Genomic DNA, 144179 nt, shown 5'->3' with positions numbered 1-144179 from the left:
AAATCTGGCATCAAGGTGTCAGCATGGTTAGATAGGGCCCTCTATCCCGTTTATGGACTTCTTGTTGTATCCTCATGTAACAGAAAGTGAGCTTGCTCTCTGGGGCTTCTTTTATAAAGACACTAATCCCATTCATGAAAGCTCTGCCAGTCACCTTCCAAAGGCCCCACCTCCTAATACCATCATCTTGGATATTAGGTTTCAACATATGAATTTTGAAGGGACACAAATATGCAGACTGCAGCAGATGATGGATGGATGGATGGATGGATGGATGGGTGGATGGATGGATGGGTGGATGGATGGATGGATATTTAACTCTTTGAGAGCAAGGACCCATCAAAGTAACTTGTGTGATACTTTCACACAGAGCTTAGTAAATGTTTAGTAAATGCAACAGCATTAAAGGTAGGTTAATTTAAAGATAAATAAAAGAGAACTGAAATGCTGAGTAAGTCATGAGAGTGGAGGGGTATAGAAGGGGAAATTAGAGAAAGCTTCAATTCCTTTAGTTCTTATGGGATCATTATATTGAAAGATGGGGAAAACTCCAGGATTCTTATCTTCTGATTCTTATTTGTTTATCTCCTTTAACAGTTCAAGTATAGTTCACCAGAATGACAGTTTTTCCCCCAGAACTCTCTATTGCCAAATATGTATTTGAAAGCCAGATTCTGAAACTAGACTTTGAGAATTATGTCACAGAATCATAGTATGAGAACTATAAGGGACTATAATGCTTAAAATCTAGTTCCCCTGTTTTAGAGATGTATAAACTTACTCTTTCATTCATTCACTCATACATTCAGTCCAGAAATATTTCCTACGTGACTGATATACAGTAGATACTGTACTAAGTACAGAGGATTCAACACTGGGGGAGACAGAAAATTAAGCAAACAATTAAATGTATGGATGTATGCCATGATAGTTACCCACAGGTATTTTGGGTCTTGGCTCATTTATAAGAAATACCTTCATTTTCTGTATTAATAGGAGCAGATAAATGTGATTGGTAAATCATACCTTTGATTTATTTACTGATAGATGATTGATAAATCATACATTGCTACAATTTGCTCCTATCCAATTGACACTTAGGTTATTCTAGACATTTTGGACATCATTTGTTGTCTCAAGATTCCTTTATGATCATAAATTTCCAATGCCTTCTATTTTCTGCCAAATAAAAGAGGAACTTTGGCCTAGTATCCAGGACTGGTATAATATGGCCCCATCATATTCCTGCACATCTTAACTTTTGGATATTCTACTTCAGCCATACTGAAGTAATTACTGTTTCCTAAACACATCTTGAACATTTCTATCTCCATTCCTTGCTCATGTTATTCCTCCAGCCTATGATGCCCTCTGTGCTGGTGAATCCTCTCCATCTTTTGTGAGACCTTTGTCATTTAAGTCCTCTTTCTTGACACCATGAAGGCAGAGTACTAAGTGCATGGGAATTGAATCGGGAGAACTGCTTCACTTTGAGTGTCATTCACTCAAATCTGCTTCACTTTGAGTGTCATTCCTTATACTGCTGTTGTGAAGATTAGGTAAGACAAAGCTTGTAAAACACTTATGTACAATTTCTGTTATTCCATGCCTCTCTAATTCTTTTTGGTGTTGCTTTTATCCCACCTTTCACCTACTGTCATTGCTATTTACATATGTACCTTTCTTCACAGCAGTATTGGTGGAAAACATATGTAGGGATGGTGTTTTTTGTTCATCTATGAATCACCTATAATACTTAACACACTACTACTATATATAGCACTTTTCAATTAAGTTTTTGAAACAAAGAATAAATGAAGAATAGAAGAGATAAATGGATGAATGGGTATATGATTTAGTGAGGTTCAGCACTGGTGGCATTCGTATTTAGTTATGTCCACAAGGCAGACTAACTTACAACAAGGGTGTGATTCCCAAATAAGTTGGCAATATTTCTGGAACAAATGCACATATAAAGGAACTACTCACATTTCTTCCTTAAATGTTCTCTCCTCTTTGGGAAGGAGCAGATTCTTGTATGTCAACCTAGTCAAGGTTTGTGTTTTTTTTGTTTTTTTTTTAATGTTTATTTTTGAGAGAGACAGAGACAGAGTGTGAGCAGGGGAGGGGCAGAGAGAGAGAGAGGGAGACACAGTATCTGAAGTAGGCTCCAGGCTCTGAGCTATCAGCACAGAGCCTGACTCAGGGCTTGAACTCACAAACTGTGAGATCATGACTTGAGCCAAAGTCAGATGCTTAACCAGCTGAGCCATCCAGATGCCCCTAGGCTTTTTTTTTTTTTAAGTCTATTTATTTTGCGAAAGAGAGAGAGAGAGAGAGAGAGAGAGAGAAGCAGAGAGCAAGAGAGAATCCCAAGCAGGCTCCACACTGTCAGCACAGAGCCTGACATGGGATTTGATCTCACAAACTGTGAGATCATGACCTCAGCTGAGATCAAGAGTCAGACGCTTAACCAACGGAGCCACCCAGGCACTCTTAGTTGAGGCTTTTTAAAGACAGAAGAGTTGTGTCCTAAAAAAGACACTTTGGAAAGTGTCTTCATTTCTCATTTGTGGGCCTAATTTCTTTTAATGCTCCATGTGGTTTCTGAGGAGAACTTCTGGGAGGTTAAGATGAAGCCTAAGGAATGGGGCAACAAGGGACAGGTCAGCCCTTAGATGTTCTAGACTGAGCGTTTCAATTAATGTTACAACCTAGAGAGAAGCAGAGGCTAGGCTGGCCTCCTTCATTTTGCTTTAGAAAGAATTAGCCTGAAGTTCACTTCTATAAAAAGACTTGCACTGTTGGTGGGAATGCAAACTGGTGCACCTCTCTGGAAAACAGTGTGGAGGTTCCTCAAAAAATTAAAAATAGAACTACCCTATGACCCAGCCATAGCACTGCTAGGAATTTACCCAAAGGATACAGTAGTGCTGATGCACAGGGGCACTTGTACCCCAATATTTATAGCAGCACTTTCAACAATAGCTAAATTATGGAAAGAGCCTAAATGTCCATCAACTGACGAATGGATGAAGAAGATGTGGTTTATATATACAATGGAATACTACTTGGCAATGAGAAAGAATGAAATATGGCCATTTGTAGCAACGTGGATAGAACTGGAGAGTATTACGCTAAGTGAAATAAATCAGGCAGAGAAAGACAGTTACCATGTTTTCACTCATATGTGGATCCTGAGAAACGTAACAGAGACCATGGGGGAAGAGAGGAGGGAAAAAGGTTACAAACAGAGAGGGAGGGAGGCAAACCATAAGAGACTCTTAAATACAGAGAACGAACTGAGGGTTAATGGCGGGGGGCGGGGGAGAGGGGAAAATGGGTGATGGGCATGAGGAGGGCACTGGTTGGGATGAGCACTGGGTGTTGTATGGGAACCAATTTGACAATAAATTATATATTTAAAAAAAAAGACTTAGTCTCAGCAGGAGCTAGAGATGTCTTGTTTTACTCACTCGGCCTTATAAACATTAGGAGACTGCATGTCCAATTCTACCAAATTGTGCAAAATGTCTTATAAAATACATACTGTTAACATCGAAGCATACTTTTTCAAAATAATGAACTATGTAGTTCTATAGGTGGGATTCATCTGTCCTCCACAAAGCCACATGCCCATGATGCCTTTCCACATGCAAGGAACAGTCCTCACATTTTAAAATTGTATTTGTGAACTCTATATGGCACCCACTCTTCAGGTTTATGCTTGAAATAACATTTGAAATAGTGCCTTAAACAGTGTGGGCATTTCATAGATATTTTTTGAATGTATGTTAAATGAAATAAAGTCTGGTTTGAAAAACATTTTGTAGGATATGTTTGTGACTGTCAATAATACTGTTTGTTCCTTTTCTCTCCAGAAAGCATTATACTACTTCTTAAAGGCAGCAAAGGCTGGGAGTGCAAATGCCATGGCATTTATAGGAAAGGTACATGCTTCATCTTGATCAGTACTTTTTATTTCTTAAAAACCTAAGAAACTAATGGTACCAGCTAATTGAACCCAGTATAGCATGACAGATGTCTTTCATGGAAGCAGCTGGCCAGGGCATTCCACTACAGACTGAGGATAATATTCTTGAGGTGACAGTTTGAGAAAAAGCCCCATACAACAGCAGCCTTTGTCTGAGGCACCAAAAACAGCCTTGAAAGTGCACTTGGCTCAGGGTTCCTGGGCAGAGACCCCTACCACCACCATGACCCCCTACTCTGGCACGTAACAAGAGATCTGGGCGAACTGAACATCTAACTGGTATGGCCACCCCCCACACCCCCACCCCCTGCCTCCCGTGAGATGCCTCCTTCCTACACCCTGGAAATGAGAACCAGCTCTAAGCTGACCAAAGTCCATCCTGGGGCCACCTATCAAGGGAGGGCCCTCGGCTGCTGAGCAACTTTTGTGGACAGTTCCTCTAAAGAAGAACATTTTTTTTCTCCTTCAAAGACCATTCATCCCCCCAAGTGCTGCCCTTGGCTCCCTGCGGCCAATTTGCATTAGTAACCATGGGGACAAATGCTCCTTTTCCAGAAGTGCTACATACTAATTTAGATGGAAGGAAACAGTGAAAAAGACACAAAATAGGGTCCGTTTCTCTGCCCTTAGGCCAGGGCACTCCAGAATGTGTGTTGTAGGTTGCTTCCTCAGTTTTTTCTTTGATTAAAATTGAGGTGAAATCAACGTAAAATCAACCATTTTAAACTGTATATTCAGTGGCATTCACTGCATTTCACAATGTTGGCCAACTATCACTTCTATGTAGTTCTAAAACATTTTAATCACCCACAAATTCCTCAGTTTTTTTTTTTACATCCTCTTGTTTGTTTCTGTAGATGTATTTAGAGGGGAACGCTGCAGCCCCACAAAATAATGCAACTGCCTTCAAATACTTTTCCATGGCAGCCAGTAAGGTATGTACTCAGCCCGTTTCTGTAAGCACTTAAAAACACTTGGCTTTTATTACATGCAGACTCATGCATAAGAGTTGATTTCAAAGCCCCATGCCCAAGTAATGAGCCTGGGAGTTTCATGTCTTGGAGAAGAATATCATTGACAATAAAATGTGGAGTTGGGATAGGGGGAGACACATCTTGTTTTCTCAGTAAACGAAAAATGGCAATGACATGCTTCTCCAGCATGAGGGCAAACAAAAGCTCAGCTTTCTGTCCCCCAGAAGGTGAGGCCACCTAGCTCAGGAAACAGGAAATAAAAGAGGACAGAGGAAGGGAAAACTCAAACAATATCTGCAGTAAGTTCAGGACAAGGACAAATAAGAAATGCCTAGTTTTTTCCCGTTTAGTCTTACCCAAAGGCCAGAAATTTCCCTGGCCCAGGCAGACCATCAGATAGGTGACCAGGACAAGATGGTTGAGACACAACTCTGGAGGCAGAATCCATGGTTTAAATGCCAGCCCTGCAGCATACTGCCTGTGTGACCATGGGAAAGTTACTTAACTTCTCTGTGCCTCAATTTTCCCAAATGTAAAATGGGAATATAAGAAGATTTGCCTCATATTGTTGTTGCCAGGATCTAATGAGTTTATGTTTATATGCCTTTTATTGCAAAGTACTTAAAGCAGTGCCTGGCTTACAGTAGATACAGTGGGTCAGCTTATCTTCTGCAGTCTGGGGCCAGTTAGGTAGAGTGAACTTCAAAGCATATCCAAAGCAGAATTAATTGGATCTATGAAGGAATATAGAAATGGAATAATATGGCTCCTGCCACTAAAATTTTTGTCTTGATTCCGGGGCTCAGTGACACTAGCATCTGTCTGATAAAACTTAGTAGACTACTCTGACTTCCTTTAGTGCATTAAGAACATCCTCATTGTAACACCCATGTGCCTAATGCTGGGAAATGGCCTTGATAAACTTTCTAACCCTGCACAGCAGGAAGGATTTCATTGTCTCACAATGCCTTACTGCAACACTGGGAGTAAAGATGTGCTCAAACTGGGGAATACTTTCAACTGTACTCAGTTTTTAAAAGCCCACATGCTGCTTTAGGAGCCTATTTATAAGTGACTAACACCTTGGAGCTGCTGCTATTGTGTTGTAAATTACTGAGAAGGCTGGTACTCCTCTCCTCTCCTCTCCCTTGTAATTTATATGAAATTTTTGCTCAGCAAGAAAGTGATCTGGATGGAGTACCATTAGATTAGGATGACAAGGGAAAACTGGCTGAAAAAGAGGTGGGGTTAAGTAACAGAGGAAGATATCTTGTAATCTGGCAAATAACACTGATTTGTCAGCCCAAAGGAATAACGCCAGGAAGTTGGGTGTGTAAATTAACCCGGCTTCCAAGCTATTCAGGGCAGGAATCTGAGCTACTTGTGTTCTAAATCTGAGCTGTCTTTCTTTACAGATAAATCTAAAATTATATTTAGATAATTATTCTGAATGGCATCAGGTGGACATGACCATATATTCCTTTATCATCACCTGGTTGATGGTTTATTAGATTTCTCACTTGGGGTCACTACCAAAGTAAAAGGTTTTCTGTCTTTCTATCTTCCACTTTCTGCATACCCATACTCTTACTATATATAATATTAAGATAAGATATAACATTAAGATTATATATATATATATATGTTTTTTAATTTGCTTTTAAGTCATCAGATCAGGATACAAAGCTACAGTCTTTATGACTTCTTTTATCTTATTTTCTCAGAAACATGAGCAGTTATCCTGTTGGGTCCATATTGGACTATATTCTTCTGGTTTTCTCTTTCACTATCCTGTACACCTGAAACTAATGTAACATCGTGTGTCAACTATATTGAAGTAAAAAAACAAATCAGGAAATTACATATACAAATTTGGACATCCAGCTTTTCTTGGAAAATGGGAAGAGCTGACCATATGAGGCTGCCACTCCATGTGACAACAGTTGCCTGGGGCAGTTTCTTGAGTGGTGCTACTGCCTTCAAACAGGGCAGGAACTCTCTGATTTGCCTCAGTCTCTGTCAGTCTATCACCAGATTGATGTACTACTTACATTACCTGAATGGCTCCTGGAGGGATCTAAGTGGGCCACTCCTGACCTGAAAATTATAAACAAGTACTCTGGTCCATAAATAGTTGGTGAGCCAAAGGTTAGAAACCTTACCCTCTTCTCTCCCTTCCTCCTTCTCTATTCTCATTTCCCTTCTCTTCTATTTTTCTCAACACCTGAATGAAGACAGACTCACTGTTAGAAGACAGACTCACCAGACTTTACCACATCCATCACACAAGGCCTTACCACCCCCAGACCAGACTTTCCCAAGAGTTCTAGGACAACAAGTAGATACATAGTAAGGGGACAGGCAAGAAGAAGAGAGCAGTTGTATACCACCGGTTTTAAATACAGCTGGACCATCCTTAAGAATTCTTGCAATAGCTGGCCCTTTGATATGCATAGGCTCAAACTTTGGAGTTTCGAAATAATTTTTGAACTATGCCTTCTCTAGTTATGTGCTATTCCTGTAACAGTGAGAGGGACTCTGGCTGCATCCACAATAACTACATTTAGGTGGTAAGAAGAATCTGGAGAGTTTTCTATCAAAACTTGAGTCCTGAGGAAATACTATAAACCTGTAAAACAAACCTATATGTCTACTGAATGACAGTCGAGTGGCCAAATGTGCCTCTTTACTCAGTCACTAGCAGGTGAAATACATGATGGGAGACAAAAAGAAAAGTGGGCTTCCTGGTTGGGGAAGTCACTTTCAAGGTTCACACTTCATCCAGGATTGATATGCAAAGTACTGATGTATTTGAACATGTGCTAAATTCTAAACATGCTAAATAAATACTCCATTCCATAGGCTCTTTAGAATACTAATCAGAAAAAGAAATGGTAGTTAATTTAGCATCAAATGGAAAAGAAAACACTGATGATGTTATAAGCAATCAGATTTAAATGAAGAAACATATATTAACAACACCTTACCATCCAGAATTGCTAGATCAAAATTCAAAGAATCTTTAAAATGTTACTTGGCCATTTATGTCAACCTCCTTTGACCAAAGCAGGTAACAAGTGTCTGGATAGACTTCTCTCTTCTGGAAAATTCCTACACATCCTTCAAGACCAAACTCAAATGTCAACCACCTCTGACAACTCAATCCCCTCAGTCTCTACCCTCATCTAGGCAGTTGAGTCCCCCTTCTAGGTGTCCACAACACTCCTGATCTGTTTCTAGCACAGGACTTACCACTTTTGATGTGACTATTTTAAGAGGCGCTACTTAGTGGATCAGAGCCCACTAGCCTGTGAACTCTCTAAGACAGGGATCATTGTTTTGTCATCTCTCAACTTTCACCTCCTACGTCTGTCCAATGCCTATTATGGAGTCACTCACAAAGCTAGTGCTAAATAAATGCTGAATGAAAGAATGGAGAAAAGATTTGGCTTTTGTTTCCCTCTTTTCTCGTCAGAGGGGGTTATGAAGGCATGAAAGGAGAAACTAGAGAGAGACAGAATAATTTACCAACTGTCTCATTAACCTGCCTTGATTAAACCTCTACTGGGTGCATTTTAAATATTTAGAATGATTTTTCCATAATTTACCTTATCATGAATTCTTCTGGGACTTTACTTGGATTTTTAAAACTGTTCCAGGGCAATGCAATTGGTCTTCATGGGCTCGGTCTTCTTTACTTTTATGGGAAAGGAGTTCCTGTGGTAAGTTAAATAATTTCATTATCTTTTCAACATATTTCTAGCAATTTATGGGGTAAAATTCATGATTGTTGATTAATTTAAAAGAATTAATGTCTAATACCTAGTTTGCCAAACTATCGTATTTGATGATAGAAATAAAATAATCCAGTGGAATATTTGCCAAAGAGACATAGAACAAATTTGTGACAAGAATAATGACCATATTTATATCTTAGAATTATAGATTCTAAGTAACCTTAGAAATTATATAATTCCTGAAGACTTTTTCTGACAGAGAAATTTATCTTTTTTGTTATCCTCTGCACTTTTGGGTGACCTTTCCCCAATATCTAAAAAAAAAAAAATACTGTCAGTGTAGGAAAAGACATAATTTACAGTGAAAATGAGATAATTATTTCCTAATAGAGTATAATATAATTATTAAATAAGTCTATAATGCTTCTGATACTATTTTAATTAGCCTAAATCACATAAGGCACTATCTATACTCTTTAAAAAAAAAAGAAGGCAATTGTTACCATGGAGTTATACAATACACCTTTGAGTAATAGAGTGTAATTATCTTGCAGAATTATGCTGAAGCACTTAAATACTTTCAGAAAGCTGCAGAGAAAGGATGGCCCAACGCACAGTTTCAGTTAGGCTTCATGTACTACTGTAAGTGCTACAAATATAGCTACTGTGCCAAGACTGACAAGTGCATTATTTTTTGTAAATTTTATTTAAATCCAAGTTAGTTAACATATAGTGTAATAACGGTTTCAGGAGTAGAATTTAGTGATACATCACTTACATATAACACCTGGTGCTTACCACAAGTGCCCTCCTTAATGCCCATCACCCAGTAAGCCCATCCCCCTCCCCACACCTCTCCTCCAGGAAACCCTCAGTTTGTTCTCTGTATTTAAGAGTTTCTTATGGTTTGCCTCTTTCTCTCTTTTTATCTTATTTTTCCTTCCCTTCCCCTCTGTTCATCTATTGTGTTTCTTAAACTCCACATTAGTGAAATTGTATGATATTTATCTTTCTCTGACTGACTTATTTCACTTAGCATAATACATTCTAGTTCCATCCACGCTGTTACAAATGGCAAGATTTCATTCTTTTCGATTGCTGAGTAATATTCCATTGTGGGTGTGTGTATATACCACATCTTTTTTATACATTCACCAATCAATGGACTTTTGAGCTCTTTCCATAATTTGGCTATTGTTGATAGCACTGCTCTAAACATTGGGGTACATGTGCCCCTTCGAATCAGCTATTTGTATCCTTTGGATAAATACCTAGTAGTGCGATTGCTAGGTCCTAGGGAAGCTCTATTTTTAATTTTTGAGGAACGTCCATACTATTTTCCCAGAATAGCTGCACCGTTCACATTCCCACCAGCAGTGCAAAAGTGTTCCCCTTTCTCCACATCCTCGCCAACATCTGTCATTTCCCAAGTTGTTAATTTTAGCCATTCTGGTAAGTGTGAGGTGGTATCTCATTGTGGTTTTGATTTGTATTTCCCTGATAATAAGCAGTGTTGAACATCTTTTCATGTGTCTGTTAGCCATCTGGATGTCTTCTTTGGAAAAGTGTCTATTCATGTCTTCTGCCCATTTCTTCACTGGATTGTGTTTTGGGTGCTGAGTTTGGTAAGTTCTTTATAGAGGTTGGATACTAACCCTTATCCAATATGTCATTGCAAATATCTTCTCCCATTATGTCGGTCGCCTTTTAGTTTTGCTGATTGTTTCCTTCACCGTGTAGAAGGTTTTTATCTTGATGAGGTCCCAATAGTTCATTTTTGCTCTTGTTTCCCTTGCCTCTGGAGACATGTCTAATAAGAAGTTGCTGTAGCCGAGATCAAAGAGGTTGTTTTCTGTTCTCTCCTCTAGGATTTTGGTGGTTTCCTGTCTTCCATTTAGGTCTTTCATCCATTTTTGAGTTTATTTTTTTTTTAAATTTTTTTTTTTAACGTTTATTTATTTTTGAGACAGAGAGAGACAGAGCATGAACAGGGGAGGGGCAGAGAGAGAGGGAGACACAGAATCAGAAGCAGGCTCCAGGCTCTGAGCCATCAGCCCAGAGCCCGACGCGGGGCTCGAACTCACGGACCGCGAGATCGTGACCTGAGCTGAAGTCGGACGCTTAACCGACTGAGCCACCCAGGCGCCCCTTGAGTTTATTTTTGTGTACGGTGTAAGAAAGTGGTCCAGATTCATTCTTCTGCATGTTGCTATCCAGTTTTCCCAACACCATTTGCTGAAGAAACTGTCTTTTTTCCATTGGATATTCTTTCCTGCTTTGTTGAAGACTAGTTGGCCATATATTTGTGGGTCCATTTCTGGGTTCTCTGTTCTGTTCCACTGATCTATGTAATTGTTTTTGTGCCAGTAGCATACTATCTTGATGATTATAGCTTGCTAATACAGCTTGAAATCCAGAATTGTGAGGCCTTTAGCTTTGGTTTTCTTTAGCTTTGGTTTTCTTTTTCAACATTACTTTGGCTCTTTGGGGTCTTTCCTGGATCCATATGACAAATGCATTGTTAAGTCTACTCCTTTTTTAACAAAAATCAAATTGCTGGAGTGATTGATTTAGATAGAATGTTGAGGCAGCAATCTGAGGAGGAATTTGAAGACCGAAGGAAAAGATACCAGTTGAGGAAGGAGGCAAAAGGTATAGTCAGGAAGCTCACTTTTGAAAAGGTTGAGTTTGAGGTGCCTTGTGATGTCCAGTGGATACCCCAAAACAGGTATGAAACTCACAAGAAAGGTCAAACTTGAAGAGAAAGATTTGAGAGGCATCAACATATAGGAGTTAATTAAAAGTAGCTGAGACTGCAAAAGGAAATGAGAACATGAGAGGAACAGTGGGCCATGGTCAGAAATCTGGTGGTCCTCACTGTTGTATTGAAAAGGTTTGCAAAGAAAGAGTGAAGACTCTGTGGGGACTGTGAAGACACAAAAAGACTGAAAAAGCATGATCAGAGGAATGGGGGGAAAAAGTGATCTTAAGGAAGCCACAGGATAGAACTGTCAAGAAAGAATAAATGAATGAGCCCCTCTGTGAAATGTAATGAGAAGCCTGCTTCTTCAAAACAAAACAAAACAAACAAAAAATAAGAAAGGTCTGAGAATCTATGGGCCTTGTCAATATAGAGAATGTTTATGTGGTCATTGGACTGGTTGGTATAGAAACCAGACACAATGTGTTGGGGTATGAATGGAAAGTGAGAAAGTAGATAAGTAAAAATATTCTTGGAAGTTGTGTGCCTTTAAATGGAGGAAGAAGGATGGAATGGTAGCATGAGAGAGACCAAGAACCAAGAGGGAATTCTTTTTAAGATGATGGGAGACCTGGGTATAATTTCTGACAAAAAAAAGGGCCAGCCAATTATTGGAGATAATTAATGTGTCATGGAAGTTATGAGATAATTGATGAAGAGGTTATGGAAAAAATAGGGTGGCATTAGGATCTGACTGCACCCAGGTAGATGGAGGCCTCATTAGCCTTAATAAAGAGGAGGAACTTCTCACCCTCAAAGACTGGAGAGATGGAGGAAAGGATATTGCAGATGTAAATCTGGAAGGAAGGAGAGAGAAGCAAGTGAGAAAAGACAATGCAAGAATTTCCTCAATGAGATAGGAGGTACCAAGTTGTCTTCTGAGAGGGAAGGTAGAGTGATTGGGGTAGGAGGTCTTAGGAAGCCATGAAACTTTGTAATACTCTGTGGGGACTGAGAGAGGGAGTGCCCAAGACAAGTACCAAGAGATCTGAACATACCTGAGTATCCCCTTAAGTCCTTCCTTTCAGAGGTAGAGCTAGGGTAGCAGCAGACTGCAACATCCGCTGGCATTTTCTTTAGTAGCCCAAGGAGATGGCCTGTTTTGTACTTGTCTTGGGTAGTTGCCTAAGATGGCCTTGTTCTTCTGGCTCATTACAAGTTGCAGGCCCAGGACCCATCAGATAACTCAAGCTTCTAAAATAAGAGAAATAGTAATGGCTAATGTTTATTAAGTCTTTATGTGCATTTACTCATTTAGTCCTATCAGCACATGTAGGGGGTATCCTACAGTTTATAGATGAGCAAACTGAGCCATATTAAGGTCCAAGAGCTTGCCCAAGATCACGCAGTTAGTGGAACTGGTAATTCAGGCCCAAGTGATCTGCCTCCAGAGCCTTTGCTCTTAGTGGCACCACTACTAAAGGTTATGAAATGTTAACAGCTGGAAGACAATCTAGGGACCATCTAGTGAAAGCCTCTCCTTTTGAAAATAAAGGGCCTAGAAGTGCCCAACTCACAAAGGAATAATGAAAGAGCCAGGATATGAATCCCAGCTGCTGAGAGTATGCTGATTTTTCTATCCTAGTCCCAAATGCCTCTCCTTGCTCCAAGCATGAGTTGAATCTGAGTTGAGCCTCCTGGAGCTGGGATTTGCCTGCTCCAAAATCCATAGTTATGACAGGGAGGCACTACACTGGTCTTCTGGTGTGGAAGGACAAGGATGGTGAGCCACATCCTGGTTGTTGTCGCTGGTACTCAGAGACCACACTTAGTTTACTTTTATTAATCTTAGGTATGTTGTATTGAAGAGATATCTTCATGAGACTAAGGAGTCCTTCTTCAGATTTCTGAATGGGTCAAGAACATAAATTTCCTTATTCTTACTTATAATCAAACTCAGCTTTTCCCCCCTACAAACAGTGGATCTGTAACAGCTTGACTTTTGGTTGGCTATGGATTGGTTGGTTCTTATTTAAAACAGAAGGCATCACTATGACCATTATATTCATAGATTATAATATAAAAAATAACACAAATGAGGGGTGGCTCAAAATCATTTTAATTTTCAGCTGGCTCTGGAGTATGGAAGGATTATAAACTTGCCTTCAAATATTTTTACTTGGCATCTCAGAGTGGGCAGCCCCTCGCCATTTATTATCTGGCCGAGATGTACGCAACAGGAACAGGAGTGTTAAGATCGTGCAGAACTGCTGTGGAGGTAAATAATGGGATGTTTTTAAAGTATTTTTCATTTATCACACAGAGGAGGTGAAACTGTCCTTAAGTTGTTGGTGTCTATGATTTTATAGATATTACCTCTCCCAGTTGACAGCGTGAACACTGACTTTTGCCAGGGAGGAAAAGCAGTGATGAAACTCAGGCTGGGAAAGGGAAGAAGAGAAATGATCCCTCCTCTCTTGCATTTGGCTTTTCATCAGGTACAGAGCTCACCTCAGAATTCAGTTAAGGAGTTCTGTCTCAGCCTTCACTAAATGGCCAGGGCAACTGGACACTTCAGTGGGATTGAGAGTTCTGGGTAATGAAAGTCTTGATTTAGCCCAGAAAATGCAGCCCACTGCTTCCCGGAAAGCAGGGCCCTTAGGTTTTTGAGGATTTGGATGACAGCTGAGAAGGTGAATTCTTTCAGCCTGAGCCAGTGATGTACTTTTCAAAAGAAAGCTTTTAGGACTTTAATGTCCTTCATTGATTTATTAAACACTTCCACTGCACCAATATAAATACCTCCATGTTGCAATCTGGCCCCTCTGAAACTCATTTCAAAAGCTGCCAGCTAATAATCTATCTTTAGATTTGCTCCTTTGCCAACTTCCTAATGAATTATGTATGGCTAGCCTCTTTTGGTTACATAAGGGCTATTCAGCTAAGTTGACGTTTGTCCCCACAGAGCTCTGCACACCTCCCTCGTGGTTATGTCACCTACACCCTCAGGCACTGTCTTCCCTTCATTCTCTCCTTTCCACATCAGCTGTGGCCTTATCACTCACCCTTGCAGTGTAGCAGTGCCCAGAAAAGTCCTTTTTTTAAAAAAAGAAGTCGATGTATTCTTGTCCTGCCAAATAGCCTCTAAGTCAGGAAAGTTTATTACGCAAATTTAAAATAAGCCTCCGGAAGTTTCAGCTCAAGACCAAAAAATACACACTTGTAATCTCTGTGCCTATGAAAGGTATTATGTCTTCACCCTAAATAATTTTCAAAATGCCATGCTTTAAACCTGAAATCCTTGCCTGACCAGCCAGCAGGAGCTGAAGATTGACTTCATTCATCATTTACCTGGGATGAAGTATATTGGCTAACTAGTCTGCTTGATTTCTTTTTCCATATACAGCTTTATAAAGGTGTCTGTGAACTAGGCCACTGGGCTGAGAAATTCCTGACAGCATACTTTGCCTATAAGGATGGTGATATAGATTCTTCTCTTGTTCAGTATGCACTGCTTGCAGAAATGGGGTATGAAGTAGCTCAAAGCAATTCAGCATTCATTTTGGAATCTAGTAAGATAAGTTAAAATTCTCTGCAATTCCCCAATCATACATATGCATAAATGACTTTACTACACGGGTATTTTAAGCCTTCCTAATGAAATTTCTCCTTTTTTTAGAAAAGGTTAAAATTCTTGAAAAAGAGAAGATGTATCCAATGGCACTTCTCCTATGGAATCGAGCTGCCATTCAAGGTATAGAACCTAGATAAAAATAAGCACGTGCCTGGTCTCTGTCCACTATTAGTCATCGATTCGCTTCAGCTGAGTTCTCCGGTGTATAAGCAAGATATCAAGAAGGTGGTATTTCAAACTGTACCAATGTTAGGATCAGTCTTTGGTTGACAGGTCATTTCCAGGAATTTCTTTGTTATTCTCAAGGTCCCTGGTTTAGTAAACCAATGTTAGGGTCAGTCTTTGGTTGACAGGTCATTTCCAGGAATTTCTTTGTTATTCTCAAGGTCCTGGTTTAGTAAACAATAGAAATTTTTCTATGGCTCTGTCTCCATGGCACCAGAACAATTGTTTGAAATATGACAATTTTACTCAGGAAACCAGTTTTGTTGTTCTGGCTTCAGTCACACATTTGCTGAGTTTTTTTCTGAGTAGTGACCTATGTCTCAATGAATTTATAGGTAAAATTACTTATGGATTTAAGACTCATTTGATGTCTCTTTTGAAGTGCCACATTGATGATTACTACCAACTTCACACCTTTATTATAACTATTAACATGTTAGCATCAGAAAACAAAACAGAACAAAACCCAGAGTCAAATATCAGATCCTCTCCCTATTCCCGGGGTTCCCACGCTACGCTTACAGGATTCACATGTGATAAGGAAAGTGTAATAGCACTGGTGGGAAAGCATTGGCAGGTGGCATTATTAAAAGCAAACAGATGCTGCAAAGCTCTATCTGCATTTGGATATGTGAGGAAGTCTCATGCAATAAAAGAGCAATTTTAATTCCAATTAAGTTGCTTAAAATTGTCTCATGCTGAGGTAGAATCACCTCTTTTCTATAAGAAGTGAATGGTATGAAAAAAATTCTCAACTGATATTAATATGAGGCAGAGGGGAAAAGTTATGGGGGGTGTCTTCTCAGATCTAGCTGAGCAGGTGACCCAGCAGCAAGCCATCCAGGCAACTTTAGTGAGAAATTCCCTAAAGAAGAAAAGTGTATGTTTTCTAAAATGCAATAAAGACCTTGTTTGGTGTAGGGAAACAACACCAGCAATCTCTCAGCTGTGGCAAATGAGCTCAATTGCAACAAATACAGGCCTGTTCCAAGCCAGGAAATGTGTGGAAATTGCACCAAGGAAAAGAAACGTTGAAAATGAGGGGACATTAATATTAAACAGAATTCTCCAATACAAAAAAAAAGTCAGGCTGCTAAAATTAACTATGTGTCACAAGAGAGGTCAGGCATGAGTGTCTCTGGAGATGAGGCTGCTGTACCTCACTTGAGGTTAGGAAATCTAATAATGAACATTTCTGATCAGCACTGGTGGTGCAGTGCGTGCAGAGAACGCTGAACCATCAGGACCCAGTCACCACGCTGTGACTGTGAAATTCAAGGAGGAATCCTCCCCACTGTCAAGTGACCCCCTGAGACCCTGTCAGGGTCACTATATTCCCCCAGTCAGCCCCCCAATTAGGGTGGAGCTGAATCCTCTGGAGAACTTGCCTGTTCACTGCCTTCCTTCTCAGAGATTTTAGAGGTCCTGCCTACCCCTTCTAAAGCTTGAAAACACATAGAAGTCCTGTCTGTTTGTGGTTATAGCCCAGAAAGAATCTCAGGGTCAAAGGAGGGCAGCTTTGGGCAAAATTAGAAATGAAGTGGGTTTCTCATTAGGGCTTCAAGGGACTTTTGCCTCTCTGGGTCCCTCCAATCCCTTCTCTTGGGTAGCATTTCTATAAGGACTTGCCCCCAGATACCTGTACATTTTTTAAAGTTTATTTATTTATTTTGAAGGGGGCGTGGACAGAGGGTGGGGGAGAGAATCCAAAGCAGGCTCCACACTGACAGTGGAGCTTAAACTCATGAGATCATGACCTGAGCCTTTTGAAATCAAGAGTCAGATGCTCAACCAACTGAGCCACCAAGGCACCCCTCATCTACCTGTATATTTTGAAGCACCTGGGAAGCAAAGCCTATTAACTAATGTCTTCAGCAGCTTAAGAATTTTATAATGATACCTCTACTCAGAGCTAAAGATGGGTCATGGTATTACATTAGAATCCAATAGAGGATTCTAGAAGATTAAGAGAACTTCAGTATCCAAAGGAATCAATTGCAAAGGATTTTAGGCATTGCAGTAGGCCAAATATGGAGAAAATTTGGGATGGAGGAGTCCTATAGCCCTTAAATATACACCTGAGAACATACTACACAGGGTGCTTTCTCCTTTTCCATGAAAGTCTAGACTGTAATAGAGGGGTTAGCCACACCTGAGATGGATGTCCTAGTTAGCATTCCCTCATCTTTTCAATCAACATTTTCCTAGTGAATGGAAACATGGATCCCCAAAGGTCATCACTAAGTTGTGGTCTTCAAAAGATTGAAGTCTCATATCTTAAAAGTCACATGAATTTTTTTCTACTCCTGATTATATCCAAATTTGTTGGAAAGTAAGATTCTAAATTATATAACATTTGGAGAAAGCATTCTCTAAAAAGTTTCCTACCATGTTTGTCCATTCATTCCATAAATATTTGTCAAGTATCATTCTAGGTCTGGGACTATAATCAGTGATCAAGACCTTCAAAGCTATTGTCCTCATAAGAGAGAGAGAGAAAATAAATTCATGAAGGAGAGAGAGACTAAACAAATAAAATAACAGCGATATATGCTGTGAAGAAAATAAACCATGGAGGTGAGATAGATAACTCCCAGAGTGGGGTGCTGAGGCAATGCTTTAGACAGAGTAGTCAGAGAAGGCCTCTAGGAGGGAAATGACATTTGCAGTGAGATCTGAATAATGAGAAACCAGACACATGAAGAGTCAGAGGAAGTCCAAACATGCCAGGCAGACAGGCATGAAGAATCTTAATGCGGAGGTCCTGAAGCAAGAATGAGCTTGATGTTTTGAAGGAGTATTAGGAAAATTAAGAAAGCTAGAGCATGTTGAGAAAGTAACATGTGATGAGGCTAGTCAGGGAGGCAGAAAAGGCAGATGAAGCACAACCTGTAGGTCAGCTAGGAAGTCTGGATATTATTCCAAGTGCAAAGTGAAGCACTTTGGGGGTTAACACAAGGGAATAATATGATTTGACTTTATATTAAAAAAAAAATCATCCTGGCTGTTGTATGGAGAATATATTGGAAAGTGGAAATAAAAGAACAGTTTGGAAGCTATTGTAGTATTCCAGGCTTCAACTAGGTGGTGGAGGAGACAGCAAGAAACAGGTGTGTTTGAGAGTAGAACCAACAGGACCTGCTAATGGATTCTATAATGGAAGGGAGGGGGAAACAATTAGGAATAACTAATTTAAATTTGTGCCTGAACAGTGACGCTAAGACTGTGATTGGGAAGAAACTGATTATTTGGGTTGGTTTGGTTTGGTTTGAGGGAGGGAGGTAGCTGGGTGTTAGGAATCTCCACGGCATATTTTGGGATCCAAGCAGAGAAGTCAAAGAGGTGATTAGAAGAGTCGGGCGCTTGGGGGAAAGACAGGACTGTAGATAAAATTCAGGAAGAGTAAACATCAAGATAGGCATGGTACTAATTGAGATAACCTAGAAAAAGAGTTGAGATAGAGGAGGGTGGGAAAGAAAGAAGAGAAAAGAAGGAAGAGAAGAAAGGAGAAGAAGGATTTAACTAATAAATCCTTGATATTCCGACATTTAGAAGCTGGGTGGAGGAGGAGTCAGGCAAGTGTCTAAAGAGGAGAGGCTGGGGGCGCCTGGGTGGCTCAGTCGATTGAGCATCTGACTTCGGCTCAGGTCATGATCTCACAGTTTGTGAGTTCGAGCCCCGCGTCGGGCTCTGTGCTGACAGCTCGGAGCCTGGAGCCTGCTTTGGATTCTGTGTCTCCGTCTCTCTCTGCCCCTCCCCAGCTTGTGCTCTGTCTCTCAAAAATGAATAAATGTTAAAAAAAATAAAAAAAAAAAAGAGGAGAGGCTGATGAGGCAGGAGAGAAACCCAAAGAATGAGATGTCACTGGTGTCAAGAGAGGAAAGTTCTTGGGCAGATAGGTCCAATGAGATGAGGACAGGGAAGTGGCCAATGGGTTTGGCTGCATGGAGGTTACCAACCACTTTAAAAGTGGCAGCTCCATGGAGAGGGGCAGAAGCCAGATTGGAGTGGGTTAAGAGTATGTGGGAAGTGCAGCTTTGGAGACATTGAGTATAGAACACACTTTGGAAAGGCTGAGTGTGAAGGGAACAGAGAAATGGGGAGTAGTTAAAAGGACACACCATGGGATAAAGAAAGGATTTGTTTTCATTCATAGAAGATACCAAAGTGTGTTTAAATGACTGACAGGACTAATCTAGGAAAGAGGGAGACATGGGTGATGCAGGAGAACACAGCTTCAGGGGTGAAGTTTGAGAACTGGAGGGGTGGGATCTAGTTTTTCAAGAGTTGACCTACCTTCACAAAATGAACTTAAAAGGTAAAATTCATAATTTTTATTCTTTAGGAATGAACATTTGTACTATACCATGGGAGTTATCCTGCAAGGAAGACAGCTAACAATGAGCATTATAATTTATATCCATAAGTTATATCTAATCTTGATTCTAGGATATTGAGTCTTTTGTTTTTCTTTTTTTATGTATATTATCATCAAGTTGAGTTACTAGGAACTGTATGTGAATCATTGGAGTTATTTTTCTTCTCTTTCTAATATTTCTATCAGGCAATGCATTCGCTAGAGTAAAAATTGGAGATTACCATTACTATGGCTACGGGACTAAGAAGGACTATCAAACAGCAGCCACACATTACAGCATTGCAGCCGACAAATACCACAGCGCTCAAGCCATGTTTAATCTGGCCTATATGTATGAACATGGCTTAGGTATCGCAAAGGTAATTGTGTTGGTAATAATCCAAACCTAGTAATGGCAGCTGAATGGGAAGGGAACATTTGTAAATGTTTTTAAATTCATTGATGTCATCAGTGTAGAGGAAGCAAGGAAAAGACAACATTTGCTGAGTACCTCCCCCCATACCAACACATAGTACTTACCCTAATGTGAACCCTATAAGGAGGAAATTATGTTCTCCATTTATGCCCAAAGACATAACCAGCAAGTTGAAATAAATCTAGTCTCGGCTAATTAGATTCATAACTTCACACTTTTCCCAGCTATACTAGTGGGTCCTGCCTCCACTCCCTTACACCCCAGGCCTTTTTCCATTAAAATTTCCATTGACTCTCAAGCTTTCAGTAAACAAGGAGAGAGTGGGACTGAGGTCAGAGCTGGATACCAAGGTGACATTAATCCAGAAATGTCTTATAAATCACCCACTATGTACATGACACAGTGCTGAGCACTCTGGAGAATCCTAAAAAAATGGATCTCCATCCTTCAAAGGCTATACTTAACTTGAGGATATAAGGCATATTTATTAAGAAAGAGAACTAACACTACAAGGAGATATTGGGTAAATCCCTTGGTAAGTGTAATTAAAGAAGATGGCATTGGGTTCTGACTCAGTGAGAAAGGTGTATTAAATATCAATAATGAAAGTAATAGCCAGGCATTGGTGTGTTATATATACTATGCCATTTAAATCACACAACCACTCAATAAATGAGAGAAGTCCTATCAGTGTCATCATTGTATGCTTCAGGAAACCAAAGTGCAGAGAGGTTAAGTCACCGACCAAATTTGCAGAACTCATTGGTGGGGGAGTCAGAATTTGAACCCAGGCCTGTCTGACCCTATGTTTTTGAAAGAGTGGGCCCTGCACTGAGTCATTCTTACTATTCGAGTATATATTTTGTATCAGTATTTATACTTCTGGCTGCATTTTGAGAGCCAAATAATGAAGGGGTTATCTGCTTTTCTATGCTTTCTTCTTTCTTCCATTTGTGCTAGTAGTTGAGAATTATTGGTGGGGAATTTCCTATCTGACTGCTAATTGTGCACTGTGCAACAACCAACGGCTTCCTATTCAAGCACCAACAATCCAGATCCCTGCCTTCCTGAGCTCTCCCTGTGACCTGCTTTTTGACTGATCACTTTCCATCAGCCCCAGAACCCTAAGCAGTGGAAAGACTGTCAAATCCAAATCCAGTCTGTTTTCCCCATCCTTAGCAGGTACAGGCTTCCTGTGTTTATAAAATGAGATCAAATAGCTAAATCAGAAGATTCTTTGGATGTCATTTAGCCACACCCCACTCCCTTTTAACCATCATCCACATCTGTAAAACAGAACAATGATACCTTCCCTCCCCAGGCTTTGAAATAAAAAATAAGCCTTTGTGAAGGGGCTTTGTAGTCAGCATATGGAATAACTGTTAGTTAGGTCAGAAGAGAATTTGCGTGACTGCTAAGTAAAGTTTCAGTAAAATTAAAGCTTTTATTCATCATTCCTCATGCAAAATGTAACAGTAAAGGTGAAAGGAGCACTGTGTGTATCACGGATAAAAATGACCCCACTCTATGGGTTAAATTCAAATTAGCTCACCTGTCCTGTGTGATTTAAGGACTTGGTCCCCATGACAGCCTTATCCTCACCACAACGAGACCATTTTGCCTTAACAGCCTGGGGGCAAGGATGACACAGGGTCAACTGTGCACCAGAGAGCCAGATGCCTACCAGAGCCCAGATGGCCCACTGTATCAGAAGGTCTGGTTTTCTTCCTTGGAGTCACCGCTAGCCTCTCTCCCAGTCACTTTCTTCACTATGTCAAGCAGCAGCTGTCAAGACATACATTTCATACATTTAGAAGAAACTTTGTAATTTGTCTCTGGACACATTTCTGTTCCTTCCTATCCAGGTCCTGTTAAATCACAGGTAGTTAGTTCATTTTGACCCTTTCTCACAGTCACAGGTGTATTTTTTCCTACAGAAAGTCTCTACACATAAAAAATTGTAAACAAAAAATAAGAAACAGAGGTGAACTTAGATCCGGACAGAGGAATTTTAGGTTTAGTTGGTGAGGAGCCATTTCTCTTTTGTCTTTATGAATTTCTTCTGTTTTGCAATTCGAAAAATAATAACCAAGTACCCAGGGGCAAACTTTATTAATCTTGCCATCTCATAGTCAAATTAACAAGGAGATACCACCTTTTCTAATCCTTAAAATGAATATTCTGATAATTAAAAAGCTGAAGCTTGTTCGAGCGATGGTTAATGAAAGCAAAGCAATTAGAACAGACTTTCACAGCATTTAAGTCAAGTAATTAAGCATTTCTTCAGCAGGGCACTTCACAATCCTCTTTATTAGTTAGTCCTCACGCAAACCAGCAGGAAAGATAAGTATAATATCATTACCAGGATTTCTCTGAGAACCAAAAAAGGGTTTGTAAACCAAAACTCTCTGGGAGAAGGAAGTGAGGTATAAGTCAACCTGTGGTAAATCAGTATAAAAATATGGGTCATTGTTGTCCTCATCTGTCTTTAGGAAAGGGCATCAGGACTGGGTGATGTAGGTGACTTAATCCTAATAGCTTCACTGAGAAGCATCTCATTACCCAATTTATGACTTCGAATTAAGCTCAGTGAGCTCCTTGACTTAAAATGTGGGCCAAGACTGGCTGCACCATTGTTGTGGGAATATAAAATAATGCCTGAGGAAGAACTGGGAGAGGACCTGAACTAATTTAGAAATATAAGCACTCAGCTCACAAGTTGTTATGCAACTTTGTCTCAATTTACGCTTGATTCAGAAGTACTTCAGAAATTTAACCATGAACAAAATGATTTGCCCATCCCCTCCTGCCCATTCCTTCTGTCTGTATCCTGGTTCAGGCCAGCATTTCTATTCATTCAGGCTTGTTGTAAAGGCTTCTCAGTCGTCTTCCATTCTACTGTTCTTCCTTTAAATCCGCTCAGAGAAAGCTGTGTCTGCCAAAGATATATAATCTCCAATTCACGGGGAGGACTTGTTGCTGACATGTGTCTTCTAGTCAGAGACTACATTTCCCAGCTCCCTTTCATCCTTGTGACTAGTTCTTACCAATGGGACAGAAATAAAAATGAAGGCTGTCATTTCTGGGCCAAGGTGGCTAAGAAGTAGATGGAGCTTCTCCTTAGTCTCTTTCCCCTTCCATTTGTTAAATGCAGAACTTATAGAGGCTCTAAAGGGATGGCAGAATCACATAGTAGAAGGAGGGTGGGTCTCTCAGTTACCAACCAGGAATATCCCTGTTGAAATTTGGGAGTTTGGGTGATGGGCATTGAGGAGGGCACCTATTGGAATGAGCACTGGGTGTTGTATGGAAACCAATTTGACAATAAATTTCATATTAAAAAAAAAGAAATTTGCGGGTTTGTTACAGGTGGTAGCATTACCCTAGTTAATACATAATCCATCTAACAGAGCAGTACCATGTTATTTTTTATAAAATACAACTCTGGTACTGTTTCTCCTCCACTTCACTCCTCCAAAAACCATGCACACACAGAGAAAAAAAAATACAAGCAAACAAACAAAAATAAAATGATCTTATTGACTTTGTATTGCTTAATGAAGTCCAGACTTCTTAGTCTGGCATTCAAACCTACCTTGACATAACCTACCTACTCCCCTATGTATCTTCTAGGGTACTTTTCCTTCCCTCCCAACTAGAGACCTTGAACTTAACCCTCCTGACTTTCGATCATGTCACCCCATTTGCTAGAATGATCTTCTCCCACAGTTTTGACCATTAAAGACCCCTGAGTTTTTCAAAGAATAGTTCCATTATCATCTCCTCCATGAACCCTTCAATGAGCCCCCAGATTTGAAAGATATCTGCATCTGCTTCTAAACTACCGTGGCACTGTGACTTGTTTTTCTTCACTTATTTATTCGCTCAAATATTTTTCATGTGCTTATTTTGTGTCGGGAAGCAATGTGCTTCATTCTAGGGATATAAGAACAAGACAACCTTCAAGGAGCTCATAGCCTACTATGGAAGAGATATGTCCATAGCTAAAGTGAAAGCCTAAAAAGGCACTAGTGGATGCTCACACAAATAAAGTAGTGTGAAAATGTTAAAGAGGGAACAGTGAATTCAGGTGGAAGGATCAGTACTGCCAGGTCTTGTTCTAAAATGATTTTATAACATGGACTATAAGAAACACATGACAAATTTCTTTAATGGAAGAAAGCAGGTATGTTTTAAGATAAGGACTAAGAAATCTATCCTAAATTAAGACAAAAGGAGGGGAGGAAGTAGCCTTTGCAGATGAGTTTCCAGTATATATAGTTAGACCTACCAGATAACACATTTTTGGGATCCTACAAAGAAAACAAAACCACATCTACTAAATAAATTATAAATAAACCTATCAAAAATAAGAGTAATTATGACACAAGGTATTTTCACTTCTCATTTGTCTGGTCTGACCACTTATAGAGTATTAGAGCTGAAGCTTTAAACACCAGAATAGAATTATTTTCTGGAAAGGACAAGTTCAAGTTAGATATTTAAAATGGCCTTCTCAGAAATATGACAGGACAAAACACACATCTCTTTAAAATGGCCATAACTCCTCTTGAAATAAATGGCTTATTACCTAATAAAATAATCAGAAATGTGCAAAATAGTTATGTGTGGATAACTTTATTTATTACAGGAAAAAAAACCCTACAAGCAAACAAACAAACTGCTTCAAAATAGAAGACATGCTCTGTAAACTATCACATGGCAGTACACCACTGTAGTATGTATTTTATGGCCCAGTGACTAAGTGAGCAGGCTAGAAGTAGGCCATCTGGATGTGAATGTCAGTTCTGCCACTTATAAGTGACATGAATTTCAGTAACTGACTTAAACTCTCTGTGCCTCAGTTTCTTCATCTTTATAGTAGAGTTAATATCATCTTCCCTATGTAATTGTCATGAGGTTAAAATAAATTATGGTGGTAACTGGCACGCAATATGAGTATTTAATAAGCATTAGCCATTATTATGAAATACTATGCAACTATCAAAAATAAAAATATTATAGACTAAAGCAATATCTTAGGACATGGTATGTTGTTTGAAATATATTGTTAGATTAAGAAAGCAGAAGACAAAATATTGTGCAAGTTGAAAAATTCCTAAAAGTATGTATATTTGAATATATATATATATGAATGCTGGAAGGATGTGTATAAAATATTACCAGTATTTATCTATGTACAGTGAAATTGTAGGTGGGTTTTTAATACTTTTTTCAGCTCTATGTTTTCAAAGTTTTCTCCCATTAGTATATGGTATATTTATAGTTAGAAAACAAGAATAAACTATTCAAAAAATCTACCTCTGTCCTGGTATAAGAAGTTTTTGATGTCACCCAAAGATTCAGGGCTAGCAAACTCCTGCATCGTGTATATGAACAATTTTCATAAGCCAGATACTTTATTCCTGGAGAATTCTGTATTTTTGAATTATAAGAAGCTATTTTGAACATATGAACATTGGGCAATATTTTGGCAAACCTGATATTTTACTTGGAAACACATTATTTAACAAGAGACTGCAGATCGGTTTACATAATCTCCTCAATCATTGAATTTAAAGCAAAATAAGCTCAAATGTATCACAGGAAAGTTAAATGTAAGTGGATTGAGTGTGCAATGGACTTATTTAATGAACCCTGGCCATCATCAAAACACTTTTGAAAGGGAATTTTTTGTATGAATGACTTGGATTTCTTCCTAATAAGGATCAAAGAACAAGGAGCCTTTTCTAGAATCAGCTAATAAAATCTCTTTTATATGGGTTGCCCTAATTAACCAGTGGGTTCAGGAATTTCTTTCTCTGGGAATTTTTAAGAAAGACTTTCATGTCCCACCCCACCCCCACTGAGAATTGTGAGGCCCCTGGGTAAGGAGGGCACTTATCCCACCTTAATGGTACTTCTTGCTATTTTTTATTTCAAACTAAGCAACTGAATTGTGATGTTTGTGCCTGAAGAAATAAATTAATAACTATTGCCTGCTTCAAATAAGAATGAATGCTTGAGATATTGACAAATGCTTTTGTTCCCTGAATGCCCTATTAAAGTCAATATGCCTTTCATGTGTGGGGGTGACACAGCCTTTATAATCTGCAGGGTGCTTTCAAAAGAACACCCACTGAATTTGTTGGAATTAGAGACACAAATTAGAGTTTTTACAACATCCATTTTCTCTGTTGCCAAGAAGATTTGTTCAGAACAGTCTCTTGCATTTTAAGTTTTTAGCAAGAACATTCCTCTTTCTCCAACAAATCAATTTACAAGACCACAAAGCTTTGGGAAAAATTTAAGAAATAACAAGCAGAACACAGCTGAGAGAATACCACCCAAAACATGGGTTTAGCAGGGGCCGCAGGGATTCACAACTACTGCACTCTGTGTAATGGAGGTTTGGAAGACAGGGAGGACAAAGAGATGCAAGATAAACACAGTTTGTGAAAATCTCTCTTCTTATCCTTTTGAAACGAATCCAGAGGCACCCAGTAAAGTACAATAATGGGACTGGCCCAAGGCACTTCAACCTTTAGAACAACACTACTTAGCTTTTTCACTACTCTGTTTGGGAAATCAAGCAAAAGTAAAGCAAACAAATAAAAACAAGCCACAAGTAGGTGAAAATTAAAGAAAAGAAATTTACCTGCCATGGCATAATTTAATGGCGGGGAAAGATCCCTAAAAATATAGTATGTAATTTGAGGAATCAAAATTCCAGCCTGAGAAGTAAAAAGTTCATTCATTCATTCTATAAGTATTATCAGAGAGAAGCTATGTACTTGGCATTCCATTAGGCACTGGCAATTGAGGGGTAGTCCAGGTCCTTGAGGACAAGGACAAATGACCAAGCAAATTCTGTAACTTCAGGTATGAAAAGTACTATAAAGAAAACTAGGAATTTTAAATGCTTGTTAGTATCTGTATTGCTATTTGTTTGGGGGAGCTGGACTGTTGGCATCTAGTGTTCTACTTCTTTAACTGGAATCGTACCTAAGGTCTGGCCCCACAGTATCCAAGAAAGCTTTTTGTGTTAGTTTTCTATGTGTTAGTTTCTGTGTTATAGCCATAATAAACTACCACAAATTTAGTGGCTTAGAACAACTCACATTAATTAATTATTTAATTTAACTTTTATTTATGAGAGAGAGAGTGCACAAGTAGGGGAGAGGGGCAGCAAGAGAGAGAGAAAATCTTAAGCAGGCTCCACGCTGAGCACAGAGCCCAATGCAGGGCTTCATCTCATGAACCATGAGATCATGACCTGAGCCAAAAGCAAGTCGGTCACTTAACCGACTGAGCCACCCAGGCACCCCACAACCACATTTATTATCTCATGATTTCTGGTTCAAAAGTCTGGGTGAGCTTGACCCATCCTGTGTAGTTTCACAGGCTAAAGTCAGTCTGTGTTCCTTACTGGGAGCTTTGGGGAAGAATCACTTCCAGGCTCACTCAGGTTGTTGGGCATATTCAGTTTCTTATGCTGTAGGACTGAGGGTCCCATTTCCTCGCTGACTGCCCACATTCCTTCTCATTCTTTCCATGAGGCCCTCCAGCAAGTAAGTTGAGCCCTTCCCAAATCTAGAAGCTACAACTTGTACTTCTGCCGTATCTGACTTTCTCTCCTGACCTCAGCCCTGAGAAAACTGTGTTTATGTGATAATATGTAGTACACCCAGATGTGATGATATGTAGTATGTGATAATATGTAGTACACCCTGATAATCTAGGGTAATCTATTTTAAGATCTCTAGGTTTAATGACATTTTCAAAGTCCCCTTTGCCATGTAACGTAACATATTCATAGGTTCCAAGGATTAGGACATGACGGCCTTGCCAGGGATGGGGGAGGTGGTGGGCTACCAAAGATAAATAACAATATTTCAAGTGATGGCTTCCATTTAATTACCCCTAAAGAATCTGCACTTAATGAGTCAGGGCTATTCTTCTATTTCTAGGACATTCACTTGGCCAGGAGATTGTATGATATGGCTGCTCAAACAAGTCCAGATGCTCACATACCTGTTTTCTTTGCTCTCATGAAACTGGAAACTGTGCATTTGCTCCAAGATATCCTGTTTTTTAAAGTAAGTTTGTCTCAAATAGGCCCCAAGTCTCTGAAAACTCCAATGAGCAGTTTTTGAATGGTGGGATGGAAGGAGATGACGGTTGTGTATGGAGGGGGAGGCTTGGATTTGTTTTGACAGAATGTCTCTTCCAGCAGTTTACGATGTGTTGGAAATGGATGAAATTGGACAACACCCTTGGACCATACTGGGATTTATTTGTGATTGGCCTAATTGTTGCTGTGCTGATCTTCTTGCTTAGAAATCACTATGGGTAGAATCTGGACCACAGGAAAACCTGCTCATGGGAACAGTTCACTTCAAACTATCCTTGCTAAATAAAGAATTTCCTCATGAAACTCAAGAGTCTGCTGCAGATTTCTCACACAGGCCTGTGGTGGAAAACGGACAAAGCTTGAGACCTATCTTCAGAAACCATTTCAGACTTCCTGCTTAGTTTGGGTGATCACTTGTGGGGGAGTGAGCTGCTGAAGACTGGTCACCTGAGGTTTCCTTACAAACTTGTCGTTGTGGTAATCTAGTCCCTAGTTAGGGATAATGGCCGCCCATTTTCACATTGTTATAACAGCCTCTTCCCTCTCAAGAGGACAAATGTGTTTCTTGGCTCCTACAGACATACAGAGATACAGAGGAGGAGGAGTTTGGGGAGGGCAGGAACACAGATCCCTCAGAAAATGAGAAAGATATAAATTTACAAACAGACCCTTCATCTCGGGGGAATGATCCCGTGAACCACGTCATGAGCATGTGGCATGCCATGTAGGGGGACTGGATCACACTTCTCCCCAAGGGGCCTTCTATCCAAGCTCCCTTAGCAGCTTGCAGTGAACAATGCCACCTGGGTCTGTCCAGTGTTGTACCCCTCTCTGCCATCCCTCACTAGAACCCTGCTCTCCCTTGGTCCCTGAAGACACCAGCCTCTGAGGACAGAGCTAAAAAGTCCAGTTCCCTGTTTCCCATGGCAGGAAGAGCAGGGACCTGGGGCTGGGAGCAGCATGGGCAAGAAGGGAGCAGGAGGCCCAGGACTTACGTCAAGGGCCAGGCTTGAATCTCAGCTCCACAACTCGTTAGCCTCTCTGAGCCTCAGTCTCCTGATCTGCAAAATGGGAAGATCTTAGCTGGTATGAAGATTAAAGGGATAACCTATGTAAAGGGCCTGGTGTTCTAGAATGAACTCCACAAATGGTAACTTCTAATACTCTGCAAAACCTCATGGAAAATTGGTTGGAAGATGGGGACAGCGGAGTTGATAATAATCTGTGTGGGCTCAGTGCCGTGCAGTTAGTCCTTCAGCCAAAATCCTGGGTGTTTTGGTGGGAAAAGATCATGCTTGCCTACTTGGAAATCCACCCCCAGGACAGGAAAAGAGTTAGTTAATAATGTCAATCATAATCAGAAAGAAGAATGAAAAGGTGAGAGAACACTGAATGTGGGACCAAACAACATGGATTTAAGACCCAGCTCTGTCCCTTGGTAGCTCTATGTATGACTTTGGGCATAATTTCTCCAAATCTCAGTTTTTCCTCCATTAAATGGGATTATGTCCTGCCTCACTGGAGAACTGTGAGGTTTACATAAGCCTGACTTCAAAAATGCTTTATAAATACTACACATACAAATACTAGCTACATCAGTTATGTGGCCATGAATTAATCCTGGCCTGAGATCCAAGTGTTTAGAATTTCCTGGACAGAATCCCTGACTAACTAGAGAGTTCAACTTCTGAAGGAACTTTTATTTACAAACATGCAAAGAAGGAGCAGGCATCTAAACCTCCAGTTAGGGCCTAATGGACAAGACAGCAGTGAATTATATCCCACAGGTGTCTGCAATGCAAAGATGTCAGAGACGGGTATAAGGGCAAAGAGGGGAGTGTGGAAAACAAAATAGGGAAGTCCTGGCTCAAAGTCTAGAAGTGAGTTTCTTAAAGGAAAAGCTTATGAAAATAACTGCAGGCAGGGAAGAAAGGGAGATTCTTTGTGGCTTGCTGTGTACAGAAGAACACTGTTAGAATTATAGAAGCAAGGGCGGTATGAGCTCATAAATTTCCCATTTCAGCTAACCGTTCCAACTAAATGTGACAAAGGCTTTGAAAGTATGAGCAGCTTAGGGTGTTTGAATCATTCAAGTTCCATTTCTAAGCCTCCTCTCTGGAGCCTCTGCAGAGGCGCCCAGGTGCACGGATGGGCACCTGCTGTACCTGCTGTACCTGGGTGCTGTAGCTGGGTGATGACTGGCCAAGGGAGAAAGAGCCCCCGCCTGTCAGCCACTTCTACTTCCTGGTTACAACAATCCCACCCCCACCACGGGCACACAGAGTCCCTATTCCTTCTGCTTCTGATAGCTTTAGACAAAAACTGATGATAGACTACAAGGAAACTTTTTTTTTAACTCAAATTTTCTTTGTAACTCCCTTTTCCCTCTACATTTCCTTCCCTGATTCTTTATTAAATCAGAGTAAGTATTCAAGTCAGCAACTTTTTGTAGAGAGAGTAAGGGGCAGGAGGGAGAGAGAGAGAGAGAGAGAGAGAGAGAGAGAGAGAGAGAGAACGAGTGGGAGAGGGGCAGAGAGAGGTAGGGACAAGGGATCTGAAGCAAGTGGGCTCCTTGCTGACAGGAGAGCCCCATGTGGGACTGGAACGCATGAACCGTGAGATCATGACCTGAGCCAAAATCAGATGCTTAACCAACTGAGTCACCCAGGTGCCACAAGTCAATAAATTTTTTAAAGGTCAAGTAAATTATATATATATATATATACACATATACACACACATATATATATGTGTGTGTACATATATATATGTGTGTGTGTATATATATATATATATATATATATATATATATATATATATATATATATTTTAGAGCAAGGGTCCACAGTCATTTTATGAGGAGCATGCTTTTAGAATTCTACACTTTTCCCCACATCCTAAGTGGTGGGTTTTAACAACTGTGGCCATGAGTGGCTGGGAAAAAGAAGAGAAGAAAGTCCTGAGGGAAGCAGAGGCAGGTGGTACTGGCTTGCCACATTCCCTTCTCTGGGCATCCCAGGAAGCACAGAGAACAGGCTGTGGTGAGGCTAAAAAGAGGAAAAAGGAACTCTTATGGAACACCTGCATGTGCCACACTCTTGTGTTTTTCTCTTTCCTTTCCACCTTCATGATGAGGCTGGAGGTAGATTTAAGTACCTCTGTCTTGCACAGGAGGAAAACGAGGCTAGGAGAAGCTACATAACTTGTTAAGATCATGTTACAACGTGGTCACATAATAATAAATAATGAAGCTAGAATTTGAGTCCAGATCTGACTCTAAAATACATTATTTCCCCTGTATTACTGTTGCAGTTATTTCTTGCTGCTTAACAAACTACTCAAAGCTTAGTGACTTAACCACCATTATATCTCAGGCATTTAAGCAGGGCATGGCTGTGTGATTGTTCTGTTCCACATGGCCTTGACGGAGCCACTTGTCAGTGTTCAGCCAAAGAACAGGCTGTTCTAGAGAGTCCGAGACAGTTCAACACACCTGGCACCTTGGTAAGGTGGCTGGAAGACCAGCCTTAACTATGAGGGGTGATCACAGTGCCTATATGTCATGATCTCTTCAACATGATGGACAGAGTCATGGGACTTTTTACATAGCAGCTCAGGACTCCCAGAAAGTATTCTCAGAGTCCCAGGCAGAAGCTGCAGGTTTCAACCCTCAGAAAGTCCTAGGATATCACTTCTGCCACATTCTATTGGTCAAACATTAGACTTCATCTCTCATTGGGAGCAGCAACAAAGAATTTGTAGCCATATTTAACCTACTACAAATATACTGTTGAAAAACCTACCAACGGGGACAAAAACCTATCAAGGATTATATAAATTCACTGAGACACTGAGCTACTTATCTTGGAGGACAGGATTGTCGGTGAAGTGGAATTCTTCTTCCATTTTGTAGATATGCCTGTGTCTGATTACTGCTTCAGAACGATGTATCAACCATTAGCAGAAAATGTTTAAAGGCAAAACCTTATATTTTAATACTAGCTGATGAATAATTCCTGTATCAAAAAAGAAATGCAGGTGTAACTGAAGTGAATGGATTGGCAAATGCCAGGAGTATGTTGAAAACAATGAATGCAGTAGGTACACTGTGGCTTGCCTGCTTCATTCAGCCTGGAATCCCTCGGTGAGGAGGGAACGTGGGAAATGGTCAGTTTCTGCTGGGCCCTCCCTTATGCCCAGTCTACCTGCTTCTGGCTCCTCCATGGTAAAGGGAGCACAGGTGACAAGAGGTGTGGCTTAAGGACTAGGAAAAATTATACTAAACCTGCCCAGAAGCCATCCTGCAAAGGTGCCCGCTGAGCATAGCAGTTCACCATGTCCGCTCCCATAGAGCACTTTTGTGGTTTTCTTGGGGACTCCCCTGCTGGGAATTTTCTTTGTTTGGGGTCGCCTGAAAGCAAAGCCTGAGACAAGGATTGGCGCCTAGATAGTTCATTTGGATGGTGATCCCAGGACTCAGAGTGAGGGAGTGAGAAGGATGAAAAGCCATAAAAAAGTGAATTATTGAAGCCACCGCTGTGGGCAGTGGGGGTTCTGTCCTACCAAGATCTGAAAAGTGTACAAAATACCTCCTGCAACTGTCTAAAAGACAAGAGGATGGGGCACTTGCTCACCAGCACCTCCTCTATCATTTGAGGGTTGCTCCAAAGGTTGAAATAACTACCCCTCACCCCTTCAGCTATTTCTCAGAGGCTTTGGGGAAATCTCTGAGATAGAACAAACACCTGTGCCTTCCCTTAGTGCTGGACACAAGTTAGCAGGAGTCTGAGGTTGCAGGGAAAGGCCCTCCGTAGCTGCAGTTGAAATCAGAGCTGAGCAGTAAAAGCCTCACAAGTGGGGCCTCCTGAACCCCAGACCTCTGCTCATCCATCAGCCCATCCAAAAGACTCTCCGGTGGGACTCTCTACCTGTGGTAGGCTGAATAATGGTCCCCCAATGTTACCCATGTCCTAATCTCTGGAACCTGTAAACGTTACCTTTTATGTCAAAAACAGCACAAAACTTTGCAGAAGTGGTCACATTATAGATTGTTGAGATGGGGAGACTATCTTTGATTATCCAGGTGGACCTCAAAATGCAATCACAAGTATCCTTATAAGAGAGAGGCAGAGGGAGATTTGACACAGAAGAGGAGGAGCCAATGTGACCACAGAGGCAGATATTGGAGTTATATGGCCACAAGCCAAGGAATGAAACAGCCACCAGAAGCTGGAAGAGGCAAGGCATGGATTCTCCCCTAGAGCATATGGAGAGATGTGGTCTGGCCAACACCCTACTCTAACTTCAGACTTCAGACCTCCGGAACTGTGAGGGAATAAATACCTGTCATTTTAAGCCACCAATCTTGTGGTGATTTTTTAAAAAAATACTTTTTAACGTTTATTTATTTTTGAGAGAGCACAGGAGGGCAGAGGAGGGGAAGAGAGAGAGACAGAGACAGGCTCCAGGATTCAGGAAGCAGGATCCAGGCTCCAAGCTGTCAGCACAGGGCCCAATGCAGGGCTTGAACTCACAAACCATGAGATCATGACCTGAGCCGAAGTCAGATGCTTAACCGACTGAGCCACCCAGGTGCCCCTCTTGCGGTGATTTTTTTTTTTTTTTTACAGTGGTCCTAGGAGATGAATGCAGTATCCTCTCTCCAGGTGGCTCTAAGCTGGCTCCTTTCCTTGTGTGCTTCATTTGGTCCCTGAGGAGTACACATTCTTGCCCCTGCTCTCAGTGGAAATGCAGACAGCTCTGAGGACAGCCCATTATCAGAGGATACTTAAAAGCAGTCTCATGGTATTTGATACTAGCTTATGAATAGTTTCTGTCTCAAAAAGAAATGCAGGTGCCAGCGAAGTAAATAGATTGACCAATGTAAGGAGTATGTTGAAAGAACTGAATGCACTAAGTAGGCTGTGACCTACTTAGCGAGTGAGGAGTAAGGAGGAAAGGAATTCTCCTCTTGCTCTGTTGGTCTCATTCTCTCTCTCCCCTCAGACAGGTAGCCATGGCCTCTCCTCAGTAGGCATGTGTTACCCTTCAATCCACCATATCCCCTACACTCCAGGGGCCACAGATCAAGTTCTCCAAGTAGTTTCCCTAGAGCCCCTCTCTTTTTGTTAAAGAGGAGAGCTCCCTCTTTCCCTTCCCCTTAGGAAATACAACAGCAATCATAAAACTCCTTGCAAGAAAAACTCCTTGCCTCCACTGTCCTCCTTCAGGCCTCAAATACCCCAGCCCTCACTCTCCACCACGGTGCAAATCCATCTAGGACAGGCAGCCCCCCGGTTTAGAAAATTAACTCCTTTCAACAACTCTCAGCCTGTGGGCCTCAGCACAAATATAGGCACCTATCTTATCACCTAGAAATCCCTATGTGACAGTTTCATTACTGGGAAGTATGTTCAGAGCTGGCACAAGTGAACAGCTTGCTCCAGCCAGGAACTAATGCCATGACCCCCATTAAGTCATGTCTAACTGTGCCAGGAACTAATGCTGTGACTGCCATCAAGTCACATCCCCACTCAGGCTTTGCTAGTTTCTTTCTCAGGAAATTAAAAGGTTAGAGGAGTCTCCAATTCCAAAGCCACAGCACTGTCAGTGATGTGCACATGTGCAACTTCAGAGCTAAGATGGACCCCCTACCTATGACTGATTAGACAGAAAAGACTCCTTCAGTTTGTAATAGGTTCATAAAAATAGTCTTTGCCAACTCTATACCTCAGCCACAAAAAAAAAAAAAAAAAAAAAACCTGAGGCATCAGAAAGGGAATTTAACTTTTTAAAATAAAAGTTATCATTACAAAAGAAAGGAAGGAAGGAAGGAAGGAAGGAAGAGAAAGACAGAAAGAAAGAAAGAAAGAAAGAAAAAGAAAATGTAGGATGAGTGGAGACATCAATCTTGTATTTCACATGAAATTTTGCTCCATATGGGGCTATAGGTTTTCCCACCATTTCTGTCTTCCCTTCATTCCTTACTCTGCCAGAATGAATTTTTTCCCCATGGAGTATTTTGCCTGAATGATTAATATTAAAAAAAACTATTCACCACATGAAAAACTGTATCCTTTTCATAAGAAAAGGTACCAACCCATAGCAACAATAAATGTGTCATAATAAGAATAGCTTGTTATTAACAAGAAAAAAGTAAAAACTAAAAATAGTGATTCCACTAGAACTAACTTAAGGAAAAAGTCATGTGCTAAATATGCCATTTCCAGAGGCACAATATACCTGAAGTGTTTATAGTTCCCCAAATTCCTGTGCTCCAAAAACATTTCTTCAGGGCCTTCTTCAGGGAAAACCCAAGCTAAATAATCTGTTGAAAAAGGAATTGTCACATCTTCCAGATAAGAATATTCTGGCTCGGAGAACAGATCAGCAGCTTGCCCAGGGTCACACTGCTGGTTAGGGGCAAACTCACAGCCAACCCCAAAGCCAGTGTTCTTTCTTCCATTTTATTCCTCCCATCATCCTACTTTATTATCTTATTGTCAAATATAGCTTTTAATATGACATCTATTATTTTTCACTTTTGCTATTAAAAATATTAAAGTAGACTTAAGTTAAAATTTACATAAGCTTCTTTTAAAAAATCCTTTAATCATGTTTTAAAAGCATCACAGTGCAAACCTTGCCAACATACACAAATCCAAAAGGCAATCATTAATCTTGCCATGTGACTCATAGACAACTCAAAATGGAATGTGAAATACTGATTGTGATCAATCAATTCTATTGACCAATACTATTGATTATTCTCTGAACTACACTGACTTTCCACACTATCTGATTTTCTCTCCCATTCCCCCCCCCCCCCCCCCCCCCCACTATGTAAGGTTTCTCCCTTTTCCAGATGGACAGTATCTGTCGCAGATACCATCAGTGCCCCATCTGGGTCCCCTCAGCCCAGTTCTGAGATCACCCACATCTTTCATGTACAGTCCCTGCCATCTATGGTTTCCTATCTCCAGCACCTGCATTCCTCTGTCTGAGTAGGCTCCCTGACTGCAGGAGGGTTCTTGACCACACACAAGACAGGCCAGAAGTGCCAGGGAGCTATACCTCCCAGGAGCATCCCTCAACCGAGGAACAGGAATTCCCCAGTTTCTTTGCCCTAGTAAGCTGATTTAGAGTCTCTCACAAGGTGTCCAGCAGGCTTGAACCCCAGCTGTCCACTGTAGTAACCTACTCATTTTTTATTGGCTTTCTCCCTTCCATTCTTCTACTCCCTCACCTTCCCACTCCCTTTCCAAATAAACTACTTGCCCTCAAATATTTGTCTCTGAGTGTGTTTTTTTGGGGAACTTAAACAAAGAAAGAATCTAAGGAAAGATCATGTTAAAAATACCAGAAGACAGAAATAATAACCAAGTTGGGAATAAAATCAGCATCTATTTATATACCCACTAGATTATACACTCTGTGGGAGCAGGGACTGTTTATGATTTGTTCACCATTGTATCTTCAGCACCTAGCACCAGACCTGTATATAATTGGTCTCAAATACTTTTTAAATGAGTGAACGAATGAATTCATTAATGAACAAATGGGTGAGAATTCTTAGCTCTCTCCTAAGGTTCTTCAGACTTTAAGATAAGTTATCTAATTAGTGCCAAAGAAAGGACTGAGATTATAAAAGAGGAATCTAAACTAATGTAATAACTGAACAATCATCTGTAAGATTTTAATGAATGGAAACATACATCTTGCACTTCAATAAGATGTCAAAATATAGAGAGGTTAATTTTCCCTAAATAATCCTTAAATTATATAAATACCATCAGAATGCTTTTAACCTATATAAGTTACTTCTAAAGTTTATAAGGAAAAATAAACATAGATGCATAGTAAGGACAGTTACAGAAAAGGGGAGAGAATGAGGGAGAAATAGCTACATTAGCCAATAAAATATAAAGGTATGACAATTAAGCCATTTGAATAAGATAGAACAGAATAGAGCATCCACAAATGACTCAGATGCATAAAGTGACAATTCAAATCAGTGAAATCCATTCAAATGATAGGTTATTAAGAATTGCATGCAATGTAAAGTAGCCTGTAGAGTGCGAGGGACTCAAATCCCTACCTCACAATTTACATGAAAATGAATTCTAAACACGCAGCTGTTTAAATGTAATAAACATGCAAAAGTATTAGAAGAAAACGTGTGTTTGCTTGCTGTCACCATCTAGGATGCAAAGCTATTTTTTGACATGGTTGGATAAGTACTCACAAACAGCTCCTCTATGCTATGCTGAGACTCTTGATTTTGGCTCAGGTCATGATCTCACGGTTCGTGGGATTGAGCTCCTCGTCAGGCTCTGCACTGACAGTGTGTAAACTGCTTGGGATTTTCTCTCTCTCTCTCTTTTTCTCTCTCCCCTTCTGCCCCTCCTCCACTCACTCACTGTCTTTCTCTCTCTCTCAAAATAAAAAGAAAATGTTTTTAAAAATGTGGTATATCCATACAATGGAATATTATGCAACAATAAAAGAAATGAAGTACAGATACTTACAACAACATGGATGGATGAACATTAAAAGCTGTATGGTGAGTGAAAGAAGCCAGTCACAAATGGTCACATGTTGTGTGATTCCACTTACATGAAATATCCAGAACAGGCAAATACACAGAGACAGAAAGTAGATTAGTTATTACAGGGCCTGGGGGAGATTAGAGAGTGACTAGTAATGGGTGCAGTGCTTCTTTTGGAGGTGACAAAAATGTTCTAACATTAGATACTGATAATGGTTGCACAACTCTGTGAAAATACTAAAAACCACTGAATCATTCACTTTAAAAGTTTGTGGCAAATAAAGCTGTTATTAAAAAGTAAATAAATGGACATAGATATAATAAAATCTTTTTTAAATATATCTTTTTTTAAGTTTATTTATTTTGAGAGAGAGAGAGAGCACAAGAGGGGCAGACAGAGGGGGAGAGAGAGAATTCCAAGCAAGCTCCACTCTGTCAGTGTAGAGCCTGATGAGGGGCTTAAACTCATGAACCGTGGGATCATGACCTGAGCCGAGGTCAAGAGTTGGACACTCAACTGACTGAGCCACTCAGGCATATGATGAAATATTAACAGTTATTAAGGTAGGATTTGGAGAATATAAATGTTATTTTATTCTTCAAATTTTAACTTATAAATATTTCTAAGTTAAAAGAAATTGGGACAATTGTCTGGGACAATTGATGGTTTAGGGGAAAAATCAGGTTATTCCCTCACTCCCTCCAGCATAGACAGTTGGTGCTCATCAATAAATATTCCACATGCTCTCCTCCTACATTTCCCAGCTGTCATTGTGGCTATGCTGGGCCCATGTGACTAGTTCTAGCCAATGAATTGTGAGTGGATATAATATTTGTTACTTCTAGGCTGAGGCAATCAAAAGTGAGTGTGCTTCTTCCATCCCTCCTTTCCCTGCCAAGAATACCTTAGAAAACACAGGATAAGAACGTCATAGCACAAGATGGAGGGAACACGAATCTGAGTCACCAGATAGAAACCCTCTCTCCCCATCCTATAGACTTCTCCTGTAGGAGAAATTAATTTTTGTTGTGGAAGCTACTGGTACTTCAGAGTTTATCTGTAACTGCTTCCTAGTCTAGACTAAGTCTAACTAAAATAAATAACAGATAGATTAAACCAGTTTGTACAGAACCATTAAGAAATAGCCAAGAAAAAATAAAAACAAACTCAAAAAAATGTTTAACATCCCAGCATGAAGAAATACTTTTTTTTTTATGAAGAACTAATTTTTAAGCACCAAAGCAATGAAAGTTATCACAAAGGAAAATTTGTAAAGATAGAAATAAAACAAAATTTTGGCACGTTAACAAAGCCACCACATACAAAATGACAGAAGTGTGGGAAAATGTCTGGGATAAATGTGCCAGAGAGTTAAGGTCCTTAATATTTAAAATAAACTATGAAATAGAAGAAGAAAAGGACATGAAAATACAAATAATTTAAAACATAATCAACATTGACATGTGCTATATTTGCAGGCACTATGCATTATATTATTCTTCCTCACAGTAATTCTATAAAGGGGGTATTCACATCATTTCCATTTTAAAAAGACATAACAGGTTTGGTGAAGCATTTTACAAGGCTCAAAACTCACATAGCTAGTAGGTGTATCTGAACTTGAATCTTAATGAATGCCAGAACTAGCCTCTACCCTTTCACAGGAAAACACATGTACTCATACTTAAGAATCAAATTAACATCATGGAAAACAATGATATATTATGATGCAATTATCAAATTGGCAAAGATCAATTAAGTAATTACAACTGAAATAGTGAGGGTGTGGTTAAGACATTCATTCACTCACTCCTCATTCATCTACAATTTTTAAACATTCAATAATTGTTGAACATCCACTAGGAGCCAGGTACTTTCTAGGTGCCTAGAATATAATAAGGGCAAAGTGGACCAAAATCTTTGCCTTGCTGGAGCTGCCCTCTATTCAGCTAAGAGAAGATATATATTTGTACAACTTTTCTAGGATACAGCTTAACAGTAATTATCAAGAACTCTTGGGGCCCCTGGGTGGCTCAGTCGGTTAAGTGGCTGACTTCGACTCAGGTCATGATCTCGCAGTTCGTGAGTTCGAGCCCCACATCGGGCTCTGTGCCAACAGCTCAGAGCCTGGAGCCTGCTTCGGAATCTGTGTCTCCCTCTTTCTCTGTACCACCCCCCCCTCTCAAAAATAAATAAACACTTAACAAAATCAAAAAAGGGGCACCTGGGTGGCTCAGTCAGTTAAGCGTCCGACTTTAGCTCAGGTCATGATCTCACGGTTCATGGGTTTGAGCCCCGAGTCGGGCTCTGTGCTGGCAGCTCAGAGCCTGGAGCCTGCTTCGGATTCTGTGCCTCCCTCTCTCTCTTTCCCTCCCCTGCTCATGCTCTGTCTCTCTCTCTCTCAAAAACAAATAAACATTAAGAAAAGAAAAAGAACTCTAAATATGTTCATGCATGTTAATCTAGTAATTCCACTTAGTAATTTGTGCTATTCATCATGTATATATAGTTCTCTATAATAGAAAAAAGGTTGGAAAAGATATAATACTACAAATCAGAAATCTTTTACTAATGTGTGATACACTCACATGATTAAATGTTACATTGTCTTTAAAAAGGTTTTTTTTTTAAGTGTATTTATTTCGAGAGAGACAGAGACAAAGAGTAAGTGTGCCTACGGGGGTGGGGGGGGTGGGCAGAGAGAGAGGGAAAGAGACAATCTCAAGCAGGTGCCACGCTAAACATGAAGCCCAATATGAGGCTCATTCTCACGACTGTGAGATCACAACCAGATTACAACCTAAACCGATATCAAGAGTTGGATGCTCAACCAACTGAGCCACCCAGGTGTCCCCCAAATTATGTTTTTTAAAGAACGACAGGAAAATGCCCATTATATGTGAAAAGGGCAGAATGGCAAATGATATACTATATGATTTGATTTTTATTATCTAGTTAGTAAAATACTGGACAGATATGAACTAAAATTTTAATGGTGATTAATAGGATTTCAAGGCTTTAAGAATTATCATTTCCCCAAATTTCCACAATAAACATGTATAACATTTATAATGATGGTATGGGGTAATTAGGAAAAATGTTTTCTAAAAAGTCTTGGTCATCTTTGAAGGGCCAGGTCAAATGGGAAGGAAGAACCCTGCCAGTGCAGTATTTATTTCTTACTGGGTACATTCTTCCTGGACAATTGCATCCAGCATTCTCCATCCTCTCTGCAGCCTCCAAGCCAATCAGTCAGTCATGGATTCCTATTGACTACCACCTCTTAGATTTCTCATCCTTCTATTTCAGTCTATACTCACCCTCATCACTGTCCATCAATCTGTCCGGGATGCCTCCCACATCTCATCTGGACTCTCAGATCTCAGGATCTAAATATTCTATCTCCCCTATGGCATTCCTCACACTGTATCCAGAGTGATGTTTAAAAAAAAGAAATTATGTATCATTCCCTCAATTAAAACTCTTCAATGACTCTACATTGCCTTCAGGATGAAGGTCAAACTCCCTATTATTAGTTTGGGTTCCCCTGAAGCAAACCTGGAGACAAGAGCTTGGTATGTATAATCACTTTGTCTGGGCCATAGAAAGCATTCTGAGTTATTTATTACTACCTCATTAATTCTAAAATCATATTTTTCCAAAATTTAACACCTCCAAAACTAGGATACAACTCACAATGAACAGTATTTAGAATTGAAAAAAAACAAAAACAAAAAAAACCCCTCCTGTATTGTTTTTGTTCTGCTCTACTTGACTGAGGCCCCTAAATAACCACGGCCCTTTCATTACACCCCAGTACCTGGCATAATGTCTGGGACCTAGAAGTCACAAATGAATTGGTGGAATAAATGAGATAACAAAGTCTTCCCTGGTACCATTCCTACTGCCCACCCCATAAGACTGCACATCATCTCTCTCCTCTGAATTCCCAAGGCACCTTGGCCAGACCTCTTTTCTGAGTCTATCTCAAACTATAGTGGAGTGTCTGTGTTACCCTATACCACCAAAATGAAGGCAAGGCCCCCATCTTACTTATCTGGGGATCACTACACACTGTTATGTACAGTGCTTTCACATAAGCGTCTCAATCAAAGTACTTTTGTTTGAAAAAAAAAAAAGTACAATATCAGCTTCACTGTGGTCTCCAGTCAGCCCAGCTGTTGAACTCGGTGAGGGCAGAGATTAGGTTCCTTCTCATCTCAATAAGCACTAAATGATGAACTTGTCCACACCAACCTTTCTTCCTCTCCAACCCAGTCTGACACACCCTCCCTCTCCAACACAAGTTCATCACGAAGCACACACAGACTCATATGTTTTTATAACCAATATAGCAGCAGAAGCCCTTCAAGTTTCCCAGCTATAACAGAAGGGAGGTTAAAATAGGGTCTGTGATTCACATAGGAGTTTTCTCTCTGCAGGAAAGCTGTTGCTCTAGAGCAGATTATAAAGCTTTAAAACACACACCACCACCACCACCACCACCACCACCACCACCACCACCAAATTAAACCAGAATCTTGGGGAGAGGGAGCCAGGCCAGCCAGCCAGTACTTTTCAATTCTGAATGTGCAGTCCCCTGTAATCTGCAACACAGAATCTTGCTTTATACAAATTCAGCATAAGGGGTGACTCCCAAGTTTTGCAAAGAACTCAATAATGGAAAACCCTGAAATGGAGCACTGTGTGAGACCCTGAGAATGTTCATTTGCCATACTTCACAACTCTACCTCTAACTAGCACAGGGGAGGTGTGGCAGCTGGGCCTCAGTGCTGCTGGGGTTGCATGAATGACATCAAGCCTGCCACAGGTCCGTAGATAAGACTCTGGAACACCTACCTTCCAGACCAGACTCTCCAGGACCAGCTAGTGACCTCAGACAAATCTGTCCCTCTGTGGAAGTCAGTTTCCTCAACTGCAAAACAAGACTTCTCTGATGTCTTATAGCTCAAAAATTTTATAATTCTAATCTAGCCTCTCAGACAAGAAAAGTCTATAATAGAAAAATGTTTAAAAATCCTTTCATGTGTGGCAAGAATAGAATTATTTCTTAGACTGTGAGGTTTAATTTAATTCTTAGTTTTTGTTTTAAATTTTTTGACACCCAATTACCTTCATCCAGCATTGGTGCCTGTTTTGATAAACATTTTTTTTTTTTTTTTGTATTGTGTGCTTGTGTGTGTGAAATGAGTTATCCTAACTTGTATTTCATTAATCAGAAAATAATGTCTAGGTAAAGTGCCTCTAAAAAAGAAACATTCAATCTTCATCTAGTAGGGCATTAGAACAAATTTCATTTAACTCAGATCTATTTGAATTTTGCCACAGCGGCTAAACAGCTATCTGAGGTTCTGCAATTTATTCTTTTTTAAAAAGGGATAGTGACTTTAAGCAGTATCTGTTTATTAATCAATCTTCTTGTGTGAGCAAGAGGGAATTTTATGTAGGATAAATGGTAAGCTAGCATCACTAAAGAAGTCAATAATTTATTCTTGAAAGCATCTCTAAAACTCATTCTGCCTAGAATAATAATAGCTAACATATGATTATGGGCCAAGCACTGTTCTAACCGAATATATTATTAACTCATTTGATCTTCAGAGCTACCTTCCCGGGAGGATAGTGTATCATCTTCCTTCTTTTACAGAAGAGGAAACTGGGTCAGGTAACTTGTCCAAGGCCACACATTCAGGACAACCAGGTCAGAGTCCATGCTCTTAACCAATGCACTGGACTGCCTTGAGAAAGTTCATAAACAATTTTTCAGGTGAGTAGAATCTGACAATTGTATGTAGGCTTTACCACAACTATTCAATTTAAGAAGCCTATACAATGCCTAGCATTATCTAGCCTAATGTTCCCTCAAACAGGTTCAAGTTTTTGTAAGGTATTCCTTGATAAAAAGGATTATTGGGTTATTAAGTCTGGAACTGACATCACTTCATTAGGCCATGCTGGTATCTAATGGCAGCTGGACATCTTGCCTGGACTTGAGACCTCCCATTCCAGTGTGATGCCCAGTCAGCACTGCTGCAGGCCCTGCTTTTACCTCCCAACATGGTTCTAGTCTTATTCTCTAGGATCAAGCCCTTCTGTTTACCAGTCCCAGCAATTGTGTTCCTGTCCTGTTATCCATATCTAAGTGCTTTGTCTGATACCCAAATTCCATCAGAATAAGAATCTATCCTTGAAGTTCAATCAAGTGGCTGATGCTTGGGATTTGCTGCTGAATGGGCCCAATGCAACTGCTCATCTTTCCAGTCTCCTACTGTTTGCTGTGCTCACAGAATCCACACCCCCTCCCCCATTATTTGCCTGGTGGTGACTCCATCTGGGAGTTCCCTGAGATTGATGAAACCCTGGTTACAGAAGTGCCAGTGCTTCCAAGAGCTGAATATTTAGCTGAAGAGGCAGAACTCATGGACAGGAAATAACATACAAAGTGCTAAAGGAGAGAGAACTAACAAAAGTTCAAGATAATCTGGGATAAAGAGACAAGGTGAACTTGAGCTGGATTTAAAGGATGGCTGAGCTTAGAGCAGAAGGGGCCCAGAAGAGGTTGGAAGCAGGCAGCTGTGCAGGGACAGATTCAAGCACAGGGCTAGCATGTGTTGAAGACAGTGACAGAATTGCCTGCCTGGTTCTACACTAGTTGGGGTGGGAGAGGAGACATGGAGGGAAAGAGTGGTAGTTCTTGCAAGGCTTTGACGCCCCCAGAGAAGGCAGAATAAAATTGTTAATTGCACTAGGTTTGCCACATACAAGACTAAAGTCACATATTGGCTCTGCCACTTATGTGACCTTGAAGAAGTCACAACCTCCCTAAGACTGTTAACTCATCTGAAAAATAGGGACAATAGTACTAGTATCTACCTCATAAGGAGCGGAGTATGAAGTAATTGAGAATGCACATCAAAGCCTTAGCACACTGCCTGGTAAGAATGCAACACAACTGAACTTTTTAAAAAAGGGCTTTATCAACCTATGACACTGTGGTACAGGTTAAACAAAGCTGCCTGTGTTGAGAAGTTTGGCTGGCTTCTCAAGAAATGATGCAGACATTCTGACTTAGGGATTGCAAAGTACTTTCATATCTATTTCTTCACTTGGTCCTCCAGAGTGCTGCCACTTGAAGCCTGAGCTTTTTTTTTTTCTTTTTTTCTAATTTATTTATTTTATTTTTTTTATTTTAGAGAGAGAGAGTGTGCACAAGCAGGGAAGAGGGGTAAAAGGAGAGAGGGAATCTCAAGCAGACTCCATGGCTCAGCATGGACTCAATCCCACAACCCTGGGATCCTGACCTGAGCTGAAATCAAGAGTGACTGAAATCAAGACTGACTGAGCCACTCAGGCAGTCCCTGGGCATTTCCTCTTCTTCTTCTTCTTTTTTTTTTTTTTAATTTTTTAAAATGTTTATTTACTGTTGAGAGACAGAGACAGAGACAGAGACAGGGAGTGAGTGGGGGAGACACAGAATCCAAATCAGGTTTCAGGCTCCGAGCTGTCAGCATAGAGCCTGACATGGGGCTCTAACTCACAAACCGCGAGATCAGGACCTGAGTCGAAGTAAGACACTTAGCCGACTGAGCCACCAAAGCACCCAGGGCATTTCCTCTTCTAATGTAACTTGTCACCAGGATAAGTAACTAGGAACTCTCTACAAGATTCAGGAACACTTCCTAAATGGTAAATGGTTGGTGACTGTAAAAAAAAAATGGCATGTTCCATGGAAAATATAGAGGGCAGTCCATGCTGAATACATAAGAGTCTGGAGCCCTCCTTTTTGGCCCAGAGAGTTACAGCAATGATGCATTCTGGACCACTTGTAAGACTAGGAGCCCCAAGGCAAATCACACTATGCCCACCTTCCCAAACCTCATTCTCAAATGAAATCCAAGATAACTTTGAAGGGAAAAGAAGCCCCCAAACATCAACATGGTGTCTAACAAATAGCAAAAGGAAAAAAAGAAAGAGGCAAACCAAGAAACAGACTCTGAACTATAGAGAACTGATGGTTACCAGAAGGGAGATGGGTGGGGGATGGAGGAAATAGGTGATGGGGATTAGGAAGTGCACTTGTGATGAGCACTGGGTGTTGTGTGGAATTGTTGAATCACTGTATTGTACACCTGAAACAAATACTTCACTGTATGTTAACTAACTAGAATAAAAACTTTAAAAAACAGATAATATTATAAAGGATTAAAAAAAAGAAACTGTGAAGATGAGAGGGCAATCCTGTCCACTTATCTTGGGACACAGCTCCTACACTGGGCTGAATGCTCCTGAGATCATCTGTCCAATGGCTTACTGCCATCTTCCCACCATGACATGAAGGGGTGTCCCTTGGTCCCCTTGGTGACAGAAGCTCCCTATGGCCATTGTTTCCAACAACGGGAAGAAGAGGGAAATGTTTTGTTTGAAAAAGCCCTGCAGGAACTTGGAAGGCAGGTCTGTGGCCTCCTTTGGGACTCACTCAGTACCAAACCTGTAATTTCACAGATGAAAATCCCAAGGTCAGAGAGACAGAGTTTGCCCAAGTATTAGGAACCAGCTGGGCCAGGACTAGACCCAGACCACTGGACTCTCAGTCCCTGCCCTTCCCATCTTTTTTGGCAAGGGCTGGCGAGTCCTCCTTTGGAGTTCTCCTCCCCATCTCCCATTCCCAATGGAAGCATGGACTCCTAACATGCAGAGACGTGGAGCTGCCGCCAGTTGTTCTGGCAGCAGGGCTGCCTCTGACAGAGTTAGCAATGGCATGCTGAGCACATGCAGGAGATTCTTCTACAAGGAGTCTGGACAGTGTCTGGACTGCACGTGCCACTTTGAAAGTGCAATTTACCTTCGCCTGGTTTTAGCAATGGCTAGCAAGACAAGTTCAATTCTGGCTTTAAAAAAGGCTTTTTTAACTACTTCCACAGCATTGTGATCATCTGACAGCCTGGTAATGAGTGTACAATGTTAACACTCCACACTGGTAACAAGTTGTCAGCAACTCAACAGTTAAGGCAGAAGGGAAGGCAGTGAGGAAGCCACATGGACTTGGTTAGCTCACTGAATCCTCAAGGTCAAAATCTCAAATTCCCTGGTTTCATTTTGGATTAGCCCCAGTTGGGCTTCTAGAAAATTGATCCTAGTATTCCTAGGAAATGAAATTTGAGGCCTGCTAAATGTACCCTAGTTCTATTTCGAGATATTATGGGCTCAAACCTCATGGTAAGAATATCCCAGATCCAGGTTTCCCTGAGAATAAAGGTAATATTGGTAGCTTATGCTGACTTGACATAATTTGAAATAAGCAGGCTTTGTTCTATACTTAAAGTAACACCTTGGCATACCCTGGGCACCCAACTTTTCTCAGACAGTATTATTAGTTATCTATTGCTGTATTAAAAATTACTCCAGGAGTGCCTGGGTGGCTCAGTCAGTTAAGTGTCTGACTCTTGATATCGGCTCAGGTCATGATCTCACAGTTTCGTGGGTTCAAGCCCCAGGTCAGGCTCTGTGCACTAACCTTGCAGAGACTGCTTGGGATTCTATCTCCCTCTCTTTCCGTCCCTCTCCTGCTCACGCTTTCTCTCTCTCAAAACAAATAAAAACATTTTTTGGGGAAAAAAAAATTACTCCAAAGACACTAGCTTAAACAACAAACATTTATTATCTCAGTTTCTGTGAGTTGGGAATTTGGGAGTGACTTAGCTGGGTGGTTCTGGCTCTCTCCTGAGGCTACATCAAGGGGTCAGTCAGAACTACGGGCATCTGAGTTAGATGGGTTGGGGGATCTGCTTCCAATATGGCTCCCTTACAGGGCTGCTGGCAGTTTCTCATCTCTATGTCCCCTCTACAGTGCTGCCTGAATGCCCTCACACTATGGCAGCTGGCTTTCCAAGAGTGGGTGATCCCAGAAAGAGTAAGGTGGAAGCAATGCTTTTCATTACCTTCTATTAGAAGTGACACACCATCTCTTCCATATTCCACTGGAAGGGAAGCACTAAATTCAGCCCATGCTCAAAGGAAGGGGAATGACGCTCCTCCACGTAGCTAGGAACATGTCACAGAGTTTGTGGATAGATTTTAAAACCACCACAAGTACCAAAGAATTATTAACCTGTTAACAACTTACCAGTGCCCACTGTACTTTCCATTATTTGCAAGTTAATATTTTTAAAACCAGCAAGATAAGTATCTGTCAAGTATTCAGGCAGAGAATTAAAGTATACGAATTTCTGGAACGGCAGGTCCACTTATGGGAAGTTTCCCAAAGATAAACTTCACATTATTAATGACAATAATAGTAAGAAAACACCACCCCAACCCCACCACTACAAAAAGCTCAAAACATTTCTTCTTAGGCAACAGAGGCTAAAATAATGACTTACAAAGGACTAAAATAATAATCACTATGCCAAATATCCTTCTTTTTCCCAAATTATCTATTCATATTAATTTCTTTCCTATGCAGAATCCAGCCCACGGTAAAATACTTTTATCCCGTCCTTACTTAAGGGGTATATACGGAGTATAAAAATTGTACATGTCTTCAGCATAGGCCATAGCATCATTGTTTCCACCTAGTAAATAAAATGGTACTGAAAGGGTTTGAAAGACAAAACTTGCTTCATAGATACTTCATGAGTTGCACAACATGTGTAACTTTTTACGGTCATATCACATACTTGATGTCTAGGAGTAGCTTCCATCTCAATAAATCCTGCAGAAATTTTCTATAAAGCAACAATCTTTATTCTTAAAATATAAATATTCATATATACTGCCACTTCTGGAATTCTTCATACCAACAATGTGGAATACTGCTAAGAACCAGGAATAATCCAAAAAGTCTCCTGACAGCCAACAGATGCCCCAGTGCCCATACATGGAAGTCCTGTTAGGCCGCCAACTAAAAGCGGAGCATTGGAAGCCTAGCACAAGAACCTCAGTGAAGATGTGTTAATGGAACCAATAAAGCTCATGCGTTTTACTGCAAGGAAAGTCCTTCTCCCAGAACCTTGCTCCTCTTTCCTACCTTACACACTAGTCTTAGAAACCTTCTAATCTGAATTCTAATCTTACAGATCAGAAAGTAGACTGAGCTAATGAAATTCACAAATGGCAGTAAATAAAAAAAGTATTGGATAAGAGACAAACCACATCATTCTTGGGGCCAGTGTAGGAGCAAGTGATGCAGTACAACTTGAGTTTATGATAATGACTGTGGAGTTATAAAGAAATGGTTATGTTCTACAGATATTTTTCCAAAGAAGACATACAGATGGCAGATACATAACAAAATGCTCAACGTATCTCATCATCAAGGAAATGCAAATTAAAAGCAAAATGAAATATTACCTGCACCAGTCAGAATGGCTAATATCAAAAAGGTAAGAAATAACAATTGTTGGCAAGGATATGAAGAAAAGGGGACCCTCATACACTGTGGGTAGGGATGCAAACTGGTGCAGCCACTGTGGAAAACAGTCTCCTCAAAAAAATTAAAATTAAAAATACCATATGATCCAGTAATTCCACTACTGGGCATTTACCCAAAGAAAACAAAAACACTAATTCAAAAAAATATATGCATCCCTGTTTATTTCAGTGTTATTTATAGTAGCCAAGATACATAAGCAACCCAAGTGTCCACCAATAGATGAATGGATAAAGATGTGGTGTATATATACATATATATAATGGAATATTACTTGGTCATAAAAAAATAATGAGTTCTTGCCATTTGCAACAACATGGATGGACCTAGAGGGTATTATGCTAAGTGAAATAAATCAGGTAAAGACAAATAATCTTATGATTTCGCGTAAGTGGAATCTAAAAAAACAAAGGAACAAACAAACAAAAGCAGAAACTGACCCATAAATACAGAGAACTAATGGTTGCCAGAGGAGGGGCGGGGGTAGATAAAATGGGGGTAGGTAAAAGGGGAATAGGAGATACAGGCTTCCTGTTATGGATGAATAAGTCATGGGGATGAAAGGTACAGCATAAGGAATATAATCAATGGTGTTGTGATAGCCTTGTATGGTGGCAGATGGCTGCTGCACTTGTGGTGAGCACAACGTAACTTGTTGAATCACTATGCTATACACCTGAAACTAATGTAACATTGTGTCAGCCACACAATTTTAAAAAGTTGTTTTTAAAAAATAAATTAAAATAAAGTTTAAATTAAAAAAATAATAAAGTATTGTTGCTTAAAAGGATGGGTTCTTAATTTGGAAAACACAGCTATTCAGAAAAATGACTTGCCTGAGGGTTTCAAACAATTAAAGTTTGACAGATACTTCAAGCAGATATTATTTTTTTCAATATATGAAATTTATTGTCAAATTGGTTTCCATACAACACCCAGTGCTCATCCCAAAAGGTGCCCTCCTCAATACCCATCACCCACCCTCTCCTCCCTCCCACCCCCATCAACCTGCAGTTTGTTCTCAGTTTTTAAGAGTCTCTTATGCTTTGGCTCTCTTCCACTCTAACCTCTTTTTATTTTTTTTCCTTCCCCTCCCCCATGGGTTTCTGTTAAGTTTCTCAGGAGCCACATAAGAGTGAAAACATAGGGTATCTGTCTTTCTCTGTATGGCTTATTTCACTTAGCATAACACTCTACAGTTCCATCCATGTTGCTACAAAGGGCCATATTTCATTCTTTCTCATTGCCATGTAGTACTCCATCGTGTATATAAACCACAATTTCTTTATCCATTCATCAGTTGATGGACATTTCGCTCTTTCCATAATTCGGCTATTGTTGAGAGTGCTGCTATAAACATTGGGGTACAAGTGCCCCTATGCATCAGTACTCCTGTATCCCTTGGGTAAATTCCTAGCAGTGCTATTGCTGGGTCACAGGGTAGGTTTATTTTTAATTTTTTGAGGAACCTCCACTCAAGCAGATATTAAAATTAACTTTACTACTCTCACTCATGCTAAACAGTAAGTGTCCTCAATTAGATGTTAATTTTTCTTTTATTTTTTTGAAAAGCGGTCTCATCTTTGAGATAGCCCAGCATAGACTCCTCCCCAGCCCCACCTCACAATCCATGTATCTGCAATTGGCATGAAAGAAACAGGTAATGTGCTTGGTAAGAAACTTCAACTTTTACAGAAAAATAAAAAAATGCAAAGTACAAGCCTCCTTCCTAACTTCTGATCACTTCCTGCACCCGACAGACATCCAAACATGACAGATACAGACACACCTAGTTTCTCAGCAATAACCACAATTTTGTATGCATTCTTCAAAAACAAATATTAAGGCATATAAACACATGTTCTTTAGGAAACACAGTCACCACAATCACCATGGAATTTATCTGTTCCTCGGTCATCAGTCTGTACTTTTAACACATAGGGGTTTTTATTTTTTTTCTTTTCTCCCTTCAAATTCTGAAAATTAAGCTTAAAAAAACTTCCCCCAATTCTACTTCCTACATATTCTTTTCCTTTGTGTTAAAAATAAAACAGAAAGCTGAAAAGAGTATCCCAATTTCTAATATTGATAGATTTCCTACCTGAAGGTAGCAAGAATAGGAATTTCTTTTTCTCTTACAAAACTTCTGTTTGTAACTGTAACTTAAGTTTTTCAAAGGATACATTTTCCATATAATTCAATTCAAAATGTAACTGAATTATCTACATGCAAAGTACCAAGCTGTGGACAAGGCAGACACAGCCCATACCCAGAAGAGCTTGGTGCCAGTGTGGTAGAGGGAGAGAAGACCCAGGAGGCAAACACCGTAATAACTTACCTAACGCTGAAGAGGAGGCAGCTGGGGTGGTGCCTGGTTAAACGAAAAGGACAGCAAATGGCTCTCAATTGATGGTGATGCAGACTCAGCACTTTTTTCTCTTTTTTTTAGTATGGTGAGTTTTGTGCCTCATCCATGTGAACTGACACAGACCTGTTTCTGCTGGGTTTATTTCAACATAAATGATAAATAAACAACCAAGAGCCACCACCTGGTATTTCACAGTGAGGATGAAGTTTTAACACACCTGCTCAGCTGTTCCACAGCACTACATCCTATCTCAAGTTGGAGGAATGGAAGTCGGTACTATTTTATTTTTATTATTTTGTTTTTATTTTATTTTATTTATTTTATATTATTTATTCTTATTTTATTTTTAAAAAATTTATTGGAAGTAGGCTCCATGCCCAGCAGACACTTAACTGACTCAGCTATCCAGGCACCCCGGCACACTCTTGTTTGCTTCCCAGCCTCCTCCCTGATTCCTCATCACCACCTTCTTCACCCTATTTTAAGCCATCTGACCTTGACTGCTTCCAAATTATTTTGATCACTTCTAGATGACAATGGGACAGTGGACCTGGATTAGAATAATAGTGCCAAAGGCCTTAAATGACAAAGGAAAGGCAAACAACAAACAGCACTTTTCATCACTGTGCAGCTCCTTTCACGTGGGATCTTACCTCTGTAATTGTTTAAAACATTCTCTTCCTACCCAAGGTAGGATGGGGGTGTAAAACCCTGGGGGTCCTACCAAGACCATAAAGGTGAAAAAGAAATGATTAGAATTCAGATGCTAAAAAAAAAAAAAAAAATGAGGAAAGATTCAATAAAGAGCCACACTTTTCTAAAGTACAATACTACATAATAGCTCTGGAGAGAGATATAATTCCATGCTGTCTGCACAACAAAGATGACAGTGTGACAAATAATTTTGGCTTAAGTCTCTTAGAACAGTCATTATAAGAACTGTTTTCATTCCAAATAAGCCAGGACTCTAGCAAATCTACCAACCTGTCCTTCCTCTCATCTCCATGGCTATGGCCCTCTTATGGAAAAAAACAAAAGGTCAGAAGGAGAAAAAGGTACAAAATGTCAGCATGAGCAATATTTTTCCATCAAGTCAGGTATTTCTATATGTGAAAAGATTTGTGGACTTTTCAGAGAAATACCTTCTTGCTTTTGGGCTGAATCTGCAAATAAGGCACTCAAATCATTAGGTGACAGTATCCGTCTGAAAACAGAAACCACGTAAAACTGAAATGGTTACTACATGTAGATGTAGCATGAGGTTATTCTAATTACTAGAAGTCTGACAGTACATCACTTATAGATTGCTTTCCCCCCTACCCCCCAGAGAGAGCATGAGCGGGGAGAGGGGCAGAGGGAAAGAGAAACAGAATCTTAAGTAGGCTCCAACACCCAGTGTGGAACCTACGTGGGGCTCAATCTCATGCCTGTGAGATCATGACCTGAGCCAAAATCAAGAGGCAGACAATTCACTGACTGAGCCACCCAGGCACCCCACTTATAGACTTCCTGCTGCAAAACGTAGTAATTTTAGACGTGAAAATTATCCATCTCTGATGAAAATTCTGGACTACATTAACACTGGATAAAATATTTATTGTGATTTTTTCTCCTGTGACATAAGATTATTTATTTTTCCCAGCTCTCCAAATGACACAGTTGCTGAACCTCTTTCAGCTGGTTGGGCCTGAAAATAATGAAAGATTAAAGATATTAGAAATAGATAAATACAGAGCTCTAAATTAAATCCCTTGATGCCATCATGTATTTTTTTAAATCCCCCACCCTATGTAAATAAAAAATTGAAACTAAATAGAAACATGAACCCACTAAGAAAAGTGATTTATCTTAATAACATTACCTGTGAATCATGGTATTTCCATCCTATCATGTAATAGATTTGATACGTGGCAGGTACTGAACCATCCTCATTTCCGTACATTTCTATAAAGACAAATAATATTAAAATCTGAAAAAATGGAAGTAGGAAAAGAAAACCTGCTCAATGAAAGGTCGTGTCCTTCAAAGAGAAATGGATACTGGGATACTGGGAAGATGCTGAAAATGCTTCATGTGAAAAACCCTCAACACTGAGAAGCTGACAGTTATGAACACAGTAAGGGCTGTTTGGAAAAAGGATATGGAACTACAGGATCTGTGTTCTGAAAGGAAGGACGAGAAATCTGATGAGGCCTTTACAGGAAAGGAAAAAGCACTGGCAACTCGAAGGGGCAAACATGGCAGGGCATGGGTTCCCCAGTGAGGCACGGGGGGAAAGGATGCTCAGCTCCCTTACCTCCATACACCGCTGCAGCCGCCAGCATCGTGTCTCGGTGCAGCAGGGCTTTTCTATTCCAAGCACAGTTACTCTCACCCATACCTAAAAATACACTACAGACAGTTTTAGATAATACCGCCAAAAGCATGAGCCACTCACAACACACATTTAACCTCTTCTCACCCAACACCATACCCATCCCCATTCTCTAAAACAGACTATAGCTAGGCTTCTTAGTGACTCTAAGGCCAAACAAAGTACTTGAAGATTATGGATAGTAAAACCAGTGAAGAAGTCAACTTTCAGGAGGAAGGCCCCATAAGCATGCTTTACTTGCCAGCAGTGGTCTAAAGCGGGCCAGCTGGGCAAGAGTAAGGCAACTGGCCCTCCAGGTGAGTCACCAGGAATTGGCAAGTACGTATTCAAAGATGCCACATTTTATGCCCCTTTTATAGCTGCTCTTCAGAGGAGGACAGGGCACTGACTGCTACAATGGCTCACTCCTTCTAAGCCACAGATGTCTGCCTGACCATGAAACTTGGGAGAGGGCTTTGAGACTCATTAGATAGTACTAGAACTACAAGGTGTAGGAAAAACTTATGTGCATTCTTTTCAGGGCACTTTTCTTAATGTTTCAAAATTTAGATTTCTTTCCTTCAAGTTGATAGCTAAAAGCTAGGATTACTACTCTTGTACTGTTCATTAACAATTAATGCTGTATATTTGATTTTTTATGCACGTGTTTAAACAAAATAAATTTGAAAGGCCACATTTTAAACTAGTCCACAAAATCAACACAAATTTCAAAAGTAAAAATCCTTCATGTTTATTTTCTATATACTATGCAATCACAAATCAGTTCTTACTTTTGTTTTTTCTACTTTCACAAAAATAAAACAATAAAATTCCCAATATCAGTTATTTTTAAAGGTTAAAAATAATAATAATCTTCCAAGTTTTCAATGGCCTTATTAAAAACAATCAACATATTAGCTGTAATAAATGAACCTTTTTCTTCTCTCCAATCCCAAAAGGTTCCTACTATTTCTTAAAGTAATGAATCTCTGATACTAAAAGCAATGTCCAGTGCCCTGTCAGTACAACAGCCCCAATTCATGAAGAAGAACATACAAACTAACAGATTAATCATCATGAAGCAAAAAGTGGATGTTACTCCGTCACAAAGCAGCTAGAAGATCTTAGACCAATTGCTTTGGGTCTTCAAGGTGGCCATAGTAGATGATCTCTAAAGGCTTCTAGGGCTAACATCATAGACCCATTACATAATCTAATTTAAAAACATTCTCACATTGTATCAGCCAGATCAAGTGACCAGAGGTAAACTGGGAGATGGACTGGGAGGGTCTATTGCTGCTGATGGCTGTGCTGCTTTCACTTCTGTTCACCTTCCCAGTGCTGTGACTTACACATTATATGTAGGCAATGCCAGTGGAAATCAGGTTTATTTAATGTAAATACTTAATATACTACGACGGAGGGGCCAAGGAAGGAGAAAAATACTTAATATGCTAGAAATTCTAAAATGCCTTCTAAATAATTGGTATTACAGACACTAACATTATTATGCACAATGTTCTGATATGGAAATTCAAGAGTACTACTGCATAACATAGCAACTCTGCTTCCAGGGCAGCGCCCCCTGCCTCACGAGACAAGTAAACCACCATACCCACCTTCCTTTCTCCTAGAGGAAGCAGTTCAGTGATGCGGGGCAGAAAGTCTAGACTGTAAGATCATCATCCCAGTTCTGAGCCTTAAGGGATCTCGGGCAAAGTTACTTAACTCTAATTAAACTCAGTTTTATCATCTTCAAAATGGAATGCTAGCACTTCAATGTGTCATGGTAGACCACCTGGGAAACACTTTTAGGGACTTTTGACCAGCTCTGTGCTTTGGGACAACAGAAAAATCCAGGAAGCAGGTGTTTAAGACTCTCACAGTGTTTTTAAGGTTAAGTTCAACTGCTTGCATAAAAATCGAATTTTATGCTTTAGGAGTATTGTCTTAAAAAACACAACAACAAAAACTGAACTTACCTTAAAACTACTGTGAAAGCCTCCAAAACTTTTCATGCATTCATCAGCTGATACACAACTTGTTTTGTAAAATTAGGTCAACATTCTGGACTTTTTTCTGTGAATTAATAATAACAGCAGCTTAAATGAGAAATACTACAACCATCAAAAAAATGCAACAATATAAAATATCGAAAACGAATTTGAAGGTAACACCATCTTCCAGTAGGCAAAGCGGCACACCTGGAAGTAGTCACCCAAGCTCCCCACCTCCTCCCTTCATTCTTGGACCACTCTCCTTCCCATCTCAGCTGCCTCTGACCTTTTAAAGGCAGAGTGGTTGAGATTTTGGGATCTGAGGCTGCTACAATGGACTTAAACCCTGGCTCTAGCATTTACAATGTATCACCTGGGGCAAGTTATTTAATTTCTCATGTGTAACAAGAGAGATGAACCATGCTAGCTCTAGTCTTACCTTCCTCATAGAGTATGCCTTATAAACAAGGCTGGAGGGTGAGCTTTTTAAATTTTTTAATGTTTATTTATTTTTGAGAGAGAGAAAGACAAAGAAAGAGAGAGAGAGAGAGAGAGAGAGAGAGAGAGTGTGAGTGGGTGAGGGGCAGAGAGAGAGGGAGACAGAGACTCCGAAGCAGTCCCCAGGCTCTGAGCTGTCAGCACAGAGCCCGACATGGGGCTCGAACTCGTGAACTGTGAGATCATAACCTGAGCCGAAGTTGGACGTTTAACCGACTGAGCCACCCAGGCATCCCTGGAAGATGAGCTTTTTAACACACTGATCTGATGGTCTCTCCTCTGCATGAAATTCTCCCCACACACTACCAGGCTCACCTGATAAAATCTAGAAGCCTCTGGTGGACTATTCTTCATCATTTCCCATCATCTCTCCATTCTACATATTCAAGCAAAACAGAATTACTGTGGAGTTTCTTAATTAGGAAAGTGAAGGAAGTGTGTTTTCCTCTTGCATTTCCATTTTACACAGACCATTTCCGTGGCCTGGAAGGCGATGCCCCAAATGCCCAAACCTGCACCCACCCATCCACTCTCCTGGCAAACTCATTTTAGCTTAGGTCCTGTCTCTTCTACAAAAGTACCCCTGACTCCCTAAGCAGATTTAGGGATTCCATTTTTCCATACTTTAAAACACAATGGTCTCATTTTATAGTTAAATGCCTAGGTCTGTCTCTCTATCTGTGTCTCTACCAGAGCACAGGCTCCCCGAGATAAGGAACTATGTATTTTCATCACTGACTCAATAGCTGGCACATGGTAGATGTTCAGTAAATGGTAAGTGAATGAACATAATATCAACCAGTTAATGTTCATATCTACTTTGTTAAATATCACTTTTATAAGTTATCTTTGGATAATACTTCTTAATCCTCCTAAGGATAAGAGAATCAAAGATTAAAATATACGATTTATGTACAAGACTGTACAGCAAAAATTAAAGCAGCACTGGCAAAAGCCTCTTAAGGTAAATATTAGGCAAGAGGTCCTCAAAATATATGACCTATTTAAAACTCTGGGGGGAAGCAGTGACTACCAACTGGGTAGCAGCATCGGGCAACCTTCTGAGAGGGCTGGAAATGTTCTAGTCCTTGTCTGGATAGTGAATAAAAATATGAGTAACTATACAGTCGAGATGAGAGCATTTTACTATGTTAGATTTAATGGAAAAAAAATGCACACAGATCAAGTAGGCAGTATTGGACTTTGGATTCCAGATCCCGTGTGACCGCAGACAAGACACTTAACTTCACAATGTCTCCATTTGCCAATCTGTAAAATTAGGATATCAGAAAACTTCACAGAACCGCACCCAGCACAGAGTAACTTCTGTATTTTTAAATCAGTGGGCAGTAACCTTTTCCAACTGATACATCTAATTTCTAGTCTCTCTTGCTTCTCTCTTAAAATGAATCGTGAGCACAGTATTTATTATATAGCAGAATAAAAGTAAATGCTGCATTTGAGAAATATTTTTATCGTTAGAGTCTGAATGATACATCATCAGCCCACCACCAACACTCAAGCCTTTGAGATGAAGGAGCCCCATGATTACATCATGGGGAGCCAAGTGCTTGGGGCAGTGCTTGGGAGGGGATGTGTGATTTATACTGGTCCCCTGTCATCTTAGGCATGCATGCTATAGGCTACCAATCCCTGTATTAAGTTATAATGAATGAAGAGTGACTCTAATAGTAAGTTTTCAGCTACATATCTTTCCCCTTGTAAAGCCATCAGAAGTCCCATTCCCAGAGGAGGCTGGATGATGGGTAAAATGAACTGTGTTACAAATGGGTAGACAAAAACAGTAGTAGAGTCAGGTAAGAGAGTGCCAGAGCAAGAGTCTGGCATCTAATTCTGCCACTAACAGACAAGTGTCCCCTTGGGACTAATATTCCTCACTTATAATCTAGGGATACACTAGTTAGCAGAGGACTACTGAGAGAACTGCAACAACATGTCAGAACAACTATAAATCTGTAAACAACTGCAAGCTACTTATCCTTACAATTCTCTTGCTTAAATCATCTTCTCATTTTTCAGGATCGGATTAAAGTGCCCGTAGGTAAGCAGAGTTCTGGTTTCAAAGATTAAAAGTTTTTAATTGCTTCAGCTTCTCTCATTCATCAAAACTGCCTATGCCGATTGTGTAATAAAAAGCCAAAGCTCACGATTTCTTAGGCAAGTTGAAGCTTTCCTTGGAGAAAAGCAGTTCTCCAGAAGCACCCTCAGTGGCAGATATGTATGTCTGCCTACCTTATCTATTTCGGGATGCAGAGATAGGGTTTGTATCCTTGTTGCTCCTCAAAGCCTCCTCCAGGCCATTACCCCTCTAACTTGTTAAAAACTGTTGCCCTGCTGAGACCTGCACTATTTAGCCATCCCTCTTTCCCACTCTTGCTTGCTGTCAGACTCCCAGTCCTTCTCCTCAATAATCTGAGGGTTTGGCACCTGGTTCAGCTCCTGTCTGTACCCCAAATCCTGCCATGACCCTGGGTGACCTCATTGCTAATAATCACCAGTACCATGGTCTTTAAGATATTTTAGTCCACTCCCCCACTAATGGTTCTCCATTACTCTGCCTCTGCCATCACATCTGTAACATGTCTAGACATGTCCCTCTTCTGTAGTCACTGTACATTAGGTTCCTGAAGGATCAGCATCTGGCTGTGTTCTCTTCTCACTTCATGGCCTCATCCCAGGCAAGTGCTTCAAATACCACCAATTCACAAATGACTCATATTTTAACCAGGCAATTGCCTCCTCTAAACCACATATCCACACACCAACCACCTACTTGACATCTCCTCTTAGATATTTCACAAGCACTTCAAACCCAAAATAGTCACGTGTGAACTTAAGAGGTGTTCCTGCCCATACTTGGTCTTCTACTGTTTCCTCTATCAAGGAAGGGGCACCATCTCTCTGGTTATGTGAGCCAGAAACTCAGCAGTTGTGTTTGAAATAGCTCTCTCCACTCACCCACATGTAATCCATCAGCAAGGACTGTCAAATTTACCTCCTAATTATCTCTAGAATCCATTTACTTCTCTCAATCTCCACTGCTACCACCTTAGTCCAAATCACCATCATTTCTATTTTTTTTAATATTTATTTTGAGGGGGGGAGAGAGAGAGAGCACATGTGAGCAGGGGGAGGGGCAGAGAGGAGAGAGACAATCCCAAGCAGACTCCATGCTGTCATCTCACAAACCGTGAGATCATAAACTGAGCCAAAATCAAGAGTCAGACGCATAACTCACTGGGCCACCCAGGCACATCCACCATCATTTCTTAATAATCTTTATAGCAATGAGTCTCTCTCAACCAGTTTATCTGCCAGTCCATTTTCTTTCAAAATGCAAATCTGGCATCATGACTTCCCTTTACCTCCCCTCCATTAAAATGCCTCAAGGGGTGCCTGGGTGGCTTAGTCGGTTAGGCATCCGACTCTTGATCTCGGCTCAGGCCATGATCTCAGGGTTCGTGAGTTCAAGCCCCACGTCAGATTCTGTGCTGACAGCACAGAGTCTGCTTGGGATTCTGTCTCTCCTTGTTTCTGCCCCTCCCCTGCTGTGCTGTCTCTCTCAAAATAAATAAATAAACAAAAAAAATTTTTTTTAAATGCCTCAAGGGGCATTTTAAGATAAAGACAAATAAATCATCTCAACAGGGACTGTAAAGCCCCCGTTTACTCACCAATTTCATTATTTAATTCTCTTTTCATTCCCTGTACTCTAGCCAAATACCCTTTCAGTACTTGCCATGCTCTTTCTTGCCCCAGAGTCTTTGTACATGTTGTTCTCCCAGCCTGTGACCTACTGCCGTGCCCCTCTTCACCTAGTTAACTCATTTTCATTTTCTAGAGCACAACACCACTTCCTCAGACAAGACTTCATTGACTCTCTCAGACAAGGACTTACCCTTTTGACAAATCCCACTCGTACACTAACCCAACTACCCGCTTTCTTGTGCCTGGATCCAGGCTGCCAACTGTTGCTGGAGAAAATCACCGATATGCTCTACCAGCCTCAGGTGTATGCTTCAAGAAAGTCCCACCATCATTTTATAGGCAGTCATAGCACTCTGCACCCCAATTTGTGGCTCTTACCAGAATTCTAATTTAACATTTATCTTCATGGCAGTTGTGTGATGTCTGCCTCACCCATTTTATTTTATAAGCTCCATGAAGATAGTCTGCTTTCTCCTCACCAATCTATCCCTAGTGGTTAGCCCCTGTGCCCGTCAAGAATCTCTTCTCGAAATATGACTCTCAAATGGAATCTAAACATTCTTTAAAGTGCCTTACCTTGTAAATCTTCCATCAATTCAAACATCCCAGGATAGTTAACTTGAATTTCATCAGTATCCTATTTAAAAAGAAAAAGGAATATTCATTTGACATATATCACTAAACCCAGATTTAAAAACAGGTCATAGAAATTACCCAGAACAATGTTTCATGGTAAACAGAAACTTTTTTTTACAATATTCTTCACAGATGTCATCTGGTTTATGCTTGTGTTTTTTTTGTTTTTTTTTTTTTTTAATTTTTTTTTTCAACGTTTTTTATTATTTTTGGGACAGAGAGAGACAGAGCATGAACGAGGGAGGGGCAGAGAGAGAGGGAGACACAGAATCGGAAACAGGCTCCAGGCTCCGAGCCATCAGCGCAGAGCCTGACGCGGGGCTCGAACTCACGGACCACGAGATCTTGACCTGGCTGAAGTCGGACGCTTAACCGACTGCGCCACCCAGGCGCCCCTATGCTTGTTTTATGAAAAGGTCAAATTACAGAATAATCCGTCACTATTCTAAGAGAAATTTTCCTAACACTCCATCAACTGGTTCCAGGTCTCTCCCTGGGAACAACACAGAAAAAGTGTTTTGTATCTGCAAACCATCGCCCTCTTCAAGTTTCTGAAAACTCCTCCAGGACATTGTAATTTTTTAGGGGGAGGGGTTAGTCCTCTGGACAAAACTTATAGATTTATAGATCTTTACACATCCTTACTGCATTGCTCTATACGTAGTCAATATCAATCTCCTAAAATGTGGCACCAGAATCAAGCCAAATAGGGTCATCTCTCAAGATGTCTTCAATCTACCTCTAGCAATGCAGTCATACTGCAATGGCTCACTTGAATGTCAGGCACACCACTGACACAAAGTTTATTTCTCAAATGGACTTCTGGGACATTATGTCCCATTCTCTCTGAAGCTTGATACACAAGTTTACTACTGACTGGTACAGTGGCAGAGAGTACTGATGTTCCCCAAATGTCCGGTGCTCCTTGATACTTCCCAGACCCTGAAAGACATTTTTTTCTGGTCAAAGAAGAGAGCAAGGTAATAGAGAACTAATGATCCTTTTCCAAGCCATCCCTTTTGCTGTGGTAACCTCAGAAGATGCAAGAGCCAGATGGCACAACCATGGGATAGAGATGGGCTGCCCAATCAGCACAGGGCTGTAATGTGATAAAAATCTGTGTAAGCATGAAGGTATAGGAGTTTGTCTATATTGGGAATTAGCCCCCAAATACAGGACTCATGCTTTTTTTTTTTTTTTTTTTTTCAAGTTTAGTATCATAACGCAGCATATATCTCAAACTTCAACTTATTTGCACTAATCACTTTGGAGTGTCATTTTTTGTGTTTTGTCATTCTATTTAATGTGTTAATTATTCCTGCCAATTTTGGACTTTAACATTACACAGAATTAAGTACACAGCCCAAAAGAACACTTATCAAAAACATCCACTCTAATTCCTAGAGAAATGCAAAACAAAAGAACATTTTTTTTAACCTCAGAAATAGAAAACAAAGTACAAGCAAGAGTTCACACATACTGTTGATGGGGCATATAAATTGATGTTACTTTTAGAGAATCATTTGACCCTATCTGTCAAAATTTCAATGTACAGATCTCTGACCCAGCAATTCCATTGCCAGAAATTAACCTGGAGATATGCCAAGATTATGTGAAAGGATATTCACTGCAGCATTGTTTGAAATAGCAACAAAACAAAACAAAAAACTAACTGGAAACAATCTAAATGTCTATAAATAGAGAACTGGCTATATAAATTGTATCTATTTAATGAAATACTATACAGTTGGTTAAAAAAAAAAAGCGGTAGATACGGTGGATACGTGTAGGGGGAGATCTCGTAAGATACACTATTGACTAAAAAACCTCAAAGAGTGCTTATAAGAAAAAAAGCAACAGAGTGTATAATTTATTTTTTTTTAATGTTTATTTATTCTTGAGAAAGAAAGGGTGAGTAGGGGAGAGGCAGAGAGAGAGAGGGAGACACAGAATCTGAAGCACACTCCAGGCTCTGAGCTGTTAGCACAGAGCCTGACGCAGGGCTTGAACTCAAAAACCGTGAGATCATGACCTGAGCTAAAGCCGGACACTTAACCAAATGAGCCACCCAGGTGCCCCAACAGAGTGTACATATGGTTGTATATGTAGGTTTAAATGACATAATTGTATTGTGGCCTATGATGAAAAATTGTTCTGAAAGTGTATACAAGACAACAAAGATCATCTTTGGGGTGAGTGACCAAGTATCTGGAGTTAGGAAAAGGAGACTTCTTTCCACTTTAGACCTGCTGTGTTTATCTCATTCTCTTTATACATTTTTTTTACTTCCTTTTTCTTGCTAACATATGCATGATCATGTTGTATGTGCACTTTTTAATAACACCATCTCTGGGTAGTCAATTTCTTCTCTATATTTTTCTACATTGAGAAACTATTTTATGAGATCATAAGATTAAAAAAAAAATTCCTTCCAGCCTGATACCTAGCCATTAAGCAATATCCTTTGAAAACAATCTTTCAATGAAACTAAAAGCATTATCTCCATCTCAATCAAAAGAATACAATAGCTTTGTCAAAGTCCTTATTCAAATTAAGATGGACCATATCTGTAGTTTTCTCCTAATATATTATTATATTAAACTGGCAACTCTAAAAGGAAATGAGCCTCATTCAGAATGTCAACTAACTCTGAAAATAATTCACTAAGAAAGTCATATAAAGGTAAACAGGCAATACTGATTTAACTTGAAAATAAAAATCCATCACAGTGTAAAAATAATATACCTAATGTTGTATGCAATATAAAACTGTGTAGCTGATTATATATAAAAGCTTTGGGGGATGGGATTTTTAGAAAATGAATTATGATATAATGTTAATACCGCACATTAGAGACAGTGTATGTTTCTCAAGGAACAAATTTGGATAGATTATTAAATCAGCAACTCTCTTAATTTTATAAACCATAAAGAAGATTCCACACCAGTATTTTTGTATTATCTTAGTGTTTGAGTTATTCAGCTCATTTTTCAGAGAAGAATATAGAGGGTATTTCCGTAATAGATTTCCCAATTAACAGAAGTGTAGGATTTTAAATGCTTTAATGTTAGGTTAAACATTTCTGGTAGAAATCTTTCTAAAATACACAATCCACTTTACAACCATACAAAACCACAAGGCAGCACACTTTTGGGGGCCCACAAAGTCAGAATTATTCTTAAAATAATACTAAGATGCTATTTGGCTTTTTCACCTCTCAGCCTCTCACGAGTACAACAGATTCTTCGTAAGTTACATGATATGTGACATTCTAATAGACAGTCTCATGACTGCAGAAGCAGACATGAGAATCTAGTGCTCTTTTATCATGCCATACATTAAAGAAATTTGTAAAAATGAAAAGCAATGATATTCTTCTAATTTATTTTCTTTGGGAAAATAGTTTCTTTCTCCCCCAACAAAACACAAGTTATTTATGATAACATATAATAGGCAGACTATTGTTAGTTTTAAACATATTATTAAATACCAAAATTCAGTTTCCATTTCTAATATGGTTAATATTGATAGATATAACCCACATAACAAAAACTCTCTAAGGTCCTCAATAATTTTAAGTGTGTAGCGAGGTCCTAGGACCAAAATTTTGAAAACCGTTACTCTCAGGAGAGAGCTAAGATTTGGGAGATTAAGGGCAAATGACAGACTATCACTTTATCTGTACAGTTTAATGTTTAAAATGTATGTATTACTACTTACATAATTAAAAAATATACAGTGATCCCTCTATGTACAATTGCCAGTGTTTGCTTTAATTACAAAGCAGAACCCTCACATGAGGCAGAGCTATCCCATTTCCAGCTGCCAACATCTCAGAATGCAGTATCTTCTGACTCAGGCCATTAACAGTTTACATAAGACACAGCTGTACAGCTGTGAAATCCTGAAAGTTGCTGTCATTTCCTAATGTACTGTCTCTTCCCTTCCCTTGAAGCACCTTTCCAACTTCAGAGACCCTACTGGTCTAATGCCCCATGCTTTCTACCAAAGCAAGGAAGGACAGGGCAATCTATTTTTGGTTGGTTGATTTTATGAAAAATATTCACATTAAATCTCCTTAAACAGTTATTTCAATCTTAAATCTATCATCAATGAGAAATCTTTGTCAAGAAATTCCTATGTCCTCCAGGAAAGAGATGTGTCTAGACCTGAGCAGTTAGGAAAATCGTAACAAGTCTACTCAACCGATATCTGGAGGCAGCAATGACATCCTTTAGAATGACTCTGCTAATGAAAGGAGCTGGAAGGGGGCAACCACTGTCTTTCCACATGACTCCTAGTTGGAAGCCTAGGATGGCAAAGTGCAAGGAGTATGGGTGGGGGAGAGAGGAAGGCAGGAGCAAATATTTACTTAGCATCTACTATGGTCAAGGCACTTCACACCCTTTATCTTAATACTAACATCCAACCTCAGGTGAGAAACATTTGAATTTTTAAAAAAATAATGAATGTTCAGAGACGTGAAGTAACCCCCCACCCCCTGATTCCCCTACCTAGTAACGGGGCAAAGTAAGGAACCAAATTATAACTGTCAGACACCAATGCCCTGTAGCATCACTGTACTGTGCTGACTCTGTATTTCTTCTAACAGCCTACAGGTCCTCTTTCCAGATCTCTCCAGCCCTAATGGAGTACAGCCCCCTTTCCTACATTCTCTACCCTGGATCATGAATAAAGATACCTTCATTTCTGCCTTGTGTGGCACTATTTCAGTTGAGGGCTAGTGGGAGATGCAACACTACAAGTGCTCCTGTACCTCCCCTTTTCCCAATCACCTAAAATGTTCCCTCATATTACACGTTACTCTAGATCTGAAGATTCTAATGCACTGGAATAACAGGTCTTAGAAAATAACCTCCTTGTTAACTAAGGTTTGGGTTTTTTTGAGCTATTTTATTTATTCAGGTAACAAGTACTAAAAATTTTATGTTTGTACCTGTGTCAGTCAAGATATGTTTATATAAACTAAATTTAAAAAGAGAAAAAATGCCAAAACCTTTCCATAATACCATCAATACCTATAATTTTCTATCTTTAAGATGAGAAGTTCTTTCTGAACTGTGTGATTAATGGGATAATGAGAATTAATCAACTCTCTTGATAGTTACCACAGTCAGTGTATTAAAGCCAGCTCTCCCAAGCAGATGTCCTAGGTCACTGACAGCAGTGAAAGGAGAAACATGTGGAGAAAATCCTCCTTCCCTTTCTGTTTCTGCTAACTGTAACGAACACCGAAGTTCATAGAGTGTGTCGCCTCCAAACATTGCACCAATAAACACTCCATCTGGTTTTAAAACATAATGAATCTGTAATAAACACAAGACAACAAAACTACTCAAAATTTCATATAAAAAATTATTAAAAGGATAAAAATACGTTAAAAGAATAAATACATGGTGTCTGAATCAATATTTTTACGATTACCATTCTTATTTAATCAGAAAAGTTAATAAATAATATCTAAGGCATCCAGGTCAGAGAAGCACTGTAGAATAATATTACTGTAAAGATAGACAATAATTTATTGGTAGCATTAATACCTATTGATATTAATAATTAGTTGGTAGCATTAATACCTACAAAATATGTTCTGTTTTCAACTTTTCTAATAGACATATATTACTTTTGTAACTATTTTAAGTTTATTTACTTATTTTCAGAGAGAGAGCACGTGAGTGAGCACACATGTGGGAGAGGAGCAGAAAGAGAAGGGGAGAATCCTAAGCAGGCTCAGTGCTGTCAGTACAGAGCCTGACTCAGGGTCGGTTCCACAAACTGTGAGATCATGACTTGAGACGAAATCAAGAGTTGGGTACTTAACCGACTGAACCACTCAGGCACCCCACAGTTACTTTTATAATCATAAAAATACTGAAAGAAAAAAAGTTTAAAGTGCAATAGATTGTGAAAATCACAAACCTCTATCTGTGCCCTTTAAATGTCACTTTGTAACAACTCCCATCAAAAGACAAAGTCTACTTCCCCTCTCCCTGAATCTGGGACAGCCTCGTGACTTGCTGTGGCCAAAAGAATGCAGTGCAACTGACAGTGTGCCAGTGTCACACCAAGGTCTGAGATGGCCTTACAGGATTCCCTGTGCTGCCACCATGTCATAAACAAGCCTGAATGAGCTAGCCTGGTAAGGGATAAGAGATAGGAGGAGCAGATCTCAGTCAGGCATTCCAGCTATGGCCATTCTTGACCAGCCAGCTTCAGGACAATCTAGCAGCTGATCACAGACACATGCGTAAGCCTGGCCAGACCCAGAAGTATTTCCTAACTAAGGCCAACCCAAATTCCAAGCCCACCAGATCATGAACTAAGTAAACTGTTGTTTTAAACCACTAAGTTGGAATAGCCTATTATGCAAAAAAGCTAATTTAAACAGAAAGTTTTATGATTCACAACATTAACCTAGTCAAATATTAGTTTCCTGTAATGAGAAGTAACTAACTCATTTTCCAGCTTTGAAACAAAAACAACTTTTAATTGACAACTTAAGCAAAACAGTGGTTGGAATGGATTCCAGAACCACAAATGTTTACTCACTGACTCTTAGAATTACCATCCATAAATAGATTTGACTCTATTCTCAACAATGAGGAACATTACAGGAAAGGGTTGATTCTGAAGTAAACCCCAAAATCACAGTAGGCTCTGCTAATCAAAGTACCCATCTTAAATTTATATTTAATGTATCATGAAACAATTACAAAACAGTATACAAGTAAACCAACTGTAAAATCTTTGCTTTCTTACCCTCTGCCCCTTTGGTGTTGCTTCCTTCTCTTGTCGCCTAGCAAGTATCAAAGATTCCCTCCTCAGCTCCCTGCAGCTTCTCTCTACTTCAGAGGGCTTATCAATTCCCATGGATTTCACATGGATGACTTCCCAATCACTATCTTTAGACTGGACATCTTCCCAGAAATGTGCTAAACTCATTTTCATCTGCCTGTGCCATGGACATTTGTCTCTTGGCACTCACCCTCCCAACACAACCAACAAATACATAACACTTATTCTCAAACCCACTCCCCTCTCCAACTGCCTATTTCTGTCAATTACTATTTTCCATTCTCTTTATCTGATCATTACCAATCCTTCCCCTACTTTTACTAATCATTTTCCCAGGCATCCAGATTCAAAACTTTAAGGTTGGATCTTCAGATACAACCAGCCAAATAGTTGACTCCTCCTTTACAGGAGTCCCAAATAGTCTCTATTCCTGTTAATTCCTGCTACTGCCACCTAGCTTTAGTTTCTCTCATGCCTGGATGACAGAAGAAGCCTCTTTAATTGAACCAACTTCTGGCATCAGTTTTCCAACTAGCAAAATGAAAACATCTTACAGAGTTATTTATTTAACAAATATAAAACAAGGCACAGTGATTGGCAAACAGTATGTGCTTACGATATGGAAGTTATCCTGCCCATCAACCTTTTAATTATGTTATTTTCCTCTTCAAAATTCTCCAGTGGCTCTGAACTGCATAAGGAATGAACTCTAAATTCCTTAATCTGTTACCCAAGTCTTCCTAAATTTGGTCCCAACATACCTCATTTCCCAATACTAAACTAATCTCCAAAAAGGCTCCCTCTCTGTCCTTTCATCCTCGTGAGGCTGTTCTACCTCCCCCCATCCTGTGATTCTGCCTTCCCACCCCAAATCTGACCTATGCTCCAAGGCCCTGCTCAAGTAATTCCCTCTTCCTGAAACTTTCCTCGGCTACTCCATGGCCCAGTGATTTCCCTCCTCTGAACACAATGCTCTTTACTCACCAGTTCACTGATAAATGCCAAGCAACAAATGTACCTCACACTCTCTAAGTGTAAGGTGTAGGGAAGATATAAATAAAAACAAATAGGTTCCTACCCACAGAAAAAACTTACAGACAATTAAGAAAAGGAACCCACACAGAAAATGTCTTATATCAATGTGATGTCAATACTATTCAAAGTTATTTTGGACAATATATAAGCTTTTGTAAATATTTAAAACACTTCATAATTAGATTCATTGAATTCCTAGGCAAGGGGGAGTCACCCACTGTACTTCTTCATCATTTCATTTCATTTCATTCTATTCTGAGAGACAGCATGAGCAGGGGAGAGGGGAGAGAGAGAGAGACAGAAAGACAGAAAGAGAGACAGAGAGAATCCCAAGCAGGCTCTGCGCTGTCAGCCCAGAGCCCGATATGGGGCTTGATTTCATGAACCGCAAGATCACAACCTAAGCAGAAATCAAGAGTCAGACGCTTAACCGACTGAGACACCCAGGTGCTCACCCAATGTACTTCTCAATATGCCAAAGGGCATCAGGTGTATTTGGCCCATAGAAGATAATAAATACTTGATTTACTTTCATTTCCAATCATCAGAAGTATAAAATGGAAAACATCTGGAAGTTTCTAGTAAAAACAGAAATATTTAGAAGTTTCTAATAATAACACAGCCTATTGGAGTCAACATTAAGTTTCTTACCTGTTCAAGTGCTCTAGGAAGGTCATTCACCCAGTGTAAACTAGAATATGAAAACATATTTGCTTTAGCTTAATTCATATAATTAGTGTAATTATCACTCATATAAAGAAAAGCCACAAAAAAAGGTGTTAATTTTGAAGTCTGAAACTGCATATCAAAATTCACTGATTATTTTCATGTAAGTTTTAAAGCAAAGAATATTCCCAGGGGAAAACCTTCCTTCTGTCACACTAGAAAATGTGACAGTACTATAATACTATAAAGTATTTAAAACTTAATTTAGGAAATCTCTTCCATTTTCTTTTGCCTCTATTCACCGTCTCCTAGTGTGTGGTGATATGTGATGGCAAGAATCAGTCTCTGTAGAGTATGGTCACACTATCTTGACTAAGGTGGCATCCTCTTATGCTGACTTCCAGGATAGCACTGAATGCCCATTTCAAACCATACTGTGTTAAGCTCACATTTATCTTTCATAATGTTGTCTAACAATTATTAGATACTTTAAAAATTAAGAAGGTCATACCATATCATAAGGTCTATCATACTTATGGGGAAACTGAAAGCAATGGAATTAGGCACTTGCAAACAGCAAGCAGAGGAGCTAAAACTCACATTCAGACTCCCTGCCCAGGGCTGTTTTCCTTAGACCAACATTCTCTGTAATATTTTTCATTTCATGATAGAACGCAAATAGTTTTCTAAATTTGTTTAGCATATCTTAAGAAGCAGGGAAGAGATTATAAACTCACTGAAGAAAACAGCAAGAGTGCAACTCTCCCAATTTGTCTGGGGCTGAGAGATTCCTGGGACATAAGCCTTTTCAGTGTTAACACTGGCAAAGTCTTGGGTGACTGGTCACCCTAAAAACAGCTATCAAAAGGGCTGTGCTGACATGAAGAGCATGTTGAATCTTTGAAAGAAAATATGACTATAAAACAAGACAGGGGAAGTAAGAATATTTTATTTTGGGGGCACCCGGCTGGCTCAGTTGGTGGAGCATCTGTGAGTTCAAGCCCCCCAGGAGGTACAGAGATTACTGGAAAAAAAAAAAAAAAAAAAAAGCCTAAAAAAAAGGAATATTTAATTTCTCTATTAGACTCTGAGTTCTTTGAGGGCAGGATCTCTGTCTGGGTTCATTTTTGTATTCCCCAAAAGAATCTAGCTCAGAGCCTAGTATATTATAATCTATTCAATAAGTATTTATATATTTATGTAATAAATGTGGAGGGCCACAGTAGGAAGCACAAATGGAAAAAAATAACCTTCGGGACTATATTTCTGTGTGGAAGAAAAACTGATGTTGAAGGAAATACTAGCTTTTCCCTATTTGCCAGAATGAGTTTGTAAGGGCTCTAACGTTTGAATATTGGAGCCAGTATATTCTTTACAACTCCTGCCTCCATTAATGTTGATACTAAGTAACGTGTATTAGGAAGGAAAATCCTTCTATCATAGATTAGCTTTAGCAAGCTGAAAAAAGTTGGGGAGAAAAAAGTTAAGATACTATATCATATTATCTCCACTAGGGAGTATATAATTTATAATTCTTTACCAAAGAAATCTTATTGTTTATAAACCAAGAAAACTGGTTTGTGACTTTAAAAAAGGTTATTAAGAATTTACTCCGGGGTGCCTGGATGGCTCAGTAGGTTGGGCAGCCAACTTTTGATTTCCACTCAGGTCATGACCTCACTGTGGGATTGAGCCCTGTGTTGGCTTCACGCTAATAGCACAGAGCCTACTTGGGATTCTCTCTCCCTTTCTCTCCGTCTCTTCCCCACCTCAAAATAAATAAACATTATAAAAAAAAAAAACTTGCTCTATTAGCTATTTTACTTATCTCATAACAATTAAAATTTTATAGTACGAATTACCTATTTAAAATATACATTTTGAAGAAGTACAAACAGATTACCAACCTTAAGCTGCTAACTACCAGGTCAAATGTATTTTCTCTGAAGGGAAGGAACTCTTCATCAGCTAAAACACTGACAGTAGGGATTTCCATTTCTAAGGTATTTTTCTAGTGATTAAAAAATAAACACATTCATATAGAACGTCAATTACTAACACAATCATTATTTAAGTCAACGTTATATTTATTTGGCAGTTTCTATCCCTTTTAAAACCAGAGTCACAGAGAAGCTCAAGAAGTGTTTCTTAAATGACACAAACTGGCTAGTTGGAAAAACATAAACAGGATCCTATCTCACACTAAAACAAATCTCAGAAGGCTGAAAGTTTCAGTGGCATAACTTAAGCCATAAAAGTAATAGACGAAAATAGGGGTGAACATTTTCATACTCTAGGTGGAAACATTTTAAGCAAGCATAACTCAAAAGCCAGAAACTATAAAGGAAAAGACTAATCTACATGATGATAAACGAATCAAAAACTTCTAAAAACCCATAAACAATGTAAACAACACACTTTGGGAAATATTTACAACACAGATGATGAAATTAATATCCCCCAAAAACAAACTCTTACAAACTCCCCACAATAAGAACATGCTAAGGCAACAATGCAGGTACAGGCACATCACAAAATTACTTACAAATTCACAAATTAAGAAATACCAATAGCCAAAAGACATCAACAGCTGGTTGGCTGCATTCATAATCAAAGTGCAAATAAAAATATCAGTAAGATTCTACTTTCTGCCTATTAAACTGACAAAGACAGAATCCATTGGCTCAGTGCTGCCAAACAGGAGAAAAAAGTGCTTTCATACAATATTATATCTTTCTAATGGCAGTCTGGAGATGTATATAAAAATTTTAAAGATGAACATTGATGAGTTCATAAATTCCACTACTACGAATTTATTCCCAGAGAGAAAAATAAATCAAATGTACAAAGTTTCTTTGTATAAGGATGTTCTTCCCAGTGTTGGTTATTAAGAAACTAGAAATGTAACTGTCCTTCAATAGAAATTTAGCCAAATAAACCATGGAATATTCTTATATTAGAATACTATCTGGTCATTTTAAAAGGTGGAATTTGTATGTATGTATATCATTCATTGATATAAAAAAATGATATCCTGTGAAAAGCACGGCATGTTATCATTATATCATTTGTATAAAATTGTAGAGATAGCTATACATCTGCAAAGGTGGAGACCCAAATGTCAACAGTGGTTGTCCCTGAATGGTGGGGACCAGGAGTGATATTTTCTTCTCCTTTATATTTCCTCCATTGTCTAATTTTTTTATGTGTTATATTTATAATCAGAAAAAAACCAATAAAGCTATTTTCATTTTGAAGGAAATAAAAATAAAGAACTAAAAATAAAACCAAGAGATCAGAAATCAATAGTGTTAGAAAGCTACCTACCAACGCATTTTCTGCAATGTCTACTTGGAAGAACTTTCCAACAGTTTCCTGCAATGGAATAAAATTAATTAGATAATACAAAACAAAAGCCTACTAACAAAACAAAATAACTACTGAAATTGCTCAAGGAGAAAGTGATAATTCGTAGGTAAATTTTTAGCTTTGTAAGGGTATTTTCCTGCAGTAAAACCAGTATAGTACACAACTAGCTTTAATAACACATAGTAAGTTACACAGATTTAAATTTAAACAACCATGCCTATATTTAACACAGTTAACTATACTTAATAAAATATATAATCCAGGTGTGAGTAATCAACATCCTGAGTTTACTCCAGAGGATTAAGACTTATGTGTGCTGAGAACTGGTCCCTGCTCCTGGGCCACAGAAGTCCTGGATAGTTTTCCTCCCTCTTTTAGCTGTTCATTCAAAGAGTTTACACAGAGTAAAGAAAAGACTAAATAAACACAGATACTTGGGGGCGGGGGGGGGGGGTGTATAGGGGTTCGCTGGTTTCGTTTTCCCTGTTTCATGTCTCCCCTCTTCTTTCCAAAAGGAAAAAGCACTGCACCACTTCTTTCCTAAGATTAACACTTTCCACTATGCTCTTTTCTACAGGATCTTGCTCCCTCCATCACCATCTCTATCAAATCTTTCATCTATCTCTTCTGTGTCTCTTTCCCTCACCTCGAAACAGTCATGAGCCTCCCAATCTGGAAAGATCTCCTCACCTCTAACTACCTTCTGGTTGTTCTGTCTGCAATCTGCAACTCTAATTCTCACCAATGTCTTTCTCCTTAATTCTTGATAATCTATTCCTACTCTCCCTGCTCATGCTATTTATAAAGATTACTAACAACCTAATCAACTACAACGGTGTGTCTCCTCTCAAGTCCTATTTCACTTGACCTGTCTGAAGTCCAGCTCTGTTGTAGTCCTCCCCTCCTCTGTTAAAGAAGCCAATCCTTTCCACTTCATGAACACCCCCTTCTTAAAGAACTTCCTGCCCACAACTTGAAAGGATACCCTATCATTACCTGGCCACTGCTGACTACCTAAGTGCAACTGCCAAGTGGCAGAGCTAAATTTGAAATCCCTATCTGCCCAAGTTCAAGGCAATGCTCTTAACCTCAACACCCCAATTCCAAGTACACATTTCCAACTACCTGTCAGACATTAACACTAATATAGTCCACTGTTACCTCAAACTCAGCAAATCTAAAACAGGAATAGCCTGTGCTCCTTGCCCCACCACATCCCCTGACTTTTTCCAGTCAGTGAGGGAATAACTTCAAAGTTACTTTGCATTTATTCATGTAATGTTCATTTAATAAATCTTCATTGTGTATTCTAGGTACTGGGAATTTAGCAGTGACCAAAAACAAGCAAGTCTATGAGTTTACATTCCCTAAGAGAAGACAGACACCAAATAAACAAACACATCAGGTGCTAAAAAGTGCTGTGGAAACAAATAAGGCAAATACCCAGCGGAGAATGGGGACCTTATTTTATAGAATAGTCAGGGAGGGAATTTTTGATGAGGGGTCATTTAAGCAAAGACCTGAAAGAGGCGAGGAAGTAAGCCGCACAGATATCTTAGGGAAGAACGCAAGAACAACTATAATGCAAAGCCCTGGCCAGTTTGAGAGTCAGTGAGAAGGTCAGGATTGCTGAAAAGTAAGGAATGAGGGGAAGGAAATGAGGTCAGGGACATGTTAGGGAGCCAGATCACTGAGGGCCTTATGGATTAAGACTGGCTTATTACTGAGTTAGATAAGAAGCCAAAAGTTCTGAGCAGAAGACTGGCAATGAACTGACCTGTGCTTTAAAAGGATTACTTTGCTGTGAGAATGGACTACTGGGGGCAAAGGTAGAAGCAGGGAGGTCATTAAGGGGCTACTGCAGTGTAGACCAATATAATAGTGAAAGTGGTAAGAAGTAGTAGTTAGGGCTATATTTTGAAATCCAAATAAAATTTGCTGATGGATTCAATGTGGGAGGGGAGGACACAAGAAGAATCAATGAATAAGTTTTCTGGCCTGAGCACTGTTTGTGTTTGTGGAGCCTCTCACAACCCCCTCCCACCACCCCTGCCCAAGTGTATGCTTTTTCGAAGTAGATTTTACACAGAAAGCCCACTTTAATTGGTGTCCAACACAGTATCATATATACAGGGGTTAAAACAATAAATGTCTTTATGTTCTGAATTAGAAAATGCAAAATAAAATGGTATAAGCCTTAATAATGGCTACTTATAAATACACAAAGATTTCTAATCAAATGATAAAATATTTTTCCCAGCTAAAAAATTAGTTCAATCACATTTTCCAAATGAATGTCAATCTGATTTTAATTTGAAGTATCAAAAACATCTGCACAGAATGGGAATGAAGAGCAACATATCTTACATAGACTTAAACTATAGGTAGGAATCACTGTATAAAATGGATTAAAAAAAAAAAAAGAAAAGCCACTTTAAGAAAAAATACTTAAGAGGAGACACAAAACAACTACTGATTTGCCATTAAAAAAAAAAAAACTTGGCAATTTTGATATAACAAAATCTAAATATGATACAAGCTGAATTAAGGAAGACTTTAAGATTAGCCAATTTTATTTCTTAAAGTAAATTAAGTCATTGAATAGATATACCTTATTCAAATGCTGTGCTATGTAACCTCTTCCACAACCAACATCCAAAGCAAGGGAAAATTTTCTAAAAAGTAGACACAGAAGTTATGATTTGTCTGTAATAACAGTCCATAAAACAGTTATTAAGAAGTAATTTTTCTTAAATAAAAACATATTAATGAATACAACTTTCAAAAAGTTATATTATCTGCCTTTTCTGCCTCACCTCACAAGCTATTTCTACCAGAGAACATATTGAAAGAGCAAGTCTGTCTGGTACAGACATTCACAGGACCCCACAGTTAACCAGCTTTCCATGAGGCTGCTCCAAGATATGAATTCAAAGAACAAATTTGGTAGGAGTATTTTAATTTGATAATATATCCAAATAAAGAATGAAGAGAAGCTAATGTAAATTAACATGAAAATATCTGCATACTTATTTAGAACTTACTAATTATCTTTTTCTCAAATTTGTTGAGGCAACAGGTGACTTAAAATCATCATGTAAAATATCATGAACTATTAATATGTTAAGCTAAACACAAAACAAAACACCAACTAAATAGTAGCTAACTTTTACTGAAATCTTACCAGATTCAAAGCAATGTGCTATGTGCTCAAAGTAACTCAACCCAAGGTCACTCAACTAATAAGCAGCAGTCAGAACTTGAATTCAGTTAGTTTGAATCCTGAACCCAAACTACTACCCCTATGCTATGTTGTCTTCTCTAAATAAATGTCATACTAAACCACACCAGTTAACACATCTAAGTGTAGGCCATCCACACAGGTTTAAGAAAAATTTGTGACAAGAAAACTTAAAATTGCATCCATTAATAACATATTTTCTATTGGAACCAAAAGAGTCCTTTTCCAATTTCTGTCAAAAACCTATGTCAAAAATATAGAACACCAGTACACAATTGGAGAACTGGCGTGAGAAAGAGCTGTTTATTTACAAAATGCTCACTATCTTGACTGTGAACACAGGCAGTGTGACATGCTGAAGTGCACAGCTTTGGGATGAGAAAGATGTGACTTAGAATTCTGGGCCAGCAATTTACTGGTTCTGTGACCATAGACAAGTGACTTAATCTTACTGAATCTGTTTCCCCATCCATAAAATGGAAAAGTTACTACCTCACTCGAGAGAATTTTATGAAATGGGGCATGGAAAGTATCTAGCACAGTACAAACGCTCAACAAATGTTGGATATGAGTTGCTATTATTATCATAAGTTGTAACAGTATTAAGTGGACCTCAGATACCACAAATAAGACATTTAATAATCTGCGGGGCTAGTTTTTAAAAATCAACAAAAGATCAGGGTGGACAATATAAACTATACTTTGTAACAATAGAACATTACTTCAAGGACATTTACACTGGTACTTTTTTTTAGACTGGTATTTTTTAATGATTTAATTCTAAAGAGTTAATGTTAGTTTAAGACATGCCATAATCACAAGTCTCTCTGTAAACGATGTTTTGCTCAGTACTAAGGCATACTAAGACATACAAAGACTGTACAATCCATACTGACTTAGAAAATTCAATGTTTCATTTTTAATAAATGGCCTAAAATCCAAGCAAATGTAGAGAACTATTTGTTTCATTTCCTAATAAAACAGATGAAATGGGGGTAACTATTTGTAACAATGAAGCACTTTTTCTTACCTTATGAAGTTAATTCATACCAAGATTCTAAGTAGCAAGAATATCTCTAAAAAATTACTGTTTTTGATTTTATAAAATTCCTTTTATAGACAAATGTAATAAATTCATCCCATGTTGGTGTAATTTAACCAACAATTTAACCGCAATGTTTTCATTAGTGGCTTTTGGCCAGATGAAATTGGATCAGTCATTCAGGCTCAGAGAGAAGCTAGGAGTTGTGCTTTTTTTTTTTTGCAAGAATGAAATAAAAAGAAAACTTGTTCTCCTATATATTATATATATATATATATATATATATATATACACACACACATATATAAAGGAGAGACTTAGAGTGTAACATTGAAAATCCTGGTAATAAATTCCTCTAGATTCTGCCATTCCGTACATTAAGCTCTCAGCATTCAATCTCTTGAATTTCCAGTCAAAAAATTGTATTTTATTATGATAATCATCACTTACCTAGCTATGTCATATACGCGGTCTGCAATCCGACTTCCAACCTGAAGGATTACAAGCGGCAACAATGTGTATAAATCGAGTATGCATAACAGAGAAGCAACACTCTTTTTCCAGCATTCAACAATCCATAGGTTACTTATGTTTCAACATGCTGATAAGTACTTCTCCCTATCCCATTTTCAATCTGACCACAAATTATAAATAGGAACATAATTATTAAATTACCCTAGGAAACAGATTGAGGCAAATTACTTCAGAAGTCAATTTAATGAAATCAAGACTAGATATTCATGTATATGTATATATGTATTTGGCTGTAAGATCACAAGGATAAGAAGTAACAGGAGCATAACAGGTACATTATTGTCCACAGAAACCAGCATGAGACATATGAAAGTGAAAAAATATTGTTAGCTGGGGTTTATTACAGATCAATGTATAAGCAATCATGTAAAAACTTTATTACTTGAAAACTACTAAGAAATTCTGTGGAACTACTACACAGGTAAATTTTCTAAGCAACATGTGCAAATTAGAAAGTCAACCAAACCTGAAGAGACTGCACTTCCTGCTATTCTCCCCAATCCCACCCCAATCTAAAAGAGGTCATAAGGTCGGTGCCTCCTTATGCTACGCTAGCTTCATCTGGCAGGAATAAAGATGTGGGAGCCTAATATTCCTCACATTCCACTAATCCTTCATAAACACCCCAGAGTTTTTATTAGGACTTGGGAGTTCAGAATATATGTGTATTTGCTTTTGGGGGGAGAAGGGGAAGGAAAGAGGTACGGCAGAAGTCTTCTAGCAGGGTACACTTGGTGTATCATTCCCACTATGAATACTTTTTGTTTATGTTAAAAAGAACTCTCATACGCTTTATCTCATTTATTCTAGTCCTGTACATTGACAAGGCTTCGGTCAAGTTGTAATCTACATGCTTTGCTTGGAGAAGAGTGGTTAGAAATATACATCTTCTAAGTACATATCATTATGAACCCTAAAAAGAAACAGAGTCAATCACCTGGTCAGGCCAGGCTTGCACAGAGTTCTGTCCAAAGGAGCTCAAAAACTGTTTCCTGCTTTTCCTTGAAAGAGTTCATTATACTTAACTTCAATTTTGCTTCATCCCCAAAGAAACACTTTCTTAGGATGAACTTAGTGCTGCATATACAGAGAGCAGAAACCCATAGTTTCTAGTCCACGTGGACATAGGAAGAGGTCTTTTAAACCAGCACAAATCAGAGACCTTAATTTATCTTAATTAATTTTCCTAAACATAAAACGGATCCCATCGCTTCACTGCTTAAAACCACTCAACAGGCTTGCACTCCTCTAGAGCAGTTGACCAACAGAAAAGCAATGAAAGCCATATATTTAATTTTTAATTTTCTAGTGGCCACTTAAAAAAAATTAAATTTTTTTAATGTTTATTTATTTTTTTAAATTTTAATGTTTATTTATTTTTGAGACAGAGAGAGACAGAGCATGAACAGGGGACGGGCAGAGAGAGAGGGAGACACAGAAGCTGAAACAGGCTCCAGGCTCTGAGCGGTCAGCACAGAGCCCGACGCGGGGATCGAACTCACGGACCGTGAGATCATGACCCGAGCCGAAGTCGGACGCCCAACCGACCGAGTCACCCAGGCGCCCCAATGTTTATTTATTTTTGAGAGAGACAGAGTGCTGGCAGGGGGGTGGGGGTGCGGGGGAGCAGACAGACAGGGATACACAGAATCCAAAGCAGGCTCCAGGCTCTGAGCTGTCAGCACAGAGCCTGACGTGGGGCTTGAACCCATGAACCATGAGATCATGACCTGAGCCGAAGTCAGACGCCCGACAGACTGAGCAACCCGGGCACCCCTCTAATGGCCACATTCAAATAGTAAAAAGAAACAGCAGAAATTATTTTTAACATATTTTACTTAACCCAATATATCAAAACTATAATTTCAACACGTAATCAAGATAAAAAAAAATTAATGAAATATTTTGCATCCTTTTTTCAGTCACTGAAATCCAGTGTATTTTACACTTAACAGCACATCTCAGTTGGACTAGCCACATTTCAAGTGCTCAATAGCCACATGGGGCCTGAGATCACCATACTGAATGGGCAGCTCAGTTAGACAAGTAAATCCGAAGTCCTCATCTCTTACCGCCCTAATAACCCGAGTCCTCTCGGCCTGACCTCCTCTTCCACTCTCCTCTTCACGGAAGCTTCACTGGAGGCCTCAACAAGGTCCTTCCCGCCTCACGGACACTTGTCCTTCCCTTTGATTACAAGGCTACTCTCTCCAGATCTCAGCTTGCCTCATCATGTCCTCTGCCTGAGCGGCCTTCTCTGACCATCGGAGTCCTCACCCCACTTCACTTTAGTACCTCACCTTACTTTGGCTGAAATTACATTTCTTGTTCACCTACTCGCATAAGAATGAAACCCCCTGAGGGTAGCGGTCTTACTCTGCCCAGGACATACATGTACACAATTCAAGCGATATTTGCTGAGTGAGTGAGTGAGTGAATGAACAGCTTACAAATATCCCGGTCCACCCCTTCAGGGATTACAGTAGAGGCTCAGGCAGAACGGCTGCTCAAGGTCACACGTGATGTGGGGTCGGCTGGGGCTTGGCCGGAGCCCCCGGACTCGGAGCCAGAGCTCGGCGTCGCCCTTCTCCTGCTGCCGCGCGGACTCACCTCCTCCTTCAGATAGTCAAACTTCATCGGTTCGGGCTGCCGGGCGGCCCAGTTCTTCTGTTTTCTCTTCAAATCCCGGTCGAAGATATTTAGGGCTCTGGGCGAGGTGCTGCCCGGGGGAGAGACGCCGGAAGCAACCTTTCTAAGGCCGAGGTTCTTTGCTGGGACCCCAAACACCAGAGGTCTCCGCCGCCACAGACAGAGCACGCCTAACCGCAACATCTCCCCTGGTAAGCAGGCGCGTTTACGTTGCGCCTGCGCCACCGCGGATCCGGCGCCTACGCTACGGGTCGCCGCAGAGGTAAAGGGAACGTAGTTTGGACCAGTTCTCTTGCCGTCCCGGAGGAGCGTCCCGCGGAGGACTCTGGGTCTGCGTCGCATGTGAGACGCGACGAGGAGGTGAGTAGGGTTGGATTTCTGAAAGGGCTGCGGGGGATCCCGAACTAATCTCTGACAGGGTCTCCTTAGGATTCACGGGGGGTTACCCCTTTTTCCCTTGCCATTCCGGTCTCGTTTTTCAGACTTCCTTGATCCTCCCCAGGGTCCTTTTGAGGCACCTCAGTCCGTAGCTGTGCCCTGAGGTTTAAGGTTGGGTAGGAGATCGTCATTCTGGGACCACTCTGGTGTTCTCCGCGTTAGAGGGTGGGTACAGGGGAGAGTGGGCTATGGAAATGAAGATGGGGGTCAGAAGGTGACGTCAGGTCGCCCTTCTCTGCCTGAATATCTGACGTTTATCGAATGCTTTCAGCGTAAACATTAATACTTACACCTAGATGAAACCTAACTAGATGAAACACCTATTCCGTTCCCACCTGTTCAGAGGGTTAAATGATTAAGTGTGTAAATGCATCATTGAAACCTGTGATTTTTTTTTTCTTTTTGGTTATAAAAAGTTGTTTTCAAATTTAAGGAAAAAAATAAGCCTTACTTTCAAAACAAAGCACTACCCTGTTTGATTAGTTCTTTTTTGTTCTTAATAATCAATGACTCTTAGCTCTGCAAAAGCAAATTGAGATGTTAAACCATTAGGAACTATTTTCAAGGGAACAATACTAATCTCTCCCACACCTACAGAGTCTAATATGTTTCAAGGAGAATCAGCCTGTTTGGGCCTTAGTTCTTATAAAATAAGAAAAAATAGAAAGAAGTGAAATTTATTAACTGCGATGAAACTTTACCTGATTTTTGAAGGATGCTCGGATTTATAGAGGGAACTTTGTGAGCTAAACCTAACTGATTTGGATCTGTTAGGACACTAGCCATGTAGAATTAAGGGCTGTCCAGAGTAGCATGAGGTGAAGACTAACAGAGAATGGGACCAGAGTGTGAAGAAACAAATGAGACCAACTGAGGCTTGGGAAACTTTTGATTACATCAGCTTTTAACTTGTAACAAGTACAGGTATATAAAAAGAAATGTACAAACTCTGAGTGCAATTGGCTAGTAAGCATTTTGCCTCCCTCTGTAAAGCCCTGGAGTTCTGTTTGATTTTGCCTTAAATTTGTTTCTCCGAATGCTCTGTAATCAAAAGAGGATGTTCTGATTGTTTTTGCTTTTCTGCATATGACTAAGATTAAGTTTGGGAAATGAAATTGGATGTGTTAACTTTATGTACGTTTAACTTACAATATATTGTGAATTAGTATTTTTTCCCAAAGCATCTTGTATTCCTAATCCTTCATTATTATAACATCTGTTTTGCTTTTTAGTGTTTGATTTCTTCAAAGCATTTGTCCAGTCAGACATTTAAAAATGGCATCCAAAGAAGAAATAATGAGTGACCAGCGGTTTAGGAGGGTTACAAAGGACCCAAGATTTTGGGAAATGCCAGAAAAGGATCGAAAAGTCAAAATTGACAAGAGATTTCGAGCAATGTTTCATGACAAAAGGTTCAAGTTGAATTATGCTGTGGATAAAAGAGGACGCCCCATCAACCACAGCACTACAGAGGACTTGAAGCGTTTTTATGACCTTTCAGATTCTGATTCAGATCTGTCTTATGAAGATGATAAAGCATTGAACCAAAAGAAAAGGAAGAAGAAAAAACCCCAGACTAACAACAAAATAGAATCAAAAAATCTAGTTGAAGAGGAAAAGAAAGAAAGCAAAAAAATTAATCAAAAGGATTCTGGAGATAAAAATGATTTGGATAACTCTGACAGAATTCAGAAAATGGAAAAGTCATGCAAATCTAAGAAGGTAGATTCAAAAATAAGTTCTAAGAAAAACAGAGAAGAATTTACACAGAAAAGTACAACAGGGAAAAAAAACATTGTTCAACATAGTACAGACTCATGTCCCAAAGGAAAAGTAGACTTGGGCGTCTCTGAAATTGTGAAATCTCCCAAGCTCAAGTACTCTAAGACAAGAAGAGAAATGCTATCAGGTTTGTTGGAAAGAATTACAGATACTTTGATGTTACATTACTAATTTTTATACTGATTTTTTTAAAAAGGAGACGTGTAGTAAGAATTTCTATAGTATAATGAGAATGATCAAATGCTTATTTGGGAGATAAAGCTATGAAAGAAAGAATACCATGTAATGATTATTAATTTTTTATTTTGTGTTATTAATTGCTAGGAGAGAAAAACTTGAGGCTACACAATGATTGTGATTTGTGGTGGGGACTAGTGAGAGCTATGTTCTGTAACCAAATAAAGCGTTATATGTTGTCATCCCACAGTAAGAAGAGGTGTCTGAAGAGGGTTAGTAGAGTTGGGTACTCATTCATCCTTCATTCAGCTACTTGTAGTAACTTGTGGCAGATAAACATGAGTAAGATATGGGCCCCCATCTTAGGCCTACTACTAGCTTATATGATGTCTGTGCACATTAGAAAAAGTTACGCCCTTTTAGACATGCAGAGCTCCCAGAGCTCACAGTTTGGTAAGGGCCAGCAGCTTTGAGTGAAGCAGTTAGGTTTATTTCCCTGAGCAGACACAACACGCCTGCGGGGTGCAGAGCTTGTTAGTGGAGTTTGGCCTTGATTTCAGCCCTTCCTGGCCCTTTGCAGATCCTCTTTTGTAAATAACGTCCTGCTAAACTCTGCAGTGGCATCAGCTAAAGCGGCACTGTCTAATAAAAAATGTATAATTTTGAATTTTCTAGTTGACACATTAAGAAGTAAAAAAAACAGGTGAAATTCATTTTTAATAACATAATATTTAACCTAACACATCAAAAAGTTCATTCAAGATGTAATCAACTTAAAAAAAGTTTAATGATATAGTTTACATTCTGTTTTCATACTAATCTCAAGTATAAAATTTGAATGAGCCACATTACTCAATTGCTACATGTGGCTGCTTGTACATACTGGACACCACAGATCTAAAGTGGAAGAAATTAGGTCCATAATATATGATAGAATAATGGTAAGTGGTATAAAAGATTTAGCAGAGGGCTATGAGAATTCAGAGGAAGACATCGCTCAAGATATGGCAACCAGAGAAAAATTGATAGGGGAAGTACCATCAGATTTGGAAAAAGTAAATTGAGGGACCAGAGCATTCTATATAGAAAGGACTTTTTGAGCAAAGATATGGTTGGGTATGTTCAGAAGAGATAAGTATTCCCATTTGATTAGATAATAAAGTCTCCAAAGGGGTGAGTGGATAACACAGCTAAAAGTGGTTGTTTGGAACTAAGAAATGTCTGATTCTAGTTCATGCCTACTTGTTTACTTATTAAAATTTTGTGTCCCGTCCAGCAGCAAGGAATTTTGAGTGTTGGTGTTGCCAGTTGTTGATGTTGTTAATTGAAAATTGGTATTCGGATGAGCCCAAAGCTGGCTGTGATTACGAGACCCAAGGAGGATAGGCATCCAGGAAGAGCCCGAGAGGTCTTGACAGGCTGAGATTATATTGGAAAGGTAGGAGGTATCAGGCAGTAGATAGAATTCTAGATAGGGAGTAGGAGGTCAGGATGGGGTGTCATTTCGTTTGTAGTGGAACCAGGCAGCAAACTGAGGTGTAGGGAGAAGGGATAGGAGTTTGGTTATTGAAATTGGAGAATAAGATCAGAATAGGAACAGCAGCAAGATTTGTTTGATGCTGAGTTTGTGAGATAAGTTAGTCTAGCCTCTTTGAAATTTCACTTGATTTGGGGCATTGGATTAATAAAACATACCCATATAATCCTTTGGATTGATTTTATAGAATCTTTTTATATATCTCCATTAAATTTCTCAGTAAGCTTGAGAAATTAGGATAGATTAATTGGGAAACAAGACTAAAGTGATTTATGTTAGGATACACAGAACTGGGCCTGCGACTCAAGTCTTTGAATCTTTCTTTCTACCCCATCGTGTTTCTTCCAGTAATTTACATCAGTTCTGTAGTCTAGAAAGGCATTAGGTGTAAGTAAGGAATAGTGACTTTGTATATAACCATCTTTTGTTCATTATTCATTTGTCAGTTATCATTCCAGCAACTACTATGTGCAGGGGTCTTTCTAAGTGCTGCAAGGTACAGGTGATGTGAGGAGGTATGGTTTGGTATTATGTGTCATTATGATATGTTGATGCCCAGCACTTGTACTCCTAAGAACTTATTTTAATTGGGCATATGTGCAAATAATATGCATTATAACATTGTTTTAAAATGTAAAATTGGCATAAATCAGGGGATTGATTAAGTAAATTGTGATATATCCAAATGTTTATGATATATGAAGCTTTAAAAATAAGTTGCAAAATAGTGATAATGGTATGACAAGCTACTTAAAAAAATTAATGGATACATCATAGAAAACAGATTTAGGGAATTATGTACCAAAATAGCCATCCAGGTATCTCTGCATGAAAAATTACTAGTCTTTTTATTTTCTTTATTAAACTGTATTTTCTTAATATTTTTCCAATGAGCATTCATTACTTTTATAATGGGGGGGTAACAAAGCATTTTTTTAAGTAGCAAGGTAAGTACTGTTTACAGTTACTGTAGAGCAGTACCATCCAGGAATAGAGGGATAATCCTACATTATCTAGTATTGTATACCTGGTGGGCCCTGAGCAAATAAATCAGTACTCTGAATGTACTCGATATTATCAAAAATATTAAAATACTAGATCTTTTTTAAGTCTTTCATGTATTGATTTATTATATAACCCAAATCACACACAAAGTGTGATGTATGTGCCATTGTCATACGGGAAAACATGGCATATGTAACAAGATACTCAAAGTTTTTTATGTTAATAGATATGTATTTAGGAATAAATATTTATTTAAGAAAAAGTATAACCACTACATCACATCTGTGACTTCAGAGATACTTAGAACAAAGCTAATTTTTTTAATTAAAAAAAATTTCAATTTCACTGATGAAAAAACATCAGTGATACGCAAAAATCATGAAAATGGCATAATAATGACTGATGCTTGAGAAATAATTGCAGTATTAGATAAAGGTAGATCTCTGAGGTGTTATTTCTGAGCACGTTGCTTAAAAGTGAATTCTGGTGCTTGCCTCATAGTAACTCTCCTTCACCGCTGTGGTGTTTTTTGATCTCTTATGCAGAACTTATGATAATTCCTTTTTTTGGCTTTTTCACATCTACTGGCTAGTTATTTTTTATGGTCCCACACTCTCTTGTGGTACTAAAATAGAAGCCCATTTCTTTTCCTCCTAGCAGAACTCTTTCATTTAGTCTCATATCAAATGGTATCTTTGTGAAGCCTGTCTTAAATACCTCTCTGCAGGCAAATTTAGATGTCTCTTCTGTGTTACCTTAGAATAAAGCTTCATTATTCAATAAACAATTTCTTTTGGCTTATGAACCATCAGGAGCATAGGATCATGTTACAAGCCATCTCCCTTTTTCTTTTCCTGAGTTCAATGCCTTTTATTTACCTAGTAAAGTAAGTAGTAAATACTAGGTCAATGAATAACTATTATCAGATTATAGGACCAAGGGAAAAACTAACTTTGAATTTCATTCTAAGCATTAAGCTTTTAATGCTTTTTTTTATTTCTCCAAATAGAGCTTTAAGCAGAAACATAAGCTCCAACTTAAAGATGAATATAATGTGTGAGATACTGTATATCAACATACACATACCCATAGTAGAAAGAATCATATAAATTGCTTTAGAACTAGAAAATGAGGTTTTTCAGAGTTATGAGGGTTAAAAAAAAAAATCAATATAAGTAAAAACAATCTTTCACTCTTCATGGTATTGCTATTAGTTAACAAAGTGATCTGGGTACATATCAAAATTTCTATCAAGTAAATTAGGCATGAACTTTTGTTGAATTTAGGGTTTGTTTGTTTTTTAAGTCTCTTTCATAGAAATTACTTTTACTAGATTTGAGGTCAGAATAACGTGATTTGAATTTAATTGTGTTTACATTTTCTTAATTTCTCCCTCCTTTAATGTTTTTTGCAGTGGTTTCGCTAATGGCAAGAGACAGTGATGGTTATGAAAACTCGACAGGTGGTAAGAGGTTTGACAAAGATGCTCTGGAGGAAGAATCAGAAAGTGCTAGTGAAATAGGTGATGAAGAATCTGAAGATGAAATTAAAGGCATTGGTAGAAGTTCAGCTGATGATGATGATGATGATGATGTTGATGGAAATGAAAATGATGAGGAGGAGGATGAAGATGAGGAGAGTGAGAATGATGATGAAAGTGACAGTGGTCCTGATCTTGCAAGGGGTAAAGGAAATATAGAAACTAGTTCTGAAGATGAAGAAGATATGGCAGATTTACTGCCAGAGGACTCTGGTTTTGAGCATGCTTGGAGAGAATTAGATAAAGATGCTCCTCGGGCTGATGAGGTGAACTTTTAAATAAATAACATTATATGTGATGAGCACAGTACAAGTAGCTTTTATGAATGGTAGAATTGATGTCATTAAATTGGGAAAAGATTTATTGGTGAATACTCTTAATGATGATTCTCATTAAAACTTCTTGATATGGAATTGATTGTTTTAGCTGGTAGTTTTTATTTCAGTTTCTACTGCACCTATTAGAAATGCTATAGGGTAATCTACTTAACCTCCATGCTCATGCATGGGAAGCAAAATAGCTTAACAAACTTGGTTATTAAAAAATCAGCTGATTATCATATTCTGATTCAACAACTAAAAACCATATAAGAGAAAGTGTTTATCTGTTGACAGTTTTATCATGTGTGACTCAACCAAAGTTTTCTTTTTCTTTTTTAAAATATCATCTTTATTTTTATTTATTTTTTTATATTAAATATAATTTATTGTCAAATTGGTTTCCATACAGCACCCAGTGCTCATCCCAACAGGTGCCCTTCTCGATGCCCATCACCCACTTTACCCTCTCCCTCCCCCCGCCCCATCAACCCTCAGTTTGTTCTCAGTATTTAAGAGTCTCTTATGGTTTGCCTTCCTCCCTCTCTGTGACTTTTTTTTTTTCCCACTTCCTCTCCCCCATGGTCTTCTGTTAAGTTTCTCAGGACCAAAGTTTTCTCTTATAAATACTTCTATTGATGATGTCAGAATTTTGGGGGAAAGAAAGCATTACGTTTTTTGTATATTTTATAAGTGTTGGGAATGATAGAGGTTATGTAATATTTAATTTTTCTCATTTCATAGATTACACGTCGATTAGCTGTTTGCAACATGGACTGGGACAGATTAAAGGCAAAAGATTTGCTGGCTTTGTTTAATTCATTTAAACCTAAAGGAGGTGTTATATTTTCTGTAAAGGTGAGAATTGATTTCATTTTGAAGTAAATACTTCTAAACATTTTGAATCTCATCTTTTTTTTTTTTTTTAAGTCATACTTTTCCTTTTAAAGAAAATAATCTGGCAGTTGTCCACTGTAGTTAGGCATGAAACCAGTATAACAAATGTAAAAGGAAGGAGTAAAATTATTGCTATTGATGGGTTAGGTGATTGTACGTAATTTAAAAACCCAAAGAGATCAATTGGAAAGCTATTACAATATATAAAGCTCAATAAAGGGACAGAGTATAAAATAAATATTTTTTAATTGCATTCTTCAATTCTTAACCAATTAAGAAAAAAAAAATCTATTTTTACTAACAGCAGAAACACAAAATCCTTGAGAATTCCCTTAAACATATGTGACATATGTGAAATGGTAACACTGGTAAATTTGAAAAACTTAAATTTTGAGGTACCATATTTCTGGAGAGCAAGCATAATGGTTAAGAATCTAGGCTTTGTTGTATGACAGACTGCAGGCAGATCTTGATTCTGGGGGCACCTAGGTGGCTCAATCAGTTAAGTATCCAACTCCTGATTTCAGCTCAGGTCATAATCTCATAGTTTGTGGGAACCAGCCCTGCCTCAGGCTTGAACCTGCTTGGGACTCCCTCTCTCCTTCTCTTTCTGCCCCTCCCCTGCTCATGCTGTCTCAAAATAAATAAATAAACATTTAAAAAAAAATACAAATCTTGATTCTGATACATGGCATGTGATTTTGGGCATTTTATTAATCTCTCAGATGTGTTCTCTCATCTGGCAGTGGATACAAAAATAGCATTTCCTAGGGTAGTTGTAAGGATGAAATGAAAAGAAACTCACACTTAGTATTTAGTGTAGTGCCTGAAACAGCTCTAAATTATAATTCTGTTTAAATATTTAAAGATGTCAGTTCTATAGGTTTAGTGTAGTTTCAGCCATAATCTCAGTTCAAATGAAAGTAAAGAAAAAGGATACCAGTAATCATCTAAAAGAATAAACAGTGAGAATGACTAATACATTTTTGGGAAAATACACCAGTATAAAAGGATTCTGTCAGGTACAACATCTAAATCTTTTATATTGCTGTGTGAGTTAACAAGTTTGGGTAAAAATAGAGGGACAAATAGATGGAATGGAATAGATAAATAGAAGAGTTTATATTATAATTTAGACCAAAATAAGTTTGAATACCTGATATTAGAACAAGTGGATGAGTCTTTATATGAAGAGCTTATTTCAGATCTTTACCTCATAATAGCCCAAAATAAACTCTAGATAAAGTATGGGAAAAAATTAAAAAATCAAACCCCAGAAACAGAATAAAATGGAATTGTGTTTTTATTAAATCTGTGTTTCAGGAAATGGGTATTAGGAATTTCTAGACTTAGAAACGGGAAAAGGAATCAACAGATGTGACTACATATATATTTAAAACTTCTACGTGAAAACCTATTGTTGCCACTCACACTAATAGGAAAAACTCAAATCCCCTATTTGATAAATTGCATATTGCACAGAATTGAAAAAAATAGTTTTAGTTAACATATATATTAAGCCCAGTAGTATCCAAACAAGACAAATTAATACAGTTATATTTCTTGACTCTCGAAAGTAGCCAATATACAAAAATACCAAATCCTGGGTTGCCTGGGTAGCTCAGTGGGTTAAATGTCCAACTCTTGGTTTCAGCTCAGGTCATGATCTCACAGTTCTTTGAGTTTGAGCCCCACATTGGGCTCTGCCCTGACAGCATGGAGCCTGCTTGGGATTTTCTCTCTCTCTCTCTCTCTCTCTCTCTCTCTCCCCCTCTCCCTCTCCCTCTCCCTCTCTCTCCCTGTTCCTCCCCCATTCATGCTCACACACACACTCCCTCTCTCAAAATAAATAAATAAACTTAAAAAAAAAAATAGTGCCAGATCCCAATGAGGGTGAATCCTTTTTTTATACCAAGATTGTATCTAAACTATGTGATAACTTTCAGTTATATTTAAAGGATTTCTTAATTTTTTTTTAAGTTTATTTATTTTGGGGCGGGGGGAGAGTAGGGGCAGAGAGAGAAGGAAACACAGAATCTGAAGCAGGCTCCAGGCTCCCCAAGTTGTCAGCATAGCCCAACATTGGACCCAAACCCACGAACTGTGAGATCATGACCTGAACCAAAGTCAGACTGAGCCACCCAGGAGCCCCTCTATTTAAAGGATTTCTTAAAGCATTGGATAATGGATATTGGATAAATGATATGACTTAAAAGATAAATTGAGTATTACAAAATTATTTTTTATTACGTATGTTTTATGTCCTTCAGTAATCATTTTTGTGTATTTTGCGTCAACAGTCATTTCTCATGTGTGTGTTTACATTGAGTTCCTTGAGTGCCTAGACTCTTGTTTTGCTTTTATTTTTCCCTTGGATTCCAGAACCATCTTGTCCTAGTTGATGTATGCAGGAGACACTCTGTTTTTGTTCTCAAGTTCCACATCTGTTTCATTCCAACCAAAACAACTATTTTTAAGGAGATTCCTCAGAATGTTTTAGCTTTCCGTAGTAGGTTTGGAAGTGAGTCATTCTTGCTGTTTTCATTGAGTTCAGTTGTAATTCTTGGAGTTCCGGATATTGTAAGTAAAGAATATATTGATCTTATCTTATTTTTTTTTGTGTGTGTGTGTGTGTGTGTTTAGATATATCCTTCAGAATTTGGAAAGGAGAGGATGAAGGAAGAGCAAGTTCAAGGACCAGTAGAGTTATTAAGTATACCTGAAGATGCCCCTGAAAAGGACTGGTATTAAGCCATTATAGAAAATAAAATTAAATCTCATAAGTTCATGTCACTAACTCAGAATTGTGGTCACTGTAATGGAACTAAAGTTTATGCTCTGCCTGCCATTCATCGTTAAAACAGGTTGCAAAAGCAGATTAAAGTCTGTCAGAAGTGGCACGCTATTCCAACAACATTTTGTGTGTATATTTACATTTCAGTATTCACAAATTACTGCAGTTTTGAAAAACATTTCTCAGCCTCATTGCTCTGAATAAGTTTTGTTTTTTTCCTGAGATGTTGCTTTCCATAATAGTGGCATTGAAACCCTATTTGTCTTCAAAATATACAGTTTTTGTAAATTTGAGGATTAAATAAAAAAATAGTGATAACATTGTTTTATCATCATAATGTATTATTGAAAAAAAATTTAAGGTAATTTTTAAACCACTAGGTGGAGCTATGTGCACGTAATAAAAATGGTAATTGACAAGATTGGGGGCAGAAGAGAGCCAATGAAGAGTTTCAATATGTTAAATGAAATTAAACTTACAACCATTTAGACTTGACAACACATAAATCTGAAATAAACATTTTACCAGATCAGGAATTTCTTTGTACTTAGAACTAATGCTTTCCTAGCATAGTTTGTAATATGTTTAATTATTAATATTATCTTTAATTATTAATTATCATTATATTAACGTTAATATATTATATTAATATAATATATTTAATATTATAAACTTGTTCAGCAGTTTTACTTGAGCGGTTATATGTGGTAGCAAAATAAAAAAAATGACTATTCAAGAGTTAAACTCTGGGTAACCACATGTAATTCTTACACTCTTCTAGATACTAATTTTCAATCAAAATACCTAGTCTGTGCCTTGTCAAAATAATAAAATGAGCCTAAGTATTAATGCCCATAAAGGCAGAGTCATGAAAGAAAGATAGATTGGGATGAAACAATTTTTTGAAACATTTACATTCATTTTTTAAAGGAAGATTGGTATTTGTGTTCTAAGCTTAATGAGTTTTCTACCTTTTAGGACTTCTAGAGAAAAACTGAGAGATTATCAATTCAAACGACTCAAGTACTATTATGCAGTAGTAGACTGTGATTCCCCTGAAACAGCTGGCAAAATTTATGAGGATTGTGACGGCCTGGAATTTGAAAGTAGTTGTTCATTCATAGATCTAAGGTAATCCAGTATGTCTTACCAATTTTATCTTGTAGCACATGTGATTATAAGAAGTAAAATATTAGACTCCTAGTATTTTATGTTGTTTCATGTTGTGAAAGAGGATTTTTTGCTCCTGTGGAGCATCACTCTTAAAGAAAACTATAACAAGGAAATGCTAAACTATTATGTATGAGTCACCCCGTATTTATATCCTGAATTTCAAACATACTGGCTATGTTTTTAGTTATATGTAGTGATATTTCTTTGCAACTCTCTTTTAGAACTAGGAACCAGGTGAATTAACTTAAAAAAAAAAAGCATTGAGGTAGGGGCAGAGGAATTTGCTAATAAACTGGTACCTCTACATCTGTGCTGTCTAATACAGTAGCCACTAGTCACATCTGACTATTTAAAATTTTTAAAAATTTTAAAATCATTCATTTGCTTAGTCATTAGACATATGTAAAGTACTTAATGCAGAGCAGATATAGGGCAGACCATATGTTGGATAGAGCAGATTGCCGTCATCACAGAAAGTTTCATTGGACAATGCCGCCATAAATGCTGTTCAATGAATGAATGGTGTTGCCGGCATTGTCTTTGGACTTTGGCATTTTCACCATGTGCACAGGCTTCACTGACCCAGAGCTGAAAACCCTTAGGTGGTTGTAAATGTCAGTTCTGAGGAAACAGGAAACTAAACTACTGTACCATTTTATCATTAGCCTAGTCCTTTTGAACCCAATACACCATTTTACTATGACACTTTGAATAGAAATCAGTTCTCTGTATCCAGGTTTGTGAGAGGCTTTGTTCTCAAAATGAAATATTTCTGAAAAAAAATGCATCATTCATAGTCTGTGGCTTTCATACTTTGAAAGCATTCCGACTGGTAGAAAAACAAATAAAAATTTTTGAATTGATAATTTGGAATAAAATTTTAGTATGTTTGCATATTTAACACAAAGGGCTTATCTCATCAGACAAGTGTTTCCGAATTCTCTTTTATGTTAAGAGTTTCAGTTGGAGGTACTTGTTCTGAATGTTTAAATAGTAGTTACCAAACATTTGTTAGAATATCAAACTCTTTGGATGTTACGAATTCATGTTAACATGTTGTTTTCGGGATCATTTTGTTCTTTCTAGTTCTGTTTGGGGACATTTCCATACTATGTTAGAATAAGGTCTGGCAGGCCTAGAAAATAAGATCAGTGACCATGGAAAAAATTTACATTCCCTGTTTTATTTTGTTAAGCATGCATCAGAAAAGAAAATTGAGTTTTCTGCTACTGTCCAATTATCTAGAGAAACTTTTTTTCACCTGCCCAAAAATATAAATGCATGCACATTAATAACACTTAAAAATATTGATTTCAGATACCTATTTCTCTTCTACTAAATCTGCAAAAGTGTAGCTGGAGGAGGATACTGTGTAGACCTAGTGAACCTTAATTATCTGTTTCTCTACCAACAAATAATTTTTAGTGGATTACAGAGCATATGCTTTTTTGTGTATGGAACAAAATCTATATAAATTACAAAACCTAAATATATTAACCATGGGTTATTTAACTATGCTTTCCCCCCCTATTCTTTAGCCTGATGCCTAAGCATTGTCAGACAATTACATTTACACTTAGTAGCTAATTATTTATGAAAAAATATTGTAAGATAATATTGTGAAGATTTTTTAGCTTAATTTTAAGCTTATTCCTTATTTTCACTGACACCTTCTGTGTCTGATACTTTATATTTAGAACACTTATCCATTACTAGTTCTATTTGATCTTCAAAATACCATATACAAGCCAAGACTGTGCCATCAGGAGTCTAGGTCGTTTTGAAACATGGGGGGCAGGGGGGGAGGGGGCATGTGTGTTTGCACCTGATTCATATTAACTGATTCCTAATGCAGGGTTTCTACCTACAGAGTTCATTCAAATTTAGTGGAATTACAGATTTATGGTTTATGAATTTCAGAAATTTTGCGCCAAGGTCATTTCTAACATTGTTTGCCTCATCTACATGTGTGTTTTATAGAAACTTTTTTATGGTATGTATGTATAAACTAGAACTAATTAGGGGAGAATCTAAACTCTGGTTGTTTATCACTACAGCATATGTTTAAATAAATTTATTTTTTGTTTCTTAGGTTTATACCAGATGATATTACCTTTGATGATGAGCCCAAGGACATAGCCTCAGAAGTGGATTTAACAGCATATAAACCAAAATATTTCACATCTGCTGCGATGGGAACCTCAACGGTATTTCTTAACTGTTAAAAGCGTATAGCTGGATTCTTGCTTTAAGAAAAGATTTTATGTATTATTTACTTATAACATCTTTGAAAATGGAAAGTATTCAAAATTTTAATGCACAAATACAAGTAGAAGGGAAACACAAGTATATTTGCATTTTTATTTGTTTGAACCTATTTTCAAATTTTTCTTATGCCTTTAAGCTTGAGTCATTTACCCGCAAATGTTTATCTCCTCTGTCTTTCCCGTACATTCTTATTCAACTAGATTCTTTAATAAGTTATATGTCAGTTATTAATACCCTACAGAGTAAGGAGAAGGAGGTAACAGATTATTTCAAATCACAGTTAAAACCAGTAGAAATTTTAAATAGAAACACATTTTTTCTGCGGATATGATCCAAAATTATAAAAACAATTTAAGTAAAGTAATTCAGGACTCCTAGATGTCACATTAATGCTTAATAATGAACGGCCAGAAGATTTTTATTGAATTAGTTTGTTACTTAGCTGCCTACCTTCTCTCTTCTTTCCCCCCATAAACCTTCTACCCACAGACTCTGCAGCAACTACCCAGTCTTCCCATTGCCTTTTCTGTGACAGACCACTGTGCTCTTCTGAGGACAGGCTGATGGTAGAGAGACCTATTGTATCTGTCTTCCACATGCTATGATGGGCACTATGTAACCTTGATGAGTTACTGAGTATGGTAAAACCCCACCATTGTGATAAGTGTAGTTTAAAAGATTCAGTAACGTAAAATGTAGGGTTGGTTTCTTTTCAAGACTGAAAAATGACCAAGGCAAGACTGTCCAGACAGCTTTTCTGGAATTCCTAGGGTACCATCCACATCTGTACCAGTTCCAGCAGCAGTTTTATGGTTATCATCTCAGGGAAATTTTCTGAATAGGGGTAATTCTGAATCCTGTGACTAGTTAGAGCTTCTAAGCTAGTGACAGTTATCTTAGGGATCCTTTGGTTAACTGGTGCCCATTTTGTTGTCCTGATCTGGGGAGATTAGCCTGAGGAGAAAACAAAACAAAACAAAACATAGGGGACCCACCCTTATAATTCATTAACTTATAATGAAGTTAAAACATCTGACAAGACCCCATCTGAGAATAGCGGCAGCATAGAGGGCAGGAGCCAATCAACAGATTAATCATGTTATAGATGAATTTCTGTATCGTGGGGTTTACTGCACTTCCAACCAGTAGATACATTTCTTATCAGTGGCTCTTAATCTTTTTTTGGAAAAAGGACCCTATTGAAATTGTGTTGAAAGCTTTAATAGATTTCACATAGTTTGTAGCCCTCCTGAAATACTTAGAACTCCAGGTGAAAAACATGTTTTGTTGGTTCATAATAATGTAACGTTTTCACTAATGTGTTTTATTTCTTTTCCCTACAATTAATTAACACACCGATGAATTTTTACTCCTAATAATAGAGTACCTTGCATATAGCAGAGAGATAGAAGAACATAGATTGATGAAAATGGTTCCTCTTTCATAAATAAAATACTTTTTATTAAGCATGTCATTTATGATTTGCTTTAACATGTCTTAACCTTTTAAATATTGTTAAACATCCACATTAATGACAAATATTCTGATACTTTTTTATTCTTATTGGTGAAGGTGGAAATCACTTGGGATGAGACTGATCATGAAAGAATTACAACACTCAACAGGAAGTTTAAAAAGGAAGAGCTTTTGGACATGGATTTTCAAGCTTACTTAGCTTCCTCTAGTGAAGATGAAGAGGAGATAGAAGAGGAGCTACAAGGTACTTGTTAGTCTTTTGGTGTTCTATGTTCGCAAGCATTTAGATCCCTAATCTAGGCTTATTAGTGGAAATACGTCTTTGGCAGTAGCTTAAAGGGAGTGCCAAGCTAATTCTTAGGCTGCCTGCAAAGCATACTCAAGTGTACAGTATTATATACACCTATGGATAATATTTGAAACTTTTTAGAAGTATTTTTTTGGCCTGAATTTCTTTAACCACAAACATTTTGTTTAAAACTTTTACCAAACAGGGTCGCTTGGGTGGCTCAGTCGGTTGAGTGTCCAACTTCAGCTCAGGTCATGATCTCACTGTTTGTAGGTTCGAGCCCTGCATCGGGCTCTCTCGGCTGTCAGCATGGAGCCTGCTTTGGATCCTCTGTTCCCCCCACTTTTTCTGCCCCTCCCCCACAGCTTATACTAAACAAAAAAAGCCTGACCTTTTAATTCTTTTAATTTTAATTTTTTTTTTTTTTTAAAGAGAGCGTACGTGAGCCGAGGAGAGGGGCAGAAGGGGTGAGAGAGAATCCCAAGCAGGTTCCACATTCAATGTGGAGCCCAATGGGTGGCTCAACCCCATGACCCTGGAATCATGACCTGAGCCCAAAATCAAGATTTGGATGCTCAAGTGACTGAGCCACCCAGGTGCCTAAAGCCTGGCCTTTTAGACTTGTCCTAATTCACATAGTTTTGTAGTCTCTTAACAAACTAGTAAAATGCTCTATAATGCCCCCTTTTTTAATATTAAGAGTTACTTTTGGATTGATTATTTTTTGTATTCCATTTTCTCCTCAACTAGTTTGGAAAGTAGACTGTTTCAGTTCGTTTAGTGATTGTTCTAGAAATTGTGACTTGCATTCTTAATTTATTAAGGCCTAATGGTAATTAATATTTTTACCCTCTTAGATAATACAGAGAATCTTAAAACGACTTTCATGTTATCCTCTGTTTTGTTATCCTCTTTTTTTATAAGTTCCACGGGATATTGATATTTAAACTGCCCTATTTCATTTTACCCACATTTTCTTCACTTTTTTTTGCTCTTTATTCTTTTCTAAATGTCATACTTCTGAGGACCATTTTCCTTCTGTCTTAAATATATCCCTGATAAGTTCTGGTAGTGTTTGCTGGTGTAAAACTCTCTTGAGTTTTAGTAAAAAAAATATCCTTGTTTGGCTTTCATTTGAGAAAGATACTTTCACTAGGTAAAAAAAAAAAAAAAAACTTCTAGGAAGTCCTCTCCATCCCCACACTAATGATAATGATAATATCCTACTGACTTGTAGTTTCCTCGTTTTTGAGAAATCACCTGTCTGACATTTTCAGTGTTTTGAAGATTGTCTAGAATTTTTTTCGTGACTACTTTTTTTCAGTCTTTTGAAGGTTATCTAGATTCCTGGATTTCTTTTTTCTTTGACTACTTTTAAAGTTTTTTTGTCCTTTTTTTTTTTTTTTTTTTTTTTTTTGTCTTCAGTTTTACTGTGAACTAACAGATTTATTTTTGTGCTTCGGGTTTATTGGATTTCTTGCATTTGTGGCATGGTATCTTTGATCCCTTTTGGAAATTTCTCAACCATTGTCTAGTCACACATTTCTTCTTCCCTCTCTTTCTGGAACTCTAATTATGTGTGTGTGGACACACACACACGCACACACGTATATATATGTATGTATATAAGATATTTTCACTGTAACTTCCATGTTGCTACTCTTGTATATTTCTTGATCTATCATCTCTCTGTGCTGCATTCTGGGTGTTTTCTTCTGACCTATCTTCCAGTTCCTAATTTGCTTTTCAGTGGTGTTGAATCTGTTGATAGACTTCCAAAAGTCCTCTTTGGCCATTTTTCAAAACAGCAATACCACTTTATATAATTTTCTGTTCATTGCAGATATTTTCAACACTTCCATAAACTGAGTTAAGTATCTTCTTACAGTCTGTATCTGATGATTTCAGTATTTTAAGTCTTTTTGGGTTCATTTCTATTATTTTTGTTTCCTTGTATATGTAGTTAACCTTGTGTGCTAATTTGATAGTTGAGATGAGAGTATCTAATCAGAGAGAACTTTCATTTACTCTGGTCATTCTGGGACTACATTACTCCAGTTTTTTGTTTTTTTTTTTTTTTGAGCCTTTCTTTTCTTCTGTTTTAATAGACTATATTTTTTACAACAGTTTTGAGTTCACAGCAGAAATGAGCTGAAAATACATTGTTCCCACATCCCTCTGCCCACCCTCCTAACACATGGATACACACAGCCTGCCTCATTATCAACATCCCTAACCGAGGTGGCATATTTGTTACAAATGAGGAACCTACACTGATATATCAGTATCACCGAAAAGTCCATTGTTTACATTATGGTTCACACTTTTTTTTTTCCTTTTTTTTCCTTTTTTCTTTTCTGTTTTTTTTTTTTAATTTATCTAATTTATTTTTTATTTAAATCCAAGTTAGTTAGTATGTACTGTAATAATGATTTCAGGAATAGAATTTAGTGATTCATCACTTACATATAACACCCAGTGCTCATCCCAACAAGTGCCTTCCTTAATGCTCATCACCCATTCCCAACACCCCACCAGCAACCCTCAATTTGTGCTCTGTATTTAAGGGTCTCTCATGGTTTGTCTCCCCCCACTCTGCTTTTATCTTATCTGTTTTTGCTCCCCTTCCCCTATATTCATCTGTTTCGTTTCTTAAATTCCACATATGAGTGAAATCATGATATTTGTCTTTCTCTGACTTACTTCACTTAGCATAATACATTCTAGTTCCATCGCATTGTTTCAAATGGCAAGATTTCATTGTTTCTTATCACCAAGTAGAATTCCATTGTATATATATACCGTATCTTTATTCATCCATCAGTCGATGGATATTTGGGCTCTTTCCATACTTTGGCTATTGTCGATAGTGCTGCTATAAACATTGGGATGCATGTGTCTCTTTGAAACAGCATACCTGTATTCCTTGGATGAATATCTAGTAGTGCAATTGCTAGGTCCTAGGGAAGCTCTATTTTTAATTTTTTGAGGAACCTCTACATTGTTTTGCAGAGTGGCTGCACCAGTTTTCATGCAGAATTGCATCCTCGCTAACATCTATTGTTGCCTGAGTTGTTCATGTTAGCCTTTCTGACAGGAGTGAGGTGGTATCTCATTGTGGTTTTGGTTTGTATTTCCCTGATGATGAGTGACGTTGAGCATTTTTTTCATGTGTCAGTTGGCCATCTGGATGTCTTCTTTAGAGAAGTGTCTATTCATGTCTTTTTCCCATTTCTTCACTGGATTATTTGTTTCTTGGGTGTTGAGTTTGGTAAGTTCTTTATAGATTTTGGATACTAACCCTTTATCTGATACGTCGTTTGCAAATATCTTCTCCCATTCTGTCAGTTGCCTTTTAGTTTTGCTGATTGTTTCCTTCGCTGTGCAGAAGCTTTTTATTTTGATGAGGTCCCAGTAGTTCATTTTTGCTTTTGTTTCCCTTGCCTCCGGAGACATGTTGAGTAAGAAGTTGCTGCGGCCAAGATCAAAGAGGTTTTTGCCTGCTTTCTTCTCGAGGATTTTGATGGCTTCCTGTCTTACCTTTAGGTCTTTCATCCATTTTGGGTTTATTTTTGTGTATGGTGTAAGAAAGTGATCCAGGTACATTGTTCTGTATGTCTCTGTCTAGTTTTCCCAGCACCACTTGCTGAAGAAACTGTCTTTATTCCATTGGATATTCTTTCCTGCTTTGTCAAAGATTAGTTGGCCATACGTTTATGGATCCATTTCTGGGTTCTTTGTTCTGTTGTGTCTGTTTTTGTGCCATAAAATTCTTTTTAGTATTATCATAGGACCATTAAACTAACTTTCTGAGATCCTATGATTGGCCTATCATTTTTTAGACTACTGAAGATACTGCATTATTTTTCTAAGTTTTTCATAACGTGAATTGTACTCCACACATGGAATGGAAAAGTCATCCTAGTTTCTTTGTTCAGACATCTCATATTAATAAAACCACATAATTTCTTAGGTATTTAATAGTCTCTGAAAAAGTATGATTTGCAAGGGTAGTTATGTTGGGCATAAAAGCCTTCTCATTTTTTTCAGGCTTCAGTGACTGTTGCTTATTAATTTTTGGCATTTCAAACTCAACTCCAGATTGAGTGACCATTTTATTTCTAGTATGATCAGAACAACCAAGTCCTTTTTCAAATAGCCTGTCTTTCTCTCATATACATACTGATTTGTCTATAGATTCTTTTTATCCACATGCCTGTATGGTCATTTATCACTTTCTGATAATTCTGGAATAGTTTTTCTTCACTAGCTGCTCTAAGTTAAAGGAAAGAAGAGAACATGTATATTTGTGAAGAATGTTAATAGGTTTCTTTGATTGGTTTGAGAGAACTGACCTAGACTTGAAATGATACTGACATTTGGACAAAAATGTGATGTGTAGTATATTTTTAAGATCTTGTGCTCCACTGGTTTCAAATCCTGAGTTTACCACATAGTAAAGTTACATAGGTTAACTTTCCTAAGCCCTTGTGCTTTTCTTTCCACAGCTATGAAATGAGGATAATAATAGTACCTGGCTCATGTTTGGAAAGATTGAGATAATGGTCACAAAGTGCTTACCATACTACCATGTATCATATATTTTTACTTCTAAAACTTTAAGAATTAATGGCTTTTTGTTTTAAATATACTACTCATTAAGTTTTAAAAGCATGCATTTTTCTTCATTATTTTAATTGATTGCCAGCTTACTTTAATCTGCAGTGTAGTGCCTCTGATAGATACATTAGTATTTTTGAATGCTTTAGAGTTACTAGATGTTCCTGGTGTTGTTTATAAAAGATCATCACAGGGCTTCTTACTGTTGGACTACTTTTTTTATTCTTTATATAGTATTAAGGCTCTCACAAAGTATTGTCCTTGAATTGGGAAAAAACAGATTTACATGAATTATCCCACATTTTAGAGCTTTGGAAAGTAAAATTTTAGTACTGGAAAAAATCAATTTAAAGTAGGCCATCAGAGACTTACCACTAAAATTTCAACCTGGAAGGAGCTTGCTTCTAATTATGTTTTCAGAAGTAAGCTTTTAATAGAAAGAAATACATTGCCATTTTGTTAATGTGTTCCTGATGTTTTATCCATTGAGTTATGGGATACATGACAGAATTCTATCCAACATTATTTTTGTGGCACAAAGCACAAACAGGAAAAAGATGAATTTCAGCTGTTTGAGTGAAAATATAAAAGTGTGATAGGATGGAAAGAATGTCCTGGACTATTTTTTTATTCATTTAGAGAAAAAAACTATGAAAACATTTACTTGACCAATGTTTTTTCCATGTCACCTTTTTTAAGATGTGAGGACAATCTGTTAACATTGATGTTTGACAGCTAAATGTTTGATGATATTAGACATTTTTAGTGACCGGTTAGCCATAGCTTATAGAAGAGAGGGTCTTCATTATGCTGCTTCTAAATTTTCCTTTACCAGGGACATTTAGTCAATTCAATAAGTCTGTATGTTTTGCATTAAAACCTAGGTTCTTAATTTATGTTTTTGACTTGGAAAATTACAGTGGAAATATAGACCGGACAAACTTTTCACGTATTAGTTTTCTTTGGTATTTGTTGCCCTGAATTTTATATTGTTCCTTTGTATTCTAATTATTATTTTTATAAATTAAGACATGGAAATGTGGATATTTTTCCACAGAGGGATATTAATTGAATTAACTTCTAATTTATTTGCTTTTATTCTCAGTGTATTAATGAGATCCTGAGAGTAAGCCTATCAAATGGAAAAGACTCTTTATTGTTCATTTTGGACTACAAGCAGCTTCCTTTATCTGTCTCTTCAGTATAACAGTTATATCCATGTACCACATGCATCCCAACAACATTCACCCTTGTATTGACCATAACATTTTAAAGCCACTATGCCAGATGGTGGAAGACGTAAAGAGGGATAAAAAGCTATCTCTGCTGTCTTATTTATAAGGAAGAGAAGTCCAAGGATGTTACGTGTCTATAAAATTATTTTGAAATATGAATTGTAATAAAAGAGAGATTTCGAAGTACACTACTTAGAACTTATATTGCAAATGATTTTTATTATAAACAAGACCTAATTCTTTCAATGAATTCATTTAATATTAAGAAATTTGTCTGATTTTGGTATTCTGTTTTTGCATTATATCTAACAACATCTTTTAGAAGGTGCTATAGTGACTGTGAGATTTAAATACTAGATTTAAATGTCAATTATTTCTGTATGTTAGATGAAATTGATTTTTTTTATTAGGTGATGATAAAGTCAATATGGAAGAAGATGGGAAAACAAAGAAAAGTCAGAAGGATGATGAAGAACAAATTGCTAAATACAAACAGCTCTTGCAAGTTATTCAAGAAAAAGAAAAGAAAGGCAAAGAAAATGATATGGAAATGGAAATTAAGTGGGTTCCAGGTAAGAATTATATACTTACTATGTTCATTTATTTTTCTTCATTTCAGGATATTGAGGGTATTTTAGATATGAAAGAAAAAAAGAATAACTCTTAGAAACAAAAACAAATCTTATTTTCCAGGAATATTTTGGTGAGGAAGTTAACATGGTATTTGCATACATCATTTAATTTTTTTAGGGAGTAGTGTTATGGACTCTTGCCACTTTATTCTTGGTTTCTTTGATTTACTAACTGTAAAGTATTTCTGTCCATTTATGAAGATAGACCTTTCCTAGGTTTGATTCCGGTATTGTTAGGATGTACAAACTTGAATACAGGCACCATGTGTTCTAAGGTCATTAACTTCTTTTTAAAATATGTAATTCGTAAATGTACTTTTCTCCCATAACCCCTGTTAGACCTTAATTAGTGAGGTTTCACTAGCACAAAATACATTAATACATAGTTTTCCATCTCAGTTTTGCTGTGAAGAGTCAAAGAAATATAGTAAGTGATTTTTATAACTGCCTTGAAGGGCTCAACAGTTTTTTTAGAGTAGTACAATACTAATTAAAACCATGTCAAAGCTAAACAAAGATAAAAGCTATTATAAATGAGGATTGTTTTCTAGCATACTCATTTTTTCAGCAACCTGAGCAAAGCAACATGTACCCTTGGAACCAATATTGTTTTTGCAGATTACTGCTGTTTACATACATATATATCTTTTTTTTTTTTTTTTTAATCCCAGTATAGTTAATATACAGTGTTGTTAGTTTCAGGTGTACAACATACACATATATCTTTTAAAGATAGGTATAATTTTTGACCAGGATTCAGTTCTTTTCCCACAATTCATCTCTAGATCAAAGAGTATTAACAACTTGTAGGAATATCAATTGTTCTTGGGGTGCCTGGGTGGCTCAGTCGGTTAAGTTTAACTCTTGATTTTGGCTCGGGTCCTGATTTCACGGTTCATGGAATCAAGCCTCACCTTCAGGCTTTGCCCTGACAGTGTGGAGCCTGCTTGGGATTCTCTCTCTCTGCCTCTCTCTTGCTCACACACACATGCATGCACATTTGTTCTCTCTCTCAAAAAATTATAAAACTTAAAAAAAATTAAGTGTTCTATATTCAATTGTATCTATTTCATACAATTAGTATGCTTTTTCACTGGTAATGTTTGTGTAGATTTTTATTGGGGGGGAAACTAGCATAGTTTGATACTTGGTAGTTGTTTGACTAGTGTAATAAAATTCCTAGGGTGGACACATCTCCTGCATATTCCTGTAGGAATGTGGTGCTACGTTGTAGCCCATTTATTTTAAATGTTTGTCTTTTGCAGGAAATGGTGGTAAGAAAAATGAAATTTAGTAGTGTTATTGAAACAGTTGGGAGAACTCAAGTTTAGCCTGGAGAGGAAAAGTCTACAAAGTGACTTACTGGTTATTTTCAAGTATTTGCAGGATGACTGTATTAATGAAGACTTAATTGCTCTTATTATCTCAGAAGTCAGTACTTCTGCTAGTAAGTAAAAATTGAAGGAAGGTAGAGTTTAATTTAATATAAAGAGTAATTCTCTTCATCATTAGAATTATCCACCAAAAAAATCAAAGAGGCTGCTTTATGGGGTTAGATGCTCTTTTCAGTAAGTCTCACAATAAGGTGATCTAACCATTCCACTTGAGAATGTTTGTGAAGAACATCTTTCACTTTATGATTGAGGTTCTTTACTTTATAATTCCATGGAATGTTGAATTCTGTCTTTTAAGTAAAATACATTGTAATTACAGTTTAATCTTAGAATGAACTCATTGAATGAAGATATTTTAAATGAAGATTTTTTTTTAATGTTTTTATCATTTTATTTTGAGAGAGTATGCATGCACATGATCAGGTGGGGGGCAGAGAGGGGGAGAGAGAATACCAAGCAAGATCTGCACTGTCAGTGCAGTCTGACGTGGGGCTCAATCCCATGAACCATGGCATCATGACCTGAGCCAAAATCAAGGGTTGGACGCTTAAATGACTGAGCCACCCAAGCACCCCTAAAATGAACATTTTGAATTGGAGTGTTGAATTGACTGAGAAAGCAGATTTATAATAAACTTGATTGAGAAGTTTTATAGCAAATACTTCAGCTTTGTCAAGTGGACCAGATCAAACTTTTGTCTACATTAGTATAGTTATATAGGGAAATTACAAAAAAGTGATATTTATACTTGTTTATACCTGGAAGATATAAGTAATACAGTTTTCCTGGGGCTAAACCTCACTTGGTCATGGTGTATTATCCTTTTTACATATTCCTGAATTCAATTTAGTAATGTTTTGTTAGATTTTTTACACCTATGTTAATCAGAAATATTTGTCTATGGTTTTTGTTTCTTGCAGTGTTTTTGGTATCAGGGTAGTGCAGACCTTATGAAATGAAATGTGAACTCTTCCTTTTTCTGTGTAGCAGTACGTTTTAATCTTGAGTTTAATTTCTAGATGTAATATTAATGTCACAGAAAATATCTTGAAAATGTAAAATGAAAAATTATTGTCTGTTAATTCCAGTACCCTAATTCAGCCACTGAGTGATTAGATGGATTGATTTATCATCTCTCTGTTGTTGAACACTTAATCATATTTCTGATCTTTCACTCTGGTAGACTTAAGGTATTGGAAAGAAATGTGACTGAAGACCATTACTAATTTTAACCTAAAAATATCAGTACTTTCTTAGACTCTTCACATTCATCACCAGCCAAGTAACTGGCTTACTATTTTAGGGCCTTTTATTTTTAATGTTTATTTACTTTTTGAGAAAGAGAGCATGAGCAAGGGAGGGGCAGAGAAAGAAAGAGACAGAATCTGAAGCAGGCTTTAGGCTCTGAGCTATCAGCATAGAGCCCAACACAGGGCTCAAACTCAAGAGCCATGAGATCATGACCTGACCCAAAGTCGGAGGCTTAACCGACTGAGTCACCCAGGTGCCCCATAGGGCTTTTTACTTTTAAACAGTTTTTTAATGAACATGTCCATTCTCTCCGTCCCCATTTTAGAAATGTTTCTGAGCATCTAGAGAGCAGTCAGACCACAAAGAAAGCTAAATACTGGCAGTCAAGCTCACTTGGTAGTTCTGTGACTTTCTCATTCACATAGCAACTTGACATATGCTGTGGATCAACCTGTGGTTCTCTCACAAGTTGTTAAAACTACCAGTGTCAAAACCTCAAATGTTAAATCTCAGATGCCAAGCATCTAGGACGTTATAAATAATCTATAGCTTTTTCCATATTTTGAATTATTTTTATAGGATAACTTCCCAGAAATGGAATTACTAGGAAAAGGCATGAATACTTTTTGTGTCTTGAGATAATTGCCAAATTGTTTTCCAAAAGGGTTGTACTAGCTTATAATGCCTTTAGCAATAAGTAAAAGTGCCAGTTTTGTGGACTTACCATCAAAATTGGATATATTCTTTTTTTTTTTTTTTTTTTTTTTTTTAACTTTATTTTTGAGAGAGAGAGTATGAGCAGGGTACGGAGAGAGAGAGAGGGAGACACAGAAACTGAAACAGGCTCCAGGCTCCGAGCTGTCAACACAGAGCCTGACGCAAGGCTCAAACTTACGGACCACAAGATCATGACCTGAGCCAAAATTGGACGCTTAACCGACTGAGCCACCCAGGCACCCCAAATATATTCTTTTTTTTACTGCTAATTGAATGGAGGACAGTTGATATTCTAATATATAGTATATATTTTTTAAGTCTTTAGCCATAGTATTTTTGAAAGTCTCAAATAGAGTATTGCTATCTGTGAATCCTTGGTATGTGCATGCACACGAGTATCTGCATAAATGTGCATGTGTGTAAATATAAAGGGCCTTTTATATAATGTATATAGTAAATGACACAAATAAGCTAATCTTCAGGATCTGTTTATTTGTTTGGAAAGTGGGACTAATAATACCTTTCTTGCTGAAACTGAGATATTTATAAAGGTACCTGATAAGCTACAGTACTATTCATGTCATATGTGAATTTTGGTGGATTTGTGTTCAGCAAAATGTGTGTTCCCAGTAATAGTTACCTGGAACCACAGGGATTTTATGTTATACTTCAATAAACCACAAAGGGTCAGTATGAGATTATACTATCTCATTTACTAGGTGTTCTGTGGCTTGAATTTCCAAAATATTAAGCTTTTCAGAAAAATAAGTATCCTTAATCACTAACACTTGTTGGAATATGGTTTGTTTGTTTTTTTTTACACTATTTTAAATTTTATTTTTTTTAATTTACATTGAAATTAGTTAGCATACAGTGCAACAGTGATTTCAGTAGATTCCTTAATGCCCCTTACCCATTTAGCCCATCCCCCTCCCACAACCCCTCCAGTAACCCTCTGTTTGTTCTCCATATTTAAGAGTCTCTTATGTTTTGTCCCCCTCCCTGTTTTTATATTATTTTTACTTCCCTTCCCTTGTGTTCATCTGTGTTCCCGTGTGTCTTAAAGTCATCATATGAGTGAAGTCATGTGATATTTGTCTTTCTCTGACTAATTTTGCTTAGCATCATTTGGTTTTTAAAAGGAATTTTATTTTAGAGTATTTAAACTTCTAATCTTTTTACATTGGGTTATATACTATAGTAACAGCATGAGTTTAATTCCTTAAAGGTATAGTATTAAAGGAGGCAGATAACAGGTACATTGATGTAACAACTAGAATAAACTAGACTTTCTGTTGATACTTTAGTTCCTTATGCAAATGTAGTAATACGATCACATTAGTTAGTATTATGAGTAAGTAAAAATGTTGAATGATAAAATTTTTAAATAAAGTTGTGGTTCATTATTTTGATGTTTGTGGAGTAATTTTTCCCATCTCAGTGTGTTACTAAAAATGTATCCTGGCTGACTCATTTTGATAAATAGATAAGGTGATATATGTTGGGTCTTCACCAGTGAATGTGCCTCATTAGGGAATTTGTAATGTACATATAAATGAAGGATAGTCAGTTTTAGCTCATATGTTAAATAACCTCTCTTACATTATGGTTCAAATAATCGATGTGACAATTTTTTGGTTGTAGATGATACAGGGTATATGTAAATAATATTTTTGAAATTCCATCTAGAATATGAACAAATAATGACGTTTGTTTATAATCTTAAAACATTAGATATGATAGAAGTCCTCTTTTCCTTAGTTATCTTTGGTTTAATAGATGCTAGTGAAAAGGATATCTGTTTCTTTTTTTCTCAATATCCTTCAGCACTCCAACTTTCCTTCAAATACTTATTGCGCACCTGCTAATGCCAGGAACTTTTCTAGACACAGTGTGAGCAAAACATACAAATCCTTGACCTCATAAATCTTATGTTCAGATGAGTCTAATAAAAAAAAGTATTTGAGCAGAAACTAGTAGAAGTCAGATAGTGAGACATGCAGAGAAGAGTATGAGAGCAGAGGTAAAAGCAAATACATGGCCCGGAAGCTATAGTTTATCTGTTGTGTTTAAGGAATAGCAAAGACAGCAGTGTGACTGGAGTGAGTAAGTGGGAAAAAGAATAATAGATGAGGTCAGACGGGTAATGTGGAGCCAGAAGGACTTGAACTTCTTCTGTGATTGAGATGATAAACTGTTGGAGTTTTGAGCTGAGGGGTGATAAGATCTGAATTATTTTTTTAACAGGATCATCCTGGGTGCTGTCTTGAGGGTAGATTAAGGTAGGAGGCAAGGACAAAATGGAGAAAATCAGTCAAGAGGCTATTGTACTACTCCTGATTGTGGATGGAATAGGTTTGCAAAGGAACCTCAAAAATTCTCTTTTAGTCACATGTTAATTTTAAGATGCCTATTACATCTCAAGATAGGCATGTCAAGGAGACATTTGAATATACAAGTTAGAGTTCAGGAAAGAGGTCATAGCTGGAGATCTGAATTTGGATATCTTCCTTGTCCACGCCTCTGAAAGTGAAGAACACCAAAAGAGTGAGTATAGGTAGAAAGGAAGAAAAGAAGTTCAAAAACTGATCCCTGGAATACTGCAGCATTTAGAAGGTGAGGAAAACATACATAGATTTATCCAAAGACAAATGGGAAGAAACCACCAAAAACCACAGGAGGAAATTCAGGATTGTAGGGTATCCAGACAGCCAAGTGAAGAAAGCATTTCAATGAAAAGATGGGTCAATAAAATATAGACTAAAAATGATCGGTGTGGAGATCATCAGATATCCAGTGATTTTTAACTGTTTTGGTGGAATGAAAGGGATAAGATTAATGTGGGTTCAAGAGAGAATGAGGGGTGGAATTGGAGACAGCATGTACAGACAATTCCTTTTTCTAAAGTATTTAACTGTTCAAGAGTTATAGGCATCATGACAGTTCATCTCTAAAAAGTACTTCAACATGTAACTTCCAAAAACAGAGTCTTCTACATCAGCACAGTATCACACTAAAGGAATTTAATATTGATAAATAGTCAAATTTCTCATTCATTCCAATAATATTCTTTATAGTTCTTTCGTGATTGTGTCAGTCAGTTTTAAAGTCTACAGTAGTGAGTTATAGAATACCCACAATCTGGATTTGTCTGATTGTTTTCTCACAGTTAATTCAGAGAGAAAGGTTTTGGTAAGAATTCTCCATAAATGGTGTTGTATACTACCCATTGCTTCATATCATGAAGTTCCTGATGTCAGTTTGTCCCATTATTTGTGCTGTTAACTTTGCTCACTCAGTTAAGGTGGCATCTGACTGGTTTTTCCATTGTAAAAGCACTTTTTTTTTTTTTTTTTGGTAACTGGTAAGTAATTTGTGGGATGTATAAAATTACCCTATTCCCCAAAATCCTATCTGATGGCATTGCATTCTTTGATGATACTTGCTTGAATCAAGTTATTGTACCATCCATTGAAAACTGCTGATTTTCTGTCATTCCTTCTACGTTTATTAGTTAACATCTACCCCCTTTCTTAATTTATTATGGACCAATGGATTGACAGATCTGGAGGAGTTTTTCTATATTGGGTCACAGAGGAATGGGAAAGAAACTGGAAGAGGAAGTAAGATCAAGAGAGCATTTTTCTTTCGTATGGGGAAAGTAACATGCTTCTAGAAATGACCCACCAGAGAGAGGAAAAAATGATGATGCACAGAGAACTGTGTTCTAAAGTAGGCAAAAAGAGTTGGAATATTTTTACACAAGTGGAAGAATTGGCTTTTGATCTATGTGCATGGGCATTTCATCCATTGTACCAAGAGAGAAGGCAAGGAGTCTGATCACAGGGTAATGGGTAGAAATGGTAGTGACAGCTTGTAGTGCTCTTCTATTTGCTTGTATTTTCTTAAGTGAAATAGGAAGAAGGTCATCAGCTGAGAGTAGGGATAAGAGAGGAGATAGAGATTTGGACAAAAAGAAGATATGAAATAGTTGTCTAAGAGAGTGGTAAAGAGGGAAATTTAATAGTACTGCTGAACATCAATAAGGGTGCACTTGCAGTTCATGTTCACGTAAAGTTAGATAAGTCAACATAATTATATTTTTCCTTAGCCACATTTAATGATGTGGTGCAATCATGGAGTAAGGGGAGATTTGAACTAAACCAGTCTAGTAGATTTGTCAACCAACTATGACCAAGCAGGAGAGGGGAAAGGGGATTGAAAGTTATATGCAAGGCAGTGATTGTCATGATGGACCAAGGGATCTATATTGGGTTAGGAGGAAAATGAGGGTATGTTGAGCATGAGGGATGGGGAAGAGGTGAGAAGATCGATGGATTGTAGGTCCCTATGAGACAGAAGGTTAGATACTAGAGAGAATATAATGGAAAGATTACAGCTAGTGTTTGAAGAGTAGGATACTTGAAATTAAGATTATGCTGAGATTACAATTTAGGATTATGACATGGTCTAGTTATGGTCGTGGGAGTAAGTTTTTAAGATGGAGTATAGAGTAATAGGAAAAGAGGAGGTCAGTGAACTATAAGGCCCAAGATCATCTGTGTAGATATTGCAATCACCAATATGACAGCGCTTATATTGGAGAGTGGCAGTGAGCCAAGGGCTTAGCTTTTCAAGATATAAGGGGAGAGACTAGTTATTAGGTATCTACAATAAGAAGAGCTTGTAGGGGTGCCTGGGTGGCACCCAGTTGGGCATCCGACTCTTAACCTCAGCTCAAGTCTTGGTCTTCAGGGTTGTGAGTGCAAGCCCCTCACTGGGCTCTGGCACTAGGTGTGAAGCCTACTTAGAAATAAATTAAAAAAAAAAAAATTAAAAAGGGCTTGTAGGTAGTATAGTCTAATAACATGCCATTCAGAGTTGGGGACTTTAGGGAGAAGGGCCAGCCAGTGGACTGGAGGTGGCAATTAGTAGTAAGGACAAACTATGGGAAAGAAAAATTCACCACCTAAAAAGGATATTTGGGATATAAGCCCCAGAGGAGAACAGGTTTCAGTGAGACTCAGATTAGCAGGTAAATGAAGAAAATTCTGTTAATGACTACTAATGAACGATTGTAACTGACTAACTTGTAGAAGGCCTTCATTGTTGGGGAAGAGTGAGAAATGGTAATGTTCTCAATCTTTATTAGATGAGTCGGAAGTTGTAGACTTCTTGTGGTGACAGTTTAAAATAGGGATAAAGGGCATAATGAGATTAGTACTGGTGGTACTAAAGCTTTAATGTGGTGAGACTGAATTTCTTGAGGGAGCTCTTGTCTGATACCTAGAGCTGTAGGATTCTTTTTCAAAGGAGACATGGAAGCCAGAGGAGAAGCAGCAAGGACTCCTCTTACTGTCTCAGTCAGTTCACTCAGCCAGAAGGTATGGGTACAGCTCTTCCTTAACTTACTCTTTCTTCTACCCTCTACAGTTGTAATTCTGTTTTTATTCTGGTGTCCACTTTGTCCTTTGTCCTTCCTTTTTTCCCCTTTATTCCACCCTCATGCTTCTGTTTAGTGTCCAGTGGGAAGCTTAAACACAGAGACCCATTAATGACACATACCTATGTTCTTTGCATTATTTATTCTCTATTCAAAACTAAAATGTTTTTGAATCAGTTGGGTATTTTTTGCTAGGCAGCCCAGTTTCAAACATTTTAATTTTCATACATCTCAAAACCTGTTCACTATTTACTTTTGGCTATATCAGTATATCCAATCATTGTCAATGTATTCATTATTTGAAATGTATTCACAAAAATGTTTTTTGGTTGGAACTTTTAAAATAACCAGATGTGTAAAGTTTTGAGTTGAGTGGAGAGGAAAGCATTAAATGGGAAACCTGAACTTTAGGCTAAAGAATTTGCAGTATGCTTTGTGTTTTGATGATGGGATGGAAATGAGTTTGCAGCACATTATTCTGTCTTGTACACAGCTAGTAAGTGGCTAGAATTGTAGGGTGTGTGTTCCTTCCATGAATCATCCAGTTAACACATTGACTGTAAGGATTTTGTAAGGTTATAAGCTGAAACTTTTTGATGTGAAAAAAAGAAAAAAAGAATCATTTGTGGAATGTGTAATAAAAATGAAAACAGCTAGGGTTATCTAAAAAACATTGATTGGTAGCACATTTTCTACATAGAGTTGCCAGTAAATTTCTCTGAATTTCCTGGATTATTTTAAAGATTATTTTCTCTCTTAACAATATTAAGACTTAATTTTAAAAAGAGCTTTCCAAAAAGCTTTAAAAAAATATCTGAAGCAAGAATTGAGGATATTTTTGTATACCAGTCATAGTTTCAGAAAGTGCTAAAATTCCTGTATGTTTTGAAGTTTCAGGTTAATTGGTCTGCTGTCTTGGGATGCTTGCAAACATCTAGGATGACTTTTTTTTAGTCAGTCATTCCTTCTCTGCCCATATATCACTTCAGTTGTACTGTTTGCATCTGTAGCCACTATTTCCAGACAGTAGTACTTTTGCCACAGATTTATAATCTCCCTGAAGTCAGTTCAAGAAGAGTGAGCTTGTTTCATGTATTGTTTTCCCACAGCCCACAGCTATGCTGATTTGTTTGAAGTTGTGAATTCTTTGGTCTTTAAAGCAGAACTTTTGCCTATTCTGTTTGAGGTTGCCCCACGTCATCATTCTATATGCTAACTGCCTCGCTAGCCAACCATCATTTTTCTCACACATGTTCCATATGTTATTCTGATAGAATCCACTCAGACTACTTACTTTCAGCAGTTTCATTACTGTTCTTTTTTTTTCTGAAACTGGAAAATCATATAACGTTATGTTTACTAAACACATTGATTTTTTTCTTGATATTTTTTATTGTTATGAAATACATATAAAATTTACCATCCTAACCATTTTTTAAGTGTACCATCAGTGGTATTAAGTATATTCATGTTGTTGTACAGCCATACCCTCATCCATCTCCAGAACTATTTTTCATTTTGCAAAACTGAATCTGTGTCCATTAAACAGTAACTTTTCATTCTCCCTCTCCCCTGCCCCTGGCAACCACCATTCAGCTTTCTGTTTCTATGATTTTGACCACACTAAGTAACTCACAAATGGAATCATACAAGATTTGTCCTTTTGTGATTGGCTTATTTCAGTTAGTGTAACGTCTTCAAAGTTCATCCATGTTGTAACATATGTCAGAATTTCCTTCCTTTTTAAGGCTGAATAATTTTGTTATTACACACACATGTACATGCATGCCCCACATTTTACTTATCCATCCAAGTGATGGTCACTTGGGTTGCTTCCATATTTTAACTGTAACACATTCATTTTCATACATTTTCTATAAGCAGACATAATTGATTATATTAGACCCTCATTTTGAGTTCTCCTTTTTTTGTTTCATTTTTCATACTTATTTTTATTTGTTTCTAAGTAATCTTTATAATCATAATGCCTGTACCACATTCCATTGTGTTTCTGATATATAAATGATGAATCACTCCCCTAATGTTGTGTTTTAGGCTCTTTCTAATGTTTTGCTGTTGTGGATAACATAATAACCTTATATTGGGGTTTCTTAGGGTAAATTCCTCTTTTTAAAATTAATTAATTTATTATTGTTAATGTTTGTTTATTTTTGAGAGAGACAGTGCAAGTGGGGGAGGAGCAGGGAGAGAGAGGGAGACACAGAATCTGAAGCAGGCTCCAGGCTTTGAGGTGTCAGCACAGAACCTGATGCAGGGCTCAAACTCAAGAACCATGAGATCATGGCCTGAGCCAAAGTTGGATGCTTAACCAACTGAGCTACCCAGGTGCCCCTAGGGTAAATTCCTAATAGTAGAACATCTTCACGTCTCTTATCATATATCTTGAAACAGTTCTATTAATTCATGATGCTAACTGGGAAACATTTTTTTCACTTCTGAAGATGCCTCAGAAATGCTAATAACATTTTGCACAGAATCAAAACTAGCTTCTACAGTAGGTTCAGGTTTTGAAGCCACATAAAGGAAAGGACATATGTACTTTCTGCAGATCTTTGGTTTGATACAAAACTTAATCCCACTGTGGGACCATATGCCATATTCTGGTTCTCTGAAACGTTTGCCAGCCTTTCTCAGTGCCCTTTCGGTTAGACTATTGTAGACAGATGTTCACTGACTATATAGTGCAATGATAATTTTCAGCTATGAGGTCCAAGATAAAGCCAGTAAAAATGTCTGTGGCTTGAACTGGTGGCTAGGCTAAGCAGGCTGAATCTGTCGATTTTCATGTGGGAAGGGCTCTGTATTACTCATTTCACATTGACACTGTTTGCCTGATGAGACATTGTTTGCCTACTCGAGAAAGAGGTTGCAGACCTTCTTCCCTTAGGATAATCTTCATTAATGATAGCACTCATCAAATGAACTGTCAAGAGATATATCCTTAACTCGATTTACTCATTCAGTGACATGGAAAACCTGTATCTGTTAAATTATTTGGCATAGCTTGAAAACCTGATCCTCTGTATGCCAAAAGAGGAGTGCCAGTAATTGTGACTTGAGTGAGTTCCCTTTGGTGTTTGAAATAATATGCCTTAGTGGTAAGTTGAAGCATGTACTTTGAAGGCATATGCTTCCCTAAGAATTGACTCACATAAAATAGGGAATTCTGGCTGCAAAGGACTTAACCAAGATTTTTCTAAGCATTTCAGCTTTGGTTGTCATAAAATAGATTTCATTTTAGATTCCCGTTAGTCCTTTATGTAGAAGCATGGGGGAGATTTTAAAATATTTGTTAAAGTAATTTGGATGCATAATTTTGATCAAGAAGAATTACATTTTTTTTTTTAAGTTTATTTATTTTAAGAGAGAGAGAGAGCACGTGAGCAAACACAGAGGAAGAGCAGAGGGAGAGGGAGAGAGGGAGAATCCCAAGCAAAGCCCAGTGTGGGGCTTGATCCCACAAACCATAAGATCATGACCTGAGCCAAAAACCAAGAGTTGGACATTTAACTGACTGAGCCACCCAGGTACCCCAGAAGAATTACATCTTAAGATGCTCTTTGGGGATGCCTGTGTGGCTCAGTTGGTTGAGCAGCTAACTCCTTATTTCAGCTCAGGTCACCATCCCCGAATTGTTGTGATTGCAGGATTAGTTATGATCTCCAACTGTGCTGAGCATGGAAACTGCTTGGGATTCCCTCTTTCTTTCCCTCAGTCCCTCTTTCCTGTGTACACTCGTGCGCTCTGTCCCTCAAATAAAAAATAATAAGTAAAAAATTCAAAAAAAATCAATAAAATAAATAAATACAATGCTCTTAGAGGAGAAATTTGCACTTACTGGATGCCTATTCTGTATCAGAAACTGTGCTAGGTGCTTTATAAAAAATATGACATTAAATTCTTCCAGCAATTCTTTAGTGATTATTAATGCATCTTACAGAACACTTAACTAGGCACAGACTTACTCAAGATCACAAAGGTGGGAGATAGAAAAACTATATTTCAAACCTTGATGTGTCTAACTTAAGTACCCATTAAAAATTTTAAAGAGTATTTTCCTTGGATTACTAATTAAATCTGGTGCCTACTATCTTCATTTAGTGCTCTTCTCAACCTGTATATGTTTACTCTTGTGTACACAAAGATACGTAAAGATGTGTTCAGTGAATTTTATTTGAGAATTTGGAGAAATTTTATTTAAAAAAAAACAATAAGCACTTACCTGGGATGACCTAGTGTGTACTTTCATAGACTTCTCAGGCTGTTGGGAACATTTTGGTCTGCAGCCAGGGTCACCTGTGTGATGATGTCAGAGAAGGCTGTCCTCTGACTAATAAGCTGCTTTGGAAGTTAACAAACAGAAAAGGCAAGAGAAATCTTTTGAGTGTTTGTTGTTGAACACTACAAGCTTCTGGGCCTACATGTTATTAGTTGGTATTCCAAGATTCTATCTTTTGAGGCCTAAAGAATGTTTGGTCTGTCATGGTTTCCTTAGTAGATTATGTCACCAAAGAATCCCTAAGAATAGAAACAGTGCTGACATAAGATAAACTGTGGAAGTATTGAAGTCCTAAGGTTTTGTTGTTGTTTTTAAAAATTTTTTTTTAAATTTATTTATTTTGAGACAGAGACAGAGACAGAGACAATATGAGTCTTTGTGAAGAGGGGGAGAGAGAGAATCTCAAGCAGGCTCCACACTCACAGCACAGAGCCTGATGCGGGGCTCACATGAGATCATGAGCTGAAACTGAGAGTTGGACGCTCAACCAACTGAACCACTCAGGCGCCCCAAAGTTTTTTGGGTTTTTTAAAATGTTTATGTGTTTATTGGGGGGAGGGAGGGCATGTGAGCAGGGGAGGGGCAGATAGAGAGCCTCAAGGAGCCTGATACGAGGCTCCATCTCACAAACTGAGATCATGACCTGAGCCAAAATCAGGAGTTGGACACTTAACCAACTGAGCCTCCCAGGCATCCCAAAGTTCTAAGTTTTACTGGTACTTTCATTCTATATCACTCTCATTCTATAATTTTTTAAATGTAATGGAGGACATTGCCAATGAAATAGACGCTGGGTTAATTACACATCCTGGAAAAGTTGAAAGAGTAACCTTTAAATGATAGTCTGTGTCAGAGATTCCCAACCAATATACTGCCTTTGGATTACAAATTTGCCAAAGTGTTGATCCCTTTAGACCTTAGGCCAACCAGAGCCCTCAGGTTGGTTTCCTTCTCTGGTTGCCTCCTCCATTTATTCCAGTGTGCTATGTAAACATTTATCATTTATACTGCAATAGGAAAAAGTTTGCCAGGGTACTGCTACCTAGCAGTTATTTGCAAAATCTTTTTAGAAGTAGTCAGAGTGTATAGTTTACTTATATATAAACTCCAGCTAAATGTGGAAGGAAATACTTAGGTTGCAGCAAGAAAAATCTAACTTGAAAAGTTGTTAAATACTGAAATGCTAGGGAGGTTGATGTGTTTTTCATTTCCTTTTACTTTTGTAATATAAAGTTTTTTCTTTAATTGACTTAGAAATACAATTTTGGTTGGACCCTGGCCTCAAAATGTCCTTCTATATTAATAGCTTCTGTGGTCAGAAACTCTTCCAGGGAGGAAAATAGTTAGGCTCAGTTTCAAGCCACTAATTTATAGGTAGATTTTTCAAATACACTGTCTAGATTGAGACCTGCTTATAGTGAAATTTGTCATAGCATTAATAGTTTACTGTGATTATGAAAAGAGCATAGAGGGCTTGGTACCAGAAAATCTGGGTACAAGTACTTATTATTTTGATGGAGAGTAAATGACAAAAGACAACTGAAAGCCATTTTAATTTTAGCACACAGCTGTCAAAGAGTAAGCACTAACTACTTTTTTTATACTTTACTACCTGTATAAAAAAACAAATTCAAAATGTAAACAGTGTATTCTGCAGTTAAAAATAATAATAATAAAATGAACACCTGTGTACCAGCTTAAGAAAAAACATTACATTAATGTTGGTGAGAATGCAGCTGGTGCAGCCACTCTGGAAAACAGTATGACAGTTCCTCAAAAAATTAAAAATAGAACTACCCTACAACCCAGCAATTGCACTACTAGCTAATTTATCCAAAGGATACAAAATGCTGATTCAAAAAGGCACATGCACCCCAATGGTTATAGCAGTGCTGTCAACAATAGCCAAATTCTGGAAAGAGCCCAAATGTTCATTGACTGATGAATGGATAAAGAAGATGTGGTATATACATACATTGGAATTCTCGGCGATGAAAAAGAATGAAATCTTGCCATTTGCAATGTTGGGGATGGAACTAGAATGTACTGTGCTAAACTAAATAGCTCAGAGAAAGACAAATTCCATATGATTTCATTCATGTATGGAATTTAAGAAACACAATAGGTGAATATAGGGAAAGGGAAGGAAAAATAAGAAACAGAGAGGGAGGCAAACCATAAGAGACTCTTAAATACAAAGAAGAAACAGGGTTGCTGGAGGGGAGGTGGGTGGAGGGATGGGCTAAAAAGGTGATGGGCATTATGGAGGGTACTTATTGGGATGAGCACTGGGTATTATATGTGAGTGATGAATCACTGGGTTCTACCCCTTAAACCAGTACTACACTGTATGTTAACTAACTTGGTTTTAAATAAATACATTTTAAGAATTAAATTAAAAAATGAAAGAACATTACCAATATCTGTGGTCCTTTATGAGACTCCTCAGTTACAACCTCTTCCTTCCTCTACCAGAGGAAACTATGAAACTACATTTCATGTTAATCATTTTCTTTTTCTGTGTAATCATTTTACCACATATACATATATCCCTAAACAGTTTTGTTAATTATGACCTTTATAAAAAGTATCTTCTCTGTATCCTTCTATCATTTCCTTTTTTCTATTAACATTCTATTTTTGAGATTATCCATATCAATATATAAAGATATGGTCTATTAATTTTCACTATTACACAGAATTCCATTGTAGATATGTAACAATGTGGCTGTTCTATTGACAGTTATTATAGTTTATTCCTATCATAAACAATATCTTTGTGAACATTCTTGGACTTCTCACCTAGGAACACAGAGAGAGAATGCCTTAGGTATATGTAGAATTCCTTGGTTGTGGAGCCTGCTCACAGAATTACCTTGACTAGGTCGTGCTGAATTGTTTTCCCAGCTTTTACTCTAACCAGTAGTTTCCGTGAGTTCCCAAAGCTCTTTATCCTCATCTTTAATTGATATTGTCAGGCTTTTCAGTTTTTGCCAGTTGAATATATAAGTAATGGTATCTCAGTATGGTTTTAATGTGTGTGTTACTGTCAAATATTTGTTGAGTTCCTGCCATGCGTGCCAGACTCTTTTCTCTGGACATGGAACAATGAACAGACTTTTATGGGGTCCTACATTTTAGGTTATGGAGGTTAGGAGAAAGGAGAGAAGGGAAGATAGAAAATGAATAGGTAAAATAATGAAGTGGTGATTAAGGGCTATAGAAACAAAAAGATAAAGTCTGGATGGGGAGTAGGAAGTTCAGGGGTGAGAGTAGGTAGTGATTTAAATAGGACAGTCAGGAAAGGCTTCATTGAGAAAGTGGTGTTTGCACAAAGACCTAATGGAAAGGACAGTACACACTAGTTGTTATCCTGGGAAAGAGCATTTCAGGCAGAGGAAAGAATAAATGCAAAAGCCTTTAGGGGGAGTATTTCTGATATGCCCAAGAACACTAAAGCAGAAGTGACTGGAGCAGAATGAGCCAGGGAATGGAGAGTAGTAGAAAATGAGGGCAGAAAGGTGGCCAAATCACAGAGGGTTTTGAGACCTCTGGATGGACTTTAGCTTTTACTCTAAATGAAATGTGAAATGGAAGTGATATGTCTAACAGTCCTTTGTCTTTTATAGGATTTTTGATAACAGTCCTTTGTCCTTCTTCAATATGAAACTCTTCCCCAGCCTCCACCCCTTGCCACACACTCTCTTGGAGGTTTATCTAATGAATAAAAGTTCTTGATTTTAATATTGCTAAGTCAGTCATTATAGTTAATGGTCTCCGTGTTTCATCTAAGTAATCCTTTTCTATACAGATGAGACTGATATTCATCTTTATTTTCTACTAAAGGTAGAAAGTTTTGATGTGTTTGACATTTAAGTCCTTGATTAATCAGGAATTGATGTTTTATATGATATAAGGTAGACATCCAGTTTCATCTTCTTCTACATGGATTTTTTTAAATGTTTATTTTTGAGAGAGTGTGAGCGGGGGAGGGGCAGAGAGAGAGAGAGAGAGAGGGGGGACAGAGGATCTGGAGCAGGCTCCACACTAACATCAGTGAGCCAGCTGCAGGGCTCAAACCCACAAACCATGAGATCATGACCTGAGCTGAAGGTGGACGCTCAACCAATTGAAGGTGGGCTCTCAACTAACTGAGCCCCTACATAGAGTTTTTTTTTATCCTGTTCCATTTATTAGATAATCTCTCCTTTTCCCCAATAATCTGACCTATCACCTCTGTCATGTACCAGAGTTTCAAAATTGCATGGATTTTGTCTATATTGAATATATTCTGCATAAACAAAACAAACAAACAAAACTGCCTGGATCTATTGCTGGGCTCTCTGTCTTATTAGTTAATCGGTCTATCCCTGGACTAGTACCACACTTCTTAAACTGGATAAAGAGTACAAATGACCCCCATATATACCCTGCCCCCCCAGAACAATTGGTTGAAGGCTCTTTGAAGAAAGCAAACTCTAACAACAACAACAAACCACTTGCGAGTACTGAAGTTTGCAGTATTTTCAGGGCAGGGCCAAAATTCAGTTAAAGCAAGATGATGAAGAAAATGTTCAGAGACATAATAATTGAGTTTTTACTGTTAATGCACTGTTAATTCCAGAGATTTAGTGGTAGAGAGTGGAGGGAAGAAGAGATAGTGGCAGAAAAGTAGATGTATAGTTAACTTCTGAGATTAAGAACATGGGAGAGGGGCGCCTGGGTGGCGCAGTCGGTTAAGCGTCTGACTTCAGCCAGGTCACGATCTCGCGTTCCGTGAGTTCGAGCCCTGCGTCAGGCTCTGGGCTGATGGCTCGGAGCCTGGAGCCTGTTTCCGATTCTGTGTCTCCCTCTCTCTCTGCCCCTCCCCCGTTCATGCTCTGTCTCTCTCTGTCCCAAAAATAAATTAAAAAAACGTTGAAAAAAAAATTAAAAAAAAAAAAAAGAACATGGGAGATTAGGGGGGACCTGATGATTAGGGGCTTTTTGGGGTGACCAAAAATAGGGATAAAAAGCACAGAGATTATTCCTGGTGGGTTCAAGGCGGATTTTGGTGGTGAGGCTGTGAGTATTGAAGATTAGGGAAGGAGGGGTATCTACTTCTGTTGCCATGGATGCACCAAGGTAGTCCCCCTACTTAACCCCATTCTGGGGAGAGGCAAATTTACTGTGTATCACAAGACTGCCCCTTGACTCCTGTTGGCAATTACAGGTGAGGAAGCCAGTATAACTAAAGAACACACCATCTTAATTCCATGTCCCAGGGGCCCACTTCTGAACCCTGCTAGGAAAGGGTTGCCTTTCTCCACAGTGCTATCTTTTGTCCCTGGCTTTTAAGATACTTTAGTGTTCTAGGGTTTCATTTTGGTTTATCTAGATCATATTTTTGCTTGGTAGCTTTAATCTTGTGTAGAGTTAACAGGATACCCACAGTCTTGAAGATTATTATCTTTCATCGGTTCTGAAAACTTCTCAATCACTTTCTCTTAAAATATTGTGTTTTCCTCATGTTCTCTATTTTTTCCTTATGGAAATCCCATTTGATATGTGTGGTACCTTCTCATTCTATCTCTGATAACTCACATGTTCCATACTTTTGAACCTATGAAGCATGCTGGGTAATTGCTTCAGTTTGTCTTTCAGTTCATTCATTTTTTTTCTTTACCTCTGTATAGGCTGCTGTTTAACTTGGCTGTTGACTTTATTATTTCAGTTATATGTTTCATTTGAGGAAGTTTTGTTTCCAAATCTGTCTCATATTTTTGATAATCTTATCTTTTAATTTTCTCTTTTGTTTTTTTTTAATGTGCTGATTTCTTATTCTGTATCTGATAATTCCAAAATCTCTAGCTGTTATAGATCTGGTTTTTGTATTATTTTGTTTCTGCGGACTCTGGCTCATATTGGCTTTTTATTGTGATCTCATTGTTCTGGGATCCGTCTTTACCTATGGGAATTCTCAGAGGCCTGGGTCAAAAGTACTTCTTCAGAGAGTGCTTTAGAAAGTATTTGCCAGACGCCTAAGGGCACTTCCATTCCAAGACCAATTGAAACCAAATTTTTGGTTTGAGGTATTTGGGGCCACACAGATAGTGTGAATTCTAGCCACAAACCCATGGATTTGTAGGCTTGTGGTTATAAATTCTCTGGGGAAAAAAACATGTTTTTACTTCCCTTGTTCTGCTCAAAGCCAAAGCCCAAAAAGGCATGTATTCATTCCCTCTAAATTTTTGGAGGAGGGGCAGCACCCACTGAAGGTACCCTTAAGGATCCTGGCTTCGAGGTAGTGGTCTCTGATAGGAACTTCCACCATAATCAGACACTGAACATTGCCTCTTGCCTCCTTGGCTAGCAGCCCATTAAAACCCAAGATCCATGCTAGACCATAATGGATGGATGTATGTCCCCAAGGGAAAGTCCTTGCTTCTGAGCTAGTATAACATTTCTATTTGAGCTTTCTTATTGTGACTAGACTCCAAAAAATCCCCTTTGTTTCCTTACATCTTAGCCCTTCTTAAAAATTATGTATTAACTTTCTACCTTGTCTGTAAACATTACATGTAAAAAATAAGGGTAGAATAAACAGTTGTCATTCCTCTTTGCCATAAATTAAATAGCAAAATGGCTTCATCAGAGTTAGCCAGAATTTTATTCTGTTATTATTAGGACAGCTTGTTATTATATACATTGTGATTACAAACTACTTGAAAGGGGAAAAAAAAAACAAACAAAGTACAGACAAATACAGAAAACAATAGCTCCCTAATGAGGCCCAAATGTCTTGTATTTGAAGTCGGCTTTTTAAGAACATTCAATTCTAAGAAGTGAGGACAGCTTGGTTCATAATAAATTGAAAATACTTATAAATGGAAGGCATCACTCTTAAGGGAGAGTAAAAGATTTAGAAGAGCTTAGAGTATAAGCTCAAATTCAAGGCAAATGTAAAACAGTTGCTACCCACTGATAGTTTTTAGACATTCAGCAACAACAAAAAACATTAACATGTATTCATTCAGTACATACTTTTTAGGTATTTTCTATGGATACCTCATTGAATGCTTTGGGAGATACAGAATTAAATGTTATGGGAGAAGCCATTTCCAGTCCAAGTAGTTTATCTCTACCCTTTTATCCTTATTATCTTTATTATGTTGTTTCCACATAGTAGGTATAACCGTATTGTAACAGTATTAAGTGTGTACAAGGAGCATTTGTATCAGTTCTATCTGATTGATAATTCTTACTGTTTACTATTGTTCCCCGAACTAGTTATTTTACTTTTTAGTTTCATGCATTGTTGCCCTCTATCTATAGGTTGGGAACAAATTTGACTTGTTTATCCTTTCATTTGTACTTTTCTTTTAACAGACATTAGGTGTCTGTTTAGGTCCTCCACTAGCCACCAGGGTACTCTTGCGAGGCCAGGGGGGAAACAAGCTATGGTCTCTATCTTCATGAGGCTTGCAAGCTAGTAAAGGAGGCAGCCATTAATAATAATTTTAAAAATCACACAAGTATGAAGTTGCAACTATGATAAATGGTATAGAATAAAAGAATATAGTACTGTAAGAATTTAAGAAAGAGGGATTTACAGAAGTTAAAAAAAAAGAAATTATGAACCAGATTCTGAACATGTTCTAAACAATTTCTTGTTCTGAACAAGTCTTAAACCAAGTTCAAAACATATCAAGTATTTACCTTTCTTATTTCAAAGGTTGATAGTTTGACTTATCCAGTATGCTTTAAGGATACCTAAGTACATAATCACTTGATTATTGTGGAGAAAAAAATACCACCGGGAAGATCCTCATTACTCACATGGACCAAGTATTCCTGTGACTTCTATTATATAAGTAAATGTGTTCTTCCCTCTGCCTACCCCATTGAGGATAACTGGCCCATTTGAACAGATACCTTTGATTTCAGTGTTCTTCAGGAGATGGCTGGTGGTTTTCCTCTAAAACCCTTATACACAGAATGAATTCCAAGTTGGGAGTTCTCTCTGATGGTGGTGGTGGTGGTGGTGGTGGTAGTTAGTTACATTTTAAAAACTGCTTTTGGAATTACAACCATGAATAAAGATTGAGTCATTAAATGTTCATAAGTATTCTCAATGGATCCTAAGTCCTCACTTAAATAAAAAGTGCCAGTTTCAGCCTATATCAGAAATCTTAAAATATGCATTTTGTTTTTATAAACAAAACCAACTATACTACCTACTTGAGTTGTTATTCATGTCCTGCCCCTTGAAGACTTTTCAAATATTTCAAATGAGTAAGGTCAGGAGAAATATATAGTCTTGTTTTAGTGGATTTTAAAAACATATTTGAAAGTATTTTTGTATATATGCAAACTACCAAAATAATTTTGAATGGATTGTACTTAAATTATTGTCATAATTGAATCATCTGTTTGTGGCTGGCTTTGAAAGAGTTTTTTACCTCTTATTTGTAGGATTATTGAGTTATTTTTAACTAATTCAGCAGTCCTTGGCTATACACTTAAACTTTTTAAAAACAAATTTGTGCAAAACTAAAAACAGTTATAATGAAGTTGTTTTTTAGTCACATAGTGGCTTCTCTCAAATGAGGCTAAAACTGTCTGAAGAATGTTCTTGTGCATATGCCAAGAGGCTTCTGAGATGGACATATTTTTAAGAACCAGAGCATAAACAACTGTGATCTGTGGCAAGAGATATAAATGACCTCATGATGACAATGAGAACAAAGCATTTTTAAGTTATCATGGTGTTGTGTTCATTCACTGCAATGTGTTTGTCATTCTACTTAATACACATTTGGTGTATTAAGTGAGAGCCAGGCAAAAAAATTACAGACTGTATTGAACTGAAGATAACTATTTCTTTGTTGTTATAAACCAACTAAATATCAGAAAAAAAGTTTAAAATATTTTCTGAGAATAGTATTTCATGAATTTTCTACAGCTATAGGTCCTTAAACACACATACCCAGACCACTTTGGGATAAAGGCTATTTATTTATATCCTAAAGTTTTGATTCATTTTCTGTTGGAGAGAATATGTTCCAAACTTACAAGATCAAACAGTTGGCTTGAAATAAGAATTCCTCCTTCAAGACAGATCAATTAAGTGTTTATTAAGTACTTACTATGTGTCTGGCACTATGTTAAATATTATGGAATACAAAAGAAGGTGACTTTAGCTGCCTTTGGTTTAGTTGGAAGAAAACTCTAAAGTAAAATAGATGTTATATAATCAAGTACCAAATAAAATAATATATAACTTCTCTGATACAAGTAATGAAATAGCCCTTCTTTTCAGAAATGACTTCTAATCATTGTTTAGAACAGTGGTTCTCAACTAGAGGTAATTTTGCTCCCAAGAAGACATTTGGCAATATCTGGAGACATTTTTATTTTCATGACTGAGGCTATTGGCATCTAATGGATAATGCAGAGATATTGATAAACATCCTTACAACTACAGGATAGTTCCTCACAACAAAGAATTATCTGGTCCAACATGACAGTAGTGCTGAAGTGAGGAATCCTGCTATAGAACCTACAAATGTCACAGTGCTAATAAGTTTTGAAGTTATGGGAGCTGGCCTCCTGTTTTCCTGTAGACCTCCACTGCACCTGTAAATGTTCTTTGCCTGAGACCCTTAGATCCTTATATAGAAATGACCTTTGAGTATCCATAAGCCCCTGAATGCTGTATGCAAGTGTTTCCAGTACAGTGTTTCAGAGAGAGATTCTATATCTTATCAAATTCTCAAGGTACCCATGTTCCAAAGAATGTTAAGACCCTACATGTGTAGTAGAAGTTCATAGTGATTGAGACACATCAAAACAATGTCCTAGTTACTTAAAAGAGACAATGGTACGGAGCTTTCCTCAGCATCATTCTAAGCATCACGTTAAGCTTCAGGGATCAAAATTAAACAATACTTTTTGGTGAAAAAAAAGTCTCTAAATATATTAATTTAATATTTTGGAATAATAAAATCTTTCTTAGTGTTTGAAGAAATTATACTATAATACCTTAAAGATTATTTAAACATCTTATTTAATAATACAATACTGTGCATGTAGAATTAGACTAGACTGATTGCATGTTAACCCACAGGCATAATATACAAACCTACTATTTTATTATTTGAAATCAACGTCTTTTGTCAGGATTTGTTGCTTTCTCCCAAATGAGGGTCCCAATTTACATTTCCTTAGTGCTGTGTATCTGTTGATTCAGTCAGAGATCTGGACATCATTTTGTACAGTACACATATCTCTTACAAATGGTTAAGTAAAGTGAATTGTATTTTTCTCATAAGAAACATCTTTGAATTGAGAGTTGTGGTTCTGATTTGGCATGCAATAAATCAGAGATCTTACCAGCAGTATCTCATAAAAACAAATCTACATAACCTTGAGTATGCATATAATTTAATACTTTTCTAAGTCATAGAAATTTGGAGATTAAGTCTTGGCTTAAAAGCCAAGGAAGGGACCTTAGAGATCATCTATTCCAGCTGTTTCAGGCTGTTCTTTGAGGCACAAGACCCAAAACACTACTTTTAGTTGTTATGTATTTGAACTTCTACCAGATATTTTCTTTGAGGGGGGGGAAAAAAGGTGTATGTGGGTGGGAGGGTTGCATGCTTCTGATCTAGACCAACTGCTCTTTGCAGATAAAGAAACTGAGACCCAAAGCTTTTGATTTTATTCATCCACTATATACATTTCTTTTCTCTGGGTCAGACCAGCATTTTAGATGTATCTGGCCATGGTATAGAGGATAGCCAAGCAATTACAGTCATGTAGCTTCCTAGCTGTACGTTCTTAGGCAAGTTGCTGAATGTTCTTAGTCTCAGTATACTTACCAGGAAAAAAAAAAAAAAAGAATTGTTATATCCTTAGGATTGTTTTCACCTTAGAATTTAAAAAATATCTGGGAAGATGATCTGGATTGACCGTGACTCTCTTAAAAAGCATTTTGAATCATTCCACTAATATTTTTCTGAAATGAATATTGTGTCATCTAAATATTGAAGCTGCCTCCTCCCCAAATTGAACCATGATGTCCAGAAAATACTGTAAAGTAAAACAAACATCTTTATTATCAAAGGTGACAACACCAGTAATCACATTTTCTTTACTTTGGCAGTAGTGAGGGTCTTCATGGATGGTAGGTCAGCCTCAGGGCTTTTTCTTCCCCACTTTCACTCCTGTCCAGATATTACATAAGCCTCGTAGAAACACAAGTTAGGTACTGCAGAATATAAGAAATAGAGATGAAGTATTTAGAGATGAAGTACAAGAGCAAATGACAGCATTGAAAGAGGTAAACCATACAAAGTGGAATCAGAACTTGGTGGTCCTTTTGATCTTAAGGATGTATTTCACAGAGTAGTTGAGAGATTATGAGAACTCTTTCCTCCTGGCCTATTTCAACAAGGATTGCCTTACTAATCAATTTTTGATAGTCACCTATAGTTACCAGGGAATGCAGTCTTTTTATTTGGGCAACAGAGCAATTAGATATAATTATGTTAAAGACCACTTACCATTTGCTATTAAAAGTGAATGATTAGTTGTATCCTGAGAAGATTTTGTTCCAGGATTTTTCTTAGAGTCTCAAAGCATTTAAGTATAGAGAAATAAAATTTAAACCTAAACAAAGGATTTTTCTTTAGTGGTTTGACTGCATATCAACTTGCTGGGTTTGCTTACTTATTTATTTTGGTTTGATTAAGTTTATTATTGTTTGTTATTAGGAAATAGCATTGATATGATTTGATCCTATATTACTCTGATTTTGGAGTTACATAATTCAGTATTGTATTTTATTTTGTTACTCTATTAAATATCTGTAAGTGATCTTTTTGGTAAATTATATTTTCAACTGAAGATAATAACATTTTATTTTTTTATTTTATTTTTTTTTAAATACTTTTATTTTACCTAAGGACGAGGGAAGCTTCTTTTTGTAGAATATAGAACTATATCCAGCTAATGTATGAAAAGGGACAGCATAGAATTTAAAATAAGATAATAACATTTTAAACTGAACTCTATTTGTGTTTTTTCTTAGGTCTGAAAGAAAGTGCAGAAGAGATGGTGAGAAACAAACTGGAAGGAAAAGATAAACTGACCCCTTGGGAACAATTTTTAGAGAAAAAGAAAGAGAAGAAAAGACTGAAAAAGAAACAAAAGGTATCAATGATAATTTTGGGTAAATATTTATTGAACAACAATCATGTATCAGAAGATATCAGAAGATAGATAGCTAACCACTCACTAGAGTAGGCCATGTTATCACAATTTTAAGAAAGAGGAAAGGGAAAACCCAATAGCTTAAGTGTTTTCTACAAAGCTACATAATGAGGTACAAATCCTAATAAAAGCCCAGAGCCATTTTAACTACTGTGCTCTAGTATTTTACATTTACATGCTACCTAAATAAAATAAACAGCTTAATTGATACCTAGATATAAAACAGTTTGGTTCTGTTTCTATTTTTAAGAAAGAAATATGCATACAGATTCTTCTACTTGAGGATATATACACATAGAAATTTTTAACATGCATGAATTTTTTTTCTACATTTGTGTTTCTCAACCTGAATTTTTCATTTTTCAGTATTAATCATATGAATCTTTTAACATCTTGTCATTAAATCCCTTTAATTAAGGCTATTTCCTCTGTGCTAATATGTTGTCTTGAAAAATCTGATTTGACTCCCATTATGGGGGGATAATATCTTTTCCACAGAGTCCTTAGTAACAGCAGAGACCACTTAATGGTTTTTGCTGCTAAAAATGCTCTATCTTGTCATTGAAATGTAGCATTCTAGCAGTACAGTTATTGCCTTAAGATAATATCAGTAATCACAGAATTTTGCAACTTTAGTAATCTTAAACGATTAGTTCTAGTCCAATCTTGATGCTTTATAGTTGTTGGAAATTAAGTGATTCATCTCCAGATACACAGCTTATTAATGGCCAAGCTGAGACCAGAATCCAGATCTCTCACTCCAGTGTCCTTTCCACTATACCGTATTCTCTAAATATACTACATAAGCTTGTGCTTTTGATGCAGATGTGACTTTCAGTGCTTGTGAAGATGGAACCCTGCAAAATTGAATGATGCACTGGAGGGACTTTTAATACTCCTCTATTTAGTCAGTGTTCCTGGAAATAGATAATACAATGAGGATAAAGGGTAAAAGCCCTGTCCCCCCTCTTCCTTAGAACTTCTTTTAAAACTAAGCAGGAAGTAAAATATCTTCTAAATAGAATAATTTCACAAGTTATTAAGCCATCTGTGTACTGTAAAACTTACAACTGGGTCTTTTTGGGTCAATAAAGTAGTCTCTTGTTTCTGAGACCTTTAGTAGCTATTCTCTTTTATTTTCATTTGCTGGGCACTTTGAGCTTATCTTGTGCTTTTACTCTTTCCCTTCATTGGGCTAAGCCTGGACTCATTACTACCACTAAAAATATGTTTGTTGAGTGCCAGTTTGTTCTAGGCTCAGTGCTCTGTACTGGATCACTGCTGGATTCCAGCAGATCCCTTCCACCCACAGGTTCTCGTATACAGAGGAGTTTCAAGAATTTCCTTCATATTAAAAATATTTTGCCCCTTTTCCTCACTGTGGCTTCCATTTTGACGTTGAAAAATTATTACTGAAGAAATGAATACATGTTTATATGCAATAATTGATGCAGCTAAAGTTTAGATCTAAAATCAGTGATGTGAGTAGATAGGTAGTTATTCTATAATCTTTGTTAGAAAAATTTATTACTACTGAATCTACTTTAAGAGTTTGGTAAACAAAATTCATAGAAGCTCTTGTTCTTAAAAGGATATTAATATCAAAATGAATACTTTTTAGGGCTTGGTGGGTCTTCTTCAGCATGGAAGATAATGTTTAACAGTATGTATTCTGAATATTTTTGTTAAAATGACTCACTTTGTAGATTCTTGGAAATAACCTCAATCTGGTTTGTCCGACCTCAGTTCACATGTCCTATTTATTATATAGGTTTGATTTTTTATTTAAGTATTCTAATTTAGTAGACTGTTCAAATTTGATTAGGAAAAATATTAACCAACACATTTGCTTAAAAATAGCCAAAGAGTTTTCAAGGGTGGATTATAGATAAAACAAAATAATTGTTAAAATTGGGTGATGAAAACAGGGGCTTCATTAAGCTGTCCTTACTGCTTTTGCATATGTTTTAATTTTCATAATAAAAAAAATCACTTTCTTGGGGCACCTGGGTGGTTCAGTCGGTTGAGCATCCGACTTCGGCTCAGGTCGTGATCTCACAGCTCGTGAGTTCGAGCCCTGCGTCAGGCTCTGTGCCGACAGCTCAGAGCCTGGAGCCTGCTTCGGATTCTATGTCTCCCTCTCTCTCTGCCCCTAACTCACTCGCATTCTGTCTCTGTCTCTCTCAAAAATAAATAAACATTAAAAAAAATAAATTAAAAAAAATCACTTTCTTTAACCAGCAAATAAATTGTTATAAATAATTATTTACATGATAATCCACAATGTATAACTTCAAGCTGTTGATAGTCACTGCCATTTCTCAATTTTGTGAGAGATAAGGCCACATCTTTTCACTGATCACCCACATAAAAGTGTTCTTCTCTTTTGAATGTCTGTATCATTTCATTTTTGCTTCTTCTAGCACTTCCTATCTTGAACTGCTATTACTAATATATGTGTCTGTTTACGTGTCTAGCTTTTTTTTTATAGATTGTAAAATTTTTATTCATTTTAATTTTTTTAAATGTATTTATTTTTGAGAGTGTGAGTCAGGGAGGGACAGAAAGAGAGACAATCCCAAGCAGGCTCTTCACTGTCAGCACAGAGCTGAACACAGGGCTTGAACTCACAAACCATGAGATCATGACCTGAGCCAAAATCAAGAGTTGGACACTTAATCAACTGAGCCACCCAGGTGCCAGATTATAATTTTTTTAAAGACAGAAACCATGTATCTGATAACTTTCACTTTTCCCAACAACCCTACATAGCTTTATGCATTTATTAAATATTCCATAAATATTTATTTTTATCCATAAATATTTGTTGAAGAAACAAAAGAATGATCAGATAGGAGTTATTTTACAAATTAATTTTAAAAACTGGTTTCATTCTAGATTGAACTGTTTGATTTAAAAGAAATAAGATGTTGGGGTGCCTGGGTGGCTCAGTCGGTGGGCGTTCAACTTCAGCTCGGGTCATGGTCTTGCAGTTTGTGGGTTCGAGCCCCGTGTTGGGCTCTGTGCTGACAGCTCAGAGCCTGGAACCTGCTTCTGATTCTGTGTCTCCCTCTCTCTCTCTCCACTCCTCCCCCACTCACACTCTGTCTCTCTCAAAAATAAACATTAAAAAAATAAAATTTAAAAAAAATAAAAATGAGATGTGATATATATATTTATGGATATATGTATATACACAAAGTGGAATATTAGTGATCAAAAAGAATGAAATCTTGCCATTTGCAACAACATGGATAGAATTAGAGTGTATTATGCTAAGTGAAATAAGTCAGAAGACAAATATATGATTTCACTCATGAGAATTTAAGAAACACAGCAGATGAACATAGGGGAAGGGAAAGACAAGATAAAAACAGAGAGGGAGGCAAACCATAAAAAACTTAAATACAGAGAACAAAGTGGGGGTTGCTGTGGGGGGATAGGCTAACTGGGTTGATGGGCATTAAGGAGGGCACTTTTTTGGATGAACACTGGGTGTTATATGTAAGTGATTAATTACTAAATTTTACTCTTGAAACCAGTACTACACTATAGGTTAACTAACTTGAATTTAAATTAAATAAAAAAAATAGGGTACTTACATAAAAAAAGAAAAAGAAATGATAGGATTTTTCTTCATGGTCTTTGTAATAAACTGTATGTATTTTTATATTCACCTTAAGGCTCTTGCTGAAGAGGCCAGTGAAGATGAACTTCCCTCTGATGTTGATCTGAATGACCCATACTTTGCCGAAGAAATTACAAAAATAGGTAAGCCAGCCCATATTTGAGTTTTTAATTGGAATTTAAAGAAAGGTGACATGGGTGGAAACAGTGTAAACTACTCATTCTCTTAAAATTCCTAGAATTTGTGTACCTCTTTTAGTGGCTTATAAGCAAGGTCTGTCCTTTGGGGTATAAACATCTATCTAGTTACAAAGGGTCAGCATACAAATAATTTCATTATAGGAGGCTTTGGTGATGTGATTGATTTAATGGTTTACTAGGGATCCCTTTTTTGGAAATATCCTTATAGACAGATTGACTATAAAAAGATGAGGGGAAAGGAAGTGATCTTCTTGTGTGCTTACACTGCTTTTCTATGACATATCTCTAGGTCTTTACAAAGACTGTGAAAAAGTGAAAGTGTGAAATAAATTTGTTTATGTGGATGTGTGTATAAATTTCTTAGAATTTTTACATGGTGTTGTAGAATGAAAGCTTTTCTGCTCAAATATACAAAAACATCTATGTTTCATTTATCCATTTTTACATTTATCCTGCTTCATCATTGTAGATGAAAGCCAGCTTCCTCCCCTTTTACCTTGGATCCCAGAACTATCTGGTATTTGATTTCCTGTATCCAAGGAGCTTTGTTTCCATTGTATATGCACTGCTCATTCTTTCCCTAATGCTTTCATTCTTACCTTTTGGTTATGTGTAAATGTGTGTGGTAAGGTTCAGCCCATACATACACAAGTCAGTACAGAGACTACTATAAGCATTTTCCATTTGTTCTCATGCATTTTGCCTTTTTCCTGATCAGAATACCACACACATGAACTCCAAAAGGCTTACTCCTGGAGCAACTCCAAGCTGGCATTGTAAAGAGAAGGATTTTATGAAGTTTCCCTGCTTCTTGTCCCTGGTGACTAGTGGGCCAGAATAGTTCTCAACAGGAAAGTCAAAATTGCTCAAAATTATTTCCTGGTTGTTATAGCCTTTTAGCACTTGCTTTTTTTTTTTTTTTTTTTTTTTTTTTATGAAAAAGGAGATCAAGATGAATAAAGTCTATTATAGGATGTCAGATTCTTAGGAATTGGAAAGGGAAATGGAAACTTAGCATATTCTGCTTTTTATCATACCTGAGCGGTCATTTCTAGAAGATGATGGATTTTAGCCTTATCCTCTGCTTTCAGAAAACCAAGTTTATAATGGAGAAATGCAAAGCATTATAGTTTCCTTGTTCTCATTCCAAAGTGCTTCATTTGGCATGTACAGTCTGGTCAGATTGTAGAACTCAGGGCAGGATTTAAAGAGTAAGTTAAATTGTTTGATGGCTTGGGGTGGCTTGTGTCTTGGAATCAGCACATGTAAATTGTGAATAAGCTCTCACTAAAGGTAGTAGCAGAAGTTCCAAGGAAAAGTGTAGATAAAATTTGTTTGCTTTCAATATACTTTTGATTTCAGAATAAATCCTAAGAGTAATTATTTGTATCTGGGCTTAAGTTGTTTCTTTAAAGGGAAAAGAAAAACAGAAAGGCTGAGAATTTTTTTTTTTTTTACATAAATTTTAGGACAAAAAAATGTATCTTGCCATGTTTGTTTATTCATACTGTCAATAAATATTGCCGCCTCGGTGCTGGACACTCTGCTAGGCTAGAGATATAACAGTAATAATACAAGCATGGTTATGTTTCTTGAGAAGTCTGTGGTATTAAGGAAGTCATGCTAAACAGGTAAACAGATAAGAGTATTGTAAGAATATGATCAGTGTTTTAAAGAAAATAGGGTAAGAGTGCCTGGGTGGCTCCATCAGTTAAGTGTCTGACTCTTGATTTTGGCTCAGGTCATGATCTCACAGTTGTGGGTTTGAGCCCCACATGGGGCTCTGCACTTACAGCATTGAACCTGCTTGGGATTCTCTCTCCCTCTCTCTCTGCCCCTTCCCTGTTTTCTTTCTCTCTCTCTCTCCCCCCCCCCCGCCCACCCCAAATAAACAAACTTTAAAGAAAATAGCGTAATATAGAGGATAAAACTGGGAGGAAGGAAGAGTAGCTTACTTTAGACAGAGAGGGGGGCCAAAAAAAAAAAAAAAAAAAAGGCTTTTCCAAGGTGGTGACATTTGAATAAGACCTGTAGAATAAGAAGGAGTCAGGCATAAAGAACATTGCAAACAAGGGAAAAGTAGGTATACAGGCTGTGAGGTGAGAAAGAACTTGTGTTGGAGAAATTGAAAGACCCAATGTGACTGGAAAATGGTCAGAGGAGTTTGATAGGAGGCCAGGCTGGGACACAGGATCAACCCTGCATGGCCTTGTGTCATGGCAACACATTTTGATTTTACTCTCCTAACAGCAGGAAGCCACTGAAAGGTCTTTAAGCAAGAACATGACAAGATCTGGTGTATATGTTGGTTCCTGTGAAGAGAACAGATTGAAGAAAAGGCATCAGTGAGAGCTGAGAGACCAGGCTTTTCAAGAGGTGATACTGGTTTAGGTAGCATGCCAGTAATGGAATTGGAAGGAGAAAAGTAAATGGAATTCTAGATATATTTTAGACATACACTTGTGGACTTACTTGAATAAGGAAGAAATTTAGCAGAACTAGATTTTTGTTTTGAGTCTCTAGAAGAATATTCTTCCATTTACTGAGTTAGGAAGGAATGTAAAAACAGTAGGTTTGGGTGGGAAGTAAGGTCAATAGTTCCATTTTGGGTATAATCACTTTGAGATGTATTAAGTTACATTTATAAAGAAGTCTTGGTGATCAGCCGAAAAGTCAGTGCAGATACAGACTTAGGAATCAATAGCATATAAATAGTATTTCAAACCATAGAACTGGAAGTTAAAAGCATTGGTAAGAGAGGAGGGTGCGTGATTGGGCTCTAGGTTGGGTAAAGCTTACACAAGGCACTATTACTCTGTCATACTGGAGAAGGTACTACTTGGAAGGTAGGGAGAAAGTTGAAGAAACTGAGAAGGAGCAGCTGTGGAATAGGAAAAGCGTTAGTGTTTGGAAGGGTGTATAGTTCAAGCCCCATGGCTGAGCAGGACAGAGACATTTTAAGCCAGATGGACTTGGATACATTTGTAACACCTTTGCCCTTGGCAATCCCATAGAGCTAAACTTACATACTCTTCAAAATATGGAGGAATTGAGTTCATTGATTAATGCCAGACCTGATGTTTGGCTTGGGTTAGGAGCCAGTTGTGAGTACTAGAAATCTTTTCTCACTTTTCCTTCTGTTTTTCCCCTACACTATAAACTTGCTATAATTTTTTTCTAAACTACAAATTTGATATCAGATGAGAGGTTCAAAAATATGTACTTCTAGAATTAGTTAATAGTTAATTTTTTCTCTTAGAAATGAAATACGGTTGACCCTGAACAACATGGATTTGAACTGTGAATCCACTTATACGTGGATTTTTTTTTATAAATGTAGTACAGTACTGTAAATGTATTTTCTCTTATGATTTTCTTAATAACATTTTTTCTTTCCTCTAACTTTATCATAAAAATATAAATGTAGTAGGTACAAATATGCAAAATATGTGTTAATCGACTGTTTATGTTATTGGTAGGGTCTCTGGTTGACAGTAGGCTATTAGTAGTTAAGTTTTGTAGAAGTCAAAAGGCACAAATGGATTTTCAACCATGTGGGGGGTCAGTGCCCCTAACTTCTGTGTTGTTCAAGTATCAGCTGTATTGGAAAAATTTGTTTATTGCTGTCTAATTGCATAAACTCTTTAATAAGATTTTGTTTTTGAAGAAGTAGGAGAGAAATAAAATACATCACATGTAAATATACCCTATTAACATGTATCCTTTGTCTTGACAACCTAGATATTTGATAAACAATAAACCATCCTGAAAATCTAATAATATGGTATACATACTTGATTCATTCAAACAGTATGATGAGTGCTTATATCCTACTGCTTGCATATGTGGCTTGCAGTTTTAAAATGCTTTTATATGTACTCTGTCTTCTAATCCAAACTTCAGCCCACTTTATAGATGAGTAAATTGAAATTCAAAAAACATAGTTGAATTGCCCAAGGGCCAGTGGTAAATGGTAGAACTTGAGTTTAAATGGGCTCCCATTTTGTAACCCTACGAGTATGTTGTGAAGACCAAAGCCAGAGCCGAGGACCCATGTGTATAAGAAGTGGATATAGGGAACTGCTGGATTTCCCAGAAAAGCCAGAATGCCCAGGTCCAAAGGATGATTAACAATCTGTATCTGTTAATCTTGGAACTTGCTACAAAAACAGTGAATTGCAAGGGGGCTTTATCACTCCCTTCTGGTCAGTACTGAGACCGCATTTGCCCTCCAGTGAATTCTTTTAACTGTTTTCCTAAGAAGTACTCAGCTAAACCCTCTGGAGGAAGTTTTTTATGAGAACGCTTCTCAGACATTACAAGTAATAGAATATGAAATTTCCTTTACAGATATTCCTTGTACAGGTCAATTATTTTTACAACAAATCTTTTTCCATAGATGTATTCTGTTACATTTGTTGCTTAAAGAGATAGTAAGGATAGTAAGCCCCAGTAAGGATTGTTTAGATTTATTTTTTTAAGCCATTAACATCTGATTTTGAATCTCTGTCAATGTATTAGAATCATCCATATGTACTTTTTGCAGCAGTCCCAGGACATGTGGTTTTTTACTTGCCAGAAGATTTACTAAAAAATAAATACAACATTTCAGAACAGGGACTTTCATTTCCCTAGTACTCTTATCTAACTTAGGTCTGAAAACTTTCCAAGGAGAAAAAAAAAAATGTTTAAAAAAATAAATAAATAAGATATGCTCTCTTAATATGATCTTGTTAACAGTGCAGAAAGGATTTCTACACATTATTTATCTTCTGACTAAACAGTTCAGGCCGGCAGAGTAAATTCTTTGTGAGCAAAAAAATTTTTATCATGCTAAAATTGGATATCATTTTTAACCCTTACCATTTTGGAGATTCTTTTTCCTCCTTTGCTACAATCTTTCTTTCAAGTTTATTTTTATTACTTTTCACCAGGTTGTTATAAAATCTGGAACAGTTAGTTGTGGGTTCTTTGAAATCATTTCCCACAGTTGTATATGAAGATCTTTATCTCCTTTATGTATTAATCATATACAGCCTGTTTTTTTCCTGCCACGGGATGATCTTCTGCGTACGTCACTTGTCCATTCACTTCAGAAGGAACTCTTGCCTTGAGAACATAGGAGCAGAAGTAAACTTAGGGTGTGGAAGTCAGACCCTAAGAAACTAGAACCCTGATGATATATATATAGATATAGATACACATTCTTTAAAATAGGGAAAATGTCATAATCTGAAAATAGATACCTCCATTTCCTGGAGAATATTTGAGATGGGAGCAATAAAGATTTTCACTTTAGGAAGAAGGGCTGTCTACAAATGTTTCTTCCTGGAAGTGTAGACAAATGCCTTGGTAGCACTGAGGGGTGAACCTAAACACTTTATGCTGGCGTTTTCTCTCAGCTGGGTATGGCTGCCGAAGTACAGCAGGGACTTAATACACACGGAGCAGTTTCTAAAGCCTCTCTCCACTTTAGGCTTTGCTTTTCTTATTATCCCTCATTAGCTGCAGTTATTCAACCATGTTATATTCTGTGAATTTTACTTTTTCACAACAAAATGCATTTTTTTTAATGTTAATTCATTTTTTGAGACAGAGACAGAGACAGAGTGAGAGTGGAGAAGGGGCAGAGAGAGAAGGAGACACAGTCCAAAGCAGGCTCTAAGCTGTCAGCACCGAGGCCAATGCAGCAACGTGCAGCTCAGACCCACGAACCATGAGATCATGACCTGAGCCAAAGTTGGACCCCTAAACAACAGAGCCACCCAGGCACCCCACAAAATGCATTTTTTTTTTAATTTTATTTTTTATTTTTTAAAATTTACATCCAAATTAGCATATAGTGCAACAGTGATTTCAGGAGTAGATTCCTTAGTGCCCCTTACCCATTTAGCCCATCTCCCCTCCCACAAGCCCTCCAGCAACTCTCAGTTTGTTCTCCATATTTATGAGTCTCTTCTGTTTGGTCCCTCTCCCTGTTTTTATATTACTTTTGTTTCCCTTCCCTTATGTTCATCTGTTTTGTCTCTTAAAGTCCTCATATGAGTAAAGTCATGTGATTTTTGTCTTTCTCTGACTAATTTCACTTAGCATAATACCCTCCAGTTCCATCCACGTAGTTGCAAATGGCAAGATTTCATTCTTTCTGATTGCCGAGTAATACTCCATTGTATATGCATATACCACATCTTCTTTATCCATTCATCCATCGATGGCCATTTGGGCTCTTTCCATACTTTGGCTATTGTTGATAGTGCTGCTATAAACATGGGGGTGCATGTGTCCCTTCAAAACAGCACACCTGTGTCCCTTGGATAAATGCCTAGTAGTGCAATTGCTGGCCCGTAGGGTAGTTGTATTTTTAGTTTTTTGAGGAACCTCCATACTGTTTTCCAGAATGGCTGCACCAGCTTGCATTCCCACAAAATGCATTTTAAATGGAAAGAGTTGTTAGAAGGAGAATTATATTTGATAGTGAAGGAATATAGCTTAGTGATTAACATTAGAGAGCCTGAGCTGGACTGCTTAGGTTTAAATCATGGTTCCTTCACTTACTAAACTTGAGAGAATTACTTAAGCTCTCTGTGCTTTGGTTTCCTCATCCACAGAATGAAGATTATAACAAATAATAGAATCTACCTCAGCATTGTTGTGAGGATTAAATTAGTTAATATATATAAAGTGAAGAGAACAGTGCTGCTGCCTATCACAATAGTAAGTACTATGTAAGCTTAGAGACCATTGGTTTCTCTGCGTTGAGAGTGCAGAACACAGCTTAGCCAAAGAAGACCGTGTTCAGTAGTTCAGAGAAGATTGGCATCGTGTAATAACATTCTAGAGTAACAGAACATGTCTTTGTAGATTCTGAACTGTCTTATTCATTACACTAGTGTTTCATACTTTTGCACCCTGACACCCATTCCCTTTGTATCCCTCCTACTCCAAAGACCCAAAAAAGGAAGAAAAAATCAGGCATCAGCATGATCACCAAGGAGCCCAGGACATCTTATGTATGTGTAGTCAGACTATCATAACAGTAACAACAAGCACTTTATAGCACTGTGTGTTAGGTATTAACTGACCTCTTCATGTTTACTAATTTATTTAGTCCTCACAGTAACCCTATGAAGTAGGTGCTATTATTATAATTGCCATTTTACAGATAAGGACACAGACCCACACTGCCTCAACCAAACTGTGGTACAGCCAGAATTTAAACCCAGGTCAACTGCTCCAGACTCAAGTGCCTTTAATTGCTGTTCATGACTATCTGTTACTCAGGACAAGAACATCTCATCTAACATCTTGTCTCCAGAAGTCCCTGAGTCCCTAGGAATATAAGCAGGGTACCAATAAGGAGCCATTATTACCATAAGTAGTTTTGCCCAAAAATAGCACTAGAAAGTTAACCGAAGATCAAATTTGTCTTCAGAGAATGAGAGTTTTGTTAAACTTTTACTGTGAAATTCTTAATGCAAAGATGAATTTTTCATTTTCCAGATGAGTTTTTTATATACAGAGTTTTAAGAGTTTATATACTAAAGTAACTTCTGTGTGTGTGTGATTTTTTCTGTTGTTCTTACACTAAAAATGTAAGCTCTATTTAAGCTCAGATAACTATTCTCCTGGATATCTCTTAGGTGTTGTTTTCTTCCCCCTTAATGTTAAACTCTTTAATCTATCTGCATTATTTTCCTGTACATTGTAAGATGATGCTGCAACTCAATTTTTTTCCCCCAGAATAAAGCAAGTTGCCCAGCACCAGTTATTCAATAATCTCTTCTTTTTCCAGTGATGTATGGTGCTGCATTTTATTATATACTAAGCCATAACTGTTCTATTTCATGAATGGATGTTGAATTTTATCAAATGCATATCCTATACCTATTAAAATGATCTTATGGTTTTTCTTTTTTAGTTAATGATGTAATCATACATTACTTTCAGAAGAAATTCCTTCTTTATAATATTCAGTCACCCCATCCAGATGTATTTATTTCATTCACACCCATAGCCATCACTTAGTAATATTTTTTTACTTTCTTCAGTTTCTATACGTTTATTGATAAGATTATTCCTAGATATCTTGCATTTTTGTTCCTAGCATAGTCAGAATGTTATGAATAGTCTTACAGTTTTCCCCCCTTCTGTGTTGGTTTGTTGTGCCAGGTATAAAAGAAAAGAAAAAATCAGTGAAATCTACAAAAGATGGCATATCTCCAGTGGAAGAAGCTGAAATAGAAAGACAAAAGGTAAAACATGATCATTGTTACATGACTAGTGGATAATTGATATGTACAATTTAAATGAAGTTAGTTGTCTATATAAGTTTCTACTGTCCCTAAAAAAAAAATAACTTATAAAATAAAATATAAAAAATAAAAATATAATATAAAAGATAAAACTTATATAGCAATGGTATTTATAATTAAGTTATAAAACACATAATTAAGTATTTTAGCAGTGCAGTTTTTAAGTTTTACCAAACATTTTTCCAACTAGTACAAAGTTGAAATTTATCTCAAACCCAAAGCATGTCCTTTTTGATTAAAAGGAAAATAACTCATTATTAAAAATTCTTACTGTGGGACACCTGGGTGGCTCAGTCGGTTAAGCATCCGACTTTGGCTTATGTCATGATCTCGTGGTTCACGGGTTTGAACCCCACATCAGGCTCTGTGCTGACAGCTCAGAGCCTGGAGCCTGCTTTGGATTCTGTGTCTGTGTCTCTCTGCCCTTCTCCCACTCACTCTCTGGCTCTCTCCCTCTCTCTCTCTCAAAAATAAATAAACATTAAAAAAATTTTGGGGGGGCTCCTGGGTGGCTTGGTCAGTTACGTGACCAACTTCGGCTGAGGTCATGATCTCATGGTTCGTGGGTTCAAGCCCTGCTTTGGGCTCTATGCTGAACGCTTGCTTGAAGTCTGGAGCCTGCTTCAGATTCTGTGTCTCCTTCCCTTTCTGTCCCTCCCCCACTTGTGCTCTGTCTCACTGTCTCTCAAAAATAAATAAATGTTAAAAAAAAATTTTTTTAATAAAAAAATAAAAATTTTTTTAAATTCTTACTGTAAGACCAAAAATACTACTATTAAAACCTTGAAATAATATTGCCATAAGTTTTAATTCAATCCAGATCTGTCCTATAATTCAGACTGCTTTTATGTTGTCAAGTGCTAATTTCTCTCTTATTATGTAAACAACATAAATTTAATGTATAAAATTAAAGTTTTTCTTGAAAATGCAGTGACCCTTATGCTTCAGTGACTCCAAAGATCCATGGCACAGATTAGTATGTATTTTTGTTGAGGTAGGAATTGGAGTCAACAGTGTCCCTATGACTGATGTTCATGTCACTCCCTGGGAGTCAGCCTGACTGGTCACCTAAACTCTGCACCATAATGCATATTTTCTAACCTCCATTTATTGCACGTAACAGTAATGTTCATAGAGTAAAGGAACACAAAGAAAATCTTTTGTGGAAAATGGCTTTAAAAAAGAAAGCCAACTAAAGGTGCCAGTGATGAAAGTGAAAGGAAATTAAAGCCATTTAAGTGTTAGTATAGGAAAATTCACCAAAGCCTGACAGCATACTCTGTATTTTCTCTAGTACACATTTTCTCTAGTATTTACTCAGTTCCTCAAAGTTCATATTTAATCCCATGGTCGGTAGAAAATGCCACTGTTCAGTGGAAACAGACATATTAGATTTCAGAAGCAAATATTAAGATCCTGCCTTTATAGAAATGTATCAATATTGAAAAGTTAAAGGTAAAAAAAGCAAAAGAAAGAAGAAATACCTTGCTGTTAAAGCACATGTTTGGAAAGTGTAGTTTGTGTCACAAAATACTACACATTTGTTAGATTGAGTGTCATTACTTACAAAGACCAAAGTGATGGGGCTCCTGGGTGGCTCAGCTGGTTAAGTGTCCAACTTCAGCTGAGGTCATGATCTCACAGTTAGTGAGTTTGAGCCCCGTGTCAGGCTCTGTGCTGACAGCTCAGAGCCTGGAGCCTGCTTCAGATTCTGTGTCTCCCTCTCTCTCTGCCCCTCCCCTGTTCACACTCTGTCTATCTTTCTCAAAAATAAATAAACATTAAAAAAAATATATTTTTTTTAAAGACCAAAGTGAAAATGAGGAATTTTTATTTGAGAGATTGAGGGAATCTTTTCTATAGCCTATTAATCAGTTATAATAAGTGAAATGTCTGGTTTTTAAATACAAACTTTCATTCCTCTTGGTGATGCTTCTAAAACTTTTACCTTATTGCTCTACCAAGATCTTTGGGTTTCTTTATGAGTTTTGGTAATCTACAATCAGTTTATAGATGATAAATGATGTCCCAGAGCATTAGCGACCAGGTTCTCTTCCTAGAGGGGATATCTGTACCCCATACTTCTGCTTGGGGGAAAGAAAGCACTGTTGTGTATTTGATCTTTATTTTCTCTCAACAGGCTGAAATGGCTCTGCTCATGATGGACGAGGAGGAAGAGAGCAAGAAACACTTCAATTATAATAAGATTGTAGAGCACCAGAATCTAAGCAAAAAGAAGAAAAAACTGCTGATGAAAAAGAAGGAATTATTAGAGGATGACTTTGAGGTAACCAGGGACAAAAGTCATTAGCCTCTTAAAGGTGGTATTGAATTTAAAGTCAGCTCTGGAGATGATCACGGAGCACAACCAAAGTTAGCCTGAAATGTCTTAAGAAGGGCCCGTAGTAGAGCCAGAGCTACCATCTTTTAGTCCAGAACAGCCAGTTCATCCCAGGGTGGATCAAATCACTGTTTATTTAGTTGGGTACCAGGTGAAGTATTGGCTTGTCTTTTGGTAGCCCTATTGCACCAAAAATACATACCTTTTAATGTTAGAATCGCATGCAGTGTGATGCTCACGGTGGGAAAGATATGCATACTCAAGCTTGACTGAAAAATAACAGGTTCATGTCACATCATATCACTGTGTGCAATAGCCACTGCAATAGGCTATACTTTTTTCATTGCTATATCTCTTGTTTCTGTCACTCCCTCTTTTCCCTCTTTTTGCTAATAAGTACATATTCCTAATAGTCATACAGGCCTTATGTGTGGGTTTGATTGAGCCTGTACAAAAAATCTAGAAACAGCAGTCAGCAACTACTTAATGACTTCCAAGAGTAGGCCTTAAAACTCCATTGGACTGTCTGTGGGATACAGTTTTCTAATGAATCAATACAAAATGCTCACATTTGTATTTTATACAATCAACAACTCACTTCAAAATTTGGCCCCATTTTGGGCCTTCTGATTTATTAATTTATTTGTTTTTCTTTTGTATTTGCAGGTAAATGTTAAGGATGCACGGTTTCAGGCAATGTATACTTCCCACTTGTTCAATTTGGATCCTTCAGATCCTAATTTCAAGAAAACAAAAGCTATGGAAAAAATCCTTGAGGAGAAAGCCCGGCAGAGAGAACAGAAAGAACAAGAACTTACTCAGGCAATAAAGAAAAAAGAGAGTGAAATTCAAAAGGAATCACAAAAGAGGTCCATTGATCCTGCCTTGTCAATGTTGATTAAATCTGTAAAAAACAAAACAGAGCAGTTTCAAGCAAGAAAAAAACAAAAAGTCAAATAGCTGTTTGTTGTTTCTTTTTGGATTGAGAATGTGTTCTCCTAAAGTGTACTGAAGTGATAGAGGGAATATTTATTGGGAACAAAGCTTTCTTTCAAGAATATGAATAAAATCTTATTCTGACAGTTGTAAAATTTCTTCCCCTATACAACAGTTTGACTTAATTGTGGATGATTGACAGATTTGTTCTGTATGTTTCCACAGATTAATCATAATTAATTTAATTAAACTGAAATACAAGATTTATAAAATTTTTGTATTTTATGAAATTGAGTCATACTAGTAGAAAATTACTCTTGTCCTAATTTTTTAAAAGATTATTTACAATTCTATATAAAAATAGAGCAGTGCCCAGTTGTTAAGTCTGAATAAGAGTTAGGAACAATTTGAAAATATGTAGATGCAATATGTTAATTTCTCTGGAAAAGGAGGCAGATTTAGGTATCTATGTAAATTTATTTTTCTGGCCATAATGGATAGAAGCCAATAACTTCATTGTTTGTTCATGTTTATTATAGTTTGTTTATGAAATTAATTTGTAAATAAAAGTATAAAATATTTTTATTATTTTGCGTAGCACTGACTTCTTTACTTTTATATCTATATATAGCACCTTAAATAAACTCTCTGAAAAAATACCTGAAAAATTGACTAAGAGGACAACTCTACGAAGAGGCAGTTCCAGGTTTGCATTGCTCATAATTGTATTTGAAATGTTTGTGAGCTCTGCAATGATTTTTCTATTTGTAGTAACAGAAAATTCTGTCTGCCCTTCAGATTTTTGGAATGCTTAGAAGGGTAGATATGTTACTATAGAGTTTAAGGATTCTTAATTCATTTTAAAATTAAGTTAAAACACACCTGTAGGGCCTTAATACTCCTGGATCTCCTCTGGCCTAGGTTTTATAAACTATTAACCATTTAGAGAGGAGAATTAAATGTGCTATATAAATAAGATAAAAAACAAAATGGTCACTTAGAACAAATGATAAATACGGTAGCTCCTGAAAGGCAGTAGGAGTTTAGCCAGGATTGTGGTAAATAGTAAGCTTAACATTTTTCATATAAAAATTCAAGCC

General features: G+C 37.7%; 3 protein-coding genes and 1 long non-coding RNA gene across 12 annotated transcripts in view; 2 read left to right on the top strand and 2 right to left on the bottom strand.

Moving 5' to 3' along the window:
* Positions 1 to 28500, top strand: part of SEL1L2 (SEL1L2 adaptor subunit of ERAD E3 ligase) — a 123257-nt gene extending 94757 nt beyond the window's left edge. For 3 of the 5 annotated variants that reach the window (XM_042931643.1, XM_042931640.1, XM_042931644.1), the window contains exons 11-20: positions 3882 to 3950; positions 4852 to 4929; positions 8628 to 8690; positions 9260 to 9347; positions 13536 to 13684; positions 14813 to 14978; positions 15086 to 15160; positions 19830 to 20002; positions 28029 to 28157; positions 28292 to 28500. In XM_042931643.1, coding sequence (XP_042787577.1) covers positions 3882 to 3950; positions 4852 to 4929; positions 8628 to 8690; positions 9260 to 9347; positions 13536 to 13684; positions 14813 to 14978; positions 15086 to 15160; positions 19830 to 20002; positions 28029 to 28157; positions 28292 to 28414 — 1113 coding nt within the window. In that variant the 3' untranslated portion in view covers positions 28415 to 28500. The remainder of the gene's footprint in view (positions 1 to 3881; positions 3951 to 4851; positions 4930 to 8627; positions 8691 to 9259; positions 9348 to 13535; positions 13685 to 14812; positions 14979 to 15085; positions 15161 to 19829; positions 20003 to 28028; positions 28158 to 28291) is intronic. The other 2 variants (XM_042931641.1, XM_042931642.1) reach the window with 2 other exon arrangements.
* LOC122215834 lies at positions 5602 to 8267 on the bottom strand. The gene is made up of 3 exons (XR_006200568.1): positions 8221 to 8267; positions 7025 to 7065; positions 5602 to 5702 (listed from the first exon to the last, which is right to left on the bottom strand). It is a non-coding gene; the product is annotated as an uncharacterized LOC122215834 (long non-coding RNA).
* A 24628-nt stretch (positions 28501 to 53128) lies between the features above and the next one.
* On the bottom strand, positions 53129 to 80437 carry NDUFAF5 (NADH:ubiquinone oxidoreductase complex assembly factor 5). 4 transcript variants are annotated; one of them, XM_042931639.1, is made up of 11 exons: positions 80084 to 80437; positions 77390 to 77430; positions 75268 to 75331; positions 72615 to 72662; positions 71195 to 71298; positions 69273 to 69312; positions 65900 to 66097; positions 60711 to 60771; positions 53854 to 53937; positions 53419 to 53501; positions 53129 to 53244 (listed from the first exon to the last, which is right to left on the bottom strand). In XM_042931639.1, the coding sequence occupies exons 1-11, from the start codon at positions 80303 to 80305 to the stop codon at positions 53152 to 53154; spliced, it is 1038 nt and encodes a 345-aa protein (XP_042787573.1). In that variant the 5' UTR covers positions 80306 to 80437; the 3' UTR covers positions 53129 to 53151. The 4 variants fall into 4 exon arrangements, 1 of the variants encoding a protein (XP_042787573.1); XR_006200561.1 differs by lacking the exons at positions 53129 to 53244; positions 53419 to 53501 and adding exons at positions 55893 to 55989; positions 56721 to 56781 and having other exon boundaries at positions 53856 to 53937; XR_006200562.1 differs by lacking the exons at positions 53129 to 53244; positions 53419 to 53501 and adding exons at positions 55893 to 55989; positions 56721 to 56781 and having other exon boundaries at positions 53875 to 53948.
* ESF1 (ESF1 nucleolar pre-rRNA processing protein homolog) lies at positions 80424 to 143225 on the top strand. 2 transcript variants are annotated; one of them, XM_042931638.1, is made up of 14 exons: positions 80424 to 80482; positions 81793 to 82469; positions 86476 to 86867; positions 87663 to 87776; positions 90459 to 90559; positions 91588 to 91740; positions 93875 to 93989; positions 95623 to 95770; positions 102081 to 102242; positions 127481 to 127602; positions 131346 to 131433; positions 139660 to 139742; positions 141943 to 142089; positions 142810 to 143225. In XM_042931638.1, the coding sequence occupies exons 2-14, from the start codon at positions 81836 to 81838 to the stop codon at positions 143101 to 143103; spliced, it is 2553 nt and encodes an 850-aa protein (XP_042787572.1). In that variant the 5' UTR covers positions 80424 to 80482; positions 81793 to 81835; the 3' UTR covers positions 143104 to 143225. The 2 variants fall into 2 exon arrangements, with proteins under 2 accessions (XP_042787572.1, XP_042787571.1); XM_042931637.1 differs by lacking the exon at positions 80424 to 80482 and adding an exon at positions 80500 to 80725.
* The last annotated feature ends 954 nt before the right edge of the window (positions 143226 to 144179 follow it).

Source organism: Panthera leo, chromosome A3 (assembly GCF_018350215.1).
Source record: "Panthera leo isolate Ple1 chromosome A3, P.leo_Ple1_pat1.1, whole genome shotgun sequence".
Taxonomy (NCBI): Eukaryota; Metazoa; Chordata; class Mammalia; order Carnivora; family Felidae; genus Panthera; species Panthera leo.
This window is presented reverse-complemented; position numbering and strand designations above follow the sequence as displayed.

Excerpts from the sequence above, each read along its gene's own strand:
- NDUFAF5 (XM_042931639.1), bottom strand. The coding sequence starts at position 80,305 with ATGTTGCGGTTAGGCGTGCTCTGTCTGTGGCGGCGGAGACCTCTGGTG. Across the intron at positions 75,332-77,389 it reads CGCGTATATGACATAGCTAG|AAAATTTTCCCTTGCTTTGG; the intron begins GTAAGTGATGAT and ends TCTACTTTTTAG. Across the intron at positions 60,772-65,899 it reads GCTTTAATACACTGACTGTG|GATACTGATGAAATTCAAGT; the intron begins GTAACTATCAAG and ends CTTTTTAAATAG.
- ESF1 (XM_042931638.1), top strand. The coding sequence starts at position 81,836 with ATGGCATCCAAAGAAGAAATAATGAGTGACCAGCGGTTTAGGAGGGTT. Across the intron at positions 86,868-87,662 it reads ATGCTCCTCGGGCTGATGAG|ATTACACGTCGATTAGCTGT; the intron begins GTGAACTTTTAA and ends CTCATTTCATAG. Across the intron at positions 127,603-131,345 it reads GACTGAAAAAGAAACAAAAG|GCTCTTGCTGAAGAGGCCAG; the intron begins GTATCAATGATA and ends ATTCACCTTAAG.